This window comes from Pan troglodytes, chromosome 10, assembly GCF_028858775.2.
Source record: "Pan troglodytes isolate AG18354 chromosome 10, NHGRI_mPanTro3-v2.0_pri, whole genome shotgun sequence".
NCBI classification, from domain to species: Eukaryota; Metazoa; Chordata; class Mammalia; order Primates; family Hominidae; genus Pan; species Pan troglodytes.
This window is the reverse complement of record NC_072408.2, coordinates 109214228-109358406: the sequence shown is the minus strand read 5'-3', so window position 1 is coordinate 109358406 and position 144179 is coordinate 109214228. Positions and strand designations below refer to the sequence as shown.

The 144179-nt window shown below is 40.0% G+C and overlaps 1 protein-coding gene and 1 long non-coding RNA gene across 10 annotated transcripts; one reads left to right on the top strand and one right to left on the bottom strand.

Annotated features, from left to right (window-relative positions):
- Positions 1-51215: 51215 nt before the first annotated feature.
- On the top strand, positions 51216-135371 carry IGF1 (insulin like growth factor 1). 9 transcript variants are annotated; one of them, XM_024348023.3, is made up of 5 exons: positions 51216-51336; positions 57220-57376; positions 111581-111762; positions 113268-113319; positions 128669-128894. In XM_024348023.3, the coding sequence occupies exons 1-5, from the start codon at positions 51223-51225 to the stop codon at positions 128692-128694; spliced, it is 531 nt and encodes a 176-aa protein (XP_024203791.1). In that variant the 5' UTR covers positions 51216-51222; the 3' UTR covers positions 128695-128894. The 9 variants fall into 9 exon arrangements, with proteins under 9 accessions (XP_024203791.1, XP_024203792.1, XP_016779545.2 ...); XM_001156345.8 differs by lacking the exon at positions 51216-51336 and adding an exon at positions 52374-52706 and having other exon boundaries at positions 128669-135371; XM_063787062.1 differs by lacking the exon at positions 51216-51336 and adding an exon at positions 53414-54541.
- Positions 69515-127123, bottom strand: LOC107967618 (uncharacterized). The gene is made up of 7 exons (XR_010148437.1): positions 126925-127123; positions 125415-125584; positions 123636-123769; positions 121658-121856; positions 117202-117296; positions 108091-108200; positions 69515-70280 (listed from the first exon to the last, which is right to left on the bottom strand). It is a non-coding gene; the product is annotated as an uncharacterized LOC107967618 (long non-coding RNA).
- Positions 135372-144179: the final 8808 nt, after the last annotated feature.

The window sequence follows — 144179 nt, the reverse complement described above, 5'->3', positions numbered from 1 at the left end:
TGTCTGGCTTACATTACTCAGTTTAATGTCTTCAAGGTTCATCCATGGTGTAACATGTATTAGAATTTCCTTCCTTTTTAAGGCTGGGTAATATTCCCTTGTGTGTGTATATATGTATACACACACCCGAGTGTCCATTGACAGATAAATTAACAAAATGTGATATATAGATAGATCATATATAATATCATATATATGTATAGATATATATTATGTATATAAAAATGTGATATATATATATCACATTTTGTCTATTAATTCATCCATCAATGGACACTAGGGTTGTTTCTGCCTTTTGGCTATTGTGAACAATACTGCTGTGAACATGGATGTACAAATGTGTCTTCAGGGCACTGGCTGCCAATTCTTTTGGGGTATATGCCAAGAAATGGAATTATGGGATCACATGGTAATTGTATGCTAAATTTTTTGAGGAAGTGCCATAATGTTTTCCACAGTGGTTGCATCTTTTTACATCCCACCAGCAGTGCACAAAGGTTCTAATTCTTCCACATCCTTGCCAACACTTGTTATTTTCTGTTGTTTGTTTGTTTCATAACAGGGCTTTCTTTTTTTTTTTTTTTCCTTCTAAATGGACAACTTGTCTTTTCCAGTGTGAAGAATTTCCAGCTCACCCTACTTTTATCTGCCATGGTGTTGTGGGGAGGTCATCTTACTAATAATAGTCTTGTAAACACTCCCTTTCATGAAGGCCACAGCCCCTGTGGGTCTGAGTTAAGAACTAAAGTGCTTTCCAGAGTTCAGAAGTTTTAGGAAATTTATCTCCTGATGGAAAAAAATCCTATAAGTGACTGCTCTTTTCCATTTTTGCTAAGAAAAGTTACTCCCCCTTCAGGAGGAAGAAAATAGGTGCAGGAATAAATAATGTGGGGAACTTAAAGAAATGAAGGCTGGGATGTCTGGGAGCTCAGCTCCTCCTGTGCAGCTGCTGTGTGGATGTGTAGACTGAGCAGCCACTGAACTCACTGAGCCTCAGTTTCCCCATATAAAAGTAAAGAGTAATGCTTGTACCATGGGATTAATACCACATTTATATTAAAATGTTCTTTTTTATATATAACATATCTTTAATGTATACAATTAAAAGCTGTGCAAACCCTTATAAAAATGGGATGCCATCCATACTTTTCTGTATTTTGGCTTTCTCACTCCACATTTGCTCATTGAATTCCCTCCAAATCAACTGGCAAGCTCTGTGTCAATCTTTGTAATGGCTTCATCCATGGTTGACTGTGCTATAATTTCTTAAACCATCCTTCTTGGTGGGAATTTGGCTTTCCTGTTCTCCACATGGCAGCTTGGATGTAGTGTGTGGATAGTGACTCTGCGGCTCAGTGTCCCCCAGGGGCACCCTTTCTCACTCAAAATAAGATCCAAAGGCCACACAGAGGCCCACAAAGTCCTAGATTATCTTTGTACCTCCAACAGCCCCAGCATCCCCTCTGCCCAGTATTCTGTGCTTCACTTGCTCTGCTCCAGCCTCACCAGCCTCTGTATTGCTCCTCAAACCTGTTACTCATGTTCCCATTTCAGGGTCTTTGCACTTGCTGTTCTTTTGGATCTAGAAGACTCTTCACAGGCATGTACATGGCTTATGCCCTCACCTCTTCCTGGACTCTATTTCAGCAAGGACTTCCCTAGTTTCCCAGTCTAAATAAGCAACTCCCCTCTCCCCTCAGCACCTCCTATTTCCCTTCCCTCCTTAATTTTTTTTCCTAGCACTTATCACTCACTTGTATATTATCTGATTGTCCTCATTAGAGTGTAAATGCTACAAGGGCAGGCATTTCTCTGTTTTGTTCTATATGTAGATAGATAGATAGATAGATAGATAGATAGATAGACAGACAGACAGACAGACAGAGAGACAGACAGATGAGACAGAGAGAGAGAGATGAAGTTCTATATCTTCAGTAACTCCATTAGTGCCTGGTACTTAGTAGGGTTTGATAAATTTTTATTGACCAAATGAGTGAGTGAATGAATGAACCTACATAGGTCAATGTGGGATGTGGGCCATCATGGAACACAGAATAGCACGTTATCAGAACCAGAACAGAGACCATTTTTGTGGCCATATGAAACTAAAACATCCCAAATTCCTAGCAAGGAGGGATTCAACACAACCTTGGAACTATACTGTATTTGAGAGCTACATATCAACCACAGATATACACACTAACTACTCACTGAATATAAAGAGCTCATTCCATGGAATAGAGTGGCTATTCTCATCTGAATGTGTGTTGTTCTTGTTATATCCATACACAAACCCATCTGGTTCCATGTAGAGAGGTCCATATCAGGTAGATTAAAGATGAACAAACACTGTGACAAAATGGCACAGTAACTGAAAGCTCTGGCCCTGGAACCTGACTCCCTGGGATTAAAGCCCACTTCCCTCTGAGCGAGCTTGGACAGATTACTTAACCTCTCTGTGCCTCAGCTTCTCATGTGTCAAATGGCAAGAAGAGTATGTATTCTTGTTGCAGGAGTCAAATGAGTTAATATATACGTAAAACACTTAGAACAGAGGGTGGCTAGTTTGGTGGCCTGTCTGAAGACAGACTGCCTGGGGTAAATCTTGGCTGTGCTACTTACTAGCCTTGTGATCTCAGGCAAGTCACTTAACCTCTCTGTGACTCAGTTTCATCAGCTGTAAAATGGGCATAATCACAGTCTCTCCTCCGAAGAATGTTGTGAGAATTAAATGTGTTAATAACAATATTATAATAACTCCACAGAATTACTGTGAGGATTGAATGAAAGGATGAAAAAGGCTTAGTGCAGTGCCTGGCATATAGCAAGCAATGATGGAGAGGAGGAGGAGTTAGAACAGGAGTGTGCTCAGGACATTAAGGGAGTACAGAACATACGCTTTGCAGGAGCCAAAGATAGAAAGGTGACGTTCAGGGGGCTGCAGTAGACTGTGTTAGCTGCTTCTCCTCCCTGGGGATGATCACACTTACCTCCCTCTAGGAGCAGACTTAGCTCAGTGACTCTTTGTCTAGCAAAATGTGACCAGAGTGCCATGTGTTACCTCTGGGAAGAAGCTTTGGAAGTCAGTGCATGGCGTCTCATGTTCCTTTTTCCTTGCCTCTGCCACCATGGAGCATGGTTTGAGATGGAGCCTCTGTCATTCTGAAGGACTGAACTCCTGTGATGATCAGACTACTTTTGCTGGCTTGAAATTAACATGAAACACACATGAAAAACAAGTGTTGTTTTAATCCACTAAATCTGGAACTGTTAGTTGCTGCAACACAACCTGGCCTAAACTGACTGAAGTTTTCTTGGAAGAGACGAAATTTTAGCTGAATCTTAAAGGTTGAGAAAAAGTCAAGCAAAGAAAGTAGCGAGGCTGTTCCAGGCAGAGAATAACATGTGGAAAAGATCCAGAAGTATGAGGTGGCAGGGAATGTGCAAGCTGAAAGCACCTTGGTATTGCTAGAACCTCAAATCAAGGAGGAGAATGCCAAGAGATGAGTCTGATAGGTGGATGGGTGGTAGTCAAATCAGAGCCCCAGCATGCTGAGGTGTTCAAACTTTGTCTGCGGATTGTTGGGGAAATGCTTCAGCCATCCCCCATTATCCTTGTGGGGCCGAAGTCCATGACACATTCCTTGCATGGTACCTAGTCAAGGGTCACATAACAATAACTGACTCCTCCTTCTTTTTCAAAATATAAGCTCACAGCTCTTCCATCTGGCATTTAAAAACCTACATAAATGAGTCCTGCCTATCCCACTGCCTAGCAACACGAATCCCTGGTCATAATGGCAAAGGTCTACTTTACTGTCAGTGGAATGTGCTTTGTCAATCCTATTTTTCAACCTTTGCAATCTTTGGTGCATTCATATTTCCCAGGTTCAGGAGAACCTCTTTTTTCCAAGTCTCATGTTTCCATATGGAGGTTCCTCCATTAGTTAATATTCCTGGCCTCTCTTGGTACCTCCAGTCATTTTCTCCTTGGGGTAAACAATGAGTAACCTGACTGGTGTTTGGAGGAAAGAACATAATGTTGAGGGCTCAGCCACTTTTGAGTAGTTTTCTTTTGTGATCTGTCCATCACTGCTGACAAAAAACATTTTTACCTTCTCTCTGCCAGGATGTGGATCTCCAGGATCTGGATCTAGATCTGGATCTCCCTGTGGGAGAGACATTTAACTGCCTGTATTAAGACTAAGTTTACCTGCAAATGACAGAATACCCTAAATAACTAGGGTTTAAGTCAGATAGAAAATTATACTTTTTTAATGTAAGTGATATATACAGGTAAAGCCATTCCGGACTACTATGATACTTCATGGCCATCAGAAAACCCAGAGCCTCTTGTCTTGTTCCATTATTGTCAGCATGTGGGTAGAACTCCAAAATAGCTTCCTGAGTTCCAGCCTCACATCCACCTTCCAGTTAGCAGGAAGAAGGAAGGAGATGAAGATGGACTTCCCTTTCAGGGCACTTCCAAATAGTTACACACACCACTTAAATCCTATTGGCCGGAATTTGGTCATATGGCCATCTAGCTGCAAAGGAGAGTGGGAAATATGTTTTGTTTTTGTTTTTTCCTGAGGGAACATGTGCCCCACCAAAGCCTGGGAACTCTATTACTAAGGAAAAAGAGGATATGGGATGGGGGGGTGGTGGTGCAAAACTAACAGTCACGACTATCTAATTCTTGAGGGAAATCTTAACAAATCCTCTTAGCCATGGTTGAGAAACCACATTCTCAACAGTTTCTCAGTCATCAAGGAGAAATTTGGACCTCTCATTTGGCCTCCCCCCGTGTGAGTCTCTCAATTGTTTCAAACTCTTAAATAGAAGAAGGAATTTATTTATTGAAGTCCAAAACCTTCAATGTATCACAACAAATCAGCAGAGACAGTAATCTTAATATATCTGTCTCAATTTTGTTCTGGAAACGAGGTACCAATACATCAAGGAAACACATGCCATCTCCCCTATCCCAATAAAAACACTGGAAATAATTACAAATAATACGAGTATGAAAATATGACCATTTTGCTATATAAGATAAGCAACTTGTGAGAATAGCATATAACAATACTGACAGATTGCTCTGGAGAGAGACAAATGGAGAAACATGGTCTTCTTATTCCTACCCATCAATTCTAAAGTGAAAGAAAGATGCTAGCCATGTATTCCCAAAGTACAAAGGGTTGATACATGAAAACTTACTTAAGTGTGTTATAATTTTTTTATTAAGGTGAGGCCAGAGTCCATTTAATACTAAATTACCATGATTTTTTTTTTTACCGGCAGAATTGTAATCATTTCATCTTAGACCAACAAAGCTATCCATCATTTTTGTTTAAGGGCACTCATTATTCAGGAGAGAGCATCACTGCTGACAAAACACATTTAAATAAGCAAGATTACTTCTCTTATTCACAGAATGATTCATTTCATGTCACACACACTTCATTTTTGACTCATAAAGTACGTCGCAACAGGCTTTGTAAGACTTATAATTATTGAGGCTATTTTTGGGCCGCTATTCACTGCCTTTTCCTAGCCTCTTTGCATTAATAACCAGTTTTTTCCTCTTCATTATTTAGTATCCGACCAAATAGGACTCGTGTCAGCCAATCGGCATCTTGGGTGATGACTCATTTGCATTCAAAAGCTTAAAAATATTGGGTCCTTATCAACAAAAATTAAGCTTGCTGCTATGGAGGAAGCACTGAGCTGGATCAGGGAATACAGTGGAAAGTAAGACGTGGTTTCTGCTCCAGCCCTTTCTTGCTGAAAATTTAAGTGTTAGGTTACATAGCCACTAAGATCCTTTCCAGCACTGAGACTTGTATTTTAACACAAAATAGTGATTGCCACGGGCCTTCCTGCTTACAGACTGTCTTCATTTGCATTTAGCTCATTTGAACCATGCAGCAACCTCAAGAGAGAGGCATCTCCACTATTGGCCCAATTAAACACACCAGAAAACTGAGGCACAAGTTAAAAATAAATAAATAAATAGCCCCTACATAACTTTGACTTTCAACATCAAAATTTTTGTTAAAAATCCCACTCCATATATTTCACAATTCTGGAATTCTTCCAAAAGATCTGGATAAGAGTGTGCAGTGCTTTCAAAGAGTGGTGCCTTGAATTGCCTACATCAAAATCATCTGGGGTGCTTGTTAAACATGCAGACTCCTGGGTCCCATCCCAGTGTGACTGAGTCAGAATCCAGCCTGGGGCCCACAAAAGTGACAGTTTAACAGGTGATCTCCAGCCTACTCAAGTTTGAGCTTCACAAAAGTCGCCCCCCCACAGGGAGAAAAAGAAGGGTAAGGTATTCTAGGCAGGAAGAAGTGAGCAAGCTGAACTTTCCCATGGACATTCATGGGAAACCCAAACTCAGCAACAGGCAAACATTATCCATCGCATCAATTTCTAGATGATGTCACAGACGAACCATTGAGTTGAACATTTTAAAGGGAGAAGGGGGGCTGACACAGCTTCAGAGCCTTCAGTGCCTTGAATCTCTGTAACACCTTCAACAGCTTCAGTCAGGTGCTGACTGCACAGCTGGAAGGTGAAGAGTCTGCCTCTCCTGAAACCAGGGACACTAAATTTAATCCCAGACACAATCTGCTGCCAGCTGCAAAGGTGTTTTGTTTTTGTTTTTGTCTTTTTGAGACGGAGTCTCGCTGTCTCCCAGGCTGGAGTGCAGTGGCACAATCTCGGCTCACTGCCAGCTCCGCCCCCTGGGTTCACGCCATTCTCCTGCCTCAGCCTCCCGAGTAGCTCAGACTACAGGCGCCCGCCACCACGCCCAGCTAATTTTTTTTTTTTTTTTGTATTTTTAGTAGAGACGGGGTTTCACCGTGTTCGCCAGGATGGTCTCGATCTCCTGACCTGGTGATCCGCCCGCCTCAGCCTCCCAAAGTGCTGGGATTACAGGCGTGAGCTACCATGCCCAGCCAGAGCCAGTAGATTTATGTCTTGCCATAGATCCTTTCAGGTAACACACAAAGACGTAATGGCTGCCTCTCCATCTAATTTCATATTTCAAAGTAGAACTATATGGTTCTAGCTAAGGCAGAGGGCTGGGGTCACCAGTACAAACAAGAGTAAGAGGGCTGTGCTCACCCAAACGAAGGCCTAGGGGAGCCCCTGTGCTCCCACGGAAGTGTCCTCCACGGCTGTTAATTCAGCCAAGCAACTTTCTATCCTTTCCGTCTCAGGGTTTCGAGTTCTTCTGCCATAAAACGAAGGTGTTGATTCTGCTCATTGTTTCCCAGAGTGGCATGAAACTGGTTCCATGAGAGGCTGTGCACTTAGAGAGCTCTGCGGTCCAGTAAGAAATGCTGATTCCTCTACCCTCCTCTTAGACTCTCACAATGAAAGTTTATGTATTAAAGGGTTTGGAAAGTCCTGCAGTGAAGATAACTGTTTAAACTTAACATAGCATATCCCAAATATAATTTGACTAGAGAAGCTTCCCCACAACTTTTGTGTAGACATTGAGCTACGTACTGACGGGAGCCATAGAAGAATTCAAGCAGGAACGCTAGCAACTTCCAGCCACAAACCCTTCAAATCCACATACATGCATGCTTCTTCTCTCCTCTCTGGCTACAATAGCAGAAGTGCCCTTTGTCCTGGATTCCATTCCCTCCTGCCTTTTCAGTAACTTTACACTATTCATTTCCACTTCTCTCCTGTATTTTCCAAACTCTTCTTCCACCCTCACAAACCATTTAAACATAGCCATGTGTCTCTTCCTAAAGAAAAACTCTCCCTGATCCTCACTTCTCCTCCAGCTATCCTCCTCCCTTTTCTTTCCTCCACAGCCAAACCTTCCCAAGAGAAATCAACTCTATGTCCATTGTCTTTCCCCATGCATTCATCCAGCTTCTCCAACCTGGCTTGCGACCTCAACGCTCAAATGGTTCTTGCTGGAGTCATCAATGGCCTCCATGTCACTAAATCCAAAGGACAATCTTTTGGTCCTTACCCTCCATCTCCTCTCCACAACATATAACACTGCTGATCAAGCCTTCCCTCTCAAAATGCTCCCTTCCCATGGCTTAAGGAATACAACCCTCTCCTGGAACTCCCTCCCACCCCTTTTAATTCTACTCCTCTGGCCTCTCCTTCCAAGATTCATGGCTGTTTATCCAACCTGCAACCTCTAAGTGTCAGAGTCCCTCAAGGTGAGTTTTCAGCATGCTCATTACCATCTCCAGTCCAATATTCTCTCATGAAGACCACGCTTATATCTCCATCTGCCCATTTGACAGTTCTACTTGAATATCTCGGACAGGCCTCAAACTCAATATATTCAGAACGTGATCTTCCTTTTACAATCTGATCGTTCTCCAGTGTTCTTAAAGTTAACAAACCAGAAACCCATGCTTCATTTTTAATATCTTCCTTTCCTCATCTCTCATATTGACTCCAGCACTGGGTTCTATCTAGTTTAGCTTCCAAGCAGCACTCAAATACATCCATTTCTCTCCATTTCTACTTCCACCACCATAGCTGAAACTGACTCAGTTATCACCTGCTCTACTGCAATATCCGGGCCCTGTTTCCCCTACTAGTCTGCTCCTATTTTTTCTCCAGACTTCAACTAGAATTATCCTTTATTTAAAATCTGTTTAAGTAATTTTAAGATAAAAACAGAAATCCCTAACACGGTCTACAAGATCTTGCCCCATCTGGTCCCTGTCCTCCTCCCAGCTGCTCCTCTATCCACATAGCCTCTTACTCTTGGTACTGTGTGGGCAGAGATGACGAATGGTGATGAACATTTTGCAAGGCACAGGACATCCCCCACAACAGGTATTTATCCAGCCCCAAATGTGAATAATGCCAAGGTTGAAAATCCAGGTTTGAGCTAGTATCTTCCCCCTAATGGTTGACTTAAAATTCCAGGCTTAAGCCAATCAAGATATTCACCTGACCACTATTTAAGACCCTCAAAGTATTCACCTGACCACTATTTAAGACAATCAAGGTATTCACCTGGCCACTATTTAAGACAATCAAGGTATTCACCTGACCACTATTACTGGTCTAGAAGTGAACACATTTCCTAAATTGCCTTAATCTGATTGAAATGATGGACTTCTCATCACATGGCTGGAAAACAGGTGCGTGCTCTCTCTCTCTCTCTCTCTCTGTCTCTCTGTCTCTCTCTCTCTCTCTCACTCTCCCCCTCCCCCTCCCTCCCTCCTTCCCTCTCTCCCTCCCTCTCTCCCCCTCCTTCCCCCTCTCCCTCTCCCTCCCCCCCTTCTCTCTCTCTCTCTCTCCCCTGTCTCTCTTTCCGACCCCAACATGGGTTAGAAACAAGAAAGCACACCACCCCCACCTGCTACTGACAGACAGCTTAGAAAACAGCCTAAGAACGCAGCTCACACACCAAGAATGGTCGAGTAGAGAAATAGAGAAAAACTAAACTTTATGGCATTGTTGAGCTACTGGATCATCCAGACCTGAAGTCTGCCTTACTGCTGAACTTCTTACTATATGAGATAAATAAATGTCCTAGTTGTATAAGTTAGTATAAATCATGTTCTTTGTTACTGGAGATACCTTGTGCTAATTGGCTTAAGCCTGGAATTTTAAAGTAACCATTAGTAAGGAGGAAGATGTCATTAGCTTAGACCTGGATTTTCAACCTTGGCACTATTGACATTTGGGGCTGGATCAACTTGATCTATATAGTTCCTTTCCGTCCTTATATTCAATGATTTTATGATTCTAGATATGGCTAAGACCCTTCCAGCCCCACATATATTCAGTGGAAAAGTAAGGAGAAGGCAGGGAAGATGACATTTTAACCAAATTAAAGAATACATACTTCTTTTCTTGCTTACCAGTTGGGCCGCTCCACATTTTCTATTCTTCTCAGATCTATCAGGACACGATGTTAGGCAGACAATTTATTTTACTAAGATAATGACAGGTGTGTCTGTGACCCCATCAACCTTGCCTTCTGCCTGTTCCCATGGTTCCAATCCCAAACAGCTGTTCCTTCCCGCCTCTGATGACCTGAACACTTAGGAGCCATCTATGCACCACGCAACCTTGTCCATCAGAGCCCCAGCCATGGGAACAGAGACAACAGTCCACGAGGCAGCTGCTGCTGTCACTTGCCATGACCGTTAGGGCCTGTCTTTAGGACAAACTAGCCTATGCTGCTGAGTTCTGTGTTAGGACAGCATTTGAACCAGACTAGTGATAGCTAGGATTACTGAGTGCTTGTCATAACCAGCACCTAGCCTTGTATCTTATCCCACTGAGTCCTCCGGCCACCCTCAATGCAAGCACTATTATTAACCCTATGTTTTAGATGAGGTAATAGGCCACAGGAAGGTTAAGTAATTAGCCCAAGTCCACACAGCTGGTAAATAAAGCCCTTTTTCCTGGCTTGTAGAGAATAAAGGTAGAGTGAATGAAGTCCCTGTGACTTATTTTGTTGTAATTAAATCGATCTTTTCAAAACACTTCAATTAAAAAACAATAGATACGGAAGATAAGTTAACCAAACAGTGCAGAGAATGATCAACTGAAAAGCGAAGTCTCCCTCACTTAGTCGTCACTTTGTAGTTGCCCTGTCCAGATGTAAGGGGATAAGAATTGCAAAAAGTTTCTGGAAGATTTTTGCAGAAATTCTCTTTGGATGTGCAAAGAAGCAGTTCCTCCCTTTAAACCATCTGTTCCTACCGCCTTTTAAGGCACTAGTCTCAACACAAATTATCCTGTACCTTTCTCCAGTGTCTTTCTTGCCTTCCCCACCTCTTTGCCCCTTCCCAGAGGGCAGGAACTGCCTGTCGCCACCTCCCACACAGTCACCTGGAGTACAATCAGGGGAGGAGAGCTCAGTAACCACCGTCTCGTGAGGAGAGAAAGAAATAAAGACAAAAAAAAAAAAAAAACCTGAAAAGCAGTTTTCCTGAATAGCAGTATTTCCTGCGGCCCTATTGAGCAGCTGTTTCTTTCTCATGTTTGAGTTGTCACTGTAATTTCACAGGCTCTGACTTGTTGCCTAAATGTCAGGGTGAACCCTCAGTTGGACAGTTAAACAAACACATAAGGTCACTGGCAAAGAGAGACATTCCCAGGTATCTGTGTTCTGGAGTCCCCCAAGTGAAGATGGGCCCTCATGTTAATTTGGGGTCCACTCTGCTCTGCCTTCACCACAAACTGTTTAATTTGTTTTGTTGTTCTTTAAGTTAAAGGGCAGCTGTCTCGGAAAGCCCCTAAGAAATAACCTTTCAAACAGGGCCTTCCAAATGCATGAGCTCTTCCAAATGCATGCTGTATTTGGAAGTGGTGCACAATCCCACTCACTACTAATCTCAGCACACTTTCCATATCTCCATAGCATTTCTCAATAGCAGCAGCTTAAGAATAGGGAGTAACAAACATCTATTCCTCATAAAACCAGTGGAAATTGGGCAGTGGGTATTGGATCTCTTGAGGGCCCAATGAATGCTATTCACATCTCAGAAAGATGGAAAGCTGTGGCTCAGGTAAATGAAATGGGAGTTCCATGCCCACACCTGGAGGATTCCATGATCACTGGCTCATGCTACTTTCAGAAGTGTCCTAGTTTAGCAAGAAGAGTTGCGACCCTTTGGTGCACAATAAAAATAAACTAAAATACCTCATGATTACATACTTGCCATCAGTCCATAAAGCACTCTTCAATTTTGGACCAGGTAACTAAGGCCTCTCCTTCCAAGATAAGGTATAAAATATGAAGATCTATTCTTGTTTTAATTTCTATTTTTTTTTTTTTTGAGACAGGTTTTCACTCTGTCGCCCAGGCTAGAGTGCAGTGGCATGATCATGGCTCACTGCAGCCTTGACCTCCAGAACTCAGGTGATCCTCCCACCTCAGCCTCCCAGGTAGCTGAGACTACAGGCAGGTGACACCATGCCCAGCTAATTTTTTGTGTTTTAATAGAAACAGGGTTTCACCATGTTGCCCAGGCTGGTCTTGAACTCGTGGGCTCAAGCAATCCATCCACCTCAGCCTCTCAAAGTGTTGAGATGACAGGCATGAGCCACCATGCCCAGCCCTAATCTTGTTTTAGACACTGTTCCATTTCTCTTTCAATGTCCATCACCTCCACTTTGATGCCTTCTACCTCCTTAGTCATACACCACTCATCAGCTACCACCACCACCACTGAACAAGACATCTGGTACTCCCTAGTTGCACCACACCTGGACTGATATCCCAAGTTCCATCTTGTATGCAATCCTAGAGCATAACTTTATAATTTTAGGAAGTCTTCATTGATTCACAGTGCTTGCCTGGTGGGTCTTATCTAAGTTCAGAAGGAAAAATTAATGTTTCTCTCATGGGTACATAACAGGGGAGTTGGGTATTTGGATTGTTGTAGAATTGCAACCCTAGCAAATCCCTTCTCTCTAAAACTGACCTGATGTTTAGCATCTCTCAGAAACTGTAGCAGGTTCATGCTATACGTATTTACTGAGCACCTACTATGTGGCCAACTCGATTGTTGGCACTTGAGATATATTCATGAATGATACAAAGAACCTCTGCCCTTGTGCAGCTGGCATTCACAGGCAGTAAAGAAGGGGATAGGAATGAAGGTGGAGACAGAGTAAACAATAAACATGATATGAGAAATACTATTAAAAAAACAAAAAAAAAAGGAGGAAAAGAGTAAATCAGGGTAAAAGTGATTAGAAGGGATGAGGGCTTAGATTGCTATTTAAAATAGTTTAGGGAGGTATCAATGAGAAAGTGCCCAAATAGGTGGCACAGGCTCCTTAATATAGGTGCTCCTTGAATGCCTGCAAGAGGAAGGTGGCAAGTACAGCTGAAGAGGAATAAAATTGGGGCAAGAGGGAGGTAATAGGACAGTGACAGTTGGGGAAAGCAGATACTGAAGGAGCTTTTACTCTAAGGAAAATGAGGAGCCATAGAGATACATGTTGCTTTTTTGCCTGCCCAGCATCTTTGGTTACACTTCCCTAATTTTCCCACCCCTCCCCTGCTTTCAGTCAGATGGGTTAGGTGGGACCGATCAAATGTCACAATTTGGGTTCACACACTCAGGTATGGCAAATCAGTATCCTGGTCATTTGATCCATATTGAGCCTAAAGTAGACATTTGACCCACATTAAGCCTAAAATTCAATACCAGGATTTTCACTGAACTGAAAAAAAAGCGGGGCGGTGGGGAGTGGGGTGTGATCTTTCTTCCTAGGTTGCCAAGTTGATAGAGTGTACATCTGGAGTTTTCAGGGGCCACTGTGGCCTCATGAAGCAGAAGCTTGCCTAAGAATGATGCCAGCACAGAGGAACATAGAGCCTAGGAACAGAGAAACAGAAGTCCCCATTGACATCATTTGAGCACCTGGATTCAGCCTTGCCTGAAGCTGATGTCCCTAGCCTTTTTAGTTATAGGTTAACATTTCCCTTTTTAGCTTGGACTAGTTTGTCGGATTTCTCCTCTTTGAATGGAAAAAGTCTTCACTACAACACTAATGAATGCAAACTAGTTGTCTTTTACCATGGCCTTGGTGTCTTGTCCCTTCAGCCAAAGGAGTAATTAATGGAGGGTGAGATAGCAAGGGGTGAAATGTGAGTTAAGGAGTAAAGTTTAGGAGAACTGCTAACCATACTCCTGTCCTGTAGCTTTCATTGCCAAGACCATTAAATCCCTACCTGTATGTTCTGCCTCACCTCAGTTCACGAGAACTTTTCTAGGCACATGGAAATATTGGCGTCAAATTAAGAACCAAGTAAGTCTTGCATCGAAGCCCCTCTGACCTTGTAACCCAGCTCCCCAGTAACTGACCTCCCGTTTCCCCCTCCCTGCATGTCTAGGTCCTCTTTGCTTCCAAAAGATGCCAATGACTTGATTCCCTTCCCTAAACCTCAATTTCCCTGTGCCTGACTGTGGTAGGTTGAATTGTTAGCTCTGATTCACATCCTTGCCATGGCCTCTTCGTGGGTGGAAGGTACTTCCCTACCCTTTGACTTTGGGTCTGGTCATGTGACTTGCTCTGGCCAATGGCACGTGGGCAGAAATGGCAGCATGCTTGTTCTGAGATTTGGCCTTGAGTGGCCTTGCATATTTCCACTTGTACACTTGTGCCTTTGTTATCTCTATGAGAAGACCATGCACCAACGATCCCATTGTTGTCAGGAGGAAGAAGAGAGATTTAGGGAGCATAGTCTCTCCAGCTGCCATTGCCTTAAGTTGAACTACCCCAACCTCGTCACAGACCTATAGCTATAAACCTATAGCTATAAACTCCAGTCAAGCCTACATGAACAAACCGCAATCAATCTGCAAAAGTGTTAGCAGTAATAAATTATTATTATCTTAAGCCATAGAGTTTTGAGGTGATGCTATGAAGCATCTGCTAACTGATACACTGACTTCTTGATACTGACTGCCAATATCACCCTCCTGGCCCATATTTTTGGACATTCATTGATGATCTGCACCTCCAAGACATCCTGGACATCCTGGAGTAAGATACTTGGACTCTGCATATGTGAGAGGAAGGACCCCTCTTTTCTTCTCTGTACAGTTTCCAGATAAAATATAGGATGCCCACTTTAATTTGCATTTCAGATAAAAACGGAATATTTTTTGATATAAGTATGTCCCAGGCAATATTTGCAACTTTATACAAAATTCAAATTTAACTGGGAATTCTGCATTTTTATTTGCTAAGTCTGGCAATTCTATTTATCTGCTACTCACTCTGTTTGGCTCTGGAGAAGTAAAAAGAAACCCCCCACCACAACACACACACACACAAACATACACATGCTTCACTTCAGGTTTAAAGTCATATATTCTATTACTATATGGAAAAGTTCTTTGCAGTGAAAGTTTCGAGCACGTGCTTTTGTCAGTCTGTTTAAAGTGATTGCCCTGTGAATATTCTTTCTGAATTCCAAGGCACAGAGGTGAGGAAAGGAAGATATGTAGAATTATTTTCACTTTACACTCAGTTGACTGAATTAGGGTAAGGACTCCATTTCTCTCTAACCATCATGAAAATCAGTTCATTCTCAATACACCAGGGGTGAAAAATAGAGTTAAATACCAGAAGCTATGTATTGAGATTGCAAATGGCTGCTTATCATTCCTCGGTTCATAGAAGGACCATATCTTTTATTGTCAATTTGATTAAAGGCTTTAGCTTCAAAATAAAACTCGTTTCCAAGGGGCTTTCATTTTCCCTTTGATAAACAGGCATAATTCACTTTTCTTTAATGTTATTCCAACTAGCATTGTGTTACAATGGGGTTTTTGTGATGCCCCAAAAACATTTTTGAAACTGTTCTTATCTTTCCAGGCTCTTGCTAACAGCCACCACAATACTCTCTTGGGCATAAGTATGCCTGCTCCAGCAAAGACTCCAGAAATAAGTTTCTGGCCTCTGGTAGTTGGATCCCCTGGGTGGAAGGGAGAAAAGGTTGCATATAAATCCTTTTCCATAAAAGGCTTTGTCAAATGGCTGAAACACAGCATACTAAGCAATTTGTTCCAGGTTCATTTTCAATCAGCATTTTGTGAGCACCTCCTAGGCACCAAGCAGTTCATATATTAGTAGCGCTTGGCCTTGGCTGCATATTAGAATCACCTAAGGGGCTCTATGAAATGACTGCTCTCTGGAGCCCTCCTTCAGAAATTCTAGCTCAATTGGTATTGTGTTGAGGTGGGGCCTGAGCATTAGTATTTTTAAAAGCTCCCCAATGGTTCCAAGGTGGAGGCAGCAAGAAGGGCCACTGATCTTTACAGTTTTGTTTATTCTGCCCAGCAATATGACAAGGGCAGCAGCACAGGGTGCCTGTATAACATATGAGGCAGTTGCTCTCTACAATGCAGCCTCTATGACCACCTCCTGGAGCTTGGGCCCTCTTTTACGCTCAATTTCATACCATGACAGCTCATGTTACTAGGGCTTTGCAGGACTTGGTTTTGTTTTTTTAATTGAGTCCTCTAAAAAGAGTATATCAATGCTCCAAGCATTTCAGAAAATTAAACTTAACATACCAAACCATGATAGAGATATTTTAAACTTCATATTATAAAGTGTTTAACATACCGTCAGTAAAGGAATAGTATAACTAGCCCTCATTGTCCATCACTCAGCCTCAACAACATACACATTTTCCTAGTCTTTTTTCTCCTCTATCCTCAGACTTTTTGTTTGTTTTGTTTTACTAGATTATTTTAAAGCAAATCCCAGGCATCAGATCATTCATTCTCCTGGATCTACTCCAGCATTTCACTCTAACACCTAAGAACTCTTTTTTTTTTAAAATTTACCATTGTAAGCATTTTTAAGTGTAAGTTCACATGCATTAAGTATATTCACATTGTTGTACAACCATCACCATCCAACCATGAGCTTTTTTCATCTTCCCAAGCTAAAACTCTGAATTCATTAAACACTAAGTCCCCATTTCTCCCTGACTCCGGCCCCTGGCAACCACCATCCTACCTTCTTGTCGCTATGAATTTGACTACTCTAGGTACTTCCTATAAGTAGAATAATACAATATTTGTCCCCTTGTGTCTGACTTATTTCACTTAGCATGATGTCATCAAGGTTCACTTATGTTGTAGTATGAAACACCTGAGAACTTCTTTTCCTTTAGCCAAACCATAGAACCATTATTACCCTTAACAAAGTGAGTAATAGCTCCTTAATGTCAACTCATACCCAGTTTGGATTCATTTTTCTTTGGTTGTCTCAAAAATGTCACTTTACATCTAGTTGTGGAATGAGGACCCAAACAGGATCTATCGTTGCTTTTGGTTGAAACGTCTGTGAAGTTTCCTTTAATCTAACTCACCCAAAACCTGGCACTTTTCTGTGTTAAAAAAAAAAAAAAAAAAAAAAAAACAGATAATTTGTCCCGTAGAACTGTCCACACTTAGAGTTGGCTGGTTACATCTTGTGCCCTGTGATGTGTTCAACATGCTTCTCTTTCCTCATTATTTCCGGTAAATGGTAGATAGATCTAGCGGCTTTACCAATAGCAAACTATTGTCTTATTTTCTGGAAAGAAAACTTCACAGGGAGTGCTACATCCATCATATTGTGCCACTCAGGAGGTCCGCACATAGGTCATCCTATGTTTAGTGATGCTAAGATTGCTGAACTGGTATCACCCTTATCCTTCTATCCCACTTCTGCATCCCACTTTTAACACTGAAAGAAGACTTACACGCCAGCTACTCGGAGTTTACAGCCCTCTGCCCAGCGTTTCTCTTCTGTTGAAAGCAAGGAACAGGTCCAAAGATGTTAACAACTTGTTCAACATCAATTGTTTCTCAATCAATATTTACCGAGCTCCCACTCCTACGAGAACCTGAGGCTCCTCCCATGTGATGTCTCTCCACTCTTCCTCGTGCTTCCATTTGGCTCAGTTCTTTTTGTTTTCATTTTTCCTTTTTTTATGCTTCATTGAGGTATAATTGATATACAAATAACTGCACATATTTATTGTGTACATTTTGATGAATGTGGACATACGTGTACAACCACGGTACCTGTCACCACAATCAAGGTACTAAACATATCCATCACCTCCAAAAATTACCTTGTGTTATTTTCTGAGTTGCTTTCTTTGTTTGTTGTAAAAACATTTAACATGAGCTCTATCCTGTTAGTGTAAAGTATACAATACTGTATTATTAACTATAGGTAATATGATGTACAGAAGATCCGTAGAACTTACTTGTCTTGCAATATGGCTGAGTTCTTAAAGTCTATGAAAACTGCCTAGAATAGACCACAAGCCCCAAGAGGGCAGAAGATACTATCTGTTTATTCCCCCATTGAAATCCCTGGACAGAGCACAGTTCCTGGCACAGAGTAGAAGGATGATAAATATTTGTTGTATAAAAGAAAGGAAAAATGAATAAATGAATGATTCATTTAATTAATTTAATTAAAAGATGCATAAACTTTTGGGGTACTGCTCCAAATGTATGTTTTTTTCTAATCTCCTTTATGATCTTCATAAAAGAGTGCCCAAAAAGTTCACGTTAGATTCTGCCCATGATTTCATTTCAATATGAATTTTAGACACTTGTAAAAAGCAGTGACCCTTTGCCAAGTGCTTTTTCGAGGAGATCTCACAAGAAGTCAAGGACTGGCACTGAGTTTGCCAAAGGGCTTTGAAATCTCTTATCTGGATTCTCCATTGCCCATCTGTAATTCCCAGAAAGCAGCCAGAGTGAAATTTTTAAAAGGTGATTCCCATCATGTCAGTCTACCACTGAAAACCCTCCAATGTCCTTCCATTGTGCTACAAATAAAACTCAAACTCCCAGATGGGGCCCCCAAGTCCCTGCTCATCCTCCCTTGTGTTCTTCTTTCTAGGCTTATTTCTTAGCATCTCTCCTCCCACTCTGGCCTTGTTTCATTTCACTGGCCCCAGAACATACTGGCCCCTTCCCACCTCAGGCCCTGGTAGCTGCCTTTTTCTCTTCCTGGCCTGCTTTTCCCCAGATCCTCCCAAAGCTGGTTTAACCTCACCTGTTGTACCTTCAATCAACTGCCCTGGGACAACCCTATGTAAAATGGGCCTCTTCCCATTACTCTCCAGTCCATCACCCTGGGTATTTACTTCATAACATTATCACCATACAGAATGAGCTTACTTACTTATTTGTTCCCTTGCTTATCTCTTCTCCATTAGAATAGAAGCTCCATGATGGCAGACAACTTATTTACCTTATTCACTGCTCTGTTCTCTAAAATTAGCACAATGCCTGGTAGAGAAAACAGGCTCAGTAACTATTGGGTGAATGGATTAAGGTAAATATTTAAAAGCTGTGAATGCAGAATGCCTGAATTGCCTCACATCAGCCTGTCTGCCCCTACCCTGGTCCTCACCCCAGTACACTGCTAAGCCTCTTGACACACTGCCTTAGTCCATTTGGGTTGCTATAACAAAATACTATAAACACGGTGGCTTATAAACAACAGAAATATACTTCTCAGAGTTCTGGAGACTGAGAAGTCCAGCATCAAGACCCTGGCAGATTTAGCATCTGATGAGATCTTGTTTTCTGATTCACGGATGCTGCCTTCTAGCTATGCCCCCACATCGTGGAAGGGAGAAACAAGCTCCCTTGAGCCTATTTTATAAGGGCACTAATGCCATTCATGGGGGCTCTACCTTTATGTCTAATCACCCCATAAAAGGCCCCATCCCCTTTTACTATGACCTTGGGGGTTAGATTTCAACGTTTGAAATTTGTGGGGGATGTACATATTCAGACCACAGCATACATTATAGTTTGGCATGGCCCCAGACTCTAAAAAAGGTTAAAAGAACCCTGATTTGCTCAGCTCTCCAGCTCCATATTTAATTCCTCCAAGGCAACTGGGGGCTTCAGTATTGCAGTCAAGTGATGGGGCAAAGCTAGGCATGCCTGAGATTCGCATCCACTTATGCCAGTGCTCACCCGGCACTGGTGTCAGGTGAGGCTGGCAGGCTTAGGGACACTGGGGCCATGGCCTCAACCTCCCAGGTGTCTGGGGAAACCCTCACCCACAGCACACTCTCGGCCTCACTCTCTCCAGCTCATGGGGACTTCATAGAGAAACAGGATGTGAAGCTAAAAAGACAAACCCCGACCTGCCTGCCCATCCTAACCTGTGTGTGCCCCATCGTGCGGCCTGAGCTCTGGAACCACCACACATAGGGCAAAGAGAAGAACATGTCTTTGCACAGCTTCAGTCCTGATCGGGCAACTAGATCCCTGGAGAATATACTGAGTGGCAAAGCCTGAAGCTTCCACTGAGGATTAAGAGCAACAGCCCCAGTGCCTGGGCTCTGCTGGTCTCAGTACAATGTGGAAAAATGTGTTCTCCTGTTCACATTTAAAGAACAAAATAAAGATTGCACCTCCTTCTACCTTGAAACTGAGGCCTAACTTCTGAGGCTGTGGCTTATTCCTGGTTCTAAACATTCATGGGGTTTCTCAGGTCCTATGTAGACTCTGTCTTATTCTCCTCTGCTTCTCCCTCTGCCCTTTTCCTCCCACTCTCGGAATCAGGGTCCTGGTCCTTATCTCAGTCTCTGTGCTTGGGGCCATGCTCCCTGCTGAACAGGCAGTCCTTCTCTGGATCTACCTCCACACCTTCCCATCAAAGCTTTTTCCATTGCCAATTCCACCACCTTTGCCCACAGCAGCCAACACCCAGATGGTGAGCTATGTTAAGTGCTGTTACATCAAGAGCAAGCAACTTGGCCTTGCCCCTTCTGTTTAGAAGGAGAAAGGGGTGTCCACAAGATCTTGACAGGGAAGAGGAAGTGGTTCTCTTTTCCTCATAAGTACTAAAAATGGAAAGAAACACCAGCATTTCAGATTTGAACTATTAATCTGAACCACATGAAATCGCCAGTATGCTACCTACTAAAATCAGAAAGTTCATATTACCCTGACACATCTCCTAGACTGCCTCTCCCGCCCAGGCACACAAAGCTATTGTAGGCTGTTTTGGACTAATTTGGAGTGAAGGCTTGGACCAAACAACTCTGTGGAGGAGAAAGCCTTACCAACTCTTTTCCCATTGCTTAGGACACTTTAAGCAAAGAATTAGGAGGAAATAATGGTCATTCATTTACTCTGTCCACAAAAATACATTCAAGCTCTATTGTATGCTAGGTATTATGCTGTAAATCTAATATTATTTTTATACTATGTTTACTCCCAGCCTTATTTTTCCTTTCCAGGAAGGCAAACACATGCTGGTGTTATAATGGAAACAGCACTGGTTTAGGGTCAGAACAATCATGGTTCGGCTCCCAGGTCTGTTTTGAATTAGCTGCATGACCATGAGGGAAGTCCCAGACTCTCAAAGTTATCAGTTTCTCCTTTGATAAAATGGGTATAAACATGTCTGCACCATATGTTAAGGATGAAATAAGTTGATCCATATGACAAGTGCACTCGCTATGGGCAGTTTTCCTTCACTCCTCCTTTTCCCATAAACCTTTCATTTATTCTCAAGTTTCCTGGTGGCCTAGTCATGGCCTCTGGTTTAAATAGGCCTGTTCAGCTTGGAGCAGACTCTTATATTAAGTGGGATAAAAGTCTGGAGTAAGGTTCATAGACACTAGGTTAAGAATCCCTGATATATATTTAGGTGTTTCAATACTTACTGGATAACTCTAACCCCAAATGATCAATGTCACTGTTTGCTTTCCTGCTCTATTTCTAGACATATTATATAAACATGGCAAGATCAAAGAGCAATAGCAGTTTGGCTGCCACTTTAGACTTTGCCCCTGTTCAAAGCACTTGGCCAACGTAATCCTTGGTCATAATTAATTGTTGGCAAAGCTACAAGGAGTAGCCCCAATTCTATCCTGTTAGGGGAAGTATAAATTGAGAACACTTTTGGAAGACAACACTTTTGGACAGTTTTTATTAAAACCCAAAAATGTATATAATGTCTACCCTAAGAATTCACCACTAGGAATACCTGTTAAGAAAGTAGGCAGACATAAGAATATCTGATAAAAAAGTAATTCATTATATGTTTGGAGTTTGTTTGTTTTTGAGACTGTGTCTTGCTCTGTCATCCAAGCCAGAGTGTAGGTACAATCATAACTCACTGCAGCCTTGAACTCCTGAGCTCAAGCTGTCATCCCACCTCAGTCTCCCAAGTAGCTGGGACTATAGACGAGTAACACTAGGCTCAGCTAAGTTTTTAAAAATTTTTTTTTGTAAAGATGAGGACCTTGCCATGTTTCCCAGGCTAGACTCAAACTCTCAGCCTCAAGCAATTCTCCCACTTCAACCTCCCAAAGTGCTGGGATTATAAGTATCAGCCACCACGTTCAGTCTTAGATGTTTGTTTATAAAAAATCTGAAGGATGGGGCACACCCAATATTCAACCAGAGAGCCTTGATTAAATAAATTATGGCTACTCATAAAATGGAATCCAATTGAGCTACTAGAAATCTCACATAAAATAAGAAAGGAGAATCTATTGCTAAGTGAATAGAGCTAATTATAAAAGAGCACAGTACATTTTTTTGTTAGGAAATAAACCAAAAGTTTAACATTGGTAATATCTGCATGGAGAGATTATTGATGATTTTTGTCATCCTCTGTGCTTTTCTATATTTTCCAAAATTTTTGCAATATGTATAAAGTACTTTCAAAATTAGGGGTAGAAAGAATGCATCTCTTTGTTTCTAAGTAGTTAACACATAAGTAACTATCTAAATAGCACCCTACCACAGGGGAACAGAGCAGACAGCAGGGACTTCTGAAAATGAGAGAGACACTAATGGCCATTGTTACATCATTGTTAGCAAAGGTCTGAAGATCAACCTTGTTGCAATTTCCATGTTCTGCATCAGTGCATATTTAAACGATGTTGTTGTGAGCTTTCCAAGCTACCTAGAAAAGATTCCCATGACCCAGTTGCATTCAACTCAGTGCATAATACAAAAGAATGTCTGGGTAGGAAGGAATCTTCAAAACCATTTTGTTTTGCTCTTCCCTTTCTTAAATGAGGCATCCAAGCTCAGAGAAACCAAGTGAATTGTCTTAGGCCACCGAGCTGGTCATCTGTATGACATTCTGTATGGCATTCTGTACTAAGTACATTGGGGTTCATATGATGAATAGGGAAGGATTACCACAGATTAGGTGGACTTGTCACAAAACATATCAATTTGGAACAAGGTGATGTATGAACAAAAACAGCAACAAGCCACAATAAAACTATTTGCCAGCATTTCTCTTCAGGAGAGTACAGTGTCTGTTTCAAGGAATGTGGTGATAAGCTTACTTGGAGTAGACGCTGAGGCCCTGGGGCCATGAAATGGCTGGTACCATGGCTTCAGGAAGAGAGGCAAACTCCTCTGTACAAGAATTGTATTTGTTCCTTAAAGAGGGAGGGAGGGGAAAGAGGAAAGAGATGAGAAATGTCAATTACAAAATGTTGGTGAGTAGATCTTTTTTTGTGAACTCATGAAATAGCTGAGTTCTGTATACAAGTTGGGGCAACCAATAGGCTCACAAGCTCACCCCATTTTACCAAAGACCTTCCCACTTTTAGCAGTGATAGTCCTGTGTCCCAGGAACCCCTCAGTCCTGAGCAAACCAGGGTGGTTAATCCACAAAGGGCAACATGTGCACTTATAGGAGTTAGAGGCCTCTTCCAGCATCTGCATTACAAAGCAAATTTTTACAAATCCAAGAGACTGTCAAGTTTTGCAAAACATTGTCAAATTTTGCCAACAGGTTAAATGAGCAAAATGAGAATGAGAATATCTCTTCTCACATACAAAGAATCTATAATTTTTCAGAAGCCACTGCCTAAGTCATAACAATGCTTTAACATTATTGATAAATGTGAGAGCCTTTATTAGAAGCTTTTCTCTTGCCATTCCTGTGCTCAAAGACTAAGAATTAAATTCTTGCCCTGCTTATTGGGCAACTCACCAAACATCTGCGATGTATGTAGAAATCACAACTTCTGTAAATAAAACCAAACAACCATATGTAAAATGGAGATATAATTATTGCACTCCTTCAAAGTACTGAGGTTTAGATGAGTTCATATGAGTAATGATTACTTAAATATTGTCAGTTTCTCTGGCTTTGGATGGTTAGAGCCAAAGGGGCTGCTGTTTGCATTTATTTTCCATTTTCAAATCTTCTGCAAATATTGAAAGCAGAAGAAAAGTGAAGGGAAAAACTCAACAATCATTCTGCTGGGCCAGAAGCTGCTCCCTAGTCCCCAGAAGCTGCCAACTTTTCTCTCTCCCAGGTTTTCTCTCTTTTTCTTTCCTAGTCCCTCCTGTTCTCAGAAATAGGATTTGGGTTGCCACTCTCTGTGCTCCTTTTACTTCAGAGGAGAATGTGTACTCAAGAGAAAGAGTCAGGCCAGGAGGGAACAGATGTGCCTTCCTCCTGGTCATTCCATTAAAGCCACCTTAAGGTTTGGCTCAACTTTCATAATAGCCTTTCTCACGGTATCTTTGTAGATACAATAGTAAGATGGAGTAAGTGGAAATTGATGTAAAGATGTCAGTTGAACAACAATACTATCCACTAAACTCCTAAGTAGCAATTAGAAAACCCGGTTCTAGTGGATAGAAAAAAATGATTCTCAATCCTGAATGAGAAAAGAATCACCAAGAGAATTTGCCAAAAACAGGGATGCGTAGGGACCCATCACAGGCTTTCTCAGTCTGTAGGACTATATTTCTAACAAGTACCTGTATATTTAAACTACCTCCTTGGGTGATTCCAATGTACTGCCTGGGTTGAGAGCCCTAAGTATAGCATACGTGTGGTGCAGTGGGTCTCATGTGAGTGGTTCTGAGACAAGTGGACTGGAGGGCACACTTCGAGAACCACATCCTGCTAATTTTTGTATTTTTAGTAAAGACGGGGTTTCACCATGTTGGCCAGGGTGGTCTCGAACTCCTGACCTCAGGTAATCCTCCTACCTTGGCCTAAAAGTCATTACTTCTAACTAGTCACTTATTCCTCTTTGGGCCTGAGCATCGTCATCCATAGTATGGAATAGAGTGTACTCAAAGAGGTCATCTATAAGGCCCCTCCCAGTTCTAACTTTCTATGATTGACAAGGATGTAAAGCAGGAATTGGCAAACTTTTTCTGTAGAGGAACAGATAGTAAATATTTTAGTCTTTGCAGGCCATGTGGTCTTTGAGTAGTTGTTACAACTACTCAGCTCTGCTGTTATAATGTGAAAGCAGCCATAGACAACATGTAAATTGAGTGTGACTGTGTTCTAATAAAACTTTATTGGCACAAACAGGCAATGGGCCAGATTTGGCCCTGGGCTATAGTCTACCAGAACTCTGATGTAAAGGATAAAAGGAGAAGGGAGGCTCCCTCCACTCTGTACTAGTCAAAACAACTGCAGTAGTGTGTCTTCTCCAAGATACTACACTTTTAGAATACACTGAGGCACACAGAGGTTAAGTAATATGCCTGATTTAACTTACATGTTTCAAATATGGCCATTCTCTTCTTACAGTAAGACTTTGACATTCTTCTCACAAAGAGCTGGGGTCTATATCTCCTCCTTTTGACTCTGGGCAAACTTATGTCTATGGCACAGGTGGTACTACATGACTTCTGAGCCTAGGTCATAAAAGGTGATACAGCTTCTATCTGGTTCTCTTAGGACTCTCACCTTTGTAACCTAGACATCATGCTGTGAGAAAGCCTCTCACCCTATGTATTAGTCTGTTTTCATGCTGCTGATAAAGACATGCCTGAGACTGGTTAATTTATAAAGAAAAAGAGGTTTAATGGATTCACAGCTCCACATAGCTAGGTAGGCCTCACAATCATGGTGGAAGGCAAAAGGCATGTTTTATATGGAGGCAGGCAAGAGACAATGAGAGCCAAGTGAAAGGGGTTTCCTCTTATAAAACCATCATATCTTATGAGACTTATTCACTACCATGAGAACAGTGTGGGGGAAACCACACCATGATTCAATTATCTCCCACTGGGTCCCTCCCACAACATGTGGGAATTATGGGAACTACAATTCAAGATGAGATCTTGGTGGGGACACAGCCAAACCATATCACCCTATGAGGAAGTTCACATGGAAAGGAACTGGTAATCAACCCCAAATTGCCAGTTCTGTGAATAAGCCAGTTTGTAAGTGAATCCTCCAGCCACCAGATAAGCCACCCCAACTGAGTGGAGCAGAGATGAAACATCCCTGCTGAGCCTTGCCCAGGTTGAAGATTCATGAACCTAATAAATCATTGGTTTTACCTTAAGCTATAAGTTTTGGGGTGGTCTGTTATGGAGTAATAGATAATTTTCTTTGTATGAGAATTGGATGTTGCCACTTTGAAAAAATGTAAAATATGTGGCATTGGCTTTGGTACAGTAGGCAGAAACCTAAAAGATCTTGAAGAGAATTTTAGTAAAAGCCTAAAAAGCTTCAAGGAGCTACTCCATCAGAAAGAAAAGTGAATAAAATGTTGTTCGAAGCTACAGGAAAAGATCTCCATGTTATATATTACATAGTGGCAGAAAATTTGGTAATTCAGTCACCTGGGTAGCATGGTCAAAATAAAATGTACCTAGTAGATTTGATGATTTAACTAAGGGGACTTTCAAGAAGAATATTGGGAGAGTTATCTTGCTTCTTCTAGCTGCCTATGATAAAATGTGAGAGGAGAGAGATGAGCTAAAGGACAAGCAATTACATACAAAAGAGCCAGAATTTTCAGGGTTTGGAAGTAAAACTGTGTCTCATCCCCAGCCTCTCCAAGATTTTCAAATCTATAAATGGCTTCAAGGCAAAGAGGATTGAATACAGGGTATGGCTTTAAATCCCTTGTTAAGACCTAAGAAATATTTAAGGTCATACCTCAGAGATGTATTCAGATAAAAGAACTTCTGAGGGTATGAGTGTCATCTCTCACAGATCTTCTCCATTAAACAATAAGGCTTCCAAGAATCATAAGGGTGATGTTCCTCAGGGCACTCACAGAGGTCCAATGCAAAGAAATGCCTTCCTCAAATAGGTCTGTGGATGACTTTTGTCTAGTGGGTACATGTCAATATGATTCACAGAAAATCCAAAGAGTTTTCAAGAGAATTGTTCCGAGCTAGGCAGGATGGCACATGCCTATAATCCTAGCACTTTGGGAGGCTGAGGAGGGCGGATCACCTGAGGTCAGGAGTTCAAGACCAGCCTGGCCAACATGGCAAAACCCCATCTCTACTACAAACACAAAAATTAGCCAGTGTGTTGGCAGGCACCTGTAATCCCAGCTACACAGGAGACTGAGGCAGGAGAATTGCTTGAACCCAGGAGGTGGAGGTTGAAGTGAGCCCAAGATTGTGCCACTGCACTCCAGCCTGGGTGACAAGAGCAAAACTCCATCTCAAAAAAAAAAAAGAGAGAAAGAATTGTTTTGGTAGAAGCACTGCCAATTCAGACTAAAAGGGATAGAAACTGCATACAATCAAAAGAGTGCTTTGGACTAAGATGTAGACTGAGAAAATTATTCAGCTGCAAATATGGGCTACAGTTTATGGAATATAAAGGATAATTTAGAGTATGGAGCCAAAAGTCAGGGGGGAGACAAGAGCTGTGTAGAACCATTCCCAGGCAGTAGAATGAGGCTTAATCAAAGAACTAGCAACAAGCATCTGCCTGTATTTCAAAACTGTTGTAGTGCCATAACAGTTGTGTGTTTCTTATTTTCTCCCTCTTTGAATGGAAATATCTATGGGGATTATTGTATGAAGCCCCCAATTATACGTTGGGTATGAGAGGAGCAGATATCTTGATTCTTTAGTCATAGGTCTTCAGAATGATACTCAAGTGGTTGTACCCAATGTTATAATAGGATGAGACCTGGGGGTCTTGGAAGAAGGGTATGAGCATATTTTGCATAAAAATTGGTATGAATTATAGTGGCCAGAGGGCAAATTGTGGAAGATTGTATTTTTCAAACATAGCCATAACAGTAACTTCAATCTCACATGCTCTTCTTACAAAGTAGTATCGAACCTTGTCTTAGTCCATTTTGTGCTGCTATAATCAAATACTTGAGACTGGGTAATTTATAATGAACAGAAACTTATAAGGAACCCACTTCTACAATAATGAACCCACTCCCAAGATAACAGCATTAATCCATTCATGAGGGCAGAGCCTTCATGGCCTAATTGCTACTATTAAAGTTCCCACCTTTTAATACTGTCACAACGGCAATTAAATTTCAACATGAGTTTGGCGGGGGGGGGGGGGGGGGATTATTCAAATGATAGCAACACCCCTCTATCAAAATGTGATGCTCTGTGATTTCTGAGGCCAGACCATAAAAGGTGATACAACTTCTGCCTAGCTGTCTTGAGTGTACATCCTTGGAACCCAGCCACCGTGCCATAAGGAAACTCAAGCCATGTTGTCCATGTTGAAATTGACAGCCATGTGATTGAGTCATCTTGGAGGTGGTTCTTTCAACTTTTGATGAGCCATCCAAGCTAACCCCAAGTGCAGAAAAATAAGCTATCCCCACTGAACCCTACCCAAATTGCAGATCTGTGATAGAAATAAATGACTTGTTTCTTAAGCCATTAAGTGGCAGGGTGGCTTGTAACATAGCAATAGATAACTGGAACACTTAGCAAATCGTAGAGCTCACATTTAAACACAGGCATTCTGACTCCAGAGTTCATATTTATAGTTGATACAGAATGCTTCACTGTCCAGATCCCTATTCGAGACTGAAATTCCTGATTATCACCTCAAATGCTGCAAGTGTCGCCATTCAATGGCTCTCAGTTCTCAGGCTTCTACACCAATTGCTCTTGGGTGAAGAGAGAACTTATAACCTTACCCAAGGTTATAACCCTTTCCAGGGGCAGTCTGCACCCAACATTTGGTTGATGTAGGGATATAAAAACTCAGCCTCTCTGCCGCAACTTGGGCAACCCTCAAGGACTACCCCAGCTTTAGAGCTTTCCATGGGGTCAGCTAAGGCTTTGTTGCCTCCATACCACAGCCCAACTTCTCTCTTTTCCCAGTCTGCTTCTTTCACTTCCTCCCCAGGTGCTGATCCTGAGAAACCTCCCCCAAAATTTCAGCACATGAATCTTCATTGCAGTGTCTTCTGCTTGGGGAACCCAATCTGCAATGCTAGTCTTAACTACACTTAAAATAGTAAGAGTGGAATGAGGTGTTTACAAGGTGGGTGAACTAGAGGCATTCAAGCAAAGGCATTTGATGGGAAAAGAGTAGAGGGGAGCTCATCTATATAAACAACTTTTATTGAATGCCTACTGCATGTTGTGATTATAAAGATAAGAGACTATATTTATCTAGAAAAGTTTGCCATCTAATAAAAGATATGGTCAATAAAACATAAAATTACAATACATGGTAGTAAATACTATGACAGGGAAAGACTCTAACAGGGCCATGGAAACCCAGAGGGCCAGCATCTCTGACCTTGCAAATACAGGAGAACATAAGCTTCATGTAAATATCAGTAAACACTGCAGAAAGCATAAACATATGGAAAGTGGAAAGTGATGTGGCTAGATAATTTGACAAGGATTGGACCATGAAAGGCTTTCAGTACCCTGGTTAATGGTATGTATTTTGCTTTATAAGAAAATAGAGTTCCACTGAAAGTCTTCAGGAAATGGATCATCAGAGTTAAGTGCACATTCTAAAAAAGATCACTGCAGCCACATCTTGGAAGATTATTTTAAAAGTGGCAAGACTAGAGACAGGAAGAGCATTCAGGGTTGCTGTTGTGATCATTCAGATGAGAAATTATGATCTTTGTCATTATTATTATTATTCACTAGTGCTGATAAAGAGAAATGGGGATTCTGTACCTCTCCCCCTACTCCCTGCCCAAAATTAAACCATCTAAGCTGGGCATTCTATTCTAAATGTGGCTTCCTATACTGATTACATGGAGCAATTAGCTGATTAATCCTCTCCTCCATGGAGAGGCTGTGAAAGCAGAAGAAACAGCAGCAGTTCACAAGTTTCATGAGGGCAAATTAGTTCCTCTGTCCCCCAGCATACCAGAAAAAGCAGCAGTTCCTCAAAATGAAGATCTACATTAATCAGACACTTCTGTGACACACCACTCCTCAGCCAAATGTTGAAAAGCTTTGAGTACTCTCAAGGTACCCCTAAGGAGTGCCTTCCCTGCCTAAAAGAGTGTCATAACCACTTAGGGGACTTTCTTTAAGGATGAGAACATTTCAACTGGCAGCCAATTATCAAGGACATCTAGTACAGCTTGAAGCAGAACATATTTGTTTTTTGTGTTTGTCTTAAAAAGACATTCATCAGCCATCATGTCTTTTGGTTGCAGAAAAGCAGAGACCTGTAAAAAATGCAACAGGGAAAGAAGCCTCGAGGACTCACTTTTGTGATTGGCTTGGGATGGAATAATCCCAACATCAGGGCTTCTAAGAGCCCCCAGATAATTGCTGGAATTCTTTAAGATTCAATTCCCTTGAGATTAGAAGGTGGGGAATAGAAGCAGGGAAAGAAGTTTGCATTTTGTTTTATTAACTACAATCCATACACACATAAAAAGTGCTGCAGGAGTAGGTGCACTTTCTTTTGCCCTTCACCTTCCATACTATGAGGGCACAGCAAGAAGGCCTCACTAGATGCCAGCACCCTGATTTTGGAACTGCAAGAAATAAATTTCTGTTCTTTATAAATTACCCAGACTCAGCACAAAATGGACTAAAACAAGTACTTACCTTCAAAATTTCTGTCTTGGTTGACTTCTAAGGAAACCCGACTAAGAAGTGCCCTCCAACAAAGGTTGTAATAATTTGTACTTCCACCAACAATATGTGTTTTCTCTTTCCACATCAGTTTTATCCCTACCCCAACTTATCATCATTATTTATTCATTCATTTACTCATTTGTTCATCCATTCACTAGATACCTGCTAAGCATATTCTGTTTCAGACACCTTTCTGGCTGTTGCATACAATACAGGGAACTGGAAATCAGATATACTATCTCCTTTTCCTGTACTCCTGCCATTGCTAAATGTTTTTTAAAGAAGGAAAGTCCAATATTATTCCACAGCTGGAGAAAAGACATTTGAAATACATATTCTCAACTAAAGCAACACATGAGTGAGGGATTCCAACAATCTGTAATCAGCAGTAACAAGATTGATTATCAAATCCTTCCCAGGTTTGCTACAGGGTGGGGTTGAAGAGAACAGGAGATGTCAGACCCCTGAAGCAGGTCAAGGGGACCTGGGACAGAAGACAATCTTCAAAGATTTTACATGTTGATCTAGACTAGGGTCTGATCCAGGACAAAAAGAAACTGCATGCTGAGCAATTTTGTCACAAGGTTGCGAATGTTCTGCTTTCATGATTTATGGACATGTTTTTGTTTTTCAAACTGCCTGTTTTCATAGTAAAGAGCTTTATTCCCAGAGCGCTCGTTAATGGAGGTATTATTGTTCTCAAAAGAGCAAGAGAGAAAGTCACCGCTACCCTGGGTAAATTCCAGTCTGCTTTCTCGGCCTCTAAACCACGGCTGCCAAGTGTTGGGAGAAGTCTGTCTATTCTGCAATCATGGAGTCCAACCACAGCTGAGCACTTGCTGCTCTGAATACAGCATGTGTTTGTCCTGGTCAACTCTCCCTTTCTTCTCAGCAGCTACTTCAGGCTTTCTCCTCTCTCTTTAAACCTCCTGCTCTGCTACTTTCTCTTTTGTTCTAAGCAGATGAGCTTGCTTTCTATCTTAAAGGAAAAACTGGGCAATTCAAAGATGGTGAGGCAGGAGAATCGCTTGAACCTGGTAGGCGCGGGTTGCAGTGAGCCGAGATCGCATCACTGCACCCCAGCCTGGGCAACAGAGGGAGACTCTGTCTCAAAAAAACGAAACAAAACAAAAAAAGGATGGGCTCCTCCATTCACAAACCTCTCCACATCTGCCGCCAACCATGGCTCTCAATTACCTGCCCCTCCATCTGTGGATCTCGCCTATTTTCTCTGGTCCCCTCCAGCTCATTAAGGTAGCATTCACCTCCTGTCCCTCCCATTCCCTTCTGTTTCTCAGAGCTTCACTAAAGCTCTTTGGCGTCATCAAATAAACATGCCCAAATCTCTTTCGACTTTAAATGGAAAGGCTTTCCCTGTAAGTCCCCCTATCTGACTCCTCTTTCATATTTTATTGATTGATTGATTGATTGAGACAGAATCCTTCTCTGTCACCAGGTTAGAGTGCAGTGGCTCAATCTCAGCTCACTGCAGCCTCTACCTCCTGGGCTCAAGCCATCCTCCCGCCTCAGCCTCCGGAGTAACTGTGACCACAGGCATAATTTTTGTAGAGACGGGGTTTCAACTTGTTACCTAGGCTGGTCTTGAACTCAAGCAATTTGCCCACCTGGGCCTCCCAAAGTGCTGGGATTACAGCTGTGAACCACCACACCCGGCCTCATTTCTTTGATAATTTAATGCCTTGAAAGAGTTGTCCACCCTTACTTTCTTCATATCTTCTCCTCCCGATTGTTCCTAACTCCCTGCATCTTTTTCCACCCAACACAACATAGATATGTTTTTCTTTTCCTCATTTTCAAAACAATAAACTCTTTTCAAATCTCAACTCACTCAAAATCTTTACAGCAGTGGTTTGCCATCATAAAACAAATATCACGTGGGAACATATTAGAGACTAAATTCTTGGGGCCCACCCAAGAGCTGCTAAATTAGAAACTCTGGGATGTGACCCAGTAACCTATGTTTTAGCAAGTCCTCTAGGTGACTCTGATTTATACTTTGAGTTTGAGTTTAATATTGCCAACCTCTCCTGTTTCTTTTCAAAACACTTTCTCCACTTGGTTTCTGTAAACTAGTATTCTAACTTTTCTTTTTTAAAAATTTTTATTGTAAATCAATAATTTATAATTGTATAAATTTGTGGGGTACAAAATGATGTTATGATTTATGAATACAGTGTGGAATAGTTGAATCAAGCTAGTTAACATATTGATTGCCTCAGATACTTAACATTTTTTGTGGTGAGGACATTTGAAATTTACTCTTAGCAATTGCAAGGTATACAATACCCTATTATGAACTATATTCACCACACTGGGTAATAGCACACAAAAATGTATTCCTCTTGTCAAACTGAGATTTTGTACCCTCTGACCATTATCTCTTCATTTACCCTTCCCCTTAACCTCTGTAACCACCATTCTACTCTCTGCTTCTATGAGTTTGATTGTATAAATTCCACATGTAAGTGAGAATAGGCAGTATTTGTCTTTCTGTGCCTGGCTTATTTCACTTAGCATAATGTTCTCCAGTTCCATCCATATTGTCACAAATGGCAGAATTTCCTTCTTTTTAAAGGCTATTAATATTCTGTGGTATATATACCACATTTTTATCCATTCATCTATTGTAGACACATTGATTTCATAGTGCTGCAATGAACATGGGAGTGCAGAATCTCTTCTCTTCAACAAACTGATTTCAAATATTTTAAGTAGAATTTCTGGGTCATATGGTAATTCTATGTTTAGTTTTCTGAGCAACCTCCTTACAGTTTTCCATAATGGGTGGCACTAATTTACATTCTCATCAACAGTATACCAGGGTTCCCTTTTCTTCGCTGTCTTGTCAACCCTTGTTATCATTTGTCTTTTTGATAACAAGTGTGACCAACATTCCTATGACCACTTATCTAATCCATGGACCCATCATCTCTTATCTGAATCTTTCATATGAAGTCTACCCAATCTTCTTGCTCCTAGTCTTGTCCTTTCCCCCAGTGTTCCTCACATTGTTTCTGGGAAGGTCTTGCATTTCCAGACAGTGCTGAGGACTGATTTGATGTTCATGTTCAAAAACCTAAAGTGAGGCCATTCAGCTTGGTTATGCATTTTCTCCAACCACATTCAGCTGTACAGGTGTAGACATGGAGTTGATGGAGATTCAGAACTGTGGTTTTTCCTTACAAATGTGATGGGAAAAGACATGGATAAGGTACATACACACAGGGGATGGAGTAAAGTGATGGGTCACGGAATGGGTCACAGAATGATGGGTTGGGTAAAAGGGAAATTGAGGGCATAATGGGATGAAGAATAAGGAAACATAGAAGAATCAAAGGATTTGAGATCCCAATAGTGGCAAGGAATGGTTAGAGATGGAGTACGAGAAGAGGTGAGCTGGAAAAATAGAAAATGGCATACGGGGAGTGGAATACTTAGAATGGAGACTTTGGAGGTAATGCAAGTTACCCAAAGTCTAGGGTATATTTGCGTTGATATATGAGGTACGGTGGAAGAACAGATGACTGAATGCAAGGAGGCAAAAAAGCTGAGAAGCCAGGTTGTCAAAGAGACTGTCTACATAGATGCCAAAGTACTTAAGAATGCTAACAAACTCAGTGGTGGAAAGAAGGCAGTGATCCAGACAAGAAATGTTTAATGAATGAAGGGGACTGACAATAACGACAATGGATAATGGCAACAAGGTGGGAGAGAAGGAGGTATATTCTGATAACTTGTGCTCCAGAGGAGCTGGAGTTGGATGAGTTTGGGAAAGAGGGAGAGCAATCATCTGAAAATAGTCACAGGGAATAAGGAGGACATCTATCCATCATCTCCAGACCCTGGTGTGCATGAAATAGAAGAGACAAAGAAACAGTCTCCACAGAGAGGACTAGGCAAAATCACTGTCCTCCAGAGGCACATGGGTTTCAGTTAAAGAAAAAAGGGGAAGCAGAAGATGAGGAAATGGGGAATTTTGCTGACGGCCTGCTGTGAGTTCCAGAGGGCACAATAGAAAGATCTGGGGGAGGGCTATAGAAGATAAAGTCAGTTTCAGAGATGGACAGAGCAGTCTAGAGAGTCCTCATGATGGGATGTCAAGAAGGATCAAAAGCTTGTAGGGTGACCATGTGGTCTTTAAGAAGGAAGTGAGTAACCAGTTCTGAATGTAACCTCCTTTTTGAGGCTAGTCTTGGAAGCAGTTTTCAGTGAGGAGGTGGGACATGTTGGAAGGCAATATAGTGTTGATGAAAAGCATAAGCTTTGTTAGTCTTATGTAAAACCCCAAAGCCATTCCTATTAAGCTCCCAGTGAATGTAACCTTTCCAGGAATTGTTTGTATTTTTAAGAGAGGCTGTTTTCCTTAAGTAGACAGGGAGGAAGGTATTTTGAGCCTCTGCATCTCTCTTCTTCTGACCTGCATTTATAAATGCTGTTTCATTCAAAAAAAAAAAAAAAAAAAAAAAGAATTGAGTCCCTCCAGCTCTGCTTGAAACTCTAGGATATAGATTAGTACTGAGTAAACTCTTCCCTTAAGAAATTGAGATAACTTAACCCTCTGCCTCTATATCTATTCCTTAAGGAAGATTTCCTTGCCTCCTCCCTTTTCAGTCCATACTCGGATCAAGTACTTTTGTTACACTCTTTAAAACAACAAACAGAAAAAAGGAACATATATTTCTTGTACGATTCATAGCTCAGCTTGTAAGTATACATTAATTAGTATAATTATTTAATGAATAACGGTCTCCCTGCAGTAGATGGTAAAAGGAGAGATGGGGTGTGGTTTTACTCATCAACATGTTCTATTTCATGGCATGTTGGCTATTATGCTCAATAAATATTTTATGAATGAAGGAATCAATAAATATATGGATAAGTGTCTACATATTTACATAAATGCATAGAAAGAAGAAGGCATGACTCAAGTGATATGGGAGTTCACAGAGGTGAATCCTCACTTCTAGCTGGTGCAGGGGTTGGGGGCACAGAAGAGATGGCAGGAGGATTAATGAAGGACAGGTGGTAAATGTGCTCAACTTTTCAGCCCAAAGCATTGGGATTGAGGTAGGGATGAGGATTCTTTAGCAGGAGCTGAGGGTACACATGGAATGAAGCATGTCTAGAGTGTAAAAAGTAGTCCAGTTTGACCAGAAGGATGGGTGAAATTATGTAATGCGAAGCATGTATGTATATTCGTTTGCAAAGGTCAGCCAGGTTGAATTGTAAAGGGCGTGGGTTGTTATATTGATTTCATAATATCTCCAACAAAAAAAGTTGATGTGATTCAACACATCACCCTCCAGGATAAAGAAAGTTTGAAGCAGATTTCTACAGTCTAAAAGTCTAAATACTTTTTAAGGGAACTCATTAAAGACTGCTCAGAATTAATTCCTTTTGGAGGAGATTTTGCAATTTAAGCAGCACAACAAGTGATGTCTTTTTCCGATAGTGCAGGGCATTGAACAGTCTGATTTTGCACAGGTCCATTACTCAGTGATCCAGTCAATCTGATATACATGTGCATTTATTTCCCATGTCCCTGGACCTTATCGGTAAAGGCTCAGCTTGACAGTAGAAATGAACAAGGTGTTGTGAGGCTGAAATGGGAAAGAAAGAGCTTAGGTGCAAAGGTCCTATAGTATTGGCTTTTCTTGCTCTTTCTTTTTTCCTTTTCTCTCTCTCCCCCCGCTGCTTTTTGTATGTTTGTTTTATTTTGCACATATACACTTACTTAACTGGAACTATGAGATTTAGTATTATAATTCCAGACATACGATATTTCAAGTTAGTCTCGTTTCAATTACTAAAATCAGACTTCCTGGACAAGGAGAAAGCCTCCACTTTACTCCCAACAAATGGTTGGGACATAATGAACATCTGGAATGTATACTCGGCGTCTTTAGATGATTACTGATAGAACCCACCCCATTGCGTTCTTCCAGGGCTATAAAAACGTGTTAACATAGTTACATCACACATTTCAGCTGGTTTGTATAAGGCATGATTTTACCCCATGACTTTTATTTAAGAAAGTAAATCATAGTTTCATTCAAAGAGATGCTGTAGTTCAGGGCACCTACGTGAACCCAGCCTGGTATTTCCTGCCCATTTTCTGGACTTAACCAACTTGTTTGACAATGAACTGTATTAACATATTTTCCAGGCAACATAGTTTAGTAGTTCCAAGAGAATGAAGTTTTCTCCAGTCTGGGGTGACCTGGCTTCCATGCGACCAGTTGGATTGCCCCCACTAAAGAGTTGCATCTTGCAGTCATGTATTTCAGTAATGGTTTTCCCTTCACAGAGAAATTCCCTCTTGTATTGTAGGATAAACACAACACTGGGTTTGGCATGCTTGGGACATGAGTGCCACTGAAATTTTTCAAAAGGGCTCAATGGAGATCCTGTGAAACTGGTATTTATAAACAGCAAAAATGCAAATTTGCTACCACTGGTGTTGAATGGTAACAACTGTTATTGTCCAGTTATTCCTGATTTCACTTAGCATAGGTTATCAGTTCTTCCCTCCCACTGGAAAAATTCCCTTCAATCTCCAGCAGCTTTGGATTTTATGTTTTGTGTTTGGGTCCTAAGAGTTGTTCAAATTTGGATCACAGGAGATCCTTGCCCCACTGAGCCTGTCCTTGGGGGCAGCACTTGCTGAATAGTCACTGGTTTGGAAACATTTGCTTTATCTGCAAAATCCACAAAAGTGAGGGGGTTGGAAAAGGCCAGATGTTGGGAAAACATCTTGGGAAAAATAGAGGCCCTCTTGGGAAAAATAGATGCCCTCATTGAGAAGCCCTAACTTCTCTCTAAACTTTGAAAATGCTACAGTTGCCTCTGGATGTCTTCGCTTTCCAAAGCAGTGGAGTGAATTTAACAACTTTGGCACCTCGCAGAGAAGCTCACCAGTCCAGGATGTGGGATTGCTACCTCGATGGGAACCCAAGCTGGGAAAGAGCCTGCCAGTGGGTTGGCAGTGCTCTAACGCCTGCAAGATCCAAATCTGAAGTCACCATTTTCCTTGTGAAGAGTCAGGGATGTGAAGCCAGAGAGCAGTTGATTAAAGGGAACTAGTTCAGCTAGTATTCATTAGCCAGGGAAAGTGGGAAAAGAAAAGAGGGAAAAAACCCACAAAGAAGAACTGGGAGCAAAAAGCCAAAATGCTAGTCAGAAAGCATACAACCTGGTTAAACCATACTATCTTGAATTTCAAGAAAGTCAGCATGACTTCAGAAACTGTCTCTAATCTACCATGAGCCCATTTGAGAATGCCAAACAGGGAAAGTAATAGCCTCTGAAAATCCCCAAACTGCACTGATTCTGGGGCAGGTTGAAAGGAATTTGCTATGTTATTTATCCTAGGACAACATGTAGATGCTTCTTTAACCTTAGGAAGTACAGATAGAGTTTACCCTAGACTCTAGGATTGTAAGAAATAGAGCATTCAAGGCTATTAAGTGGGAATGTTAAGGCTCTTACGTCTCAACAGAACAAAGCCTATCCAAATCAGAGTGTGACACAGTAGATAAAAGTTTGGCATTATGATTTGCTTTACTTCAGTTTCCTACATATAAGGCTCCAGAAAGACATGCCCCAGAAAACCTATCCTTTGCTCTTACTGTAACTGGAAGAGTATAAGTGGCTTCCTGACAGAGTTGGACTTTGCCTGAGATTCTGGCTTGGACTCTTCCAACTCTTGCTTATGGAGACTAATTGTCTATTTATGCTTCTATGGCTGCTTGTTTTGTTTTGTTATAGGTAACATAGTATAGTGAAAACTCTGCATGAAATTGTAGTGCTGGGTTGGAAGAGCACATAGTGTTGTGTATTAGAACAACCTGATTTTGAATCTGGAATCTGTAATTTACTAGCCATAGGACATCAACCAAATCATTTAACTTCTAGCCCAATTTTCTCTTCATTTATCCACCAAACATTTTTGGGTGTCTGGTATGTTCCAAGAACTGCCCCCAGACACTTTGAACTAAAAATGGAAATAGAGTGATAATTAAATGAGATTATTAAAACTAATATGAAATAAAGTATTCAACATAATACAAACTCAGTAATGGTAGCATTTATTAATATCATTATTAATATATAAATATTTATTGAGCACCTATTAAAAACCAAGCACTAAGCTGGGAGCTAGGGACATACTGGTATACAATAACAGGTTAGTTATGAAGAAGCCATGCTGAACATTAGCAAGAGATGAGGTTGCTGAGGAAGAGAGTGTTTTGAATGGCAGGAGGGGGGCTTAGATGTGATCAAAGGACTCTGAGGAGGCATTGCATGTTGCTGAACATGGTATGTGTGGAAGATGATTTCAGCAACCAGACAATGGCTAGATTGCCATGAGGGAAGACTAGTTAGAAGCTCATGCAATAATCAGGATTTCATCAATCCATTATGGAACAATGCCAGGCAAATGGAAAGGAAGAAGATGGACCTGAAAGACATTATAAAATAAAGTGGAAGAATGAGGGTGAGGTTTGATGAGCAAGTGAATACAGGCGTCAAATATGCAAGCCAAGACCAAGATAATACTTATAGAGGTTCAAAAGCTTTGAAGAGTAAAGCACAAAACTGAGTAACTAAATACACACCCACATCTCTGGGCAGGGCATCTCTGAAAGAAAGGCAGAAGCCCCAGTCAGGGGCTTATAGATAAAACTCCCATCTTCCTGAGACAGAGCACCTGGGGGAAGGGGCAGCTGTGGGCACAGCTTCAGCAGACTTAAACATTTCTGCCTGCCAGCTCTGAAGAGAACAGCGGATCTCCCAGCACAGCACTTGAGCCCTGCTAAGGGACAGACTGCCTCCTCAAGTTGGTCCCTGACTTCTGTGTCTCCTGACAGGGAGACACCTCACAGCAGGGGTCTACAGACATCTCATACGGGAGAGCTCTGGCTGGCATTTGGTGGGTGCCCCTCTGGGACAAAGCTTCCAGAGAAAGGAGTAGACAGCAATCTTTGCTGTTATGCAGCCTCTGCTTGTGATACCCAGGCAAACAGGATCTGGAGTGAACCCCCTGCAAACTCCAGCAGACCTGCAGAAGAGGGGCCTGACTGTTAGAAGGAAAACTTACAAATAGAAAGCAATAGCATCAACATCAACAAAAATCTCCATCCGAAGATCACCAACAGCAAAGACCAAAGGTAGATAAATCCACGAAGATGAGGAAAAACCAGCACAAAAAGGCTGAAAATTCCAAAAACCAGAATGCCTCTTCTCCTCCAAAGGATCACAACTCCTCACCAGCAAGGGAACAAAACTGGACATAGAATGAGTTTGATGAATTGACAGAAGTAGGCTTCAGAAGGTGGGTAATAACAAACTCCTCCAAGCTAAAGGAGCATGTTCTAACCCAACGCAAGGAAGCTAAGAACCTTGATAAAAGGTTACAGGAATGGCTAACTACAATAACCACTTAAGAGACTAACATAAATGACCTGATGGAGCTGAAAAAAAGAGCTTGAGAACTTTGTGAAGCATACACAAGTATCAATAGTCAAATCGATCAAGTGGAAGAATAGATATCAGAGATTGAAGATCAACTTAATGAAATAAAGCAGGAAGACAAGATTAGAGAAAAAAGAATAAAAAGGAATGAACAAAGCCTCCAAGAAATATGGGACTATGTGAAAAAGACCAAACCTACATTTGAATGGTGTACCTGAAAGTGACAGGGAGAATGGAAGCAAGTTGGAAAACACACTTGAGGATATTATCCAGGAGAACTTCCCCAACCTAGCAAGACAGGCAAACACTCAAATTCAGGAAATACAGAGAACACCACAAAGATACTTCTCAAGAAGAGCAACCCCAAGATACATAATTGTCAGATTCACCAAGGTTGAAATGCAGGAAAAAATGTTAAGGGCAGACAGAGAGAAAGGTTGGGTTACCCACAAAGGGGAGCCCATCAGACTAAGACCAGATCTCTTTGCAGAAAACCTACAAGCCAGAAGAAAGTGGGGGCCAATATTCAACATTCTGAAAAAAAAGAATTTTCAACCCAGAATTTCATATCCAGCCAAACTAAGCTTCATAAGTGAAGGAGAAATAAAATCCTTTACAGACAAGCAAATGCTAAGGGATTTTGTCACCAGCAGGCCTGCCTTATAAGAACTCCTGAAGGAAGCACTAAATGTGTAAAGGAAAAACTGGTACCTTAAAGATCATCAACACTATGAAGAAACTGCATCAGCTAATGGGCAAAATAAGCAGCTAGCATCATAATGATAGGTTCAAATTCACACATAACAATATTAACCTTATATGTAAATGGGCTAAATGCCCCAATTAAAAGGCACAGACTGGCAAATTGGATAAAGAGTCAAGATCCACCAGTGTGCTGTATTCAGGAGACCAATCTCACATGCAAACACACACAGGCTCAAAATAAAGGGATGGAGGAAGATTTACCAAGCAAATGGAAAGCAAAAAAAAAGCAGAGGTTGCAATCCTAGTCTCTGATAAAACAGACTTTAAACCAACAAAGATCAAAAAAGACAAAGGGTATTACATAATGGTAAAGGGATCAATGCAACAAGAAGAACTAACTATCCTAAATACACCACACAATAATAGTAGGAGAGTTTAACTCCCCACTGTGAATATTAGACAAATCAATGAGACAGAAAATTAACAAGGATATTCAGGACTTGAATTCAGCTCTGGACCAAGTGGACCTAATAGACATCTACAGAACTCTCCACCCCAAATCAACAGAATATACATTCTTCTCAGCACCACATCACACTTATTCTAAAACTGACCACATAATTGGAAGTAAAACACTCCTCAGCAAATGCAAAAGAATAGAAATCATAACAAACAGTCTCTCGGACCACAGTGCAATCAAATTAGAACTCAGGATCAAGAAACTCACTCAAAACTTCACAACTACATAAAAACTGAACAACCTACTCCTTAATGAATATTGGGTAAATAACAAAATGAAGGCAGAAATAAATAAGTTCTTTGAAACCAATGAGAGCAAAGACACAATGTACCAGAATCTCTGGGACACAGCTAAAGCAAGGTTTCAAGGGAAATTTATAGCACTAAATGCCCACAGGAAAGAGCAGAAAAGATCAAAAATTGACACCCTAATATCAAAATTAAAAGAACTAGAGAAGCAAGAGCAAACAAATTCAAAAGCTAGCAGAAGACGCAAAATAACTAAGATCATAGCAGAACTGAAAGACATAGAGACACGAAAAACCCATCAAAAAAATCAATGAATCCAGGAGCTGGTTTTTTGAAAAGATTAACAAAATAGATAGACTGTTAGCCAGACTAATAAGGAAGAAAAGAGAGAAGAATCAAATAGACACAATAAAAAATAATAAAGGGGATATCACCACTGATCCTACAGAAATACAAACTACCATCAGATAATGCTATAAACATCTCTATGCAAACAAACTAGAAAATCTAGAAGAAATGGATAAATTGCTGGACACATACATCCTGCCAAGACTAAACCAGGAAGAAGTCGAATCCCTGAATAAACCAATAACAAGTACTGAAATTGAGGCAGTAATTAATAGCCTACCAACTAAAAAAATCCCAGGACCAGATGGATTCACAGCCAAATTCTTCCAGAGGTACAAAGAGGAGCTGGTACCATTCCTTCTGAAACTATACCAAACAAGAGAAAAAGAGGGACTCCTCCCTAACTCATTTTATGAAGCCAGCATCATTCTGATACCAAAACCTGGCAGAGACACAACAAAAAAAGAAAATTTCAGGCCACTATCCCTGATGAACGTCAATGCAAAAATCCTCAATAAAATACTAGCAAACCGAATCCAGCAGCACATCAAAAAGCTTATCCATGATGACCAAGTCAGCTTCATCCCTGGGATGCAAGGCTGGTTCAGCATATGCAAACCAATAAACATAATCCATCACATAAACAGAACCAATGACAAAAACCACATGATTATCTCAAGAGATGCAGAAAAGGCCTTCAATAAAATTCAACAGCCCTTCATGCTAAAAACTCTCAATAAACTAGGTATCGGTGGAACATATCTCAAAATAGTAAGTGCTAATTATGACAAACCCACAGCCAATATCATACTGAATGGGCAAAAGCTGGAAGCATTCCCTCTGAAAACCAGCACAAGACAAATATGCCCTCTCTCAGCACTCCTATCCAACACATTATTGGACATTCTGGCCAGGGCAATCAGGCAAGAGAAAGAAACAAAGCGTATTCAAATAGGAAGAGCGGAAGTCAAATTGTCTGTTTGTAGATGACATGATTGTGTATTAAGAAAACCCCATCATCTCAGCCCCAAATCTCCTTAAGCTGATAAGCAACTTCAGCAAAGTCTCAGGATACAAAGTCAATGTGCAAAAATCACAAGCATTCCTATACACCAATAACAGACAAACAGAGAGCCAAATCATGAGTGAACTCCCATTAGCAATTGCTACAAAGAGAATAAAATACCTAGAAATACAACTAACAAGGGATGTGAAGGACCTCTTCAAGGAGAACTACAAACCACTGCTCAAGGAAATCAGAGAGGACACAAACAAATGAAAAAATATTCTATGCTCATGGATAGGAAGAATCAATATTGTGAAAATGGCCATACTGCCCAGAGTAATTTATAGATTCAATGCTATTCCCATCAAGGTACCATTGACTTTCTTCACAGAATTAGAAAAAAAAACTACTTTAAATTTCATATGGAACCAAAAAAACACCCGTGTAGCCACGACAATCCTAAGCAAAAGGAACAAAGTGGAGGCATCATGCTACCTGACTTTAAACTACACTACAAGGCTACAGTAACCAAAACAGCATGGTACTGGTACCAAAACAGATAAATAGTCCAATGGAACAGAACAGAGGCCTCAGAAATAGTGCCACACATCTACAACCATCTGATCTTTGACAAACCTGACAAAACCAAGCAATGGGGAAAGGATTCCCTATTTAATAAATGGTGCTGGGAAAACTGGCTAGCCATATGCAGAAAACTGAAACTGGACCCCTTCCTTACACCTTATACAAAAATTAACTCAAGATGAATTAACAACTTAAATGGAAGACTTAAAACCATAAAAATCTTAGAAGAAAACCTAGGCAATACTATTCAGGACATAGGCATAGGCAAACACTCCATAACTAAAACACCAAAAGCAATTGCAACAAAAGCCAAGATTGACAAATGGGATCTAATTAAACTAAAGAGTTTCTGCACAGCAAAAGAAACTATCATCAGAGTGAACAGGCAACCTACAGAATGGGAGAAGATTTTTGCAACGTATCCATCTGACAAAGGGCTAATATCCAGAATCTACAAAGAACTTAAACAAATTTACAAGAAAAAAACAAACAACCCCATCAAAAAGTGGGCAAAGGATATGAACAGACACTTTTCAAAAGAAGACATTTATGTGGCCAAAAAATATATGAAAAAAGCTCTTCATCATTGGTAATTAGAGAAATGCAAATCAAAACCACAATGAGATACCATCTCATGCCAGTTAGAATGGCGATCATTAAAAAGCCAGGAAACAACAGATGCTGAAGAGGATTTGGAGAAATAGAGGAAATGCTTTTACACTGTTGATGGGAGTGTAAATTAGTTCAACCATTGTGGAAGACAGTGTGGCAATTCTTCAAGGATCTAGAACCAGAAATACAATTTGACCCAGCAATCCCATTACTGGGTATATACCTAAAGGATTATAAATCATGCTACTATAAAGACACATGCACACGTATGTTTATTGTGGCAGTATTCACAATAGCAAAGACTTGGAACCAACCCAAATACCCATCAGTGATAGACTGGATAAAGAAAATATGGCACATATATACCATAGAATACTATGCAGCCATAAAAAAGAATGAGTTCATGTTCTTTGCAGGGACATCATTCTCAGCAAACTAACACAGGAACAGAAAACCAAATGTCGCATGTTCTCACTTATATGTGGGAGTTGAACAATGAGAACATATGGGCACAGGGATGGGAACATCACACACCAGGGCCTTTCTGGCGTGGGAGGCTAGGGGAGGGATAGCATTAGGAGAAATACTTAATATAGATGACAGGTTGATGGGTGCAGCAAACCACCATGGCACATGTATACCTATGTAACAAACCTGCACCGTCCACACATGTATTCCAGAACTTAAAGTATAATTTAAAAAATACACATCCACATAAACACACATGTATATGCTACATTTTCAGTCAACACTAAGAACAGATGGTACAAAGAGCACCTATCAATCATGTTTCCAATCATTGTTTTGGGAGACTTTTCCTGACTGTAAAATACCTGCTTAAGGTAAAAAAAAAATGCAAAAAAGTATTAGAGGTGCTAAAAATCACTTGCCTCATGCTACACAAAGGTTCATAGTCCCACATAGGGTCAGGCACAGAGTCAGTCTCTAGAGGCATAAACATGTTGTAAAAGCTCTCTCCCAATGTTGCTAAAGGGCAGGAAATCATCCCAACTCAAATATCACCTTAGGCTTGAAACTTCTCTCCATTGGTCTAAACAGCTAACTTTCTTATAAGGGAATGAGTGTACTTCTTATTATCTAGAGAAACTAAGCACAGGTGCCTATTTTTGTATTTGTTTGCATGTGTTTGAGTGCTGTGTGCGTTCTAGAATAAGACAAAAAAAAACCCACTGTTTATTTTCTTGTTGCCAATGAGTGTCATCTTCATACAATATTAATGACACAGCCAAGTCAAGTGGTCACAACTTCTTTTTGGCAATGATCAAGAAACAGTAAGTGCAGGAGCCGCAGGTGAAAGAAAAATGAATAAGAAAACTTAGAATTGGAAAATATAATTTATTAACTTGGGTTTTCTTTTTTGCCACTTGGAAAATAGTATTATTACTATTCAGTTTTAGTGAGGGAGGACCAGTCAGCGCACCTTTTGAGAGGCACTGATACGATGGTTAATTTTATGTGTCCACTTAGCTAGGCCACAGTACCCAAATACTTTGTCAAGCATCATTGTAGATGTCTCTGTGACTTTTTAAGGTGAGATTAACATGTAAGTCAGTAGACTTTGAGTAAAGGAGATTACCTCCATAATGCGAGTGGTCTCATCTAATCAGTTGAAGGCCTTAATAAAAAGAGACTGACCTCTTCCTCAGAAGAAGAAATTCTGCTAGCAGACTGCCTCTGCTCCCCTCCCTGGTTCTCCAGCCTGCTGGTCTACCCTGCAGACTTTGACTTTCCAAGCTGCCACAATCATGTGAGCCAATTCCCTAAAATAAACCTCTCTATATATACTTGTATACATCCTGTTGATTTTGGTTCTCTGGAGAACCATGACTAATACAACTGGGCTTAACATTTTATCTGGAGCTCCGAAAGAAGCTGAGGTCTTCACCAAGGTATTATGAAAAGGAGCAAAGGGTGTCCTAGGAATATCTGAGTGTCTGCAAGGTGTTTAACTCGTGTTAAAGGGTTTGTGCTGGGCAGAGGACAAGGTACTTTTTTTTTTTTTTGAGATGGAGTTTTTCTCTTGTTGCCCAGGCTGGAGCACAATGGCACGATCTTGGCTCACCACAACCTCTGTCTCCTGGGTTCAAGCGATTCTCCTGCCTCAGCCTCCCGAGTAGCTGGGATTACAGGCACCCTCCACCACACCCCGCTAATTCTTTTTGTATTTTTAGTAGAGATGGGGTTTCACCATGTTGGTCAGGCTGGTCTTGAACTCCCGACCTCAGGTGATCCGCCCGCTTCTGCCTCCCAAAGCACTGCGATTACAGGCTTGAGCCACAGCACCCAGACAGGACAAGATACTATTTTGAAGGGTATGTGCTTCCCAGGTAGAGCATTACAAAGGGCTCTTCTGGATGCAGCATCCCCGCTGCAATTGAGTGTCCTAACTTCTGTTTATAAAGGGGACCCCAACAGGAAGCACCCTGAGAAGTTTCCCCAGTTAGCCACCTTGAGGTAAAAGATTGAGTCTGGGGCTCCATGCCCTGCTTTCACGGAGCATAATAAAACTTCCTTAATCAGCCCACATGAAGTATGTGATGCTCTGATGAACCTGCATTCCTAGAGAGTTCACTGCTCCCCAGAAACAAGATCTTGCCTCAACTCTTACAGTGGAAAATCTTTATCAAGTGTAATCATTAAAATCTACCTCCCAAAGTATAAACACTGCAATTAAGCTTTACAAATGGAATATCTGGAAAGGTGAATAGATGATCAATAGGTACCTCCGTTCTTACCCAGGCCTGCCTCTCGTGGGCCTAGGCTCTGATGTAACCCACGTCTGCTATTACATATTTACCTTGAGGCACTGTGCCATTCCCAGGGTTAATCACAGACTTAGTTACACACAAATCTTTGTGTACAAGGGAACATGAGGAAATTAAGACTGTTTTCAAGTCATCCAACTGTGTGAAGGAGGCTACTGACGGGGAGTGGGAGGTAAAAGGGTTCCACAGGTAGGACTCTGAGCTCACAGCCACAGCCTCATCTCCCACATCCCCCCAACACTGTGAACTTTCTCATGCCTACATAAGTTTGCTCATGCTGTTCCCTCTGCCTGGAATAGCCTTTATCATTGTTTTTCCATCTTGGTGGTGAATTCATGCTTCAAGGCCTAACTCAGATGCTTTTCTGACTGCCAACCCCTCTTCAACATTTCCAGTCTCTATGAAAGACTGAAGTGAAAAATGAGTGAGCTTAATGGAGATCAAAATTATCTAGGAATGTAATTAATGCATTTATATGGTGGCATCTTTTTATGTAGAGGTTCTTTGTTCCCTGTCTTTATGCTGTGGCTATGTATTTGTTTTTCTAACACAATGACATGTTATTGTAGTGATTTCCAAACATCAGGGTTTCAAACACCACCTACAATTGTGTGTCATAACGGTCGGCCACCTGTCAAATTATTTACTTACTTTAAATATATATGTTTTTCTTGACTTGATGTTCTTAAGACTTATATACATACATTTTAAAACTAAACTTTAAAATATCTTTTTTAAATATAGCATCATTTGCCTTAAATAGAAGTTTTGCTTAAAAGCAAATTCCATAAAAACAAAATAGGAACTTCTGTCTGGAAAGATTTTGGACTTGAGATTCACTTTTTGGTTGTTAAAACGAGAGGTTTTTGCAACACAAAGGATAAATGTTTGAGGGGATGGATACCCAATTCTCCATGATGTGTTTATTTCACATTCCATGCCTGTATCAAAATATCTCACGTGTCCCGTAAGTATATATACCTACTACATACCCACAAAAATTAAAAATTAAATTAAAAAATAAAATAAAGAGAGACTAATGAGTGCTAGGGAAGCACTGAAGACAGACTAGCGCCAACTGAGACTTTCTCCTTTGGAGATTCAGATCAGAAAGGGAATTGTAAATGGAACCATCTCTATACTTAAGTGATTCTTTAATGCCACGTCTTTGACCAGGGGTGTTATAACCCACATTTTGAAAACTAACATGATAGAAATACTGCAGAACAGACAAGGAGACTGGGTTTGAATTCTATTTTGTGAGCACCTAAATTTGTCTTGCTTGAGAAGTCATTTTTCTATCCTCCAACCGTCCCTCTTCCTGGTCTTATTTTTCTTATAGAATGAGGAGGTTGGTTATTTTACTCTTAAAGAGTTTATGCAATTTTTATATTTTACCTTTATCATCATTTGTTTTCCAGACTTGCATTCATTCAACAAAATGTTTTGAGATCATACACCCGGAGTTAAGTGCTGGGAATATGGCCATGAGGAATCCATCCATGCCCTGATGAAGTTTATGATCTTTCTTTCCCCCTTATCAATCTTCCCCTTTTTAAACTACAGTGAGTTGAACATCTATCTTACTTATTTCAAAAGACTTAATAAAACTAAAGATAAGTGTAGCTTAAAATGTATTTAAATCCAGAGCTTTCAAAAAAAAAAAACCCACTCCTGCCAGAACGCATCCACGGTCAAGAGTGCAGTGGCAGTTTCTCAGAAGTCCACTAGAGGGCGCGCACATTTTTTTATTCCCCAAGAAAGCATTTATGTGGGTCCTGCCCCTGAAGTTTGGCGTTGGTGTCTCTTTTCCCCACATTTTATGCAACGTGGGGCCAGTGTGACGAGTCCTCAAGTTCTCTCACTCCACCAACCCATCCTTACCCCATGCCGTGACTTCTCCTCTGCCATAACGAAGAATTACTTTGCTCACACAACCACAACAGTTTCGTTTCTGTTTCCAGCATTTGTCCTTTTGACATTTTAGAAGAAATAAGATCCAAGTTTGATGTTGAAAAGAAAGCATTGATTTCTTTAGTGAGAGGATTTCTCCTCCCTATTTCTGTTTTCCCTAGTCATGGGCGAAACACTTCTTTAAGGAGTTAGAGCAGCTCCTTGGGGCAAATCTTCCTGGGGAATCACAGGAATCTTTCTGAGCAGATGTTTTGGAGCTGACATTAGGCCCCTTGCTCGGCAGCATGTTGAGTTTTTGAGGCCCTGTCTTTCCTCTGAGTTTTATATTCTGAATTGACAAGTTCTTGACCTCAAACATTAGTTTGAGCAACCCATGACCAACCCTCCTCACAAACCATGATCCAAAAGAAACATCCAATAGTTTCCCCCAAGTTCTTTGCCTGGTGGTTGCCCTAGAACCTTAAGCCTCACCCTTTATTTGATTCCAAAATTCCCTTACCTCCAAATGTCCATTCTGAGCTTTCCTTGGGAGTAAGCAAAGACATTCATGAAATAAATTGTAAATATGCCCTATTGTACATGGATATGAAATTACCTTTTGGATGAACGCCTCTCCAGTTAACACAGGAAAGACTGGGAACATGGCTTGAGAAGAAAAAAAAAGTTGGGGGGAAGACAGGGCCTCCTTGCCCACCCCACCCCTGCTTTCTGTGAACCTTAGCCAGCTTGCCCTTTAAGGAAATGAACAATTTTTTCTGTGTGTGTGCGAAAGGTGTCAGAAGTTTTCTGAGGCTGTAGCTTTATGCAAATATGCTACTCAAGAAGAAGGCTTTAGGGGAGAGTTATTTATATCCCACAGGCATTACACATGCAAAAGGTGAAACTGTGAATCTCTGAATTTCCAGGAGTGGATGTTCTTATGATAAGCACATCCTGGCGGTTAGCTATTTTGGTGGCCATATCTCACTGTCAGATTTTTGCAGGCAGGAGACTACATAATCATTCCATACTTTTATAATGACCCTAGATGTTTCTCTCCAATGGGACTTCATAACCTGAACTCCTCTTGGGCTTTAGATTTACTACTACCTTGGATTTGTAGTAATAGGTGCATTCATTTCTTTTACTCCTAAACAGGTACATCACTTAGCCATTAAAAAGTAATCTGGTGGCATGTTTATTGCTCTTTCATTTTCATATTGACTCCTGGAATTAGCCAAGAAAATGACCTTTTCTCTAGGAATTATTGCCCTGCTCCATTGCTGGCTCACCCTGTCCAAAAATATAGACCATTCTCCAAATTGAAATATACATTAATCACCTCAGGAAATTGCTTCCCCCATTGGAAACTGATAGCTCTCATCGGAATGTTTCCAAAGCACAGCTGATGACAATTACGACTCACTGAAATTTCAGTTTTCTTTGATTGTGACATAAAAACTAGGACATAAATTAAAACCTAATTATCCTTTAAGGGTAATTGGGGTTATAAAACCGAGAGACTGTGAGTCAGTGTGTCAATATCACTGGAGTACAGCATCTGTCCCCAAAACAGCCTTTCATATGAAATGCTTGTGGATAAGGTTATATCTGTGCACCGAGCATGCCAAGAGAGAACATCAAAATGGGTGATAGACTTGGAGACATATAGTTAGCTTCTAGGACATCTTGGAACAATTAAAGTATGCTAAAAGTGCAGTGGGAAGGGGTTAAACAAAGTCCTGGCCTTCACCTGTAATGGTGTCCAATGTTGGAACAAGGAACTTAGCACCAAGACTCCAGCCAGTATCTGACTCTCCAAACTTGGTTAAAGAGGTTTTTTCTCATCTGGAAGACAGGTGAGATCAGCTCTATTGTTTTATACAATCTACATCCTCAAAGTCTGTAAGAGAATAGACATTTTTCAGAAAAGGTGTGATCCACAAAAACTGCAGAAAAGAAAAAGATTTGTCACAAATCAAGTGTACAAAGAGAGCTTATTAAAGGAAGCCACGAATTATTATTAAATGCAGGGATTACTCACACATCTGCACATGTGGATAATCCCTGCATTAAGAATAATCCAGGGCCACCTACTGGGCCACCTCTTGATGATACCTCTTAGTGTGCTCTTTGGGTCAAATCCCACCCACTGAAATTTCCCAACATGGTACCCCAAAGCCTCTCATGACACAATCTGCCTCCCTCATTGTGGATTTTCCAAAAGATTTTACTCCCCTGTCTTCCCAGAGAATGTGTCACTCCCTCTCATTGTGCACTGTTCATGTTTTTAAAAGAGCACATGCCCATCATATGACTGTGAAGTTTTCCTCTTTGTCTCTGACATTCAGCTGAAAGCCCCTGAAGGGACTTGACCATATCTTATTCCTCTTTGTTTTCCTAGGGATATGTGTAGTTGGGCACATAGTAGAGCTCACAAAATGTTGCTGAACATAGTGCACCATTGACACACCATAATTCCAGATTTCTAACTTTGATTTCTGAAAGGTAAACATTGCTACAATGTATTAACCACACAGAAGACTCAAACAAACCCAACCCCCTTCCAAACAAAGCAGGTTTGTTTGTTTTTTGTTAGGGCACCCACTTCTACAAACAAATTTCTGGCCCCAGGATAACACAAAGAGCCAGAGTAGGATTTCAAGCAGAACTGTGTTTTCAGTTGATGTGTCAGTCCCCTGAGAGTCATGTGGAAAAAAAAAAAAAGAAAAAATTCAAGGTCCAGGTTATTTCCACCACTCCTGGGAAACCAGGCCTGGAGAGCTCTCTAGGGAAAGAGGTACGTCTGCTCTGGGCTTTTGCAACCTTATTTTATAATTCACTTTCTTATCTACTGCTTCACAAAACCAAAGGGAAATAGGTACAAACTGTATCGACAAAAGATCAGAACTGAATTCTCAATGGCAAAGGCAAGTGTACATTATAAATAGCAAAACAGCTGGCTTGGACCATGTTGCCGGCCAGTCACCCAGTTGAGGGATTTGAATGACATCATAACCCTCGAGAGGGTATTGCTAGCCAGCTGGTGTTATTTAGAATACACAAAAATCAGAGAAAGAAAACACACTCTGGCACACAGACTCCCTCTGTCACACACACACACACACACACACACAGGTTTGAGTTATATGGAAAATTCAAACAACAGGAAAATTGTTTGCCCCCCAGGTACCCTTCTCCCAGAGTGGTGGGGTGGGGAGGGGACAGTGACAGGCAGCCTAGTAGAAGAATAAAGAAAAATGTTCTATTTCAGTTGGGTTTTACAGCTCGGCATAGTCTTTGCCTCATCGCAGGAGAAAAAGTATGAGACAGTGCCCTAAAGGGACCAATCCAATGCTGCCTGCCCCTCCATAGGTTCTAGGAAATGAGATCACACCCCTCACTTGGCAACTGGGACAAGGGGTCACCCGAGTGCTGTCTTCCAATCTACTTTACCCCAGTCACTTCAGGGTTAAAATTGTAGAGTTTGCTGGAGAGGGTCTTATCATCCTTTCTTTCTTTTTTTGTTTTAAATTATGCATTTGCTGTAGAATGTAAAATTGCTCTCCCATCCCCCATGTATATTCCTTTAATACTTGTAAGGTGTATTAGCAGACGTTTGTGTCTTCGTGCCCAGCAGAAAGTTAATCAGAAAACAGATCCTTATTTTCTATGGCAGCATAAGTATTTTAATGTCTGCTAACCCTGTCACTAACACACATTCTTTTAAGGGAAAAAAATGCTTCTGTGCTCTAGTTTTAAAATGCAAAGGTATGATGTTATTTGTCACCATGCCCAAAAAAGTCCTTACTCAATAACTTTGCCAGAAGAGGGAGAGAGAGAGAAGGCAAATGTTCCCCCAGCTGTTTCCTGTCTACAGTGTCTGTGTTTTGTAGATAAATGTGAGGATTTTCTCTAAATCCCTCTTCTGTTTGCTAAATCTCACTGTCACTGCTAAATTCAGAGCAGATAGAGCCTGCGCAATGGAATAAAGTCCTCAAAATTGAAATGTGACATTGCTCTCAACATCTCCCATCTCTCTGGATTTCTTTTTGCTTCATTATTCCTGCTAACCAATTCATTTTCAGACTTTGTACTTCAGAAGCAATGGGAAAAATCAGCAGTCTTCCAACCCAATTATTTAAGTGCTGCTTTTGTGATTTCTTGAAGGTAAATATTTCTTACTCTTTGAAGTCATTGGGGAATTTTATTTAAATTGTGTACTGTTTGCTTCTGCCTAGAACTGTTCTTCACTTTAAAATTTTCATTGTTTCGGAACTGAGAGTTATTTATAAATTGCTGAATATGCAATTCTGTGGAATCTGAAAAATAGCTCGGGGAGATGGATGCATTTGCACAGATATCTGTATGAGTAGAAACTATTGCAAGGTACTTATGCTAAATCCTCCACTTCTGCAGGGCTTCCGTGGTGTCATTACAGAAGATTCCTTTAAATCCTCTCTATGGCTAAGGGCTATAGAGCATGGATATGAACTTGGGGATTTTTTTTTTTCTTTTGCAGGTGCAGATGTTTTATTTTTAAGACCATGTTCTTTTGCATGTGTGTATGTGTCTCTGTGTGTATGTGTCTCTGTGTGTGTAACTCATCAGGACTTTATTTACAAGGCATGCTATATATGAAGGGTTGTATTTTAGATGATATTAAAGCTTTTAAATATGATCTTTGGAGCTAAGGTCCCGGAACTCTGCACTTATGCCCAGAGAGAGTGTTAAAGTTAGAGTAAAGTGTAATTTGTTCTTCCAAAAAAGAACTCCTTGACAACTCTTGCTGACCTTGCATATTTGTATAATTTAAACAAATACATACTGTATATGGAAAGCAGAAACTTTCTAAGAGCTGCTTGCCCAACTTTTCTGTTTAGAAGAGGACTTTCATGGGCAAAGTTTGGACTTGGGGTTCTGTGTTATAAAACTCTGATTTTATATTCAGTGTCGTGAAGTCCCTTTAGGTAAATCTGGCTGCTGCTGTCAGTGCACCGACTTCTCGTTTCCGATTGCTGGCCGTAGTTCTAGTTTCCATTCTCAGCAAAATTATATCCTTCAAGACTTGTGTTTTTTTTTTTCAATTTGCAAGCGCTTTTAAGCTGCTGTCACTGGCTCCACCGATTCAATTGCCTGAGGGCTCAATTCATAAGACGTCTCTGCCACTTAGTGCAGCATTCAGTTGCTGCTTTCAAACACTTCACCACTACGACTTTCCCTAGTCAAGTAAGTGGCTCCAGGAGTTAAAGATACACCCTTGTCAGGCACCTGATTCTGCTGTTCCTGAGATGCCAACACATGCAGGCCACCTTGCTTTCAAAGAAATGACATCACTGTGCATACATACTATGTGATCTAGAAGCTGGAGTTTTTGTCTCCTTACTTAGGGGATCATAAAAGAGGCTGTGGAACGTTATCTCTGCATTAATTACAAGTTAAGAAAATTGTTTCCAAATGCACTTTTCATGCTGTGTATGCTGAACACTTCAGAAGTGGAGCTCTTAATAAGTTGTTACTTTTTTCTGTACTTGAAGCAGGAAGTGGTTTGAGGGAGCTGCGTGGTCTTTCACATGTAATTCAGTGAGTAAAGGTGTCCTGCCCAGAGGCAGAGCTCACAAGCTGACTGTACTCTGACTCTCAAGGTATTTCCAAGTGAGTGAGTCGGGGGAAGGGAGTAAGGGAGTGGACTGGAGCTTGGGTCACTATCTGGGCTGCTACAATAGGCATACAATGGAAATAGGTGGCTTGATTGGGGGGAAAAGATTGACTTAAATCCCAGCTGTGCAATTTGTTCATTGTTTCAATGGACAAAAGGCAGTTTACCCAGGCTCATAATAGCATACCTGCCTGGGTGTCCAAATGTAACTAGATGCTTTCACAAACCCCACCCACAAAGCAGCACATGTTTTTAAGACTTCAGTTTTCTATTCACATCGGCCTCATAATACCCACCCTGACCTGCTGTAAAAGACCTGGAACAAACAAAAATGATTACACCTACAGTGAGTATTTTCTTATGACTGTTGCCCTCAAATTTTACAGGGCATTTTCATTGTGGCCCAGACATCTGGAATCAATTAATATTCCATTTATCTAAGATTAAAAAAAAAAAGAACTTTTAAAATTTGGGTTTGTGAATGATTTTTGAGAAAGTGTTTTCTGATTTTTTTTTCTTTTTTTCTCATGTCTTTCTGATTCTTCCCTTTTTTTTCTATCATATCTTTCCTTTCTCTCTATTGATTTCTTTTGTGTTTGGCAAAATAAAAGGCCAAGGAAATAATGAACATATGGGACCACTTGTTTCACACTTTAAACTCCTAAGCAAGTTCGGTATTGTTTTCATTTGTGGGAACATAAAATTCTCTGGTTCTCTGTGGGTGTACTGGACTGTTCCCTACACTAAAGGAAAATGCACTAGAGGTTCTATCTTGTCCTAGAACTATAAGTACTGAGATTTATCTGACAATATAACTCAGCAAAAAAAAAAAAAAAGAAAAAGAGAAATCTATTTTAAAAAAATCTTAAATTCTTAAGTTCCAGAGACTTATATGTATTGCTGCACTTAAATGTGTTATACTAGAACTAACTATTAAAAATATAGTTTTGACATCTAATGAAGTTTGAAATTCACTAAGGCTATAACTTGAGTAATTTTTTTCCCTGGATTTCACAAAAACTGAAGAACTTGAAGGCATCTACAGTTGCAGGTGCTTAGCCTTCAGCATTGCTATAAACGCAACAAAGAAGGGAGGGGTGGAGAAATAGGATTTGGTAGAATAACATACTTTCTAGAACTGGCCCATTCCCGCAGTGTGGGGGTATGCTCTGCAAGATCAATCACAGGTTTGTTCTTTTGAAAAATGCCACGAGGTCCAGGTGGGTTGGATTTGTTGAGGTTTCCAATGGAAATATTGAACAGGAAAACCCCACTAATTTTACAACCAAAAAAAAAAAAATGAGAACTGGATGATAACATGGTTCTTCCAGTCCCAGTGTTTTGGGCTATGTAGAGGGTGGAAGATTTCCATGCGGAGATCCTGTTGAGAAAAATACAGTAAATGTTCAGTTGAGCTTTTACCTCCTCTTCTATTTTATGTCCATTATTTATGATCATTTGCAAATAGAGGGCGCTTTTCATCTTCAACTGCTTTACAACCATTAACTAAATATTTACATTTTGTTAACGAGAGACAGGGGTTTGGGTTTTTTTTTTTTTTTCCTCAGTTGCTGAGGTGAAGGTCTGACTACAAAAAATGGAAATCATCATTAGAATGATGGGGAAAATTTTGCCAGTGATATACAGCCACTAAATTGAGAGTCCATGGAGGGCAAGGAGGGTAGTCAGGAAATAAATGACTGTTTCTCCAAAAGTGATGGGGTTGAATGGACCTGCCACTACTCTGAGGTTCAAAAAATGCTCTTTTTATAATTATAGCTTCCAGCCTGACTCCACAACCCTTTTAATAGGGCCCCTTACCTAACACCCTGTCAGGAACTCTTCCCATGATGCTGCAAGTAGATGCATCTGAGAGAAGTGAAGCCACTCACCTTGAGAGGCTTCTTGGAAAAAGCCACATCTTTGTGCCACAAGTAACAATATGGAAAAACTTAATGATCATCTTAGCATGGTTTCTACTACTTAGAGTGAGGATGGAGACTTGAGCCACAGGACTGCTGCTTTTGGCAAGGCTGCCGTTTGGCGGTCTATCATTGACTAAGTCATGCCAACCAGGGGTCCCTTGGTATATTTTGCTATAAAATAGAAACAGTGACACATAAGTCCCTCCAAGAGATGAAGCCATAATTCCTGTGACTAAAAATAAAATAAAAGATTTTTGCCAGTTTGAGCCCAGTGCCCTATACACAGAAGGGATTCTCAACACGTGTTGATTTGATATTGGACTTGAGGCCAGGGACTTTAGAATACAGGAGTGGTTTCTATTTGAGCCAATTTCATTCTTCGATTCTCATATTTTTTTCCGTTTCTGTTATTTTCTTCTATTTGTGGTTGTGTCAACTGCTGATATGCCCCAGGTAAGGAATCAGTCTCTCTCTCTCTCTCTCTCTCTCATATTGAGGAAACAAAACAAAAACAAAACCCTGTGATGATATATAGTATTGTCAAAAGCCATTTTTTGGCCATAGTAAATTATTTTTAGTCAAAAATAGAGAATGATGTTTTGGTTAAAAATATTCTGCTCAATAATGAATGCATATACCATCTATGGATGGCCAATATTGAGAGAATTTAAATTAACAAAACTTATTTGGCCCCAAATCTGTACTGAGCACAATTTAACCTTTGATAATTCAAAAGTTCTACCAGGGTCTCAGAGTGATATGGGATCCCACTGTAATAATAGCATCTTTCATTTCCGTAGTAAACGGTTCTAGATATTTTGTCTCAATTCATTGAAATAGGAACCCATAAAGAAAGGGTTCAGGGAGGACTCCTCCAAAGATCCACAGTAGCCAGGGGAATAAACACAGGTTGTTGGATGCTGAGACACACTCCATCCACAACTCCCACTGGGTTCTCATGTACTCTATTGACTTCTGTGCTGGTAGTCCTGATTAATGACAGTCGTGGAATCGTGGGAGTCAATGCACTTCTGTCCCACCCCACCCCCCTTGCAAGGATCAAGGAGGAAACCTGACCCTCCCTCTGTTTCTTGGGCAGGTGAAGATGCACACCATGTCCTCCTCGCATCTCTTCTACCTGGCGCTGTGCCTGCTCACCTTCACCAGCTCTGCCACGGCTGGACCGGAGACGCTCTGCGGGGCTGAGCTGGTGGATGCTCTTCAGTTCGTGTGTGGAGACAGGGGCTTTTATTTCAGTAAGTAGCCCTCCCTCTCAACGTGCTGCTCAAGTCTAAAGTGTACAGCTCTGTGGATTTACAACCACAGGGAGTGTGTGAATAACTGAATGACTGCCCGTGTCTGGCAGCCATCCTAGGCCTCTGAGATTCCTCACCTTAAAGTAAGCATAGTGTTTTGGCGGGACTTTGGCAGGTTTTGCAGATCTAGGATGGAATTTTCCTCCTTAACAATTTGTCTTTAACTACTTCCTGCTAAGCCTTCTTTCAACTATTATGATCCACCATCACTATTCCATTCCTTTCAATGAAAGGACAGGACAAAATAACCCTGAGGTATTTATGTTTTTGTTTTCAAAACCTATGGGCACACATATAAACATATGGAACACATGCAGGGCTGCTTTAAGTGCTATGTGATTTGGAGTAAAATAGTAAGGACTCTCCAGTCATGTGGATCTGGGAAAAAAAATATTAAAGGGCATATCCTAGATGTCTCCATTCAATATGAAATCACCATGAACAGACAGAAGGTTAACTCCCCTTAAAGGCAGGCCTGTTTGCAAATACATAGACTGTCTCTAAATGCAAACTGAAATGCTATACTGATTTGCCCTCTATGCCACTTGACCTTGATTTTTTGTTATTGCTCTCTTTTGGCATAGTTCTTCTCTGGGACCCATCAATGATATCACCATCTGGAAAAGGGTCTCTGACAAGTACAGAATCACTTATCTCTTAAGTAGCTCTTAGGTGATTAGAAAGTCAACAGCCAGTAAAAGGTAGACAGCCAAGTCAAGGCGTATAAATAATACACACAAGGAAAAGTCAGTGATTCCTGTGGGAAATGATCACTTAAAGAATCTAGCTCCCATGCATCTATCTCACTGTATATTATAGGACAGCAAAAGATTTAAAGCCAGATGCTTGTTCCTTATAATTCTTTGGAGTTTTAGAGAGTTCCAGGAAACTGAGCATGAGTCATTCTTAAAGGTTCATATCACTCCAGTGTAGACAGCTTACCTCAGTTACCCACTATGCTTTGAATAGCTCCTGTGATGACTCACACACTTGAAGTCTCTCTCATCCTTCCCAAATGTCAGCCTCTCTCTAGGCAGGTGGGGTATGTGTGTGTATGACTGGCAGGGTAGAGGGTGGCCTGTGTATACCAGTCTGGAGATCAGTAAGGGAGATGGGAAGAAAGAGGCTTGTGAGGGGATTGGCGATCAGTACTTACAGTGGATTTGGCAACAAATAGTTTTTAAATCACTAGTGACAAAGAATCAGAAGTGCCTTCTACTATTTGAATAGGCAAATTCCCACTATTTGCTTCCAGCCAGTCCTTTAATTGAATGAACTCATTTATTTTTCTGGCAATAAAGCAATTCTATCCAGTTCTCTGTTGCAGAGCAGATGAATGAGTGCATTGGGTGAGTGATTTTCCAATAGCAGACTTGTTTTACCTTTAAAATATCCTGTGGAAGATAACTGTGGGACATCACATGATCCAACAGTGGGTCATAATTATTCTATAATTTGCAGCTACTGATCCTCATTTTTTAAAAAAATGAAAAAGTGGTTCTCACTTATTATGCCCAAGAGGACTTTTTTTTTCCTTGATAATCCATTTGTGCAATTTCCTTTGATCCAGTTCACTAGGTAATTGCCAAGCCTAGAAGTGTCCTCTGTTACGTGCCAGGTTGAATTGTGATGTTCAACACGACATTGCTCCAGAATTTCCAAGCGCAGTGCATGAAAACTGGATCTTTCTATGCCTATGATGTTTGCATTAAATGATGAAAAATGAGAATGGAAAAAATGATTGTTCCTAAGTAACTGTATGACACTTATAAGTGTTTGCACAGACACTTAAGGATATTGGACAACTAAAATGGAAACCAATTTCCAGGTTCTCTTATTCTGTTACTGCAACAATCAAATTTCAGCAAATTTTTAAAAATTGTATCTCAATAACTTGAAAAGGAAATGTTATATATAGCAAATCTTGATGCTTACTGTATGACTTTAGCTAGAAAGTGGTTTTGTAAATCATATGTTCTTGTCAGTATTGTCATTGAAAATATGTGTGTCATGAGTTTTGCCTTATAGAATTCCATGACTTATGTTAATCCGACATACCCTCATGCACAGAAGTGTCCAACATACCCTCATGCCCAAAAGTATTCTTGCTAACTTTCTAGTCAACTGGACAATCTTATTTGCCCAAAAGAAATTAGTCCATTTAGATTATTTTCATGTAATTCAAAACATTGATGGAGCATCTGTTATGTGTAAGCATTGAATGAGATATGAATGAGATGCCTAGAAATGAATGAGAGATTGACCTTGTCTTCAAGGGGCTTACAGTTGAGTGGTAAAAGAAAAATGCAACTAAGTATTATTGTCATAAGAGAAAAATAACCATGGAGAATAAATTATATCCTTTATGTTTTTCTTGAATATTTTGGTCTACCCTGCCAAGAATAATACCCTGTCAATGGGCTTCTTGATGCCAAAGGACATATTTATTTACATTTGAATCCAAGTGTCTAGCTCATAGCCTGGATGCTATAGTAGCTGCCCATATTTGATTGTTGAACTGACAGGATTGAATTGAATTTAATTGAGTCTAGTTGAATCCAATCGAATAGAATGGAATTACTTGTTTGGGATCTTGGTCTTAAGAACCATCAAGAATTAAGGTTGTCAAGTACTGTGGACAATACTTCTCACCTCATGGTTATCTAGTTATTTAATAAAACTGCTTTTATTTTTTTGAACTGAAAACATATATACTAACAATGACTTAGAGGCTGCTGCATTTTGGTCATCCCCAGGCTACATTGATGTCTGTTTTGTGTCTGAGCCAATTATTCCTACAGGCATTAACTGTTGTCAACAAATTTCATTCAGTTTCCTTTTCATCCGCTGAGATTTACTGTGTGTGGAGAAGTCAGCTCTAAGCACATACAGTCTTTGAAATACTTTTTAGAGGGACGCATTCTTCCCCACCTCTATACACTGTCAGTTGACTCTTATTATTCTCTTTACGCTTATTTTCAAAGTTTTATTGTGGCTGTGACTTTTATTTTAAACTGCTTCAAATCCATTTTGGAAGTACAATTTTTTTAGTAGTAGAAGGCAGTTTCTGACTTTAGTTTGAAATTCAAACATCTGAAAGAAAATTGCCTCCATATCTATCATTTTTGTCAATCTGCAATATTTAACAAGGAGAGTTTTTTTTAACTCTATTAGAACTGTTCTGAATAAAATATTTTGTAATGCTTACTGTGTGTAGATTGACCCAATGATGTGAATTGAGCTCATATTCCCCTTCAAGCCCAAGTTCCACTACAGCACAGTGAAAGCAACCTTCTAGATTATCTGTTTGTGAACATTATCCCATCATAAATGGAACAGTTCATGTATAATTAATGCAGCTTCCCTAGACATTTTATGAAATGAAAGACCCAATGAAGAGCTAATTACTCATTCTTTCCTATGCATCATAGGGAAGATAGGAGGGCCTATCAGCCAGCCTTGTGTTCTTGCAGTCCTGTGAGAAAAATGGTGGCATAATGGAGATGAAAGCACATTGGGAAGGAGCTAGCGATTTTCTTACTAGATTGATGGAGCCCTTATAAAGGGTGGCTCATTACAACCTCATTTTGCATGAAAAACACCAAGAGAAAAAGAGCTTCAAATGAAATAGGAGAAGTGAAGCTTACCATAGATATAATTTTTGACAGCCATGGTGATTAACCATTTTAACATGCTGCTATGGGCCTGTGGAATTTCTCTCCTTGGAGATTCTTAAAAAATTGACAGACAACCAACCATCTTGGATGGTTTCAATTAAGAGCAACTGAAAGAAAGAGAGTTTCTGGGGTCTTTTTTAGTTTTAAGAGTCTATAAACAGTCCCTTAAATAAACTGTATATGCTTTACCTTGGCGGTCTGGGGAAATGGAGAAGTAAATCAATTAGAAAAGCCAAGTTGGATATTCTTTCAGCTCTTCAGGATTTATAGCTTTTGTAAAACATACTTCCAATGTATAGTTATTAAGAACAGGTCTGAATAAACGAATGGCATTCTTCATGTGTTAAAACAGACTGTTTTGTAAGAGCTTTAAGTGAAACTTTACAATGAACTTTCATTGTTATTGATTGCAACAACCTTCTTAGATCTAGGTTATTATTATTAAGTCAAGCTTCTTTCCTTTGATATATACTGCCCAGAAAACTACTCCCAGACCTGTCGTTCATTAGTTGTAGGAGTTTGGCAGGCATTTAAACTTCCTGGGTCTAAACGACCTTGTCCACAGAACAAGGGAATTTTATTAAAATAAATGACCTCTTCTAGCTTTAACAGACTCATAGTCTAGGTTGTAATTAACAAAGCTCTGGTGCTATTCAAGAAAGAAGAACCTTGGATTTAAGTAGTGACCAAATAACATTTAGTCTCTTTTATCTTATTTACATAGTTTCTGTTGGTCCCCAGAGATAGGAGATTCCACCCACTTAAAGTAAGAGGAGCCAGATTCTTCGTTTTGTTTTGCTTTAAGCTGGATTTCAACCCCTCGGGGATGGAATAGAAGCTTAGATATGACCAAATACATGCAGGTCTTTTGGACCAAGGAGCCAAAGAAGCACACGCCTCATGAAAACAGACTGTCATTTTTCTTTGTTAGGATAGACCCACTGACAGTTCTCATCTTTACATTCTCTCACTCTCCTGACTGTGAGGTCAAGTGAGTATGTACATTTTTAGATGCCCTTTATTAAATTAGAGGGGACAAATAAGAATCTACAGGTTTCTAAACCTTCACCAAAAGCCTCTTCCCAGCCTATTACCTTTTCAATTAAAGAAGAGAGTGTACAATTGGTGAATTTGACATCACACTCACCCACCATTAGCATTGTTTTGAGTGGGGCTGGATTTGAGTTGCATCATTTTCATTCCTTTTATTGGTACCCCTTAGACTGCCTGCTATGCATCTGTGTGACAGCTGGTCAAAGTTAGGGGTACAGTCACTAGCTGTGGGAAAGCTTTTCTCTTTGAAACTAATTGGTACATGTGGGGTTTGACCTTATGACCCTGGCCTCATTAGTACCACTAAGCTAATAGGCTACAGATATTATTAAAGAGAAGCAATGTGTTTTTATGTTGACCCCAAATGCTTGTTCCTGTCTTTAAATAGTAAAGGACCAGTTTCTGCAACCATAGGACCACTAAGAAAATGATGCAAAATTAGAAAATAATTTGCATTTTTTTCTGACATGCTAATGCCCTTCAAGACCATCTCCCTCCTGATGGAGAGTTATAAACAGGAGAGCGAAGGGTTCAAGACCAAGGGCATGGCCTCTATTGCCAAACACTTCAGGTTTGAACCCCAGCTCTGCAACTTACTTGGTGAGTGATCTTGAGCAAGTTACTTAACCTGTTTGTTCCTCAATTTTCTCATCTGTAAAATGGGGCCTGCCTTATAGAGTTGGTGTTAGGATTAAATTAGTTATTATATTGGAATATGTTAACTTAGAATATTGCCTGGCACACAGTAAGCACCACATATGTGAGCTATTACACTTAATTATTCTCTTCTGAGATCAATTGCAGAATCTATTGCCAATGCTGAGGTATATGAACGGCCCAATTAATTACACACTCATTTTCTCTCCTTGGCGGCAGCTGATTAAAAACCTATTATGAGTAGTAAGAATTATGTAGTAGTATTAGTAATAATCACATGAAGAATGTTATGTTTACCTAGTATATTTACTTTTTCAAAATCCAGTTGTATCAGCTCTCTCACTTTGTCTTGACTCCACTTTTGGTGGGCAAAGATTATTGCTTCATGGGACAAATGAGAAATGTGAGACATGAACATTTTGTAACTTACCCCACTGAATGGTTCCAGAAACAAAGCTAGGTTCTCTTGCCTCCAAGAAGTGTGTAGCATAGGGAGATGCTTCCAAAATCCCAGTAGTCTTCTGGGAGATAAGGAGCAAGAATCCCAGGGTGACTAAATTGATTTTGAACACTTTCTTGAAAAGAGGCATGAGAGAGATATCTATGTAATGACCCTATATTTTAGCTTCTAGAAAAATTGAGGAAATGCTAAGAAAACTTCCTCAGGATGCACAAGAAAAGTCTTCTTTTAGAAGAGGCTAATTAGAGGCTGCTGCTGTACAAGACCCTTCACAGACTGAATTCAGACAGAACACTGCAACTCACCTGTATACACCAGGATATGCAGTAGGATCTGGGGAGCTTCTCTTCTGCCCAACTTCAAATCTTCTTCCTCTTCCTGCAAACCTCAAGTGCTTCATTACTTGCAACTATTTGTTTAATTGGTTTTTCTCAAAGAACTACTAAAAAAATGCTGTTTAATTGGACCAAACTTTTTCTTGGGGTGCTATTAGAGTCGTAGTAATGGGAGGTGGTCACAGACACCATAATCCACACAGGAAGAAACTTCCCCAAAATAAAGGAGATGTGGGAGCAGCCAGTGGTTGGGATGCAAGACCGCCACCTTTGCTGGTATTACTCAACGAGCTGTTTGAAGACCATTGGTATTGAAATGTATCCTATCTCCAGTGGCTGGTAGGGGAGACATTTTGGATCCAGGAGAGAATTTTGGCATTCTGCTAATTCAATGGGCCTCCAATACTTTGACCAGACATCTTGTGTCGTGCCATCATTGCCCAAGGTCTCCATTAGAGCTGACTTCATCTCTTCAGCAGCCTTCCTTCTGGTTTTACAGCCCACACCAAAGATTCAGACACAGTGAAAATAGCCACAAGGTCTCTCCCAAGGAGATGTCTCATTGTTCTCGATAACAGCCTGCAAGGGCTTTGCTCTTTTGTGCAGCCAGACATCTTTGACAACCCATGGTGGCAAAAAATCATTTTCGCATTGAGCTGCCGCCCTGGCAGAGTTCCATCGTACACCTCTCCATGAGACATCCCAAAGAATTACTTTAGGTTGCCTGGAAAGTTTAAACCCCCAGGCCTTATTAGCTGTTAGACTAAGGAGATGACAACACAGCATTTTGTTTGTCTTTATCTATACATGAGATCATGTTTAAAACATAGCAAAGAGGTGTTATTTGACAAGCAATTCCCTAACTGCAGTAAGTTGTATGCCTATTTAATGCATTGTTTAGTCTCACATTGGCTAAAGCCACTTAAAGAAGCACTTGGCAAGCTCTGGCTTTTCATTCTTGGCATAGCTGCCCCTCTTACTTTTTCACTGAACCTTAAATACCAAGAAAAACCCTTCACTTACTTTACATCTGGCATATTGCTTTCTGCAACTGGCCAGAACCTTTGCATGTGGCCCTCTGCATTTGTCCTAAGGTAATTAATGGCTTTGCAATATTTGATCATCAGCAGCACAGACACAAAGAGAAATTGTGCAACCAGCAGAGACCACACAGCCTCTTTTAAATTAAAATCTTTTGCATTAAATGCTCAGGCATTCTGCAGGAATAAAGATTTCCATGCCAAAAAAAAAGAGGAGTTAAAAAGAGGGGAGGAAATACCCAAGAACCTGATTATTGATTAAGTATACATCTCTGTAATCTCTCCCTCTTAAAACTACCCGATTGTTCAAAGAAAATAAAATTGAAGATTGCTACAAACTTAGAAGTCCTTGAAAAATAATCTTGTCAATATTATGCAATCTAGTCATGTATCAAAACTGCACTTTTACCCCATACATTCATGTACATGAAAATGATAATAATAAGAATTAGCCAAATGCTGACTGAAATCCAGAGAGAAGTGACATGTGCAAAGTCACACAGCTAATTAGTGACAAAGGGAGAAGATACTGTGATTCTCTTTTCTCATCCCACTGCAGTATTCCTCCATTTAGCAACAATTAGCCATGTCTGTGTCAAAGTTACCTGGTAAATTAAAATGACCAGGAGAAGCCACCAATCAAATTCATCCAAATGAGCATAGATCTTGTTGGTTCCTTCCTTTCAATAAATTCACCTGAGACTTAGGTTAACACTTTTGCTCCCTTGCTGTGGAAATTTGTACAAACTAAAGTGATTCCCTGCCTGTCTCCTATATGGTGTGCAAAGCCTTCACATGTACTTTGGGCATTCCGTCCACTTAAGATCATAATTTGACTATTATTGTATATTATACTATTCTGACTCTATGGTCACTCTCTCCAATGTCAACTTTGGTAGAAATGCTTTGGAATGACTTAGCAAAGCTGCGCTCCTGGAAAATCTGAAACAGTCTGACGAGTTGTTGGATCAGCTTTTTTTTTCTGGAGATTTCTCTGACTGTCCCAAGCCAAAAGAAATTTACACCTGATTTTTTTGCAGACTCCCAAGCAAATACTCTATGAATCTCTTCTGGTTTTCTTCTTTCATCTCTGGTCTTTATGAGGTACTAAAAGGCTATTTGAGGGACCCTTTTAAACTTTGAAAATTTGTCAGACATAGAAGCAATCCGGAAAGTATTGCTGGGAAGATGGTACTACCTCTGTACCATTTACCCTGATGAAATGGGTCTTTCATCAGAGGCAAGTGATTTGGAAAGTCTGCACTGAGCCAACCCACATGCAGCCAACTCCTAATTACCTGTAAAACTGGGGAAAGGAGCACCAAGACTTAGAATTCTGGATTAAATGGATTTAAGGACACTATAGATTTTTCTTCTCCCTCCTTGCTGAACCTATCCCCAACCTCTTTATGAGACCAAGTGATGTGGGTTTTTTCATTTTGGTTTTTGTTTTTTTGAGACAGGGTCTCAGTCCATTGCTCAGGCTAGAGTGCAGTGGTGTGAACAAAGCTCACTGCAGCCTCAACCTCCCAGGCTCAAGTGATCCTCCTACCACCTCAGCCTCCCCAGTAGCTGGGACCATAGGCGCATGCCACCACAGCTGGCTAACTTTTGTATTTTTTTGTACAGATGGGGTTTTACCATGTTGCCCATGCTGGTCTCAAATTCCTGGGCTCAAGTGATCTGCCCGCCTCAGTCTCCCAAAGTGCTGGATTTACAGTCATGAGCCACCATGCCCAGACTGTTTTAAAATCTTACCTTATTCTCATACTCCTCACTCAACTTTCCCCAAGCGCCACTGGCAACAGAGTTTTTCAGCCTCAACACTATTGACATTTTGGGTCAGACTATTTTTTGCTGGGAGAGGTAGCTGCCCTGTGCATTATACGATATCTAGTAACATACTTGGCCTCTATCCACTAGGTGCCAGCAGTCCCTTCCTCCCAGTCACGACCATCAAGAATGTTTGCAGACATTGCCAAATGTACCCCTGGGGGCAAAATCATCCCCCAGTCAAGATTCCTAGACTAGACAAATCTCCAGAAGAGAGGCAATTAGAGAGATTGGAAAACCATGAGTGAAAGTAACACATCAATTCTCAGTCACTGTTTAATCCAGAGCCTATGGTCCATTGCCTGGAGCAAGCCACGAGAAGAGTCATTGTGGTTTTGAAAGCTTTTCTCTGAAAAATAAAAGTTCTTCCTATAGGCTATTTAAAACCTTTTGCAGGCCTTTTCTTTCTTGCCTTATAGCCATGGAATTCATGTATTTTAGTAAGAGAAGGAAGGGCAGGCAGAAATGGTTCAGAGTAGAACCCTGTGCTTAGAAGTTTGATTGAGACCACCTGGAGCAAATTAAAAAGAAGTTGGTTATCTTTATTTATTTATTTATTTATTTATTTATTTATTTATTTGAGACAGAGTCTTGCTCTGTTGCCCAGGCTGGAGTACGGTGGTGCGATCTCGGCTCACTGCAACCTCTGTCTCCTAGGTTCAAGCAATTCTCCCGCCTCAGCCTCCCGAGTAGCTGGGATGACAGGCATGCACCACCTTGCCCGGCTAATGTTTGCATTTTTAGTAGAGACGGGGTTTCACCATGTTGGCCTGGTTGGTCTCGAACTTCTGACCTCGGGTGATCTGCCTGCCTTGGACTCACAAAGTGCTGGGATTACAGGCGTGAGCCACCGCACCCAGCCAGTTGTCTTTGACCTTAACATATGTGGCTGTTCCCTTGTCAGGCACATAATAAATAAACTCAATTCCTCACAAGTGAAAAAGCCTGGTTCAAAGGTAATGACCAAATTTTTCTCCTTTTCTCTTGTGCCTTTCCTATCTGAGTCCTATCACAGTCATTCAATTGCTCAGAAACAGTCAGAAGTTCCCCATTTGGGCCTGACCCAGCTCCCCTACTGAACAGTTCTATGACCTTGGAGAAGTCACTTAACGTCCTTGAGCCTTACATAGCTTATCGTAAAATGGGAATAAAAATACACTTCTGAGTTGTTCTGAGGCTCAGCTGTAGAAGTGCTTTGGAAATGAAGGGCCATCCAAATAGTCACAATTGATGAACTGAATTGGATGCTTTTTGCCTTGTATCCCAAATCATGGCTCACAAATTAGATCAATGCCATGATTTCTGTAAAACCTTAGGCAACAATGATAATCTGGAAAAGTTAATTTGGCAGTGTATCTTCTCAACCTCATTAATTAAAAAAGAAAAGCATGTTGCTGCCTCCTGTTCACATATCACTTTACATTGAGACCACCCAAGAGTTAATTAATGGATCTTCAGAATGCTCACTCAGTATCACTATTTCCTCTCATTGGAAGAAGCAGCAAAGAGATGGGGCCTATCATTTTACCACACTGAGCTTGCTTAAAGACTTTGTTCCCCACGAGGTGATTGGGTAGTCACTGAGAGATATCACATATAGGCAAAAGATTTCTATTCTCTCAAGTCAGCTATTGGTGATTTCTGCTTAGCCTCAAAAAGCAGCATTCAGCAGAGGAAATGTACTCACTAATCAGAAAAAGTATCTTCGCACTCTCAAGTTGTACATCCAAACTGTTTTCTTATCACAGCCTGACTTAGAGGAATTAATTTTTTTTGTTTGAGAATGGCTTTGATGAAATCAAAATTGTGAGTTTTATCACCATATGGACCAGTGACCCTGTGGTTCTTCTATCCCAGGGGCCTCACATCCCATGGCTCCCAGAGACACAACATTTGATGCAGTTGTAACACTTTTGAACCACACAATCAAATACTGGCTACTGCTACTGCTGCTACTGTAAATTTTCATTCTCTCTATTTTATCTTGAGCTTTTTCAGAAGAACACAGACTAAGTTTTAAGGGTTTTCCCCCCTCCTGTTTTTCACAGCATCTAGTATGGAGCACTTAATAAAATTTCTTGATTTGATATTGAAAATGTCATTCCAAAAGCTACTTCCTTCTTCCAGTCCCCAGAATATATACCATGACTTACAATTTGCTACTGACATCATTTTGGATCTGAGATTGAAGATATAGGAGAAAAAAGTCAACAAGTCTACTTGAGATGTCACCTCTTAGGACCCCTTCACCACTGCTCCACTGAAAATGCCTAGCTCAAGATTAAGCTAACTCTAGTCAACAGGTAATTTTCAAAGGCTACTAGACCCTCACCAATAAGGTCTACTTATGAAAGTGAGAACAGAACCTCCACTCAGTTCCTCTCTACTTCTATCTGAGTTATTTAAAAGGAGTAGTGGTGGGCAAGGGAAGGTATGCAACAACTGGTACATCCCTGGCTAAGGTATGAATCACAGCTGGAGCACCAGCCCTTAGAGAACACTACAAGTGGTTTCTATTTGCCAATGCAGAATTGAAAAATTAGAGAGCTAGAAAGAACCATATAGAGCAATCTGATCCAGTGCTCTCACTTCCCAGATGAGGGGACCAAGGTCCAGAAAAAACATGATGTGCATGAGGTCACAAAAGTTGGTCGGAAAAGCCGGAGCTACTGGTCGGAAAGCCAAGGCTACATTTCAGTCACCTCATGCTTGGTCCAGAGCTCTTTGCACAGCTGGACCCTTTAAACTTAACCTCAATAAACTCATATGAGGGTAGTGCTCATAACCACAGTCCATACACTCAAAGTGAACTGCTATGTCATATTCTTCTGGTGTAACACCTCAGAATAGTTTCTAGAAAATTAAGCTCTTAGCCATTCATGAAATCTTCATTTACTAATTTCTACCATCCATCGGATAACATCATGAAGTCTCTTTATCCCAAATCTGATCGACCTGACTGTAGGACTGTGTACCTTAATAAACCCTAGTAGTTTGAGGGATTGGAGGCTTACAAAAGAAATAAAGGAAAGAGCTGATTTTAATTTGAAGTCAAGCCAGCATGTTGCATTGCTCGCTAACTCAGAAGTGACCCCAAACAAAAGGAATTATCGATGTGTTGTCTGTCTTCACACATTCCTAACTTGCTAGTCTTCCATGAAGATCTTCCATGAAGAAGCTTAAATTTTCCTACGTAGTTTGAGTTTTATGTTTCTTTCCATTAAAGTTTCCAGCCGTTCATAGACATATTTAGTTTGGCAGAAGGTAGTGGTGACTCACGGAATGAAGAAATTTGAAGGCAAAGCTACTGAAAATGGATCTAATTTCTTTTTGGGGTAATTTGGGAGCGAGCAATTGATAATTTGTCTAATTTTCCTGGTTTCATCAGCTGCCACACTGCCAAATATATGTTCCATATGGATGCTTTGTTATTCCTGAAACATATAACAAATTTCAGCTGCGACTTTATCTAATATGGTCAAAGGGTAAGACTATTGTTGGCTCATTTTCTCATTGTTTTTGGCTGGACACCCTCAATCAATGGCTATTGAGTGAAAAAACAGGATCATATTGAAACCATTTTCAGCATGTTCCTTCCTATGGATCCAACGATTTCACTGTGAGTTTGTCAAGCACAGCAAATGTTCCCTATTAAAGGGATGACTGTGTTCTCAACACGGATGCGACTGCCAGTTAATTGCATTCACCTTATAATTCCAGTCTCTCAATTTGGTGTAGAGATGGTTTTGGCTCTCCAAAGATTCCTTCTTTTCTGCTGATTCTTACCTCCTAGTATGGAACAGATATTTGAGGATGAATTCTGAGAAGATCAATGACACACATACAATAAGCATCATTTCAGGCTTCCCTTAAGTTAGACAGTCTGTGGGCCCTGAGTCATATGAATCATAAGACTTGTGAAAGGTATTAGTGCCACAAATCTGGCTGGCATTTCTGTAGATTATCGGTGCTTTGCATGCAATTATGAAAATCTCTCTTACCAGATAAGTCAGATGGGGGTTCAGTAACATTGCACAAAAGCATCATGATGTGTAAGCTAAAGACAAAGAAAGGCTTACTTCTGGCTGGTTCTGAAGTAGACACTGGCCACTTAGTGTTTTAAAGTCATTCAGTGGATGATTGGTTTCAATGAATATAAATGATTTTGATCTCCCTCCCCAACACACATATCAAAAACAACAGTAATAATAAAGAACAGAAAAGTCTATCTCTTAGAAAAACCAGATTTGAAAACTGGCTAGGGAAAGTGTTTTGTGGCAAGAAACAATCTCTTGTATCTCTTGTTTACAACGGGCTAATTGGTTTGATTAACAAATTGTCTAAGGGGAATGTATCAATGTTGCTTAGGAAAAACAAAGCTTAGTGTGTGAAAATACACATAGACATAGAGTCTTGCTACTCAAAGAAACCTGAGGGCTTTTTAGAAATGCAGAGTCAGGGGCCCTGACCCCAAACCAATTAAATCAAAATCTGCATTTTAACCCGATACCCACAGGATTTGGATGCGTGTTAAGGTTTGAGAAGCCCCATCTAGAGAATGGCAGGAAGTAAGAGGTACTTGCTAATTCGTGGCTCACATTTGATAAGACAGAGTACAAAAAGATCAACTGTCACTGCAGATTTCAAAAATGATGTTAAGGTCAAACCTGCTTGTGGCCATTAACAATATATATGCTGATTCACTGGTATTTGGTCCAGATTCTCTCAAGTTGGTGGAACCTTTCCTCAGAGGAATTATAGAACTGCTCCAAGGATAACCCCATGGCCTGACCTTCTGTGAACTGGAAATTGGAACTTCTAATTGCTGTAGCTGCAATTTCCAAGCCCATCACTGGGGCCAGGAACTGAGCCCCAGTCCTTAAGATCTTGCCAGTTTCTTTTTCAATAGTTACATTTTTCAAGAACAGCCAAGCAAGAGTGCTTCAAAAAAAAGAAAAAAATCTAATTGCATTAAGTGGATGAATGTGTGTTTTACTCATATCAAATTTCATCTTTTGTTATGCTCAGCCAGATTCTAATATTATTTCTTATGGGTCTGAGTTAATTAGTTCTATGAGGGTTCCCACTGGGATTTTAGAGAAATGGTTTTAAGGTAAGAAAAGTCTATTTTGGTCACCTATCAGAAGGTGAAGGGTAAACTTTAAAACTGCTTTTCAAAGAGATACAGCTGGCTTCGGGTCTTTACGAGGGTCATTCTGAAACTCAAGTTCCCCAGCCTGAGCCCATTAATGAAGGTCATTAATGAAGGCCTTGATATCTGAAGGGTGTGCTTCTTCAAAGGGACATTGTCCCACAGCAGGGCAGGTAAAGTGAGAGAGGACCAGTTTTTAACTTGTATTTCTTGAAATGACAATAAAAAGAAAGGGGGGCCTTTGGATTGGAGACTTAGAAAATCTTGGATTTACTCAGAACTCTACCACTAAATAACTTGGTAGATTTGATTATTAGTCCCCTGGGTCTCAAAACCTGTTGCCATTGAAACAATGATATGTAAATGAACCAAGACATTCCACCTTTGAAATGTGATAATTGTGATCTCTCTTCCCAGTTTGGCAGGGAAAAAAAGTCACTAATATAGTTTTCACATTGTTTTCACACATCTTTTACTTGAACTTTAAGAACATGCCACTTCTTGTCTATATTCTTGACAAGGATAAGATAGTATTGGACTTAGACCAAAACTATATATTTGATTTGATTAGATTTAATGCATATTATTTTAATACAGTGATATCCCTGACTCATTGGCACTCTACCCATTGAATTAATGTTGACAAGATAATCTCTAATACCTTTTCCAGAATGAATATTTACTGCTGTTCATGAAAATCTCTAAAATCCCTTAAGTAATCTGACGGATATGGAGATTATTGTTTGTTTCTTTGTTAGTATTCTCTCATTCCTTTTGCTGGGTGCTTTAGTAAAATGTATGGAAGTAAAATTATAGCTCTGCCCAATTTAATTGTAGAATCATCAGCTGGGCACCTGCTCTGTGTTTAGCAATACCCAAGGGAGAATGATGCCATCCCTTCAAAGAGGTTTCTTTGTGGGAGGACCCATGAAATTCCAATCATACAACTGCAGGCTTGAGTCAGATGGGAATAGTTCTCCCCTATGGTATCCCAGTCCACACCATCTATTGAGTGTCTTCTGGTTAGCCAAAACTAATGATGAAAGAAATGAGTAAAGCACAGCTCTATGCACATGGAATTGATATTCTAGAGCAATGTCACAAAACGTTTCCACTCCCACCCCACCTGCATCTAGTCCACAGACATGTTTTGTTTGGTCCACCCAATATGTATTTGTTTTAATTTTGGAAATATAAAAATCAAGAGATTATAAGCAAAAACAAAAGATTAACAACTTCTCTTATGAAAAAAATGGTGCAATCCAGCATGGCTGAGCCTGCATTCTTGAGTGGCAGTTTTTGGTCACCCTTTTATGTGAGGTGTGTGCCCTTGCAGGCTTAATTTATTCATTATATACCTATCTGGCTCAGCATACATTGACCTATGCCACTCCTGCTCCAAATATGCAAGATCTCTTTGGATATTAACTATACGCTTGTCTATTTTATTACATTCAAGACATATCTATTGCCTTTGTTCTATCACATAGTTACCAGACTAACTGCTGCTGGTTTATATAAATAAGACACAAACCTCATCTTTATAGAACTGTATAGCCCTCCCCAAACAGAGCAAGGGTACAGCTGAGCTAGAATTTAAAAGACAATCAAGTCATTCTGGTGAAGGAAGAAGGCAGATTTTAAAAACTGAACATTCAAAAATTTAGACATCATCAAAGGGATATTTCCTCAAGAGCAAGTGGAGTTTTTAGCCAGTGACCTTGTAAAGCAGGAAAGGCCAGGTTCCCAGCCAATGCAATGGATGGGTTGCACAATCACCCTAAGTGTTGAGCACAGTGGAGACCATCAACCCAACTCTTCAGACAAAACAAGTTGTAGCCTTACAGTTTGTTTTGCACCGAGATCCATAACAGCTGTTACCTATTTCCTGGAAGATCCTTCCAGTCCCATCACTATTTAGATCCTCCTCATCGCCCACCAAAACTATTGCAACAGCCTCCTCCATGATCGTGCTGTGTGCAAGACTGCTTGAGGCCAGCCGTCCCACCCATGAGATTAATCTTTCCAAAGCAATTCTTATCACTTTATCCCTTTTCTAAACAACATCCAGGGACCATTCATGGCTATGTAAATTGAGTGAGTCCAAACTCCCCAATTTGACAGTAAGGCATTTTACGTAAGGTCTCTATCTGACTTTCTTAATGTATCCCTACAGCAGAGCTCACAAACTGGCAATCTGTAAGTTGTATCCAGTCCTCATAAGTGTTTTTGTGTAGTGAATACAGTGTTTTTACTAAAATTTGAATTATCTGCCAGTATTTACTAAATGACTCTCCACTTCATATTGGCACATGCTTTCTGCTTTACCAAAAACCCCCCACCACTCTCTATTGCCTTGCTCTGGTCTACTTCACTTGCCTGCATGACTTGCTGTAGTCATTGAGACATTGACTTGATTGACTCACCGAGTTTACAAATGACCCCCTACATATTCCAACATCCGACCTATGTGACTTATTACCACCTATTTTATTTTCCTGGACTTTCCTCTCTTCTTCTCTCAAATGTCACCTCCTCTGTAAAATCTTCTACCAGATGTCAACCCTCTTTCCTCTGAGAGAGAGAAGCAATAATATTACTCTTACAGCACTTTGTTTTTGGTTTTTTTTTTTTTTTTTTTTTTTGGTCAGTGTTCCTACCATCTGCTTAACTATAAGCTCTGCAAAGGTGAGGGCTATGTTTTATTAATCTCTGTAAGTTCCCACTTACTCCCTCATACACTGCACTATCCATGTCTGCATGGAATTAATTGTTATTCGTTTTTATTTGGCCTTACAGGCCTAGATTACTTATGTGTGCCTTTAGGAAGGCAGTAACTCATTTGAAATGTAGACATGGCTGAGTCGGAAGGCCTCCATGGACTTTTCGGTATTTTCAAGTACGGAGTGAGAAGTGCTGTATCTAAAGGAAACTACTAAGGGAATTTAGGTAAACAGAACATGATCCTTTTTGTTGGAAGCTGGCTGTGACCTCCAGATTAAAACACTGTTGCATGCCTCATGAGGAGCATCAGCAAATCCTTTAGTATGCACAACTTGTGTTAGAATTGCAGGAGTCAGTCTATTCCTGGGGGCTGGGCTGAGATAATGAATTGAGTCAATGCCAGGTAGAGCACAAATACGCTAGAAAAAATGAAACAGAAAGAACTCCGTATGCTGCATTCAAAAGTGTCAATTTCTAAAGTTTCTGAATAACTAGAAAGGGGCTCGCATTCCTGTTTGCCCTGCAGAAGGATTGTCAACAAGTTACAAGATTATAGAATCAAATCTCAGACACCAGAAATGGATCCAACTTAGTGAATTTTGACTGGAATGACCAGTTGCAAAATATTGACCAAGAAGAAGAAAGTCATTATTTTTCAATGTCATTAAATTCAGCAATGTTTTATGGATAACTGTGTACCTAGAATTGTGCTAGAAACCAAGCGGAAGCTGAAACGAAAAAGCCAGAGCAGAAAACTAACGTTCATGAACACCCATCATGCTCCCAAAAAGTAACATACAAATCTGCCTTCAGGTTACCTTCAATCTGGTTAAGAAAACAATTCTTACCCATATGTCAGAATAATCATCATAAACCTATAGAATTAAAGTAAGTAATAATGTATAAAAATAACATTTTTTTCTCATATTCTTCCTGGATATGGCAGATCTCAAAATATGTTTACTGAATTTCCGAAAGAATACAAAAAATTTTCATCCTTCTCTCTATATATACAGTCTTGTGAAATCGTCCACTAAAGTTTAAAAGTAGGTGGAATTTGCACCTTCATGTACTCTCTGTCTGCCTGGGTCCTTGGCTAGGTAGAGGTATGGTTGTGTTCTATAGACTGAGAGAGGCCAGAAATACTGGGCAAACAAGCCGCTTTGACTTTGAGTTGATGAAAAGCTTAGGAAAAAATCCCTCCTTTTGTAGAGCTGCCAGGCCAGTCTTTCCAACTCAAGTTCAATGATGCGTCAAAATTCTACCTGGAGTCATGAGGTTCCCCTCCCATCTTATCCTCTGTATTCCCCGGTCCAGATAGGATTTGATGCAGATAACATGGGCACTGTTGGTTGCTTTTCTTTTAGCATGAGGATTCCTCAAAACAGAGTTTTGTTAATAAATTAAGCAGAATTTGAGTGAATTTAAGCAGAGTTTGAGAATTTAAGTGAATGTCTGGGTATATTTGAATAATATTTATTTTGCTATCAGCATGACAACATTGGATATCAAAAAGAGTTCTGAATATGAGGTGAGGAGACCTGGACACCCTGAAAAGCCTTGAATTCGCTGGTTAGCTGGGTTCTGTCAGGCAATTCTCTCCCTTGTCAAATGGGTACAGTCAGCCCTGCCTGCCTACCCAAAGCAGTTTTTTTAGTACCAGGAGAGATAATACCTGTGGAATTGCCACAAAATTCTTAGAAAATCAGGACCCGCTATCAGTTTCCAGAGGTAATTTGAGTGAAGTGTTGTTAGAATTGAGGGAGGGCTAGGCTAGAGTACATCCTGAAGTTGAAAGTGGGTTAGCCAAGATGCATTCATGCCCCTTCCTTTGGAACGTGGGGACTGTCGTTCCTTTTTGGGTCATGTATGATTTCTGTGGACTGGAATTACAAGGGCAAATGTAGGAATTGCTGTAATATTGGTCAGTACCTTTCACATTCCGCCATCCCATGAGTAGGGATAAGAGGTTAATTAAATACATCTCTCGGGCAGCAGAAATGATCAAGGCTGTCCCTGGAACACAGTTGCTTCAAAAAGTAGGCTTTTGTTTCAGGGAAAATCTCCCACAGAGAAACATGGAACGCCAAAGAGAACTATAAATAGGACTATCATTTATGTCAATTATAAATAGATTTGTTCCCTTTTGATTAGAAGATTAATGCTAGCTGAAACTCTGTAGTTGAGCAGAAATGAGGGAAAAACTCCTGACAAAATATTATTACATGCTAACAGTTAGATTTGATACCTTTTCCTCCCTGAGGTATTTTCTCTGATTTTCCCTAAATGAAGACTTTCTTCTCATTTGAATTTATGTCCAGTTTAGTCTTTGAAGTGCGTTTGTTCATACTTCTTAGCTCCTCAGGATCTCTAGATTAGACAATACACACACACACACACACACACACACACACACACACACACACCTTTTTTAAATGGAAAAAATTGAATAAGTTGAATGTCCGTGTTAGGAATTTAAAAGGGGGCAAAACTTTCTCCTCAGATGCTCCTAAGATGGCCACTACGCCCTCCTCCAAAATTCTGCTTTCTGTGAGGGAGATGTTTTACCAAATTACCATGTACATATGGATCCTTAGCAACCCATATTAACACTGAGCATAATGACCAAAGAGATAAAGGAAAAGATCAGTAGAGGAAGGGCCATAAGCCATCGCTGCTGAGCACCTGCCTGATATGGAGCCATATTTTTTCATTCTCCAGGAATCAATATCCAATGGGATCCCAACTCTTTACATATGGTTAACCAACTTCTTGTCCTTGATTGTGTTCATGACTTGTCTCTTCCCAGGGCCAGAGAGAGAAATGGCAACTTCCCATCCAAGCTGACTGCCAGGTTCAACCTGGGAGGAGAGATTGCAGGGTGCCTCAGTCCTCTACTGGACATACTAGAATGCTGGTCTCTTCCCTGCTAGGATGACAGGATGGGGAATTTTGCCTGAGTCTGCCCAACTTGCCTCATGGAGGCTTTTGATTTCAGCTACTACAAACTAAGCATTAAGGAAAGGGGTGCAGGTAGAGACTGGAAGAGAGGGTAGATGCAATGAGTGGAGACCTCTGTGTGGAACTCCTCCCCCACTTGAAATGCCCTATTCTGGTTTCGCTGTGAGATATTTCAAAATGAACTTAACTTGTCAACTGAAAATGTACTGCCTGACCTGAGATTTCTGGAAAAACATGAATCAGAGGTTTGGAAAGTCTGGGTCCTAACTCATAAAGAAATATATTGAATATTTATAAAGATATAACATTCTTAGAACTGTTTCTGTGTGTGACCTCTCTCTTCCAAGTGGCATTGCTCAACAGCCCAGCTCTCATCAGAAGGCTGACATTATGCTGTTGTGCAACTTGCAGCCATAGCAATGTCACTTTGTTAACTGCACTTGCTGTGCATTCAACTATTGAGAAGCCAAACAGCTTTAAGTTTGAGTCAGAAGTTCTAGGCAGGATCATTCTTGTGAAACCTGAACCCTTAGTTCTTCTAAAAAGTCAAAATACATTTGGATCTTGCAAATCGAGAATGTCAGAGCCAATATTTTCCTCTTTAATCAAAACCCAGGAATGGCACGGTGGGTGGCTGGGGCCATGTCCTCCCTTCTTCCCTTTCCCTTCCCCCACACTTCCAGCCAAGATTCTCTAGGCTTGAGAGAGCTGATGTGGAAAAGCAGCTCTGGCCCTTGTGTGTTCAGCCCTGAACCTCTCTGCCAAGCACCACATTAATGGTGGACACTAACGCATTGTGATATAGAGGCATGAGCCTGAAATCACCAATTTGTCCCCAGACTGATAGGTAAACAGCAAATAGGAAAGCCTTCTTCTTCCCTCTCATCCCTGCATTCCCAAATATTTGGGGCTCTATCCAACAGCCTGGATCTGCAGCAAACATTTGCCTCTGACTCAATTGACCCCTTCATGGCGAATCTTACATCCACATTGGATAACTCTACTGGCTCAATCTATGAACAATTTTCAAAATTGAGGAAATAAGGCCCTTTTCCATTCTTAAATAGGCTGGCCTAAATATTCTTGGGAGCTTCATGGAGAGTGTCATGCCCTGGCTTATTCGCAAAGGTGGCAATGGCCTTCAGACTCAGCTAAGACAAACATTGGCACATGCAGGTGGCCATCAGATGTTAATGTTTATCTTGTTCCTCTGTATTGCTGTTATCTTTCAGGGAAATCTAGGAATAGCAGAAAGATGAATCTTTCCTTCCCCATGGGGCATGTACTTCCTTCTAGGGAGTAGGAAGAGAAAACCCTGTCATTCCCTAGACCTCATGAGTTACTCTGGAGGGTTGGTAGTAGCCGTGGTTAATGGCAAGCTTCAGAAGGGAAGAGCTTCCAAAACCTTACCATGATGCCTGTGAGGTGCTGTGAGAGTACTCATGTTTCTCTGGAAGTCACATCATGTGTTTAAGGTAGGCCTTGTACAGGGAGGATTTTGATAGATGGAAAAATTCTGGACACAGAAACTAACTCAATAGAAGAGCACATAGACAGCAAAGTAAGGAGTATGTTTGCAGGTGCATGAGACATCCAGCCAGTTGTTTGGGTGTTAGGCTAGTGCAGAGCAGTGCAAGATAAGCCCAGAAAGATAGGTTGGCACATCTATATTGAAGAATTATAATAGCTAGCACTTTCCAAGCTCTTATATGCATGACACTGTTTTAAGCACTTACATGTATTAACTCACTGAATCACCAAACAACTCTGTGAAATAGGTACTATCATTATCTTCACTTTACAAGTGAGGACACTGAGACACAGAGAAGTACAGAATGTGATTAAAGGCACATAGATTCTAAGTGCAACAAATCCAGGGTTTTAAATCAGGCAGCCTACCCAAGCACGCATGGTACCTGACAACCTTGACAGCATGCTCTATAGAGCATACATTTATTCTTTGCTTCTTCTTCCATCCCCACATCCCTAGCCATGGAAATGCTGAGTAACTTTTAAGGCCAAACTCATCTCTTTCCTAGCAATGCCTCTTCCAACTTCATCATAAGAGAAACTTATCTTTCCCTGTTAGAGGCCTCTCTTTTTTTGTACATACAGTAATTTTCCCAACCTTACTTATATTAGAGTTAAGAATGTGTTCATCTGTGAACTTCTTCAGACCAGAATTGACATCATATTCCTCTGTATGTCCTCAGAACCTGGGACAGTGATTTGCATGTAGAAAGTGCTCAATTAACATTGCCTGAATATAATTGAATACTGGAGGCCACTAACTGAGGCCTGAAGAAAAGTTTCCTAATCCTACCATACCTCTTTAAGATCATCTTTCCAAATTCAAAACAAAGCAAAACAAACAAACAAATGCCAAGCCCTATAGGGAACTCTCCCACTCCTGAAAACCAACATCCTATAAAAAACACTTTGGAAAAGCACAATGTAGACCCTCCTAGGCCACACACCTAACACATTATTCCAGCTTTAGCCTTGCTTGACTGTAAAAGAATGCTAATGGCAGCAGTGCTTCTAAAGGCAAAAGCACAGCCACACATGAATGATGTATCTCACTAAGAACTGTGGGGTTCCAGGATTTCTGAGAAGACTCCTTTCATACTGATAAAGTTCTCAGCTTCTCGACCCCCAAATCCTAACTCCCTGAGGAAGATTCAAAAACACCCAATTTAATTAAAGCCTTTTTTTTTTTCTCACATTGAAGTCACAAGTTTTCACAGGGTGCAACGTGTTGCTAACCCAGCAATTTCCAGACAAGGCTGCTCAGCAAAGCAGGTGCTGTTTTCTTTTTAGGGCCCATGTCCTTAAATTGCTTTGCTGCTCAGATGTCTCAAAGGGCCAAGTTTCTCTGGCAGATTCCAGCCCAAGCGCTCCTCTTTGACCCAGCTCTTTCTGGCTCAGAAGACTTCTTTTTCCCATAGGGGCAGTTAGCCAATAAGAAGAGAATGTCTTATCTTTTTAAAAAGTACACTTCCAATGTCTTCATTAGTTATCTTCAAACTCAGAGGGTCAATAACCACAGTAAGAGGAGCACCATGCCTTCTGGAAGGATGTCAAATAAGCATGCTGAATGGCCTACAATTTTGTAATTGGCAAGACCCCCCTAACACAGATTGAGTGTTACAGATCTGCAAAGTTCAGTGCTAAAATATGATTGATTAGTGTGCAAATATTTACTGAGCATCTATTTTATGACAGGCTCTATAACAGATGCTAGGGATATGACATTTGTATGAGTCCATTTTCACACTGCTATAAAGAACTGCCCAAGACTGGGTAATTTATAAAGAAAAGAGGTTTAATTGACTCACAGTTCCACATGGCAGCAGAGGCCTCAGGAAACTTACCATGGCAGAAGAAGTAGACATATCTTACATGGTGGCAGGTGAGAGAGTGCGAAGAGGGAAGAGCCCCTTCTAAAACCATTAGATCGCATGAGAACTCACTCACCATCATGAGAACAGCATGGGGGAAACCACCCCCATGCTCCAATCACCTCCCACCAGGTCCCTCCCTCCACACATGGGAATTACAGTTCAAGATGAGATTTGGGTGGGGACACAGCCAAACCATGTCAACACTGAACCAAACTGACAGGGTTCCTGCCTCAGATGCTTAGAGGTTAGCCAGAAAGGTGAACATGGCCAGTGCCAAACAATAGCAAGGAAGGGAGAGATCCCTGTGCACTGGAATCATCTGAGCGGTGAGCTATACAGTATATTCCTCAAGTTTTCTTTCCTTCCCAATGGTTGGAATATCTTTCTCATCGATCTCCCATCTTCTTTTCACTTTCTCTTCTTTTCGTCATCTACAGCATGCATTGTTACACACCCACTGTTACAAAAACTGCTATTAGATTTGTTGTGGCAAGAAAGCCTCACTGTCCACAGGCCTACACCTCAGCACCTTGATCTTGAGCTTCTAGAAGTTCTGGCTTCCTGGAAGTTCATTACTTACTCTGCGTAAACAAATGAAACAGAGAGCAATAAAATGCGCTCAGTAATTCTCACATTAGTTGTTTGAGATATACTGAAATTATCTACAGAAAGGAGAGCAATACTCTCTTATCCTTGAAGATCAAATGCATCAAGGAGTTACAGGTTTTGATAAAAACTTCATTGATGAACTTAATTCCTATCCAGGAGTCAATTGGTCTACGTAGAAGAGTCCTAAGAATAGAAAAGCTACACTAGGTGTGCAGAACCATTCTTGAAATTCTGTATATGAAACTGTGACTCACTTGATATAACTTTAGAGTGTATGTTTTGACACCTGCTTATTTTCTTACCAGTAGCCTTTCTGGTTTTCCAAAATCTTTCTCCTTGTTATCCACTGACACCATCAGACTAACCTACTATAACAGGTTAACAGACTAAGCAACTATAACTAATCTACTATAAAGATCTTTTAAAGCTTCTTCAAGGCTGAACCTCTGTGACTCTGCATTCCTAGATCCCAAATCCTATCTTCAATTAACAGAGGTTTAGGAGAAATGACCCAAGATCCTTCTTCTGAAAACCCGCCCAAAGTATTATTGGAATCTTATTCAAATTGGAAAGAATGATTTAAAACTAGAGACAGAGATGGAAGTATATTATTGTATTGACAAACAGCACGTAGATATTGAGAAAATGAAATTAAATGTAGCAAGAGAACTTATTTAAGTCTCCCAAATGAGTTTGAAAGAAAGGCAAATGTGCCCTGTATCTGTATTTGCCAACACAGAAAGAGTAATAATAATCATCTCCAGATTAGATGATGAAGGCCTTAGCCTTCAGATGGAAGGCGAAGAAGAGATTGAAAAATCTGGAAATGCAGCATTTTATCAAGTCGAATTTAGTCCCAGAGCAATTGGGCATCCATTTGTCTCCAAGTGGAGTAGTGTACGATGGCTGTTTCCATTCATGGCAGAGAGCTGCTGGGGCCATCGGAGCAAGAGATGCTTCACAAAGAAAGTGGAAAGCAGCGCCAAAAGGCAAATACAATTCCTGTCACATCCAAAATAGTTCATTTAGCTCTTTATGCTACTCTCTTACTCTTTGTCATGGAGCAATTTCTAGGAGAGTCGCATAAAAGTAGGGAGATTTTTAGCTTTGAGCAGCAAATAAGTGAACTGGGCAAGGAGAGCATGAAATTTAGTGAGGAAAAAGAAAAAGAATGACAGGGGAATAATATAAAAACCCTGGGAAGAAAGCACTTCCCCTGTAGAAAATCTACTATATGAAAAGTCACTCCTCTAAAACAGATATACTCAGGATGGATTTTCTCCATTCAGAAGAGTCCATCAGTTTAATAAAACACTTTTGAAGTCTTCATCTCGTAACCTCATGTTTAACAGGTCTGAGCACTTCTTGAGAACTCGCCCTCTCTCTATGCTACTGGATGAGACGAAAGGAGAATCCGTGAGCCCGGTGTTCTTTGGAGGCCTCTCTACCTACGCACATTTGTGCTTCACTTCTGCCAAGTGAATATAATATGACAAGGCTTAGAAAGCCCAGGTGATCCAGAGGGCAAGAGTTTGTGTCAAGAATAGAGGTAGAAGAACCATCGAATTATAGGGCTGTAAAAGACCTTGAATTCATAAAATCCCTCCACAGAGAAGGGGTTAGGATTCAACCCTAGAGGAATGTCAGCACAGGCCTCTCTCAGGATGTCCCTTCTCTGACATCCTGAGAGAGGCCTGTGCTGACATTCCTCTAGTTGGGGGGCGGGATGGGGAACAAATAACTTTACTGCCTTCCTGTTCTGCAAACAGAAAACCGTAGCAATGGGGTATCATACCAATTTTTCATTATTATTATACTTTAAGTTCTGGGAAACGTGCAGAATGTGCAGGTTTCTTACATAGCTATACATGTGCCATTGTGGTTTACTGCACCCATCAAGCCGTCACCTACATTAGGTATTTCTCTTAATGCTATCCCTTCCCTTGCCCCCACCCCCCGACTGGCCCCACTGTGTGATGTTCCCCTCCCTGTGTCCATGTGTTCTCATTGTTCAACTCACACTTATGAGTGAGAAAATGTGGTGTTTGGTTTTCCGTTCCTGTGTTAGTTTGCTAAGAATGATGGTTTTCAGCTTCATCCATGTCCCTTCAAGGGACACGAATTCATCCCTTTTCATGGCTGCATAGTATTCCATGGTGTATATGTGCCACATTTTCTTCTTCCAGTCTATCACTGATGGGCATTTGGGTTGGTTCCAAGTCTTTGCTATTGTGAATAGTGCTGCAATAAACATATATGTGCATGTGTCTTTATAGTAGAATGATTTATAATCCTTTGGGTATATACCCAGTGATGGGATTGCTGGGTCAAATGGTATTTCTGGTTCTAGATCCTTGAGAAATCGCCACACCGTCTTCCACAATGGTTGAACTAATTTACACTCCCACCAACAGTGTAAAAGCATTTCTATTTCTCCACATCCTCTCCAGCATCTGTTGTTTCCTGACTTTTTAATGATTGCCATTCTAACTGGCATGAGATGGTATCTCATTGTGGTTTTGATTTGCATTTCTCTAATGACCAGTGATGATGAGCTTTTTTTTCATGTTCGATGGCTGCATATACGTCTTCTTTTGAGAAGTGTCTGTTCACACCCTTTGCCCACTTTCTGATGAGATTTTTTTTTTTTTTTGTAAATTTGTTTAAGTTCCTTATAGATTTTGGATATTACCCTTTGTCAGACAGATAGATTGAAAAAAATTTCTCCCATTCTGTAGGTTGCCTGTTCACTCTGATGATAGTTTCTTTTGCTGTGCAGAAGCTCTTTAGTTCAATTACATCCCATTTGTCAGTTTTGGCTTTTCTTGCCATTGCTATTGGTGTTTTAGTCAGGAAGTCTTTGTCCATGCCTATGTCCTGAATGGTATTGCCTAGGTTTTCTTCTAGAGTTTTTATGGTTTTAGGTCTTACATTAAAGTCTTTAATCCATCTTGAGTTAATTTTTGTATAAGATGTAAGGAAGCGGTCCAGTTTCAATTTTCTGCATATGGAAATGGGCTAAATGCCCTAATTAAAGGCACAGACTGGCAAATAGGATAGAGTCAAGACCCATTGGTGCTCTGTATTCAGGACAGTCATCTCACATGCAAAGACGCACATAGGCTTGAAATAAAGGGTTGAAGGAATATTTACCAAGCAAATAAAAAGCAAAAACAAGAAGAGGTTGCAATCCTAGTCTCTGATAAAACAGACTTTAAACCAACAAAGATAAAAAAAAGACAAAGAATGACATAATGGTAAAGGGATCAATGCAACAAGAAGAGCTAACTATCCTAAATATATATGCACCCAATGCAGGAGCACCCAGATTCATAAAGCAAGTTTTTAGAGACCTACAAAGAGACTTAGAGTCCCACACAATAATGCTGGGAGACTTTAACTCCCCACTGTCAGTATTAGGCAGATCAATGGGACAGAAAATTAGCAAGGATATTCAGGACTTGAACTCAGCTCTGGATCAAGCGGACCTAATAGACATCTACAGAACTCTCCACCGCAAATCAACAGAATATACACTCTTCTCAGCACCATATCGCACTTATTCTAAAATTGACCACATAATTGGAAGTAAAACACTCCTTAGCAAATGAAAAAGAATGGAAATCATAACAAACAGTCTCTCCAACCACAGTGCAATCAAATTAGAACTCAGGATCAAGAAACTCACTCAAAACTGCACAAGTACATGGAAACTGAACAACCTGCTCCTGAATGAATACTGGGTAAATAACAAAATTAAGGCAGAAATAAATAAGTTCTTAGAAACCAGTAAGAAAAAAAAGGCAAAATGTACCAGAATCTCTGGGACACAGCTAAAGCAGTTTTTAGAGGGAAATTTACAGCATTAAATGCCCACAGGAGAAAGTGGGAAAGATCTAAAATCGACACCTGAACATCACAATTAAAAGAACTAGAGAAGCAAGAGCAAACAAATTCGAAAACTAGCAGAAGACAAGAAATAACTAAGATCAGAGCAGAACTGAAAGAGATAGAGACATGAGAAACCCTTCAAAAAATTCAGGAATCCAGGAGCTCATTTTTTGAAAGAGCAGCAAAATAGATAGACCGCTAGCAAGACTAATAAAGAAGAAAAGAGAGAAGAATCAAATAGATGCAATAAAAAATGATAAAGGGGATATCACCACCGATCCCACAGAAATACAAACTACCATCAGAGAATACTATAAACACCTCTATGCAAAGAAACAAGAAAATCTAGAAGAAATGGATAAATTGCTGGACACATACACCCTGCCAAGACTAAACCAGGAAGAAGTTGAATCCCTGAATAGACCAATAACAAGTTCTGAAATTGAGGCAGTAATTAATAGCCTACCAACCAAAAAAAAAACCCAGGACCAGATGGATTCATAGCCGAATTCTACCAGAGGTACAAAGAGGAGCTGGTACCATTCCGTCTGAAACTATTCCAAACAAGAGAAAAAGAGGGACTCCTCCCTAACTCATTTAATGAGGTCAGCATCATCCTGACACCATAACTTGGCAGAGACACAACAAAAAAAGAAAATTTAAGGCCAATATCCCTGATGAACATCAATATGAAAATTCTCAGTAAAATACTGGCAAACTGAATCCAGCAGCACATCAAAAAGCTTATCCACGACGATCATCCCTGGGATGCAAGGCTGGTTCAACATAGGCAAACCAATAAACATAATCCATCACATAAACAGAACCAATGACAAAAACCACATGATTATCTCAAGAGATGCAGAAAAGGCCTTCGATAAAATTCAACAGCCCTTCATGCTAAAAACTCTCAATAAACTAGGTATTGACGGAACATATCTCAAAATAATAAGAGCTGTTCATGACAAACCCACAGCCAATATCATACTGAGTGGGCAAAAGCTGGAAGCACTCCCTTTGAAAACCAGCACAGGACAAGAATGCCCCCTCTCCCCACTCCTATTCAACACAGCATTGGAAGTTCTGGCCAGGGCAATCAGGAAAGAGAAAGAAATAGTTTTCAAATAGGAAGAAAGGAAGTCAAATTGTCTCTGTTTGCAGATGACATGATTGTATATTTAGAAAACCCCATCATCTCAGCCCCAAATCTCCTTAAGCTGATAAGCAACTTCAGCAAAGTCTCAGGATGCAAAATCAATGTGCAAAAATCACAAGCATTCTTATACACCAATAACAGACAAACAGAGAGCCAAATCACGAGTGAACTCCATTCACAATTGCTACAAAGAGAATAAAATACCTAGGAATCCAACTTACAAGGGATGTGAAGGACCTCTTCAAGGAGAACTACAAACCACTGCTCAAGGTAATCAGAGAGGACACAAACAAATGGAAAAACGTTCCATGCTCATGGATAGGAAGAATCAATATCATGAAAATGGCCATACTGCCCAAAGTAATTTATAGATTCAATGCTATTCCCATCAAGGTACCATTGACTTTCTTCACAGAATTAGAAAAAACCACTTTAAATTTCATATGGAACCAAAAAAGAGCCCGGATAGCCAAGACAATCCTAAGCAAAAGGAACAAAGCTCACGCTACCTGACTTCAAACTATACTACAAGTCTACAGTAACCAAAACAGCATGGTACTGGTACCTAAACAGATATATCGACCAATGGAACAGAACAGAGGCCTCAGAAATAACGCTACACATCTACAACCACCTGAACTTTGACAAACCGGACAAAAACAAGCAATGGGGAAAGGATTCCCTATTTAATAAATGATGTTGGGGTTTCATACCAATTTATGAGATGGTCATTTGGCTCTTGAGTGGAGGCCACCTCTCAGTGACTCAGCAAAATTTGTCCTCTGCACAGTCCTTGTATCTTGTACCACCTGAGGCAATCAAGTATATTCTGCTTTATATCATAGTTATTTATGAGTTAATGCATCTCCTTACTGGGTCCCAAATTCCTTGAAGGTTGCAACTTTGCCTTGCCTATTCATTTTCACATACTACACAGCACTTAGGGCAGTGCTTTCAATGTAGCAGGTAACCAATTGTTTTGCTTGCTTTTAAAGTAGTTGTTTTTAAATTGACTTGAGCTTAGTTCTGCAAGAAGACTAGATGAGATATGATTTTGTCATCATAAATTTAAAATGTCCTTAATATTTTCTTAATATTTAATCTATAAAGAGTATTCCTGGCACATAGTAGACAGTAAATAACTTTGTTGAATGAACTTACGCGTAAATACATCAATGACTGACTGCTCATGGAGGGTGCCCCCTTTTTGCCCATGAAGTTGAGGTGGTATTGGGAGAACGCTTTCATTTCCTGATCCTAACTCTCCTGTTGCAGTCTAGTATTGTCAATACAAAGGTGTCATCATTACCGTTAATCCCAAACTGATGTAATCTGAACTTTTGCTCTGTGTAATTACAGATATGGGGTACATTTCCTAGAAAAGGACTGCCCTGGACAAAACTGTTAGGTAGAAAAAAAAAAAAGGAAATTGGGTGTCTTTTTTCCATACTGTCAAGAGCAGAGAGGACCTCACTCTGCCCCCTCCCTCTTGACTCCTCACACCCAATAGCAGCACCAATGCCTGCCACAGAATTATGAGCACTTCAGCCGGGCGTGGTGGCTCATGCCTGTAATCTCAGCACTTTGGGAGGCTGAGGCAGGCGGATCACTTGAGGTCAGGAGTTCGAGACCAGCCTGGCCAACATGGTGAAACCCCATCTTTACTAAAATACAAAAATTAGCCAGACATGGTGGCAGGCACCTGTAATCTCAGCTATTTAGGAGGTTGAGGCAGGAGAATCACTTGAACCCTGGGAGGCAGAGGTTGCAGTTAGCCAAGATTGTGTGCCATTACATTCCAGCCTAGGTGACAGAGTGAGACGCTGTCTCAAAAAATAAATAAATAAATAAATAAAAATAAAAAGTTACAGGCACCTCAAGGTTGCCTGTTTTTTGCCTACTGTTGCTTCAGTTATGTACTCTCAGTGATCTGTTACCTTCCTTTCCAGAAACTCTGTGTAAATATATCTTAATTCAATGAACAAAGCCATAATGGAGACATTGGAGGCATTAGTAGCCAGCCAGTGATCTGTTGTTTTGTTCATTCAAGAGGAGGTTATCATGAAAATACTCTGTGAGAAACAGAGTTCCAGGATTACACTGGCTTAAACAATATGGAAGTTTGTTTCTCTCATGTAGTAGTCCCAAGATACATAGTTCAGGGCTGCTGAACCATCTGCTGTGCAAAGTAGCTCTATGCCACAAAATCTTCAAGACCCAGCAATTTCTAGATTTCTATTTCACCATCCCAGCATGGTGGCCCTCATCTGCAGGGGCCAAGATGGCTGCTGGAGGTTCAACATTATACCCATGCTCCAGCCAATAGGAAGATAGAAAAAGCAAAGGATGCATTTTGGTTGTCTTTTAATGAAGGATCCCAGAAGCTTTCATGTGACACTTTCACTTATATTTCATTTCCTAGAACTTGAACACATAGCCACACAGAGCTCTAAGTTAGGCTGGAAAATACAGTTAGCTGAAAATTAGGGTTTCTATTACTGCAGAAAGAGGGAAAATAGCTACTGGGAAATTACTAGGAATCTCTGCCAAAGACGCTATCCCTGAGCTCCTTACGTTCTATCACTTGAGTGCCCCAAATCAAGACACTACAAAATGAAAGGTTGATCTAGTGTCAGCCAGATCTAGATGCCAGTCCTGTTAGCATCACTTAATGAGCTTTGTGATCTCTGAGCCATTTTCCATGCTATCAAAAACAGCAATAACACCTCCCTATTAGGTTCCTGTAGGATGATATAAGATAACCAGTGGTGCCTAGCACAGTGCCTGGCATATATGGTAGATACTTAGTCAACATTTATTTTTACCGTTCTTTCTGCATATAAGACTGGCTCAGCTCCACAGTTTATATCAACTTGGGCACAAAAACATTAACAAAGTTCCTGGTGGCCATATTTCTTGAGCAATTTTATACTCTATCCATTAGCCAGATGTGTTAGAGCAAATGAGCGGCTGCTCAAAAGAATGTCTTTATCCTCACTTGCCTTTTTTTCCTGTTATTGTTGGATGGTGTCAAACAAGACAGAAGCAATTAATAAACTTGTCAGTATCATAAGAGATGACAATTAGAATCAGCAGAGCTTAAAAAGGAGCCTGAAATCATAGGGGTTGAGGTAGTGGGGTTTTTAAAATGCAAAGAGCATGCATTTTCACTTCACTCTGTTTATCATGCCAAGCAAACTAAAGTGAAAAGTCACTGTGGAAAAAGGTGAAGAAAAAGGTACCTATTTTGCATCACCCACTATGTCATATCAAGTAAATGAATTAAAATCCCATGTCAAGTACTGGGCTTTATTCCCCATGGTTTCACACCAAGTTTCTCTTAGAAGATACTCTAAGATGCACTAAGCTTTCCCATTCACTTCTGTCTAGGCAGGAAGATTCTACTCAAGTTAAGAAGCAGTGTTGCCAGATGCAGTGGCTCACTCCTGAAATTCCAGCAATTTGAGAGGCCAAGGCAGGAAAATTGCTTGAGCTGAGGAGTTCGAGACCAGCCTGAGCAGCATAGTGAGACCCTGTCTCTACAAATAATCAAAAATTAACCAGACATGGTAATGCATGCCTGCAGTCCCAGCTACTCAGAAGGCTGAGGTGGGAGGATCTCTTGAGCCTGAGAGGTTGACGCTGTAGTGAGCCATGATTGCACCACTGCACTCCAGCCTGGGCAACAGTGCAAAACCCTGTCTCAAAAAAAAAAAAAAAAGAAGAAGAAGAAGAAGAAGAAGAAGAAGAAGAAGAAGCAGTGTAATAGAATGACTTAGTGCTCAGAAAGTCTTGAGTTTGGATCCTGGTTTGGGCATTTAATAAGTGAGTGGCCTGAGACAAATAAATAAACTTTTCTATGGCTCAATATTTTCAACTGTAAAGTGAAGATGATAACAGTGTCCATCTCATAGGATTGTTGTAAAAGGTAAATGATACAGCATATGTATAAACCAGATGCACTCAGGTTTTCCAGTCTCCTTGGGTCACGCTTTTCTCCAATATCTACATAAAATAACTTGCAACCCCTTTTCACATTCCATGGGAAGCCCATCCTCTGCCCACGAGCTCTGAAGATTTGGGGTATCATGCTTCTCTCAAGTTATTTCACTCTATAGCCTGCTTCCCAAATATGGCCCACTCCCACTTGTCATTCCTGAAACCATTATTCTATGTTCCCTGCCCCCTTTGCTTCAGCTCATCTAAAGGGCAGGAAAAAGCTGGAAGCAGGAGAGTCATGAGTGCCTGAAATTTTGCAGGAGCAGCAGGCAGTAAGAGTGGGAGGACCTGAGATCTATGATAGTGAAAGACACGATGCAATATATTGCCTGCCTGGTTAAAGGAGTAGAAAGGAGTCAAAGATGAATGTAACATTTTGAGTCTGAGTAAGCAAGAAAATAATGGTACAGATACCAGCAAGTCCAGAGGAGGATTTGACTTTGTTGACTTGACTTTGGTTGACATTGACTTTGGTCAATGGCAAAGATTGACTTTGGTTTCAGAGACACTGATGTATAACAGAGCTTTTAGAAAATAATTCCCATGAGTCACTAGGGTGCCTGTCCAAAGTGCAGTGAAGGGACTGCATAGAAGAAGAGGCTTGGAGATTTCCTTGCACAGGGGATAGCTGAAGCATATTCCCCAACACAATATTAAATTTATAAATTACTTTTAAAAATAGAAAGAAAATTGCCATTTTAGAGTCTCAAAAGGACTGAGCACCATCTAATTACATCACAAATGATCTCCCAAAAAACTCATTCCTTTAGACCAGAAGATGAGTTTCTATTCATTATTATTTTTGTAGCTAAAATTTCAAATCACAGAATCATAATATATTGCAGTTTGTTTAAGCCTTAAAATGTTCCTGGCCCAAATGCCTCTCTTAAATACGGGGAAACTGACGTGCTGGAGAGTCTGAGTGACCTATCCTTGTTCACTCAAGTTGAATAATGCTGCCAGAAATTCTACTGTTAGAATTTCTGCTCTCCCTTGCTCATTTTTTCACCTGCAGTCCAGCTACCAAAGATAGGATTTTAGACATTCTATCTACATTAAAAATGTTCCTTCTAACTGCAGCAGAAACACAGGTAGCAAGGAGACAGTGTAGAATAAGGAGCCAGAGGCCTGGATTTTAGTCCCGTGGAAAAAGAACCAGCCGCACTACCTGGAGAGAATCATTTGCTCTTCCAAGTTCTCAGTTTCCTGATTTGAGTAGCAAGGAGATGGGTCAGGATTCGCTCTGAAATGTCTTGCAGCTCTGACATTGCATGATTCTTGGAGAAATCGGCTATCTCCAACTGAATCCACATCTTCCAATCCCACACAAGATGGAGAAGCAGGCCCATCCCAGTATTTGGGGAGGCCCATCAGGACCAAAGCTGTCCTCTCTCTGTGGGGGCTGGAGAAGGGAAGCAGCTGAGGCAACACAATCAGTTTGCTTCCCGTTCAGAAGAGAACAATTGAGCTCCTCCCAGGGGAAGCCATGCGGATTTGGACAGTGTGGGGTCTGTCTTATGACAGGAATGGAGGATTTCTGTAGAATGGGGATGCTTAGCGGCCGTAAGAATCAAAGATGGAAGGAAAGCCAAGAGGTCCTTAGGTCCGGTCCCTTGCCTCTAGCTAAGCCTTCCAAGGCAGATGGTTGTCATCCTACATTTAAAGATCTCCAGAGTAGCAATTGCTCAGCTTCCCACAGCGCCTGGGGTCAGCAAGTTTCCCCTCATAATCAAGAAATTCTTCCCGATGTTTAAGTGGAAATGCTTCCAATGTGGCCCGAGTCTGTTTACCCTTGTCTAGTCCTCAGAAGAGATGAGGAATAATCTTCTGTGTAATAATAATCACTCTTCTTATGCCTGGTACTGGTGATTAAGTCACTTCTTAGCCTTTTCTTTTTTGGGCTAGATCTTAACTTCATTTTCCACCCAGTTAATCTTTTTTTTTTTTTTTTCTTCTCCTAGCTGGATCTTTTCCAGGTTCTCCAAATGAGCCTTAAAATAGGAGAATGAAATCTGAGTTCCCACTCTAATTAAAACCTCAGCAATGCCAAGTTTTGTGGAAAGATTACTCTCTAGGCTTTCGTTTCATAATTCTCTACATACACCCGCCTCATATTACAATTTGTTGTAGTACTTTCCTGCTCACTCAGGGCCCACAGCTATTTTGTTATAGTACTTGTCTCTGCCAGATGGAGCCCATTTTTGTCTATTTTAAACATCTTTCTGTTTTTAATGACTTCTCGTTTCTAAATTGTTAAAGGTCTCCTTAAATTCAAATCCTACCTTCTAATGTTTCTTTACCTGACTTAGTGCCATCTGAAAAACATTCTAGTCCATTACTCATCATTGAGGAAGGAAACTCAATTTTGTATCAATCCAAGAAGGGCCTGAATAGCACTCATTTCTCCCAATACTCACAAGCATGGTTTGAGCATGAAAAAAAATGCAGGCCACCCCTTCTCCATTCATTTATTCATGAAACATCTTTTGAACACAGGGTAGACACTGGACACACAGTGATGAACAGTTTCTGTATCCATTCACTAATGTGTTCCTACATGTGTACAAAATGTACTCCTTAAGCACTTACTCTGTGTAAAACCGTTGCAAGTGTTGTGGCTACAGCAGTGAATAGGGAATAAAAGGCTACTGGCTTCATAGATCCCACATTCCAATGGGTATGGGGGAGGACAGAGACAAATTACAAGTCAAGCAACAAATAAACAAGACCATGTCAAATTTGATAAACGTTTTGAAAGAAACAATAGGATGATGAACCTGAGGATGGTACTGCCTTTGATGGATTGGATGGGGGAGGTCCCTCTCAGAGGGAGACCCTGAAGACCTTCCAGTTGAGCAGAGTTCTGTTATTCTGAACCAATCCCGTAAAGCGAACCCACTTCCCTCATGTTTTCTTCTGACAGACCCAGCACTAACTTTTTCTGGGGTGTTCATGGTTTATAATGCCTTGTTACTCAGTAATTGTTTACATTCCCAAAGGACTCTCTCATGTTCTTTAATTGAAAGAAGAGATAAAAGAAGGAATTTAAGTATACAGGCGCCTTTGTTCCTCAGGAAGTTAATGGACATTCCTGGAAAATGAGAGTCCGGTGGTCTATTGTGTGGAGAAAGTGGACTTCAGTACCATGAAACAGATTTCTTCACTGTGGAACTTGAATAGGCTGTTCCTCGACCATCTTGAATAGGCTGGTGAACTTTAAGACTCTGCAAAATAAGATAACGTTTACAGCCGTTTCCTAAGCTTTTTGCACGGAACTTCTTGAACAACTCTTTGGTGAATGCTGAGCTGAAAAGATCTCTTGGATCCTTAGGTGTCCTTTGACATAGGATTTGGCATTTGGGATGTGATTCCAAATCACCAGCAGCCAATGTGCAGGCCAGTCGTCGATGTCTCTGAAGAGTGTGATAGAAAGAAGACCGCAGAGGAAGGCAGGGAGTCCTTCCTGACTTTGCCTCAGCTTCTCTTGTGACCCTGGTCACGTGTGACCTATGCTTCTTTAGTTTTCTCAGATCATGGAATCTTCTGAGAATCTTCTGAGTGTCTAAATGTCCTCTTTCCAGGAAAATCCACAAACATACATAATTATACATCATGCAGAGGGTTGATATGCCTCCTACCAAAATGCATCTCTGAACTGGAGGATTTCTAAGGATCTGTCTGTCCAGTGTGAAAGTTCAAATAGGTTTCTGCTCTGGTCATATTGACATCTTGGTGTTTTGGTTTGTATGCTTGCTTTTAATTGACACATAGTAATTGTAAATAATTATGGGGTACACATGATGTTCTGATACATACATACATTGTGTAAAAGTCTAACAGGGTATTTAGCATATTGATCACCTCATGCCTTTATCATTTCTTTGTGGTGAGAACATTCAATATCCTCTTTTTTAGCTATTTTGAAATATACAATACGATATTGTTAACCAGAGTCACCCTATTGTGCAATAGAACACCAGAAATTATTCCTCTTGTCTAACTGTAACTTTGTACCCATTGAACAGTTTCTCTCTATCTCCCCACCTAACTAATGCTCCGCAGCCTCTGGTGACCACTATTCTACTCTCTACTTCTATTAGATTAACTTATTTAGATTCCATATACAAGTGAGATCATATAGTATTTGTCTTTTGACATTAGTTTGGACAAGACCCCAAAAGCAAAAGCAACAAAAGCAAAAATAGACAAATGGGATTACATCAAACTAAAAAGCTTCTGCACAGCAAAGGAACAATTAACAGAGTGAAAAATCAATCTTGGTCCATGTTTTTGATTAGCTTGTGTGCTCCTTGGGACAAAACCAAGCATCCTACCACCTCTCAAGCTTCCTTCAGCCTTCACCACACAAGTGGTGCTAATATGTGTTTCTGCACCTGTGCCAGGTTCCTCTGCAGAGTCCCGAGGTGGCCGTTGCATGAGAGACTGCTAGGGAGGCCAGGGAGACCCCTCCACACAGAGGTACCAGCCAGCCCTGGGGATGCCCCGTTGACTTCTCAATGAGTGAATGAGGTCATTTTTCCTCTGTCTTTTCCAGAAATAGATTCGTTGAGAAGGCATACGCTGAAATGACCTAGCAAGGCAGCAGGAAGGAAGTGACTAGAAAGAGAATCATTAAAAACCCAACTTCTTATTTAAAGGAAAACGGAAACAGGGGCCTGGAGGAATGCTCTAATTGGGAAGCCAGCAGTGGCCCCTGCCTTCCCTCCCAGTGCTCCCAATATGGATTTCCTGCCTTTGGGCACTGTTGGATTTAAAGCTATGAAAGCCTCATACACAGTCTCATCAGAAGGGCTCAGAAAAGAAACAGAGCTTCATGTGCCTTCTTCCTGCCACTTATGTATGGAATCAGTTGCATTAATTAACCCTGTTTCCTCAGTGAGATTGATTCTATCACTCGCTCGAGAAATTCTGATGATTAGGTGTAACCTAACTGATAAATAACAAATTATAATTTTTTTTTTGCAAAATTAAATGTCCTCTGCTTTGTATAATTACTGTGGTTCTATAGGCAATCATCAGTGGTATATTCCCTTCCACCCTCCTTTGCCACAAATTTTGAATGATCCATGAAAAGATATTTTGATGATGTGGTACTGAAGGTGCCCCAAACCCACACTGCCTTTTTGGCTTCTCTCCATTACCCTAGGAGGTTATAGGGCAAAGGCATAGGAAGGATAGGTTTGGGTTCCTGGGAAGTCTGTCTTCTGAGCTGAATTTTACAATTGAGCAAGTTGGCTTGACTGGCCATCTGACAATTTGGAAAGCTTAAAAATAAATTCAACTCAGTATTTAGAAAAGGCAGCTTTCAATATCAGAAGACTAGCTTGTGTTTCTCGCTTTCCATTTGGCCGGGGAATCTGTGAAGGCTCTAATTTCCTTCCCTGAGACCTGGCTTGTTATCTTCAGGTGCTAGCTGGAATTCAGAAGGACACAGACTGTGCAAATAAAAAACTCAGGGAAGGGAAAAAGGTCAACATGTGTTTTTTGTTTCAGTTCAGTTTGTTACTTTGAAGGGTTATAATATTTTTTCTTTCTGTTTTGCAATAAAACTGGTTCTGCTACTAGACTGACAAATAGATACCTTTATTAGGCAATTATCACAAGAGATATGAAGGCTTTCTGTGTAAGAAAGTATAAGAGGTCTTTCCCAGGACTGCAGTTCTTCCCTTCTCTCCAGTGCCACAGGACGTGATCGTATATTATATACACACATATTAGGAGTTGATATTGCACACAGGCACTGGCATCATCTGAGAACTTATGGAAAATGCAAGTGCTTGAGCACCACCCCAGTACCTGTTGAAACAGCAACTCTAAAAGTGGGGCCTGTTGATCGTGTTTTAATAAGCCATCCAGGTGATAAAGATGCAGGCTCAAGTTTGAAAACCACTAGTATGTGTTAGTTATCTTGGGCACTACCTGCTTCAGGAACCCCCACAGAATTATGGGCCTGAATTTCATCCTTTCATGAGGTTTGGGGACAAGTATGTGGGTGGAGAAGTCTTGCCATTTGAAATCAAAGGAACTTCCAGATTCATAAGCCACTTAAACTCTCAGTTTTTTCATTTATAAAAGTGAGAATAATTCCATTGGCACCATAAGGTTGTTGAAATGGCTGATGCACAAAATGTATGTGAAAATGATTTTTGAACTGCCAGGCACTCTCTGGAATTAGCTATATGGATTGATGATGCCAATACACATTATGGACTACAGGCATGCTGGGGGATGTGGGGAGACTGTGTAACCTGTGTATCCTGTGTCCTCTTCTATATTCTGAGCACCAAGCCCAGGCAGATAACGGCCATTCACTGAGTCTTTGCTGAGTCATTTTAACTAATATTGGGTAAGTGTTCACTCATGCATGCATCACAAGCACCTTGTGAGGTGAGTATGTGCCTCTTTTTGGATGCAACCTGAGAGGTTAAGGAGCTTCCTCACATCACATAGTTAGAAATGGTATGCTCAAGGCTCTACTGTAAAATGGCGTGGTATGAATACTTGCATGTAACCTATGCACTTTTCTTGTGCACTTTAAAATCATCTCTGGATCACTTATAACATCTAATATAATGTAAATTCTATGTAAACACCTGTTATACTGTATTTTTAAAATGTGTATTATTTTTAATTGTTATATTGTTATTTTTAATTTTCTTTCAAATATTTTCTATCCATGGTTGTGGACATGGAACCTGCAAATACAGAGATGACTGTACTTTTGAAATGCCCTCTGAACTCAAATGATGAAACAAGTGAAATCAAAAAATTTGTTTTTCAAGTAAAAAAAGAAATGGTTTAGCCAGCATCTGAACCCAGGCAATCTCCTCCAGAGCCTGTGTTCTAAGCCCTTCACCACATGACGTCACAATCAGTTCTTCATAATGATGCTAAGGAGGGTGAGGTGAGATGACATTCTGGGAGTGCTTGCTCTGTGCCACAAGCTGTCTCAAGCTCTCTTTGTGCCTTAACTCACAAAAACCCTGTAGAGGGAAATATGATGATCATCCTCTTTTAACAAGAAAGGAAATGGAGACTTGAGACTGGCCCTGGTGTTAGGTTTCTTCTTTCTGAAGTACACATTTCTTCTATTGCTTCTCTCTTTGTACTGTTTGTGCACCCAACTTGTCAATCCACCAATCAGTGAGCATTTGTGAAGTGTCCAAATGCCCAGTGTAGTGCTTCTAAACACAGAAGGATGAGATGACAGTTTCTGCCCTCGAGATGCTCAAAATCAAATAGGAAAGAACAGGACAGTCTTCACAAAACAGAAAAAAAAAGGCTAATATACAGTTAAGAGCTTGTTTATGATACACAAAGTAATCATTTTCCATATTTAGAAGGTTAATGGGAATGAGGTCATCAGACAAGAATTCTCATGGGGGCCTGAAGAAATTTTGTGTTGCTAGACTGAGACTTCAACAATTTCTCTGAGCAATTATCCTTGAACTGTTGAGTTCAGCATCCCTGCATTGCAGTTTCCTTTAAGTTTGTTACAGTTACCCTGATTATAAGGAGATAGTGACCTGTTATCCTGTTTTTTTCTGTGTTGTTAACTTCTTATCCCTGGTACTGAGAATAGCGTCTAGAATTCAGTAGGTGCTCAAGTTTACATGTGACCAAATGTTTATAAAAAGGAGAATAATAATGTGGTGAAAGAAGGACAGGAGTGTTCAGCCAAATTTTGGATTGGATGAGAAGGCACATTGTCAGGGATATCATGACCCAAACAAAGGTGGAGAGACACCAGATTAGGGAGGAGCCAGGTTCTCCAGAGAGGACCTGGGTTCAGAAGGAGCACAGGAGCAGAGCCTTTGTTATTTAGGATGCGAACTCTCCCACTCCCATACACTGAAGTGTGGTGCTGTCTTGGCAGCTGTGTGTTGAACCTCTCTCCCTACCCTAGAGAAGAAACCTCATACGTACTTGGTGATTTTTTTTTAAGTTTTTTATTTTTATTTGTTTATGTATGTATGTATGTATGTATGTATGTATGTATGTATGTATGTATTTTTATTATACTTTAAGTTTTAGGGTACATGTGCACAACGTGCAGGTTAGTTACATATGTATACAAGTACTTGGTGATTTTCAAAGTTGAGAGACCAGAGTCTTGTCATCAATTTCATTTTCCTCGGTTTTACTTCTACTTAGAAAACCTTTGGATGCCAAACTCAAGTCTTGGTTACGCCCCATGTTTCCTTCAAAGGAAACTGCACTAGTAATTGAAAACAGAAATTGGTTCATTTATTCTAACTCACAGGACACAGGTAAGGTCCCTGTCTGTGCTCCACCTTGGCTGTCTCTTTTCTAATCCCGGGAGAAAATCTGGATATAATTCTCTGCTTTGTTGATTAAATTCCTCTGGTCCTTATGCAAAATTGTGGGCTTTCATCAAAATAGGATTGTCTGGTAATACCCTTTGACTCAGTAATTCCATTCCTTGGAATTTATTCTTATAAATGATCTATAAGTAGTAGAATGTTATGTGTACAAAGACATTTATTGCTGCATTAGTTAAAATGATAATAAAACTAGAAATAGCCTAAATGCCTAGTAATAGGAAAATGGTTACAGAAACAAATGATGGCATATCTACTCAGTAAAATATTCTGCAGTTTTAAAATTATAATTATGAAAACTATATAGTAATATGGGAAACGCTTACAATGTCATGTTAAGTGGGAAAAAATACAGTACTGCATTAAATTTAGGTTATGGCCAAAATAATGTATGTATCTGGATGAGAAACAGAAACAATTTTGAAAAATGAAGATAAAGTGATTTGCTGGGATATCAAGATTATGGGTAAAAACTTCTCTATTTCAGTGTCTGCTAAAGTTGTTATAACTTTATGCAATTCAAGGGTCTTGGCAGGCTATGAAACAAGGCTGACTGCCCCATCTGAAACTGAAAGGGTCACAATGCACTGGGTAAGATGTGAGCATGCAAGAGCTATGTCCTAAACTGCAGAAGTGCACAGACTTCTCTCTCAAGGGAAAAAGCCATGCATGGCATTCCTTCTGGCATTCTCTAGAATACCTAGGATAAAACTCTGTGCACTGCATGTACTCAAATCCTGGGGTTAGTGGGTCCACTTAGATGCCTTCACCCATATTCTTCATTGATATTAGCATCATGTGCCCACAAGAATCCCAGTAAAGGTATCAACTTCAGAGTTCTTCATCCCCAGGGAATTCTCTCACTTTCAAGGTGTTCCCGAGTAAGGTGACCTGGCTTTGCAACTTACTAGATGTATGATTTAGGTCAAGGTACTTAACCTTGCTAAGCCTCAGCTTTCTAAAATGTAAAATGGATGTAGTAATAATGCTGCCTCCATGTAGATACTGCACATGTGTAAATAAGACAAGAAAAGTAATATTTACTATAGTAGCTTAGTAGGAAGCACTCAATAAAGGGAAGCTATTGGTAGTGTATTATTGCAAACGCCCTGATTTTTCTAAATGTCAAGGAGAAACTTGTGTTTAATGGAATAGTTTTCAACTTCATTTGATTATATCTTTGGGTCTTGTTATAGTGCCTTCTCTCTCAGTAGCTAATTAGTATCCTCTAAGTTTGAGTCTTTTCAAGCGTTCATGCTTCCATGGAAGTGTTTTCTGCACTGTGTTTAAATCATGTTAGAGAACTTAACTAAGCTTCAAGCCTAGTAGTGTGGTATGTGTAGTTACTCTGACATTCAGAGAAATGCAGAAGTTCAGGCCAGATAGAAGGCTAAGAGAAAGAGACCCCTTGATGATGCCACAGATGACTAACCCAGATGGGGGAGATGAGAAGGCTGGGGAGCTAAGAGCCACAGCCAGACACAAGAGAGGAATTTGGTTTGAAAAGAGAGTATTAAGACATCAACAGCCTGGAAAGAGAAGTACAGGCTGATTTGTGACCTGTTGAGCACCAAGAAAAAAGATGTGGCAAAAGAAGGCACAGATGTTCTGAAAAATGCAAAGAATTTATGATGGCTGAGAGTCCAACTGAGGGAAATGACTGCCAAAGGCAGATCTCAGTGGACCGTGGGAGCACTGGCTCGATGAGAAGACATGAGGAGGCTAGGACTTCATAAGTGACCTTTACCAGAGTGTCTTCCTGACCCAGAGCAAGGAAGAGAGATGAAGAGGAGAAGATGAACAAGTTGTTTGAGAAGAAAAATAAATTAGCAAGTCTTTAGAAGTAGATTAAAATATTCCTGAACCAGCAGCCTGCTTTTTACTAAAATTCTTTTTTTTAAGTCATCTTCAATGGCTTGAACTTACAGTTCAGTTAAGAGGATGTGTGTAGCTCTGTCTACATTCTCTCATCAGAACTCCTACTACTCAGAGTCAAAAGCTTCACTTCTTTCCTTCTATCCTTATCATATGGAAGCTGCTACAATACCTTGAGGGTCATTTCATTCGTCAGCCTAAAGGTTACTAAATGTAGCTTTTATATAAACAGGCATCCAGTTAACATAGTGGAGATTACAAAGACCATACCCAGCGAGAGGTCAGTGGATTTTGATATTCTCCTTTTTCCCAAAGGGAAGAGGCTTCCCATTGGGGTTACAAAGTAGCAGGTACTTGGCTGGAAGGCTGAGAAGAGAGAATGGAGGCTGCCCTGTTGAAAGACTGTGTATCAGAAAGGAATGTTTAAATCCTGAACTTAGGCCCTCACTTCTGCTTGAGCAAAGCAGAGCTACTTACGCCTAAGTATTGGCATAAGTGATGCCTCCACACAGCTTTCTCAAACCCAGATGTGAGACAAAGAGAGCAGACAGAAGGCAAGTGTCCAGGGAAATAAAATGGCCCACAAGCAGTTATCCTGGCCCAGTGTCCCTGCACCAAAGGAGCTTCCCCAGCTGTGTGTCACATTAGGTCTCACATTGCGTATTCTCAAGGAGGCCAACTAATTCTGTAACCATGGATAGGTCCTGTGATAAATTGGAAAATGACTTCTGGGGCTACAGTCTCTAGTTCTCAGAAAGGAAATTCACAGAAGTGAGCGGTTGGCCAGAAGGCCAAAAGGCCATTGCCTCAGAGTGGATCCCAAAGCAGAGTGATGTGGCCATTCACAGCATGTTTGAGTATGTAAGAAAAAAGAAAAATAAGAAAGAGTATGATTTCTCCTGCCAATATCATAAGCTGAGAATATTTTTCTTTGCTGAATTCAGTAAAATAAATCAGAGATTTTTCTCGATGGATAATTACATTTGTTAAAAAGCATTTAAGGAGGTTTGGGAATCTGGGCATGATGTTGGTCCCAGATGAAATAAAGATGAGAACATGATTTAGCTTGGAGACAAACTGTAACTTAAACCACACCTCTCTTTTTCTTTTTCCTTATTCATAGTTCATTTCTTCAATTCAGAAAAATAGTTTTCATGGGGGAGGGGATTGGGAGGAGTGCAATGGCTAAGAAACAGGCTCAGTGAAGGCCACAAGATTACTAAGAAACCTCTTCAGTTGACCTTGAGTTTGCTACAATATCCAAAGATATATGGCATTCTAAAATACAATAATTTAAGGAAGGCACTTACAGTTTCATGGTCATGTTTAAGCAATAATATATTAAGAATAAAAGGGAAAGAAATAATAGCAGCAAAATCCTGCAGAAAGAAAAGAAATAATGATCTGATGAGTCCAGATTTTATCTGAAATTCCTGAAATAATGTTATCACACCCTAAATGAACCATTCAGCCTCAGTCTGCATACTTGCTTGGTATTTTGAAAAAAATAATACCACAACATGCTTGAGCACTCTTCGTATAGACTTTTAAATTTTACTGAACTTAGCAATAATTTATTTTACCAAAAAAAGAGGATGGCATTTGAAAAACTAAGTTTAATCTTTATCTTCTGATTTTATATTCTGGGCAGATGTTGGGTACCAATGGCATAGATGATGTCCTGTCTGGAAGCCCATTCATACTATCAGAGATAACATGTAGTTATGGCTAGACATTTCCAAGGAAACTATGCATCTGTCCACCTGAAAATAAGTGAATATCACACAGAGAACTCATGTAGCATTGACAGACACCAGGGAAATTAGTGAAAGAAAACATTGGCCTATGTTGAACACTAGGAAATAAAGCAATCTGGTCAACAATATTAACAGTCCTCCTGGGGCCGAAAGAGTCATTTGTTTACCTTATGAAGATGCCGCTTTGTGAAGAATAAAAGTAAAAGGCCATGCCCAAGGATGATTAGAAAGACTCTTCTCATACTAATTCTCATTTCTGAGTGCCCACAGAAGTGAGGGCCATCTCTCTTTCCTTAGGACTCCGGTTTTCAAAATGTAGTTTGATTCTATCACCTGCTTCAAATGACTCTCTAAAGGGCTCTTTGTGCCCTACCTTGAGCTGGCTTCTGCAATCCATATAGATGGGCTTGTCTCCTTCCCCTAATCAAGCCCAACTCCAAATTAGACATTTTCCTTCATCAGACTCAACACTGATCCCTGCTTTCCTTAAATTCAGCTTATACATCTTGTTTACATCCAAAATTAAATCTAAAAAAGAGAAAACTCTTGGTTTTCTCATCAAACTTCTCTTCACTACTATACTCCCCTATTATTAGCTAGAAACATTAATATGCCATATATATATATATATATATATATATATATATATATATATATATACACATTATTGATTACAAAATGGGTCATGCATGACCATCTGGATATTTAGGGTCATCTTTTTAGAAGGGGTGCATGATACTATCTAGCACATTTGGTTGTTTACATGAGAAACTGAATCTCAGAGAATTTGGGTGACTTGTGCATCCACACAGAGGATTTGGGGCTGTAATCCAATGTTGTTTTCAATATACCATATTGCCTTGTTTTTATTCCCTCTCTGCATATGGCACTGTGCTAGGTGCTATAGAAACATTCCCCAGGACCTCTCAATCCAAGAACAACACTGTTGATACACCAGCATGAAAGGGACATCACACACAACCCAACTGGCACTCAAGTCTGCACCATGCAGTTATTTATATCATGTAACACCAAACCATCTCCTCCCACTCGCCCTCCCTCCTTCCCTCTCTCCTGTGTTCAATCTGTCGCTGACTCTGGCTGCTCCCTTCTCTGCGACAGTGCCAAGGGCTGTTTCTGCTGCTGTAGAGGCTGTCTTCCAACAGTTTACTCCCTGATGCAGGCCCGGATGCCTCTCTTTAAGGAGCGTCCACCTCCCAACACTCTCCCTCCAGACACGCCAGACTGCCCTGGCAGCCACCACCCCTTCACCTGCCATCCTGACCATGTCACTCCCACCCCTGGGACAAGGTCCAGATGTGCCCTGAGCAAAAAACAGGTCCCTGAGTGAGGAGACTAATGGGGAGCAGGGCCCCTGAGAACAGAGGGCAGGTGCCAAGTTACAAAGAAAAAAAGAAATGAAAGACTTTAGAGAGAAACTAAAAATAAAGAGAATGTGTTTTAATATCCCTTTGGCTGATTCATCTTTCTGTGGCACCAGAAAGAGGGCGTTACCCTCTACTCACGAATGCCTTATGTTTTGTTACAAGGCCTCTCTTCCCACATCTGAAAGAGTAAAATAACAATAAGAGTGTAAGTACAGGAGATAATGCTGGTGGCATAGCTACAATCTCCAAGCTGGAGCCAGTCTCAGCTTACAGTTGTTGTCAGTCTTTCTAAAAAAAAGAAAAAAAAATGAGATAGCTAAGGCCCACGTATGTGATTCCTCAACATCCCTTCTTATTCTTTCTCTGGCAGTTTTCATCTCATTCAGGCATGGGTCCAAGATGGAGTAGTGATTAAGCGGCCTGGTGACACTGTATACTGGGTAACTGCTTATTCCCAAAGCATGGCTGGCAGGAGAGGGAGCCCTGGTTTTCAGTCATTCCAGGGAGGAAATGAAATGCTAATACCTAGCCTACCGTAAACTCCACAGTGGCATAAGCCTTGCTCAAAAGTACATCAGTGAATAAAAAGAATGTCAAAGGCTGTCAGCAGCAGAAGAGGAAAGGAAATAGAAAAGAAGAGAACAGAATGAGATGAGACATGAAGTAGAGAGAGACGAGAGAAATACTATGCTGGGTGAAAGTGATTGGGAAACCATTTCTGACCATGTATTTCACCACACTCATCCCAGGCCTTGCAGCATTGTTTTGAAATAAGAAGCATTGATATTAATACCAAAAAGCCAATGATTTTAACCAGTGGATTATTTGGGACAAATCAAAGGTAACAAGGGGTCAAGATAAGCCCATACGCCTTATTTGACTTGATTGAAAGATTCATTCTCATAGTGTCTATTCTAGATTAAAACTATTCAGACCAGTCTATACAACATAAAGTTTGGATATTCTTTCAAGAGAACAGCTATTCATTTACTTTAGTGAATAACAATATCTAGAAAGGCCATCTGCTTCAACCAAACTTTGGAAAGGATGCATTTTTAAGATTAATGGAGGAAGAGGATACCTGCCCAACTAGCTATGTTAACCAATTCAACACCATAATAATAATTGTTAACATTTATATAGTTTACCATATACCAGCCATTGTGCAAAACACTTTGCGTACATTCTCACTTAATCTTCATGCCAGTCCTGGGAGGTACTCTTATATATCCATTTTACATATGAGGACCTGAATCTTAGAAGGTTGAGTCCTTTGCCAAATGAAAGCTTAACAGTAAAGAAACAGTGGAATCCAGACTGTCTGGTTCCAAAACTTGTGCTTTTAGCCACTTTACATATTGCTTCTGTCATTGGTATGACAGATGTCACAGGCAGATCATACTCAAATTCTGTAATATGTTCTAAATAATACAAACAATATAACTAGAAAATGGTAGCTAACTTATATAGCAGGCCCCACTGAAATAATTCAAACATAAAAATGACCTCTTGGCATTTGATTATCTTTCACCTTAGATGTTGATAAACCAAACCATTCCCTTAGGACAACATTTTTCTGTCCAGCAAAGCATTTCTCTTGCCAAAGTATAATTTTGTTGGCTACATCTATCTCCTCCAAGCCCTGGAATCAGACCTAAGCTAGTAAATTGTGCTGTCCTGGCAAGACGCTCATCCTCCAGGGCATTGTATCAGGCTAAAGTAATACATCATGTTGCTTCCCACTCTGTCTGCCCATTTCTCCAAAGAGTCCTAAAACAGTAATGTTTCTGCTTTGAATCTCTTGCTGTTATTGCCCCTAGGACTTGCACTTTAGCTTCCTGGCCTTGGAAACCAAGGTGAGCTGAATAGCATTCTTTTCACACCTGCTCTTGACTTGGGCTTCCAAAAGAAAGGAGGCTTTCAACAAAGGGGCAGCCCCATAGAACTCTGCTTCATTCCTTTTAGACTCAGAGAAACAAAAACATTGACTTGATTGGGTAACGGAAGACTTTGGTCTTTTGGGTTATGGGGATTTAGTGGCTGAGAAAGAGTTGCTGAGTAGTGAGGGTGGGGGCAGGTCGTAGAGGGCCATAATTCCTAGAAAAAGATGACCTTGTCCAATTGAGAGGTAGTGAGACCAGCAAACACTGGCAATTAAAAATTAACACAGGCCAAAAGTGAAATCAATGCCTAAATTTGATAGGTTTTCAAGAAAAGTTTATGACATGCAGTTCATAGAAAAGAGAACATTTTCTCAGTGTTCACTTTTAAGATGCCAAAGGTCAATCTTACTTGGAAAGATCCTTCCACAGAAAAGCAGAAATGTACAGGGTCTCCTAGCAAAGTATAAGGCAGGCAATAGATATATTAGAAAATCTTTTTTAAAAATCCTAATTTCAAAATGTTTTACAGCAGCTTTGGTACTACGGTAATTCACTTAATTCCCTAATATGTGTTTGAGTATATGTGTGTACATACTCATGTTATTCTAAACGTAAAAATATGTGGCCAGTTGACAGTAGTAAAAGCTTCTTTCCATATCTTTACTAAGCACATGACAATGTATAACTCAATAATTGCCTTAATTCAAGTTGTGATTTCAATAGACAAAAATTTAAAGGCAAAATATTGACTGTCAAAAGGTTTTCAAGTAAATGCAAATCCTATGAATTCTGGAAATATCAACCATTCGATGTATTACATTGGGGTCTTGGTAATAATATAATCACAATTTTCCTTATATTAGAAATTTATGAAAGGACTCAAGTCTTCATTATAAAGCCATCAGAGATGTAGGAAATATTGGGAGGTGATTCTCCCTTTTCCACAAATGAAAATAGTAATTAAAATGCTAAAATGAAGACTACTTTAAGATTATTCATATCTTATACAATTTTCCTACTAGTATCTCATGCAAAATAATGCAAACCAAATGAATTTATATTAAATAAGGCGGCCCAGGGAGAAAATCTTGCCCTAAAAAACTAACCGTTCCAAGTTATTCTAAATTGGCAATGTGTCTGGAGTTCTGAAATAAATAACTGGTGTGAAAAACCTAAGTTTCCAGATTCTTCAGATCTTAACTGTAATATTTCGTTGTGTAATCAATCCTTAATTAATCTAAGTGAAATGCAGATTCATTTTTATTAGCTAATAATTTCATTTGTGTTTTTTATCAGACATCTAATTGAACATTTTCTAGAAATAGCCCTTAAAATCCAGGTTAATTGTCTTACCTCTTTTTTCCTCCTTTCAAAAAAAAAAAAAAAAAAAGGGATCAACTTTGGAACCTCTTCCTGTTAGCAAATTTCTAAAGAATAGTTTTATTCCTTAGAACTCAAAGAATAACAAATGTATATCTTAAGAACTAGTTGCTTCCCAACTTGAAAACGTTTGCGTTTTTTTATTATTTAAATACTGACTCTTCAAATCAATGTCTTCCCTTTCCAATGATAGAGTTGAAATAGTTAAAATAAAACTTTCTCAAGAAGCAAGATGGGAAGTTTCAAAGGAAATTAAAGCTGAATACATTGTTCCAACTGCATTCCCAGAAATCTATAAGAAACACAAACTTATGCAGCATCAGTAGAGGAGGTAGTACCATTTTTGCCAGTGATGAACAACCAGAGTCCTTTGTTCTAGAAGTGATGACCCCGGTTAAATCTCAGCATTACACATTTCCCTTCAGAGATGGAGGGGAGCGAGTTGCTTGCATCCATTACAAAATGTGAGACTCAGCTAATTGGTGTGGTTTTGATGATGCCACAGTTCTGCCCAAAACCCTTGTAACTAGCAAGTTTGCCCTGAAGATTATTGAATTACTCCCCTGACCATGCATTATTTAAAGGGAAGTGCTGTTATTATAGAAGCCAGCTGTTTAACCATTGGAATTCTGTCTGTTGGCCAACTTTTAAGATACAGCAGTACATTGTGACTAAACATTATGTCTAGTCATGGAGGAGTCAAAGTCTAGGATAGGTGGTGGCCAACTTGTCTGGTAAGCAATCTTTGGTCTACATGCTATGAAACCTTTGAAGCAAAACTGACAAAATAAATATATAAATTTTTAATGTCAAGACTTTGTCAGCAAGAAAAATTATGTGGAATGTTATACATGCCTATTCATTCTAACAGTTGAGTAAGTGCATGAACACTTAATCATGCCAGTACAACAGAACTGTTGGACCACACCTTGCTGTAGAAGGGACTATACCAGGCACCTGTCTTTTTTTTTTTTTTTTCGTAGCATCGAGTAAGGACAATTAAAAAGTGTTTAGAGCATCTTGGGGAACTTCAAATAGATAGAAAACAACTTTTCACCTTCTAAGTTAGAATATATTTGCACCTCTTCCTTGAAGTGGTTTCCAACCATACTGAATATTGGGCCCAAGCCAGTTTTCTCCTTCATCTCTTCACTTGTTATAGAATGTCTGGAATAGAAAAGACCATAGCAGTCATCCACTGTGTTCAACATAGGAATCTTCTGCTAGGATCTCTGACAGATGTTTATTACAGCCTTTACTTAACTGTTTCCTGCAATGGGGAGTTCATTACTTTTCATTGAAATCTGTCCCATATGTAACACTTGTAAATTCAAATTGTTAGGAATGCTTTTCTTATATTAAGCCAATATTTGTTTTTCATTCACCTACCAGCTCTGATTCTGCCCACTGGGACAGAATTATACAGCACGTAATGAAGAGTTTCTCAAGGCAAAGATAAAACAATTAGTTCCATCTCATTTAAAAATTAGTCGAAATGACAATAGTTATAATTTAGAAGTCATTAAAAATAACTATCTCAAATAGGAAAATGTCAAATACTGAAGCCAATTGTTTTATTAGCTTTCTAATAAATTACATTGTATCAGGCTTCTACCTGTAGACCATAGCAGCAAATATCTTTATTGTGGTTCTGGAAAAATAAACAATATGTAGCATTTGAAGATATGGAACAAAACTTTGACCCTCAACTGTGATCTTTCAATTGGCGAGAAATGAGTTTTTTGTTTGTTAAATATTTTGATGTAGAGCCAGAAGAAATCAAGCTTACAGGGCACTTCAAAAGATGAATTAAACTTCAAAAGGCAATAGGTAAACACTTGTTATATTCATATATTCCCAATGACGTACAATGAGTCCATTGTAGACATTATGAGTAGACAAAGAAAAACATCTCTCTAGGATTGTGGTAGCTAGAGATAATTGGTAATTATATTTATGGCAAAATCTAAGTCTGTATACCACTATTTCAACAATATTTTTTAAAAAAACAAATGTAGACATAAGATAAACTTTCTCTATGGAACATTGCAGAAAAGTCCTAAAATTCTCTGTACCTAAACCCATCGATCTACAGACTAAAAAGCATGAGCTCAGAGTTTAGATGAGCTTAGAGTTTGACTGAGTCATGTCAAATTCTGAGCTCATTTAAGCAAGGTGATAAACCAGATGCCTGGTATTTCCTGTTATTTTTTTTGCTGTGATGATGATGACTTTCTATTTTACAAGAGGAAATCGACATGTGGTGAGTTTCATGGTTGTTTATAGTCACCAAGAAGTGAATATACAATCATAGAAACTCTCTCTGCCATCCCAAGATGAAGGTTAATGTCTTCCTCTTATAGCAGACAAGGAGCTCCAGCACCTGTGGGACCTCAGAAGCAGAATTAAGTTAGAGGAGCTTGAAAGGGAAATACTAAATAGGTCCTGGAATCCCAAAGCCTGCCCTTGTCTGTCTTCAAAGGCTAACCATGAATTTTGAAATCAGTTGTTTCTGAGTTGGCTAACTTTGAAAGTTTCTGGAGCTCTTCCTACCAGCCCACCCCCAAACATCAAGTTACCATTTCATAATCAACAAATGAATCCCAATTACATCCCATTAGGAAATTTATAGTTTCAACAAAGGGCAATCATTACCTGTAATGGGCAAAAGATACAATGATCACAAAATAGGCCAAGTCACCTTTTCCTTCCTTCCCACCCACAAGAGAGAAGCCAAAGGGTATCAGCTGTGCTTTACTGGCTAGCCACTTAGCAAAAAGTATGTAGAAGTCCTTTGTGGATTACAAAGGACAGTGTAAGCCCATTTGTGTCTTTCCTCTAATTTATAGTTCCAGGAAAAGATTATAAAAGCAAAAAAACAAAAAAATATTGTTTACATTGCTCAGGGGACCCGCTGAGACACGGCTTGCCAGGTCCCAGTCCCTCCCAAATGCCACAGCCATTGGGAGTCCACAGGGTCTGCTTCGAGACCTGCACAGCAGACTCCGCCCAGAAAGACCACAAATGAACCCTCACTGAGTTACTACCTCCAGCTGCCCTAAGAATGACAATAAACCTGCCTTACGGGAGGAAGCAGCCACCAGGGTCCTGTGCCAAGCATCAGGAAAGCATTTGGGTTCTTAGAGGTTGCCATGAATGCTGGCCCTTCCAGCAGGGAGGCAGCCAAACTGGTTTGGTAGCAGGCCATTACCATGGGCCTGATCTCCCCCAATGAGGGAGTGCAAAATACATGAGGATTCTGACTTTCAAAACCCTATCCTCAAGTAATGGTGTCATTATTACACAAACATAGACTTGTGATTTAAAACGTAATGTTTTCTTCTGTCAGGAATTAAGATTGAATACATGTCAGATTAATAAATTGGATTCTTCTGTGCCCGTGATTTATAAAATTTCTTCCATAAAGCCTGAGCATCCGTGGAGAAGACCAGGAGAGATAAGGGAGGAGAAGAGAAAGCAAGTTTCTGTCCCTCGGCCCTTGCCTGAGCTAGAACAGAATCACATGAAAGATGGACATTTCGTTCACTGTTTCAGTTTGGCAGTTACCCAATAAGAAATAGAATTCATTGTTCTGGCCTCTTGGGGTGGTAAGAGAGGGAGCCCTACTAGATTGGTATTGTAATTAGTTTCAAGTCCCAAGGCTTCTGTACATGGTCAATAGTGACAATGCTTCTTCACAAACCACATAGGATCCTGGAAACGGTACTCACAGAAAGCTGGCTATGATTTACTTACGACTTACACTATATGTCAGGTGCTGTGCTATGCATTATTCATACTTGATTTCATTTAATCCTCAAACAATTCTTACAAGGAAGATATTATTAACTCCATTACATAAATGGGAAAACTGAGGCCCAGAGAGCTTAGTGACTTTTCCAGAGTCATACAACAGTTCTCCTGGGCTCCTCAATGAGGCACTTGGGCTTTGCAGCAAGTAGATCTGAGTTTGCATCTTGACTCCACGATTTACTGCATGAATGACCTTCAGCAAGTCTTTGCCACCTCTGAGTCTCAGTTTTTACATTAGTAAAATGAGGAGCCCTTTCCAAACTTAAAAACTCTTTGATGTTCAACCTGACTATATAGTCAAAGCAGTTAAACAAAAAGGCAAACATGTGAGCTGTCCTGCTTATAAAAACAATGCAGCGTTGCCAACAAGATTAAGAAAACAATGCATGATCTTATTTTAATATTTCTACCATCCTCTGAAGCCAATATATAAGAAAAGACTAGGATTGGGCATAGACAAGATCCTTGCCTACAGGTTGCAAAACTTGGGGAGAGTTACCACAAATAGCATGGTGAATGAGTTAGTGCTAATGAGTGTCGTACAGACTCCGGGAGACATACTGGCATTCAGAAAGATACGTGGGGTCAGGAATCATTGGGGAAGTTTCAAGAAGAGGTTGAGACATTGCAGAATATGTAGGTTGACTAGCTGTGGGGAGAGGCAGGAGCTGGGTGGAAGACTGAAGAAAGCAGATTGCACCCTAACATGAGGCCATTCTGTTTGATTTGTGCAGACAAGCCCACAGGGTATGGCTCCAGCAGTCGGAGGGCGCCTCAGACAGGCATCGTGGATGAGTGCTGCTTCCGGAGCTGTGATCTAAGGAGGCTGGAGATGTATTGCGCACCCCTCAAGCCTGCCAAGTCAGCTCGCTCTGTCCGTGCCCAGCGCCACACCGACATGCCCAAGACCCAGAAGGTAAGCCCACCTGGGTGGGATCCAGCCATCCTCAAGTGATCTCTCTCTTGTGCATGTGGGTGGGCCAAGCAGAAATCCTGCCCCATAGTCTCCTGGCTTACAAGTCAGAAAAGCTCCTTTGCACCAAAGGGATGGATTACATCCCCATCTCTTTGGTCACTCTGCATTGCAAATTTCCCCTCCCACCGCTATGGACGATGTGATGATTGGAAGATGTTACAAAACAGTAGCTAAACAAACGTGGGCTTTGGTATCAGACAAAAGTGAAGTCCTGGCTTTCTCACACACCAGCTTAGAGCCCTTGCCAAATAATGTGATGTACCCAAGCCTCAGTTTCATCAGTAACATTGGGATAATAATAATATCTACCACATCAGTTTGTTGTCAAAATTAAGTAGCTCATGCATATACTTTGAGATGCTTTTCACATGCCTGCATAAAGTAATTGTTGGACCATCGTTAATGTCTGCCATAATTGCACTTAATAACAAAGCTTGTAACCTTTCAAGTTCTGAGATTCTATAATCTTCCAAAGAAAATAAAAGGCTAATGGGAACTATTCAAAATTCATATTCAGTAGCAAGCATAATTAAACATGAAACATTAAAAATAGAAATTTCTGTTTGGCTATAAGAATGCCTAGACGTTTGTAATGATCAAAATCTGCAGGCATCATTTTCTAAGAGCTAGACTGTAAACAAACCTCAGAGGTACCAACTATGCCATCAGAAGTACATAAAACATCTGATGCACATTTAGTCACTTGATCAATTTCTCTTGAATGAGTGAACGAATGAACAAATGAATATAAGAGATTAAAATTTTAGCCATTAAGTAGAAAGAATAAGAACTAAAGAGAAGGTAAAGGAGGAAAAAGAGAAGGCAAGGAAGTTGAGTAAGGAAAGAAATAGCTCTCATTTAAGTCTTTTGGGGACTCTGTTGAAAAAAGAAATGCCAACATGTGGTTTTAATCTTTGGAGCTAGAACTAATAATGTTGTGCAAAAGCACAAGATGAGAGATCAAGAAGTTCACCATGACACCTTCGCTGCTTCCTGGTCTTAAACCTCAGCTGAGGCTGGAAGAGGACCATGGTGGCTTATTGGAGATGTGACCCCAGGGAGCCCCTCTGAAGGATGGAAGGGGACTGGGCAAGACCCAACACACACAGAACACAGTAGCCACTGGCCAGGCAGGAAGCAAGGATCTCAGAAAAGACTTTTAGGTGAATGTGGCAGGAAAGCGTGCTTGCTGGGGCAAAGGCAGATTCATTCTTTCTCTTCCCAGGTGACCCAGCACCTCTTGGTTTCTAACTGGGGAGGGGGTAGGTGTCAAGAGATGAGTCCCAAAGTTCTGGAATGGTGGGTCTTGTGACTGAGATCTAGACCCCTCTCCAGCACGAGTGCTGTCTCCTGCATCATATGGAGCCTGGGCATTCTGAGCTCATTCAAAGGGACACCATGGGAACCACTTGTTCTCAATGCAATTATTTTTGTGATGTTTACAGTATCAGCCCCCATCTACCAACAAGAACACGAAGTCTCAGAGGAGAAGGAAAGGTGGGCCAAAGACACATCCAGGAGGGGAACAGAAGGAGGGGACAGAAGCAAGTCTGCAGATCAGAGGAAAGAAGAAAGAGCAGAGGAGGGAGATTGGAAGTAGAAATGCTGAATGCAGAGGCAAAAAAGGAAAATGAAGGACAGGAGGATTAAACAGACAGAGGCAAGGATGATGAGAGAGGAGCAGACAGCAAGAATGAAAAGCAGAAAATGCAATAGAGGAAATGAAGAAAAGTAGGCCTGCTGGAGCTAGATGATGATGTGATGGAAATAGAAGTAACCTTTTAGAGAATCTCGCTAAGAAACATGGAGAAAACGGAAAAGAAAAATGTAATGCCCTAGAAAGCCCAAAGAAAGACAGTGGCAAAAATGAAAAAAAGAATAAAAATTATAAAAGAGGCAAAAAAGACACATTATTCTCTGCCTCTAAAACACAATTAAATAAAAGAATTTAAATAAAAATTAAGGCTTCTATATGCATTTTTTAATTTTGTATGAATCTGTTATGGAAGAATTGCCTATGTCAATATATGTTCAGAGTTAAATATTAGCCCCAAATGCTCAGCAAGACTGAATTGTGTCATAGAAGTTCCCAGATTCCCTTTTCCCGCAATGTCATTGGAGGCTGCATTTCTTAGTCAAGTCCAGGGTTTAGGCCAAAGGGCATCCGGTATTGCCTAAAACCCTGTGAGGTCTGTGAGGTAACTTTTGAGAAGAGGTCACTGCACTCTTCTTCATCTTTTTTGCACTTTAGAATCAGATATAAAAGATGTATAAGTTTGCTAGGGCTGCCATAACAAAGTATCATAGGCTGGGTAGTTTAAACCACAGAAATTGATTTTTTCATAGTTCTGGGAGTTGAAAATCCAAAATCAAAGTATCAGCCCTTGCAAGGGCCTTAGAGAAGGCTCTGTCATGGGCTCCTCCCCTCGGCTTGTAGGTGGCCTCCTTCTTCTCCCCCTGTGTCTTCACTTCATCTTCCCTCCATACATATCTCTGTGTCTAAACATCCTCTGTGTGAAACAACACCAGCCAGATTGGATTTGGGCCCACCCCACTGACCTCATTTTAACTTAATTATCTCTGTAAAGACTCTGTCTCCAAATACAGTCATATTTTGACGTACTGGGAGTTAGGACTTCAACACATGAATTTGGACACAATTCAGCCAGTGACAGAAGACTTCTGATCTCTGATGATAACCACTGCATTTTGATTACAGCTCCTAGAAAACACTCCCCTCCACCACCCCACCACAGATCTATTTTTATATCTGAAACCCTGAGTTTCTGCTCCATGAGAACCCCAGGAACATACTATGTTAGATCTGGAAGAGGCCTCAGAAATCCCCTTATTTTGAAGACTCGGACACTGAGATCCAGAAGTGGGTAAAGATGTGCTTGGGTTCTAAGCTGCTCTTCTTTTGGCCAGGAGACAACAGCACATAATCAAAGTGGGTCAACTAAGAAAGAATTCCAGAAGGAAAAGAGAGGGCAGAAATGAAGGGAGAGAATGAGAGCAAAAGTGCTGGATTTCCCTGAGGGTGAAGAAAAGCTAAATAGAATCACAGAATTCAGATTTTAGAAATCTTCTCCTTCAGATCCCTTGGTTTAATCAGTAGGATTGGGGTCTTCATAGATAATAAAGCAAAAAGTCTCGCCATCCTCCAAGTTGTGAATTAGAAGAGCTGAGAAAGGGTACAAGACGGAAGTTCTCTACCAAACAAATGATGACATTTTGGGGTAAGAATAAGACTAACCCAGAAGTGAAGCATTTCATCCAAGTAGTCTATTTTGAAGATGTCATGGTATAAAGGAACCTCCTTTCTGCCTGGTCCTCCATGCCTCTGCCATGCTTTTTACTCCAGGATCACCCTTTCTAGTGGTTCACTGAAAACCCAGGATTACTTAAATATGATGGACATGTTCACGGCTCAATCCAGGAGGAAAAGGTCGAACTGAAAGCATGCCAAAGCCCCACATGGGAACCAAGCCACTGCTGCTGTGGTTGCAAAGTGGATCCTGGCTTATCAGAGCAGAGAGAAGGCAGGCTCGTGCCTTAGCCCAAGTGGCCAGTCACCTTATTCAGAAGATACTAAGTTCTCCAGCTAAGACATCCATGCTTTGGGACCAGCTGCAGACAGAAGCCAATTCCTACTACAACTATCACCTTAGAGTGGCATATAGACACAGATGGCTCTTCAAAGGACCACAGTTCCATGGAATAACTAAGAATTCATGTCCTGTGGAAAGGTTTGAATAAACTATAATTATACCCAATCATAAATTTCATTCAAGAAGAACTAAAGCAAAGGCAAAGACAGAGAGAAGAAGGAAGGAGGGAGGGAGGGAGGGAGGGAGGGAGGGAAGGAAGGAAGGAAGGAAGGAAGGAAGGAAGGAAGGAAGGAAGGAAGGAAGGAAAGGGAAGGAAGAACAAAAAGACTTTCTAGTTAAAGAATGCTTAACTAGCAAACTATGTACTATAAGACAGTTCTTTTCGGAATGAGTTTTATCAACTCTAAAGCAATTATCTTGAATGCCTACATGTGATTACTGAATAATATGAACCAAGAAAACAGAAAGAATCTATATTATCTTTCCATTTCCTTCTTTCCAGTATCAATACCCAAGCCTCTAGTGATACATGGCATATAATGTTGGATGGATGGATGGATGGATGGATGGATGGATGGATGGATGAATGGATGGTTGGATGGACAAATGAGTAACATAGGCTGATGAATAGTGGTAGAAAGACACACCATAAAAACAAGTGGCACTGCTGAGATGAAATGATTCCTATTCTCCTACATAAGACAGTGAGGCAAGTACAGAGTAAAAAAGGAAAGGCATAGGAGCTATGCTTATACAAGTATTGCATGTTTGGAATTTCCTTCGCTGGCCAAATTGAAATTGTTCAAGGACCTATTGCTACAGGTGGCAACTGGCTAAGAATTTCATAGTGAATATTATACACCTATTACTCCCCTTAATGTTTCTTTGAAGTAAGCAGAATATTAATAATCATTTAAAATTCCAGTGTTTCAACTTCAATTGTTTCCTAGGGCAAATTGATAATTGTGTGTAAAACTAATTGGAATATGTATGGAATAATCATCCTGAAATAAAATTGGTGAAAAGTATTTTTTATTGAGCATCTACAATGTGCAAACCTCTGTACTAGGCATGAACAAGAGTTATAAGCATTGGAGAGGCTAAAATATAGTCCTTAAGGCTGGGCACAGTGGCTCATGCCTGTAATCCTAGCACTTTGGGAGGCCAAGGCGGGCAGATTGCCTGAGCTCAGGAGTTCAAGACCAGCCTGGGCAACATAGCGAAACCCCATCTCTACTAAAAATACAAAAAAATTAGCTGGGCATGGTGGCACGCACCTGTAATCCCAGCTACTCAGGAGGCTGAGGCATGAGAATTCCTTGAACCTGGGAGGCAGAGGTTGCAGCGAGCCGAGATCCTGCCGCTGCATCCCAGCTTGGGTGACAGAGTGAGACTCTGTCTCAAAAAAAATTAAATAATAAATAAATAGTAAAATACAGTCATTAAGAGTACAAAATGTAGATTCAGACTACCTGGGTTCAAATCTTGGCTCTTACTTGCATTGTGGCTTTGGGCAGATCATGTAACTTATGTGTGCCTCAGTTTCCTCATCTGTTAAATAGGGGCAACAACTGAATCTACCTTATTCAGTTGTTGTGAGGGTTTATTGAGATTGTGTGTGTGTATGTGTGTGAGTGTAGTGTGTGCATGTGTGTGTCTGTGCAAGGAGTGGGAGGTGTATATTCAGAGACACATATTACAGCACTTAAAATGGTATCTAGCACTTAGTAAGCATTATTCAAGTTTTAGTTAACATTATTTTACTTACCTCTGAAAATTGGAGCTATGTGAAAAAGAAGTTGGTCTCCTGAAGTAGAAGCCAGTCTTGTGTCACCAAAAACTTCAAGCCCAAGCTTGCCAATGCTTTTCCATGATGTGGTAGTAGAGTTTCAAGCATGTGGTAGGAGAATAAGAGAACTCAATGACCTAAGAACCATTCCAACCCAGAGAACCCCTGGTTCTATGAATAATTCCAACTTAAATAGGTAGCTTGGCTCTCCCAAGTGAGAGCCATTGCTTCTGTTTCCGGGTCATATAATGAACTTTCAGAAAACCACCATTTTTCTCAACCAGTTAAAATTAAGTGTAATACGTGCTTTCATTTCATGGTGCCTGGGGAAAATTTAATTGTAGCATGAACTCCAGTTATTGGTAGTCTTAAGTAAAATTGCCAAAATAAATAGAAATGCAGGATATTTCTGGGCTCACACAGCTTCCGGGACACTTTAGTTTCTTGGGCTGCCAATCCAGTGCCTTTCACAAGCATTTGATCTTTTTTCAAACATCTCTTGAAAACAAACAAAACCTCACACAGCTTCTAATGTGTGCACTGTTCGAATGTAAGGGTGGAAAAGGAGGCAAAGAAATGAGCTCCCAAAGAGCAATTCCCCTTCTCTCGCCTCCATCCCTTGACGACCTCCCTCCCACTAAAGGGAAACATTGTTTTCTTAGGTAATAAATTCTGCAATTTCTCAAGTCCATTAACATCCACTGGGCAAGATGAGATCTATTCTTTTTATTTGCCCATAGGAAAAGAATAGTGCTTTTTTGCAATATTCACTAGATAACGCAGAGTTGACTTTTAATCCAAGGGCAACATTGATAGTCTCTAGTTAAAGGGGAAGCCTTCGGGAGCAATGAAAAGATTAATAGTTTTAGATGAAGCAGAATCCAAATCCCTTTTTATGAGTTTTGAAATATCCAGTTTGTATGCTCACCTCAATACTTAAAGCCCAGTTACTGATTCCTTTGGCCTAAGCAAGACAGGTCAATTTTTAAAGAGGGAGTAGCTGAGGTTAGCAAAAATTCTCCAGGTCCACAAAACTTCCAGACCTGCAAGGTGAAAATCAGCTTTCCTGTCATCCCTAAAGGCCTAACTGGAATCAGAACTTTTCCCTGATGCCCACATATTTGGAGGTCCTTTTTTAATGGGACTCTTTAATGCCTTTAGTGCCATCCCATTTTCATCCAGCGTCCAAAAGAAATGATTTAAAAATATAAACGTATGTTTAAATTCCAGAAGAGAGAAATGGAGATTGAGAACAATAGGGAAATGATGAGAGCTATGGGAAAAGAGGTTTATGAGTCCATGTCTGATTCTTCCAGAGAGCCCCTAAGAAAGTTCTTATCATACCAGGAACTCAATTATAACTTTCATTGCCTATTGTTAGATGAGTAACAGGAGCTAGAAAACACTTTGGAAATTCCCATCTTTATTTTTTTAACTAATATGATTATAGTTTTGAGAACCATTGGTCAAGAAGCTAACTTTTTAAAAAGTGGAAGTATGATGGTTAGAAATAAGAATGCTAAAGGTGCATCAAGCTGATTTTAATTCTAAATGTCCTTGGCAGCAATTTAGAATCTGTAATAAACTATACCAAACAGTTTTGAGGGGAAGGGGATTAGTTTCTCCCCTTCCTTCGTGTGTGTGTGTGCACCTTTGTGTTCTAGCATTGTTGCACCCATTACAGAACGGGGGGGAACTATTTTCCAAAATTATAGGTGAGAACAGTTTCTTGGATTGTCTTTCAGTGAAGGTAAATTCCTCTGTAAAAACTAACCATCATTCAGTAAAAACTGCAGGATTCCTTTGTCTTCTCAAAAGCCTGTTTCTCATCCTAAATTAAAAATTATTCAGGAAATAGAGAGGACATTATTGGAGGGGTGGAAATAAGTTGGTTTTCTTTTTCTTGTATCTTTTGAGGATCCAGGGACTTCTACCATTTTCCATCTAACATACAGAGAAGGATTCTCTAGGTCCCTGTCTATAGACTGCAGTAACTTTCCTATAGAACCAATTTGCAATTTTAGAAATTTCTAGGTCTAATTATTGACCCATTACAACCAAAGGTCAATGCATCCAGCCAATCTTCCTTCTATCATCCCCTGCCCTTACTTCTATTAGGGACTGGGATTACAGGCAAAACCCATCAAATGCCTCTTCTACCACTTTCCCATTTCATAACCATTAGCCTCTAACTTCCTCTATTCAGTTTCTCATATGCTTTCATGCCCATTGGGTCAGATAAAGGAACATTCATTTATTTGAGTAGGCATCTGTTATGATCACTCTGGAAAAAAGATGACAATGGGTTACCTTGTCCTCCTGGGCTTCTCTAACTGACATGGTCAAAATGCCCATATGAAGATAAGATGTTAAGAGCAAGATTTATCAAAAGCTGAGTGTGATGGCAGCTCTTGTCTCATAAAATAACTCGAAAGTTCCCAGTGAAAGACCAAGAAATTTTACAACAAACCCAAACCGGCCAAATGGTCCAAGCTTCCAAGCTGGGATCCATGGCTAAAGTTTCTACAAAATTCTGGGCACAATGTATAAACATTCACTTGGGGCTTTCTGTCTAGCCAGCACCAAGAGGTCAAGTAATCAAGGACCAACTAGCCCTGCCATCTGTGAAAATATGTGCTATTTTCACGGCTTTAGTTCACAATTATGGCAAGACAAAGTTCCGAATGATTAGGAGCAAGACCATGGCAGGTTGACGGTTGAGTAAGGTTCTCAATCAGCTGACAATTGTAGAGTTGGGGATGTGCAATGTTTATGTCATGGTGTAAGTATGTGGCATGCTTGACTAGCTTGTGAGGCACTGGAAGACTAGAAGGAATGAAAAATATGAATGAATCAATAAATGCATAGTATAATTACGTTATTTTGTCAGTATTGTTTTACCTAGGTCACTATTGAATGCTCTGATTTGTCTCTCTATAAATAATAATACGTTTTCTTCTTCAAAAGAACACTAGGATGAAGGTAGAGGTGCTTTTGGCACAATGCCACAATTCTGATTTTTTTAAAACTGTGTGCATGCATAAAATGTTCTTGAGCCATTCTCTGCCTTGGAATAGCACTGGCTGGCACTCTGCATGTTTACTTTTATATGCTGAAGGCCCCCATCAACCTCAAACAGAGGCAAATCAATTTAACTTGTCATAGTGTTATTTTGTTCATCCTAAAAGTTCAAGAGAGCCTTCCAAACTTCCAAAATTTCTCTCAATTCAGTGAGGAGGAAAATTCAGAACACAGCATTTGAATGTTCTGCCCAGATTTGTCACACACACAAGGAATGAGTGAAAGAGGGCAACACCCTTTCCTCCTAACCCTGTGAACTCATCACTATTGCATTGAAATGACACCAAAAGGTAAAAACCCTAGGCCTCACATCTCCCAAGAACACTGCAATAGGAGTTACTGCACACACCAGTTTAAGTAACTCTAGCATAAATTGTATGTCAGATGAAACGACGGCATTTTGGAGGCTTAAGAGAAAAAGAATAATCAAATCCAGTTTTTAGGTACGAATGTGCTGAATCTTTAGCACATAGCAGCAAAATTGCTAGAATCTGGTGTTTCACTTTTTAAAATACCACATTTGAACCTTTCAGCAATTCCAAAATCAACTTCCTCTGCGAAAGATAGTAAGCTTAAACATTTTTTAAATTTAAAAATGTAACACAAACAAACAGCTAAGTAAACAAGCTGCCCATAAAATCAACAGTCTGGGGAGCCCTGATCCTGAAGTATTTTACAACATCCTTCATGACTATTAAAGGCAACATAAACACCTCTTGTCAGCAAGGGAAACTACCCTTGGCATTTTTTTTTCTTTGTTCCCCAGGCTTTTAAACCATTTTGATAGAGATTTTTTACATCACAGGCAGAAATATTTGAAATAGAGTCAGGTGGTAGTCTTTAAAAGAGTAAGAAAGTTGCTAAGTCAAGATAATCTTGGAATAAAGTCCTCTGATGCCTGGGGATTCCTAGGGATGCCCCAGTCACTAGAAAACAGAGCTATAAGTCCACTCTCCCAGCACTCAATGGAGCTCCGGAAACCAAGGAGCTAGCTACTGTTTCCTCACATTCAGCCAGAGAAAGGGCAGCACTCTAGCATGCAAACTGCTTTGACAATAGTAACAATTAAAAAGTAAATTAAAAAGAATCATAATAGCTGATATTGATTAGGTACTTGCCCTGTGGCAAGAGCTATAGGGAATCACCTCATTTAATCTTCACATAAAGCTTGCAGAGTGAATACCACAATTATCACTATTATATAGACAGGAAAACTCAGGCTGAGTATGGCTAAGTGTCTCGCCAATGTCTTGGGCTAAAAAGTGGTCAAGCAGAATCCAAACCCGAGATAGATAGACCACAGTGTGCTAATCAAGCACTGCACTCTCTCCTCCATTTCTTAGTTGATATTTACCATATACAATCTGTCACTTGTATGAGATGGCAGGGGGTTCTGTGCTATTTGTCCTTGTAGAGAATACCACAGGAAGAAAGTAAGCAGCCATGCAATATTTGCTGTTGACCTGAACTCCATTCCATCATTCCTGCAGGAAATTCGCATCCATTAAATGAGCATTTCCTGGTTTGCCACTTTGCTCAAACACTGCTTGGATCTGGGGAGGATATAGAAGTGAAGGAAATATGCTACCTGCTCTCAAGGAACTTATGTTTTAGTGGAGAGACAAACATGCAGAATTTACTCTACAGAACATCAATGCTTGAGCAAATGTAGACCCAGAGAGGGCTCTTACAGCACACAAGCCAGAACAGACTGATGGTGCTAACAATTAGGTTCAAGTTTTTTCTAAACAGTAGACTCTCCTGCATACAACTATACCGCATGCCAGGTAAATGACTGAGGGTTATTACATCCAATTAGAACACCACTGTGTTGTAGGTGCTCTTACCCCACACTTTCATTTTACAGAAGAGGAAATTGAGGACAGCACAATGTAGTGATTATCAAAGGTCACACGACTACTGTGTGGGAGAGCTAGGATTTAAACCAGATGCATAAGATGAGGTCCTCCAAGAAACAGAAGATGAGAAGGTGTTAAATGAGCAGGGGTTTTATTAGGGGGAATTAATGTGTGAACAGAAATAGGGGAGGATAGGCAAAGCCATCAGATTGCAAGGCAAGCCTAACCCCAAGGGAAGGAGAGAGTGAGAGTAGATTGGTTGGAAACATTTTTGGTGGGTCTATGGTCTAAGGAAAGTTCAGCAAAGTCATCATGGAGTTTTTGAGCCAAAGTTGGGCAATACAGTTGCCCAACAAATTTCTGTGTTTCTCAGAAATAGGTCTGCCTCAATGTCCCCACCATACTTGGTCACTGGCTCTTGGGAGGAGCCTGCCCTGTTCCAATCCACTAGAGCCAAAGAAGAGCCGTTGTACTGGCAGAGGGCGGGGGAATTCCTACAACCACATAAAAAGTGGGGTGAGGTTTCCAGAAAAAAATGTGATGCTGGGCTGACCAAAACTGTGTCCAGTAAGTACATATCCCTCACTCTGTTAAAGAAGCAGCCACATAAACAAGGAGTACACGTTTCTCAAAATGTGCACCTTGTTCTTTGGTTTTAAAGTCACATCCCAAAGTGCTGAGTAGATCGCATGACCCTCGCTTTGCCTGGCTGCCAGAGAGGAAAGGCTGATCCAACTCTCCTGGAATTTGAACTTGTGATTCCCTGAAGTAAAGAGATATCAAAGTTGATACTGAGACATCTAAATCATCCTCCACCATTTCACATGTCCCCAGGCCAAGCCAGCAAAATTGCTATAGCACATCCCTTTCAACAGGTAAAGGGCTGATATCTGAGCCCTCTTTCCAATCATCCACTGCTCTTTTCTTCTCATTTTGCCCTTTTTGGGAGAAGGTCAATGCTGAGTTAGTACTTTATGCTGTACAATAAGCTGCTGATATTCCATGCTGGACAGAATTTTCCCAGTATTTTTTATAGAGTGCCAGGCTTTTCCTAGACTTCATGTCATACAATACTTAACTTGTTTGGAGTGGGGGGAGATGGAAACATAGTCTATTGAAAACATCACTGCTTCCTCCCTGAAGTTTAAAGAGCCTATTTTTATCCTTTTAGATTCTATCTCTCAGGCAAAATCTCATAAAGATAGGTGGGGAGGAAAAAAAGGGGGTTATAATACCTAGGGAGTTTGCTTTTGCTAATTGAATACTGTGCTCCTAGACTTCTATAAATACCATTACAAACGGGTCCCAGCTTGTGGTAATACTCACCCTCCTCATTGAGTCTTCTGTCCCATGGCACAGCCTTTCCCTCCAAACCAGCATCTACCCCCATCTGGAAGCATGGGCAGCTCATGATATTATCAACTATTGCTATTGGAAAGTGATTTGGACTTGAAAGCGCTAGATATTTTTTACCTCTTGGGGAGGCAGTTTAGCAGAGTGGTTAACTGGTGAGCTCCAGAATCAGAAGGAATAGGTCCAAATTCCAACCACTATTACATCTCCATCATAAGAAATTAGGCAAGTTGTTTATCCTAAGTTTCAGATTCCTTAAAGATAAAACAGTCAAGACAGTAGTACTTATCCCTGAGAGAAGTATAGGAAACAAGAAAATATATGCAATTTACATACATACTACAAACCCCAGCACATAACAAATGTTCAAGTAATGGGAACTGTTATTATTTTAGCCCTTTGTCTATCAGTTTGTTCCTCTGTGACCTCAAGCACATTACTAAATGTTAGCGAGCTTCAGCTTGTACGTGGGACTGACAGGAATAACACCGCATCACCTCATGTGGTGATTGTAAGGATTCAGTGATATTATTTTGTAAACTGTAAAGCCTTTGCAAATGTTAAGCAAGATTATTATTATTGCCATTGTTATTAGTCCTCAGTGATCTTTTTTTTTTTTTTTTTGGAGACAGAGTTTTACTCTGTCGCCAAGGCTGGAATGCAGTGGCACAATCTCAGCTCACTGCAACCTCCGCCTCCTGGGTTCAAGCAATTTTCCTGCCTCAGCCTCCTGAGTAGCTGAAACTACAGGCACACGCCACCACACCAGGCTAATTTTTTGTATTTTTAGTAGAGACGGGGTTTCACCATGTTGGCCAGGCTGGTCTCCAGCTCCTGACCTCAAGTGATCTGCCCACCTCGGCCTCCCAAAATGCTGGGATTACAGGTGTGAGCCACCACACCTGGCACAGTAATCTTAATTGAAAAGTCTGTGGATAGCTTTCCAAAGGAAAGCTTGGAGCTAGGATAAGAACCAAGAGATAATGGGAGAAGGTGAATGGCCTCTTCAGGGCCTTTTCTAGCACCCTAAATATGCATGTCTGTCCATAATGGGTAATCATATATATCACAAATTAAACCCTCCACAAACTTATTTCCTAATGTGTTTGTTAACCTTTCCTTCTAAAGGGTAAACTTCTTTAACCAACCCCAGTGAGCTGGAGGATCAATGTTTTCTTAATAGTCTTACCTTCGTTGGTGTCAATAGGAAACAGTATTTACTCACTACTGTTTTCCTTTTAAAAATCTGTCTAGTTGCATACTAGAAACAGTTTCAGCTGGTTTGTTTGTATTGGACAAGCTGCTGAAGTGAAAAGTTTTTGCTTGACTGAATGTGAGACAGTTTCATAACTCTTCAAGAAGTGCACCAAAGGTGGGTGCCAGCTCTGATGACGGCTGCTTCTAACATGCCTCCACTTGCCGCCCATTGTCAAGGGTGGCTGGCGTAATTAAGTTAAGACAATGAGCAAAGCAACAGATGCAACTGAGACCTAGTCCCTGAGTGCTTTTGTTTTGTCACTGTCATTGTCTGCAACAAAGAAGTCACATGTGACAGCCTGGGAAGAGAGCCAAATGCAAACCAGACGATATCCCAGCTGGTTTGAATGGCCTCCACCGTGCACGTGTGTGCATGGGAATCATGCTACTTGGCACAGCATCTGCTTCACTCAAGTGAGTTTCAGCCCATGGCTTTGCTGTGATGCTGAGACAGACCCAGAAGAAACAGACCAGGGAATCCCTCCGCTCAGACTTTACACTTTATATCTTGTGCTTTGAGAGAAAAGAAAAAGAATCTCTCTATTGGAGACAAAAAATAGGATGTATGTGGTTGGTCAATCTAACCTCAATTCTTTTTGCTATAGCCCCCCGCTAATTTAAAGAGTGAAGCATAGATGGTACCTTAATGTTTTCTTGTAGAAATTTGGGATTAATTTGGCTTGAGAGGAAGAATGGAGATTAAATGCTTTATGAGGCTTTCTTTTAATTTGTTCCCATTTCATTCCTGAATATTTTCTTAGTTTGGGCATTGCAGATGTTTAAAGAACTTCTTATTTTGAGCTGGTATGCCTCTTAAACAGAAAAACAAAAGGTAAAATTCAAATTAGTGTGTTTCTCCACCTGTTAATTAATTTGGTTAGTAGTTAGGCAGAGAGATGGCATCCTTAATAATATCTATTTTGGGGGTTTGATCAGCTACAGACCATCAACAGTGTTGATTGAGAATTGAACAAAAACATTTCAAAGAGTTTGGGAACATTAGTGATGCTATTCTGTGGCCCCATGTGTCCTTCTCTCATTTTTCTAGAGAACTCCTATAAGAAAGCAGAACACGGCCAGGCATGGTGGCTCACGCCTGTAACCCCAGCACTTCAGGAGGCTGAGGCAGGCAGATCACCTGAGGTCAGGAGTTCAAGACCAGCCTGGCCAACATGGTGAAACCCTATCTCTACTAAAAATACAAAAAATTAGCTGGGCATGATGGCGCGTGCCTGTAATCCCAGCTACTTGGGAGGCTGAGGCAGGAGAATCACTTGAACTGGGAGGCAAAGGTTGCAGTGAGCCTAGATCACACCACTGCACTCCAGCCTGGGTGACAGAGTGAGACTCCAACTCAAAAAAAAAGAAAGAAAGAAGGAAAGAAAGCAGAACCCAATGGAAGATTAAGAACACACATTTAGCTCACGCCTGTAATACCAGCACTTTGGGAGGCCAAGGCGGGTGGATCACAAGGTCAGAAGTTCGAGACCAACCTGGCCAATATGGTGAAACCCCATCTCTACTAAAAAGTACAAAAATTAGCCATGCATGGTGGCAGGCGTCTGTAATCCCAGCTACTACGGAGGCTGAGGCAGGAGAATCGCTTGAACCCGGGAGGCAGAGGTTGCAGTGAGCTGAGAACGCGCCACTGCACTCCAGCCTGGGCGACAGAGCGAGACTCCATCTCAAAAAACAAAACAAAAAAAAAAACAAAAAAACACAAGTTTACTGGGAACTTAGCAGTACATGCTTTGCACCACAACAAATGTATCTTAAGTGGTCTTTTGTGATATTTGAGGGAAAGTGCCAGAATTTAAAACAAATGGCATTTCAAGTTATTCTATACAAATGCCCAGTTTCTTTCTACCATCTTTTTTTCCTTTTTGCAGTGGTCACTGAGCTATTTTAATGAATGTTTTTACACAATGATGCCATCTTCCTTCTACTCAGTCAGTACAAGATGTTGACCATCGACTCATAAAACGCTAGCTACCTTTCATGAAGGACTTGGTGATAACTCTAATGTTCCAAGTAGAACCGGAAAACATGTGTAAGAAAAACTGCCGATCCCTATGGGCCTTGGCCAATAGGTATTATTCCCAAGGGGTGGCAGTTTATCTTTTTCCCCAGCCTTCATATTAAAACCTCTCACCTTCTCCAGGTCTCAGGTCTGTGTAATCTCAAATGTGCTTTAGCTCCTCACAATATTGTAACTGTGTGGGTGTTCATTACCTTAGCCAGAAGACAGTTTACAGATTCCAGGTCTCATGGAGAGAACTTTTGTTTTTGGTTATGAACCTCACTGTATACCAATAATTATCCATTACATCCTTCTGTAGAGGGCTCTCTGGCTAGAGATAAAACCAAAAAAAGAAGTACCTCAGGTTTATGCATATAAATGCCAGTTCCTCCTTGATTTTATTTCAAAACTCCTGTCTACATACTTTGCAATTTAAATACATTCAAGGATAAAGTAATAACTGTAGGAAAAGTATTATAATATAATGACTTAGTTCTGCACATCACGAGGGGGTCCCTCATACTCATTCATTCATTTCACTCATTTTACAGATATTTATTGAGCACCTGCAATAACCTGCACACTGTTCTAGACACTGGGGCTATAACAGTAAACAGACAGATACATCTCTAGTCTTACAGGGCTTCTATTCTAAGCAAAACTCAATATCCAGGCCGGGTGCAGTGGCTCATGCCTGGAATGCCAGCACTTTGGGAGACCAAGGCCAGGCAGATCACCTGAGCCCACTAGTTGAAGACCAGCCTGGGCAATATAGCAAAACCCCGTCTCTACAAAAAAAAAAAAAAAAAAAAAAAAAAAATTGTCAAGGCATGGTGGCATGCGCCTGTGGTCCCAGCTACTTAGGAGTCTGAGGCAGGAGGATTGTGTAAGCCTGGGAGGCAGAGGTTGCAGTGACCTGAGATGGCACCACCACACTCCAGCCTGGGCAACAGAGTGAGACCCTGTCCAAAAAAAAAAACCCTCACTATCCTTAAGATAACATCATTGCTTGTTGATGAGTGAATGTTAACACCAAATTAGGAACCCAGGACTTTTAGTCTTGGCATGGTTACTTTCCAATAAAGATGACAATACTAAGAAGAGAAAAATGATTTAATAATGATAATAGTGGCTAATACTTATGTAGTGCTTACCATGTGCCAGGTCTATTGTAAGTACTTTTATATATATTAATTATTTAATCTTTGATCCTATAAGGTAGATATTATTGTTACCCTAGTTTATAGATGAAGAAACAGAAACATAAGAGATTGCCACTCATACAAGTTTACACAGCCAGAAAATAGAAGAGCTACGAGTTGAGCTCAGCCCAGTATGTCTATGATTTTACAGACTCAAAATTAATTATAAGATTTCCTAATCTTCGATTTCTGAAACTCTGCCTTGCTCTAGAGGAAAACAAGAAAAACAATGAAAAATAAATATCTCTTTTTTACAAAAATTAAAACAGAACAAACTGCAATAAAACAACAGAGGATGAATCCAGAATGTGATTGATTTTTTTTCTTACTAGGAAAGGATCTAGAGGCCAGAAGGCTGGATTTTTCAGGATCTCCTTTCAATCAATGAATCTGTGATAGAAGCAGATGAATCAAATCTCATCTTTGTGTGATTATAAAGCTGTCTGTGGTATTCACGCCACCAGGGGTACATAGAAGATGCCTGAGTGAGGTTTGGCAAAAGTACTAAGGGCCTGTCCACCTATACATGCCCTTCTCAGGAAAACCAAGGTTCAGGCTCTCTATTAGCTCAACTGGTAAGGCGTCAGATATGGAAGGTTGAGACCCAATGTTAGAAATAGATGGATACCTAAAACTTCATCAAGTTAATGTCACTTTTTCTCCTTTATTTATAGGAAGTACATTTGAAGAACGCAAGTAGAGGGAGTGCAGGAAACAAGAACTACAGGATGTAGGAAGACCCTCCTGAGGAGTGAAGAGTGACATGCCACCGCAGGATCCTTTGCTCTGCACGAGTTACCTGTTAAACTTTGGAACACCTACCAAAAAATAAGTTTGATAACATTTAAAAGATGGGCGTTTCCCCCAATGAAATACATAAGTAAACATTCCAACATTGTCTTTAGGAGTGATTTGCACCTTGCAAAAATGGTCCTGGAGTTGGTAGATTGCTGTTGATCCTTTATCAATAATGTTCTATAGAAAAGAAAAAAAAAATATATATATATATATATCTTAGTCCCTGCCTCTCAAGAGCCACAAATGCATGGGTGTTGTATAGATCCAGTTGCACTAAATTCCTCTCTGAATCTTGGCTGCTGGAGCCATTCATTCAGCAACCTTGTCTAAGTGGTTTATGAATTGTTTCCTTATTTGCACTTCTTTCTACACAACTCGGGCTGTTTGTTTTACAGTGTCTGATAATCTTGTTAGTCTATACCCACCACCTCCCTTCATAACCTTTATATTTGCCGAATTTGGCCTCCTCAAAAGCAGCAGCAAGTCGTCAAGAAGTACACCAATTCTAACCCACAAGATTCCATCTGTGGCATTTGTACCAAATATAAGTTGGATGCATTTTATTTTAGACACAAAGCTTTATTTTTCCACATCATGCTTACAAAAAAGAATAATGCAAATAGTTGCAACTTTGAGGCCAATCATTTTTAGGCATATGTTTTAAACATAGAAAGTTTCTTCAACTCAAAAGAGTTCCTTCAAATCATGAGTTAATGTGCAACCTAATTAGTAACTTTCCTCTTTTTATTTTTTCCATATAGAGCACTATGTAAATTTAGCATATCAATTATACAGGATATATCAAACAGTATGTAAAACTCTGTTTTTTAGTATAATGGTGCTATTTTGTAGTTTGTTATATGAAAGAGTCTGGCCAAAACGGTAATACGTGAAAGCAAAACAATAGGGGAAGCCTGGAGCCAAAGATGACACAAGGGGAAGGGTACTGAAAACACCATCCATTTGGGAAAGAAGGCAAAGTCCCCCCAGTTATGCCTTCCAAGAGGAACTTCAGACACAAAAGTCCACTGATGCAAATTGGACTGGCGAGTCCAGAGAGGAAACTGTGGAATGGAAAAAGCAGAAGGCTAGGAATTTTAGCAGTCCTGGTTTCTTTTTCTCACTGAAGAAATGAACATCTGCCAGCTGTGTCATGGACTCACCACTGTGTGACCTTGGGCAAGTCACTTCACCTCTCTGTGCCTCAGTTTCCTCATCTGCAAAATGGGGGCAATATGTCATCTACCTACCTCAAAGGGGTGGTATAAGGTTTAAAAAGATAAAGATTCAGATTTTTTTTACCCTGGGTTGCTGTAAGGGTGCAACATCAGGGCGCTTGAGTTGCTGAGATGCAAGGAATTCTATAAATAACCCATTCATAGCATAGCTAGAGATTGGTGAATTGAATGCTCCTGACATCTCAGTTCTTGTCAGTGAAGCTATCCAAATAACTGGCCAACTAGTTGTTAAAAGCTAACGGCTCAATCTCTTAAAACACTTTTCAAAATATGTGGGAAGCATTTGATTTTCAATTTGATTTTGAATTCTGCATTTGGTTTTATGAATACAAAGATAAGTGAAAAGAGAGAAAGGAAAAGAAAAAGGAGAAAAACAAAGAGATTTCTACCAGTGAAAGGGGAATTAATTACTCTTTGTTAGCACTCACTGACTCTTCTATGCAGTTTACCACATATCTAGTAAAACCTCATTTAATACTATAAATAATATTCTATTCATTTTGAAAAACACAATGATTCCTTCTTTTCTAGGCAATATAAGGAAAGTGATCCAAAATTTGAAATATTAAAATAATATCTAATAAAAAGTCACAAAGTTATCTTCTTTAACAAACTTTACTCTTATTCTTAGCTGTATATACATTTTTTTAAAAGTTTGTTAAAATATGCTTGACTAGAGTTTCCAGTTGAAAGGCAAAAACTTCCATCATAACAAGAAATTTCCCATGCCTGCTCAGAAGGGTAGCCCCTAGCTCTCTGTGAATGTGTTTTATCCATTCAACTGAAAATTGGTATCAAGAAAGTCCACTGGTTAGTGTACTAGTCCATCATAGCCTAGAAAATGATCCCTATCTGCAGATCAAGATTTTCTCATTAGAACAATGAATTATCCAGCATTCAGATCTTTCTATTCACCTTAGAAATTTTTGGTTAAAAGTACCCAGGCTTGATTATTTCATGCAAATTCTATATTTTACATTCTTGGAAAGTCTATATGAAAAACAAAAATAACATCTTCAGTTTTTCTCCCACTGGGTCACCTCAAGGATCAGAGACCAGGAAAAAAAAAAAAAAAAAAGACTCCCTGGATCTCTGAATATATGCAAAAAGAAGGCCCCATTTAGTGGAGCCAGTAATCCTGTTCAGTCAACAAGTATTTTAACTCTGAGTCCAACATTATTTGAATTGAGCACCTCAAGCATGCTTAGCAATGTTCTAATCACTATGGACAGATGTAAAAGAAACTATACATCATTTTTGCCCTCTGCCTGTTTTCCAGACATACAGGTTCTGTGGAATAAGATACTGGACTCCTCTTCCCAAGATGGCACTTCTTTTTATTTCTTGTCCCCAGTGTGTACCTTTTAAAATTATTCCCTCTCAACAAAACTTTATAGGCAGTCTTCTGCAGACTTAACATGTTTTCTGTCATAGTTAGATGTGATAATTCTAAGAGTGTCTATGACTTATTTCCTTCACTTAATTCTATCCACAGTCAAAAATCCCCCAAGGAGGAAAGCTGAAAGATGCACTGCCATATTATCTTTCTTAACTTTTTCCAACACATAATCCTCTCCAACTGGATCATAAATAAATTGAAAATAACTCATTATACCAATTCACTATTTTATTTTTTAATGAATTAAAACTAGAAAACAAATTGATGCAAACCCTGGAAGTCAGTTGATTACTATACACTACAGCAGAATGACTCAGATTTCATAGAAAGGAGCAACCAAAATGTCACAACCCAAAACTTTACAAGCTTTGCTTCAGAATTAGATTGCTTTATAATTCTTGAATGAGGCAATTTCAAGATATTTGTAAAAGAACAGTAAACATTGGTAAGAATGAGCTTTCAACTCATAGGCTTATTTCCAATTTAATTGACCATACTGGATACTTAGGTCAAATTTCTGTTCTCTCTTCCCCAAATAATATTAAAGTATTATTTGAACTTTTTAAGATGAGGCAGTTCCCCTGAAAAAGTTAATGCAGCTCTCCATCAGAATCCACTCTTCTAGGGATATGAAAATCTCTTAACACCCACCCTACATACACAGACACACACACACACACACACACACACACACACATTCACCCTAAGGATCCAATGGCATACTGAAAAGAAATCACTTCCTTGAAAATTTTATTAAAAAACAAACAAACAAACAAAAAGCCTGTCCACCCTTGAGAATCCTTCCTCTCCTTGGAACGTCAATGTTTGTGTAGATGAAACCATCTCATGCTCTGTGGCTCCAGGGTTTCTGTTACTATTTTATGCACTTGGGAGAAGGCTTAGAATAAAAGATGTAGCACATTTTGCTTTCCCATTTATTGTTTGGCCAGCTATGCCAATGTGGTGCTATTGTTTCTTTAAGAAAGTACTTGACTAAAAAAAAAAAGAAAAAAAGAAAAAAAAGAAAGCATAGACATATTTTTTTAAAGTATAAAAACAACAATTCTATAGATAGATGGCTTAATAAAATAGCATTAGGTCTATCTAGCCACCACCACCTTTCAACTTTTTATCACTCACAAGTAGTGTACTGTTCACCAAATTGTGAATTTGGGGGTGCAGGGGCAGGAGTTGGAGATTTTTTAAAGTTAGAAGGCTCCATTGTTTTGTTGGCTCTCAAACTTAGCAAAATTAGCAATATATTATCCAATCTTCTGAACTTGATCAAGAGCATGGAGAATAAATGCGGGAAAAAAGATCTTCTAGGCAAATAGAAGAATTTAAAAGATAAGTAAGTTCCTTATTGATTTTTGTGCGCTCTGCTCTAAAACAGATATTCAGCAAGTGGAGAAAATAAGAACAAAGAGAAAAAATACATAGATTTACCTGCAAAAAATAGCTTCTGCCAAATCCCCCTTGGGTATTCTTTGGCATTTACTGGTTTATAGAAGACATTCTCCCTTCACCCAGACATCTCAAAGAGCAGTAGCTCTCATGAAAAGCAATCACTGATCTCATTTGGGAAATGTGGGAAAGTATTTCCTTATGAGATGGGGGTTATCTACTGATAAAGAAAGAATTTATGAGAAATTGTTGAAAGAGATGGCTAATAATCTGTGAAGATTTTTTGTTTCTTGTTTTTGTTTTTTTTTTTTTACTTTATACAGTCTTTATGAATTTCTTAATGTTCAAAATGACTTGGTTCTTTTCTTCTTTTTTTATATCGGAATGAGGAATAATAAGTTAAACCCACATAGACTCTTTAAAACTATAGGCTAGATAGAAATGTATGTTTGACTTGTTGAAGCTATAATCAGACTATTTAAAATGTTTTGCTATTTTTAATCTTAAAAGATTGTGCTAATTTATTAGAGCAGAACCTGTTTGGCTCTCCTCAGAAGAAAGAATCTTTCCATTCAAATCACATGGCTTTCCACCAATATTTTCAAAAGATAAATCTGATTTATGCAATGGCATCATTTATTTTAAAATAGAAGAATTGTGAAAGTTTATGCCCCTCCCTTGCAAAGACCATAAAGTCCAGATCTGGTAGGGGGGCAACAACAAAAGGAAAATGTTGTTGATTCTTGGTTTTGGATTTTGTTTTGTTTTCAATGCTAGTGTTTAATCCTGTAGTACATATTTGCTTATTGCTATTTTAATATTTTATAAGACCTTCCTGTTAGGTATTAGAAAGTGATACATAGATATCTTTTTTGTGTAATTTCTATTTAAAAAAGAAAGAAGACTGTCAGAAGCTTTAAGTGCATATGGTACAGGATAAAGATATCAATTTAAATAACCAGTTCCTATCTGGAACAATGCTTTTGTTTTTTAAAGAAACCTCTCACAGATAAGACAGAGGCCCAGGGGATTTTTGAAGCTGTCTTTATTCTGCCCCCATCCCAACCCAGTCCTTATTATTTTAGTATCTGCCTCAGAATTTTATAGAGGGCTGACCAAGCTGAAACTCTAGAATTAAAGGAACCTCACTGAAAACATATATTTCACGTGTTCCCTCTTTTTTTTTTTCTTTTTGTGAGATGGGGTCTCGCACTGTCCCCCAGGCTGGAGTGCAGTGGCATGATCTCGGCTCACTGCAACCTCCACCTCCTGGGTTTAAGCGATTCTCCTGCCTCAGCCTCCTGAGTAGCTGGGATTACAGGCACCCACCACTATGCCCGGCTAATTTTTTGGATTTTTAATAGAGACGGGGTTTTACCATGTTGGCCAGGTTGGTCTCAAACTCCTGACCTTGTGATTTGCCCGCCTCAGCCTCCCAAATTGCTGGGATTACAGGCATGAGCCACCACACCCTGCCCATGTGTTCCCTCTTAATGTATGATTACATTGATCTTAAACATGGTCCTTCTCTCCTCATTCTTCAACTATCTTTGATGGGGTCTTTCAAGGGGAAAAAAATCCAAGCTTTTTTAAAGTAAAAAAAAAAAAAGAGAGGACACAAAACCAAATGTTACTGCTCAACTGAAATATGAGTTAAGATGGAGACAGAGTTTCTCCTAATAACCGGAGCTGAATTACCTTTCACTTTCAAAAACATGACCTTCCACAATCCTTAGAATCTGCCTTTTTTTATATTACTGAGGCCTAAAAGTAAACATTACTCATTTTATTTTGCCCAAAATGCACTGATGTAAAGTAGGAAAAATAAAAACAGAGCTCTAAAATCCCTTTCAAGCCACCCATTGACCCCACTCACCAACTCATAGCAAAGTCACTTCTGTTAATCCCTTAATCTGATTTTGTTTGGATATTTATCTTGTACCCGCTGCTAAACACACTGCAGGAGGGACTCTGAAACCTCAAGCTGTCTACTTACATCTTTTATCTGTGTCTGTGTATCATGAAAATGTCTATTCAAAATATCAAAACCTTTCAAATATCACGCAGCTTATATTCAGTTTACATAAAGGCCCCAAATACCATGTCAGATCTTTTTGGTAAAAGAGTTAATGAACTATGAGAATTGGGATTACATCATGTATTTTGCCTCATGTATTTTTATCACACTTATAGGCCAAGTGTGATAAATAAACTTACAGACACTGAATTAATTTCCCCTGCTACTTTGAAACCAGAAAATAATGACTGGCCATTCGTTACATCTGTCTTAGTTGAAAAGCATATTTTTTATTAAATTAATTCTGATTGTATTTGAAATTATTATTCAATTCACTTATGGCAGAGGAATATCAATCCTAATGACTTCTAAAAATGTAACTAATTGAATCATTATCTTACATTTACTGTTTAATAAGCATATTTTGAAAATGTATGGCTAGAGTGTCATAATAAAATGGTATATCTTTCTTTAGTAATTACATTAAAATTAGTCATGTTTGATTAATTAGTTCTTTTGGATAATGTTGGTGTAATGTGTCATTCCTTAGGAATTCTACTGTTATATACCATTTTTATTAAGGTCATTGCAATAAATAAACATGAAAACATACCCAGAAAAACAAAACTAATCACACACAAAAATGAAGACATCTCATAGAATTTACAGATTCTATTTAAAAGTAAATATGTTTCAAAGGACTTGCAAAAGCTGTGTAAGAGATGTATGAATTGTACAATATATGCATTAACAATAAAGCAGTTGTACGTAAAATCCCCTCACTGTCACCCAACAGTGACTTATAATCCCTGACACAAAGTGGTTGGGAAAATATTCTATTGCCAGAAGGTTCACACGTATCAAATAAGGCACATAATATATAAATGGCATCTAATACATTCCCATACCAAGAGATTTATAAGAATGTGATCTCTCAGCATTGAGTTTTTGTTTCAATAAATCGTTCCAATTTTTTACTGAATAGATACTGTGAATATCAAATTCACAACAGCATTTATAGAAGTACAAGGTATAAAGATTGGTAATCTCCCTCGTTTAAAAGCATCTCATTTCATTTTTAAAAAATTCATTAACTATTTGGAAAGTTACCCAAATATAAAAAAAGTCTCACAAGTTTTGTACTTAGTTTTAAGGAAATTATAGTAAAGTTTTCTTTAATATTTTCTCACGTGCCACTGGTGTCCCATCTCACGTTCATTCCTACCTTTGCTCCCTCAAAATGTCCAAGAATCTCCCTGGGACTAACATTGTGCGGGCCCCTTCTTCCTCCAAATGTCTTGTTCATGCTCTTAGCATTTTGCCTCCTATAGTCATGGTGTTCTGTACTACTTCTCCCCTCGCTCCACTCCAGACAATCCCTCTCTCCTTTCATTCACACTAGGGTGATCTAGCCACAGCCTTTCACTAAAGATTTTGTAAACAATGAAAAGGGGATGAGTTCAGCACAGGACAGAAAATACCTTCCATTTCAATGGCAAACATCACTATTACTATGAATCCAAGGAATTTCTGGTGGCTCATGTGCCTCCTGTCATCTTAGCAAGATCTTTTCCACTCTTCTGCAAACTCTCCCAGGAACCACTTTCTATCGAACCCTTTATCCCCTCCTTTGGAAAGAACTTATAAGAAAATTATATTGTATTCTTATGCAGGGCAACCTTTCCCCATCCCAGCTTTGCCAGTGGTGGGGGTGGGGGCAGGGCTGGCTCACCTTTTGTTACTGAATATGTACAAAAGGTGTTCTTTCCTAAAGGAAATACCAATTCTATCCCTAAGAGGAATTCTATCTTCCTTCCAGGTCATCTACGTCAAATAACAGCCTCTTTTTTTAAAAGAACATATTTTTCTTCTGTAAGATCTTTATTGGAGATAATTACCACCACTCCAACAATAAGGGTGGTTAATATTTACTGAGCACTTACTGTGAGTCAGTCATTATGCCAAGTGGTTTACCTATATTATCTCATTCATCCTTCCAACAAGCCTATGCATCAGGCACTATTGTAAACACTGACTGATAAGGAAATGGAGGCTCAAAGACATTACTTAGTTTACTGAAGGTCACAGACCAGCAGAGAAGGCTTGAATCTGGGTCTGAGGACATCAAATCTGGGTCTGAAGACACTTGCTTTTACTACTCCACCACTTACACCCAATCCAGGCATGAGGACAGCTCAGAATACTGACTGATACTTCCTTGTTCAAAATTGGCTTTACACGCTACAGGCAGACACATGGCTAATGGCACCTTTGAGTGATGACCTATTATTGAGTATGATATTATCAGGATAAAGAAGCATTTCTGCACGGTAACCAATGTATCTAATAATGTGTCATTCCCCACTGCCGTTCTTCCACATGTGCACGTCAGTTCTGGATAGTACTTCATGCTATGCAGGTAACACCCAGGGATATAGAGCCAATCTCGGGATACCTCCATGAAGAAGGTTATGTATTGGCTCTTACACAGTCTAGGAATAAACCATTCCCACCTAAGTGAAACTGGAAGCTGATTATAAAGAATCTTACCAAGACCTCTGGCAACAATCCAACTATTTTTCTCTTGACAGCTTATTGAAGTTAGTGTAGTCTCAAGTGCTATGGTTGAATCAGGGCTTCTGGAGAAAAACTGTGGACTTAGAGCCTAGAGTTCCATGAGACAAACATTCCCATATCCCTGCCCTCCAAAGTGGTCTTAGACAGCCCACACAAGCATTCCCAAAGGGTGGAGTGGTGCTGGTCCTAGATAATGTGGGAGACATTTGGCACTGTTGCAATGACTGGGGAGAGCATTTCTGATATTTATTGGGTATGGACCAGGTCTCCAGACATTTCAAGTAGGAGATAATCCTGTTTATAATCACCTAAGTCCGGAATATAACTCCAATTTTTATAAACTCAAAGTGTTTTTGCACAATTTTAACATAAACCGACTTCTTCAGGGATGCAATTACCATACAAACTAAGAAAAGGTAGAACTTTACCAAGTCTTTTTCACTGTTTTAGAAAATCACATCATCAGTGGCAATGCTAATTGTGCTGTTTGAATCTTTCCACTCCACATCTGCATCAGTCCGCACATGCAGCTGTCCCATGCGTGATTCTCCACGAGTATAAACATCTGACCACTTCCGTGTGTTTTCTAGGAGAGTTGTGCCTAAGCATTCTATCTTGTAATGCATGTTATTTTATTACAAACTTTTTTCCTTTTATTTCTCCTTTATGTACAGTTCAGGCATCATTTTGCTTTTTGTTAAAATTGTGTATGTTGATATTATCTGTGAATTTCACTTAGGGACATTAAAGGGTAGATCATAAAATATATGTTATAAAAAGGAGAGCTTTGGGTCTGATAGGGTTGAAACTGCTAGGCTATAACCATCCATTATGAGCCTCCCCGAGTCATAATGACAGATGGATGGCAGAGCCTTCACCCCCTTCTCAGTGAAGCATCCTAAGTGTAAAGCTCAGCTGAAAGCTGGTATCTTCCTCACCTGTTTATGGATAGAGATTAAACCTCTGGGATCCCATAAAGGATAATGGTTATAGTTAATACAACATCTGGTTTCTAAATGTTCTTTTCTTCACCCTGTGATGGAATGAGATGGCTTGTAAAAGAATAAAACAATCACTAAAAACAGGAGCAGATGTAAATTGGATTTGAGACAATTGCAGCAGTACATCAAAAGTAAAATTTGACTTTGAACTACAAGTAAGGTAGGAAATGTGGCCTGGTAGGGAGGTTTTCCTTTTACGAGGAGATTTAAAAATTGAGTAACTGTGCTATAATTTTCTAACTCCACCTCACTTATTTAATTCAGTGGTTCCTGCTTAGGTGCAAACCTCCTTCAGAAAGAACCCTGAGTAGGGTCTCTCCCTTCAAATGGACATGTAGGGGATAACAGGGATCATAGAAATGTCCCTATACACGTGCTATCGCTGAAGCTATCACTCCACCCCATGAACATGGAACTGTCTTTCCCAAACCCAAATCTCTAAAAGGGAAACAGAGGTGGGAGGTGATTGTTCCTGGAGAGAGGGAAGGAGAAAACAGTAAGAAAGAAACACGACCCAGGATTGTGCTTCTCCATCCTATTTAGTTCAGAGCTTCAAATTCAGCCACCCTTATATGATCTAAAATACTCAAAAATAAGGCTACCCCAGAGCCAAATTTCTTTTTATTTCTTCTGCCTCACTCTGCTTTAAAGATGAATTGGAAATAGAGACATCCTCATCTGTCAACTATCACCAAGTAGATTCTCTTAGATAGTTAATATTGAAAAGCGTCCTCTGGTATCTCTAGACCTCATTGCTATAGTAAAAGGTACAGTGGAATAACTTAATACAGATTTGTGCTAGAATGTGCTGGCTGATTACTTGTCTGCTCTCATATCCATTTCCCAACATTCCCTTGATTTGCTCGTTTTCACAATGAGCTACATTTCTCAGCACCTATGAGCTCTGGTTTCTGGGTAAGTTTGGCCAATAGGAGGCATTAGCAAAAGACAAAAGACAAGAAGAAGGGAGAAGCCAGGTATTATCCCCCTTTTCTCTTTGCCTCCAACAGCATCTTCAGCAGTACTTGCAGCTCTTGGCTCCATAACCCCTTCCTCCCAGTGCAAGCAGCATTCTGTTCCCCTAGTGGACCTAGATCCATGCAGATGGTTTTTCCCCTCTCTGAGTATCTCTAGCCATAGGGATGGTAGTGATTTTAGGATGTTGTTTTTTCTGGGTTGACTCCCCTCCCTTATTTAGCTACTCATCTCTTCCATCATCTGTATTAAATCCTCTCTGTTGGATGTGCACAGTGGCTCACACCTATAATCTCAGCACCTTTGGGGGTCAAGGCAGGAGGATCGCTTGATTCCAGGAGTTGGAGACCAGCATGGGTAACAGAGTGAGACCTTATCTCTCCTAAAAATAAAAATAAATAAATAAATTTTTAAAAAGCTGGGTGTGATGGTGCGCTCCTGTAGTCCCAGCTACTCAAGAGGCTGAGGTGGGATGATCACTTGATCCTAGGAGGTCAAGGCTGCAATGAGCTGTGATCACGCCACTGCTTTCCAGCCCAGCAGCCCAGTCTAGGCAACAGAGCGAGATGTCTTAAAAAAAAAAAAAAAAAAAAAAAAAAAAAAAGAATCCTCTCTGTTTAAAATGCCTGGTCTAGAAGGGTTTCTGCTCTCCTTACTAGGCCCTAACTAGTACAAACAGGAATTACATAGTAGTAAGAAACAAGTGCTGAAATCAGGCAGATGTGGGCTTGTGTCATGCTCTAATATGTGCTTTGGACAAATTAAAATGACTTCTGTGGGGTTTAGTTTCCTCTTATTTTGATAATAACAGCAATATCTGCCTCAAATTAGTATTTAAGGATTAAACATTATCATACAATAGTTCCTAAACTTCTAGATTTCTCAAAATATTGAAATTTCCAAAAATAAAAGTAGAAATTGAGAAAAATCAACCTGAGGTGTCAAAATCTTTATTTGCCTAAAATAAGGAAATAAAAAAATCATCTATCATCACCATTTTATCACCGAAAATGAATTAATTTTTTAAAAACATGGCAGGAATATAAGAAAAAAGGGCAGATTCTTTAATTGTGTAAATTAAGCTTTATAGAAAACTCATCATTAATTTAATTTTTTTCATCTTTTTAAATTTTTCTGTGGCTAGATGAAACCACTGGCATAGTCCAGCACTTGTCTGCTTATCAGCTCTTGTTTTGTGTGGTTTCTGGTATTTTTACTATTACTTTTATTATCATTACTTCTGCTATTATTAAGAATGAGAGTATTAATTAAGGATCTAAGATAGCCAAAGTAGAATTCTCTCCATTGGCTTTGTCACATCATTTTCTTTCTTTTTTTATTTTTTATTTTTAATTATACTTTAAGTTCTGGGGTACATGTGCAGAACGTGCAGCCTTGTTACATAGGTATACATGCGCCATGGTGGTTTACTGCACCTATCAACCCATCATCTACATTAGGTGTTTCTCCTAATGCTGTCCCTCTCCCAGCCCCCCACCCCTTGATAGGTCCCGGTGTGTGTCACACCGTTTTCTATATATACTCTTAACTCATGGCCTCAACATTTCTGACACTGACCACACTTCCCCCTAATTTGACTCTGACCAGAAAAATCAGGTAAAAAGTGCTAGTGCAGATCCTTGCACCACAATGCAGATGTAAAAATTTCAAGTCTAACATTTTCTTACTGTGTCATAATTCTTTATCTTTCTTCACTCCAGCCCAGCCCAGCCAGCAGACATGCAAAGTTTTCATGTAATAATTTTTAACTACTTATTTGATATTTTCAGGCTGTCCCTTTATAATGTTAAAATAATTTATCTTCAATGTAATCAATTTGAAGGAACAATGCAAATAAGTATGTTGCTTGTCTGTGTACAAACCAAACACTAAGAATTTTTCAACCAGTTTTGCTGGATTCATCAGCATATAATTTTATTCTGCCTTTTACTTTTAGTCATATTTATTCCATAACATATTCTTTTAAGACATCACTATTATTCTTAGAAATCAATGAAATAAGATTTGATGGTCTGGTCTCTTACTTCTCAGCCTTCAAAATTTTCCATAATGCCAAATAAGAGAAATATCCCTGGTGTAGCAATCTCCAATGCCCTGAAAGAGAAGTGAACTTGAAAAGAATTTTCAAGTCCTTTTTAAGCCATGAAGACTTATTTTGAATCTTTCAGTGTGTGCATAGCATTATTCCAAGTCCTCTTCAGGGTAACTCTTGTAGGACCCAGGGTATATCTGTTAACTGAAAAAGCAATTTGAGAACCTCTAAGACTGATTTTTGAAAATGCAGTATCCAAAAAAACAAATTTTAGATGCCATCCCAGCAGGTGCTGGTAACTCTGTACTTGTGTGGAAGATGCCTTCTGTGGGTTTGTTTGGGAGTTGTTTTATGGATACCGGCATTCTTCTCAAGAACACTGAGCATTCTATGCTGTATCCTTGTATGACCAATTGACAAGAATTCTGTGTTGACTTATATTTCCCAGTAAAAGTATGAAGCAAGCAAAAGCAGTCTGATAAGGAAAATCTGTTGGGGAAAGGTTTGCTTAGAGAGTCTTTTGGGCACATTCATGCCCTCTAGGGCTTTTTTGTACAACACTGGTAAGCCAGTTCTCAAAGTCAAACTGATAATACTCCAATACTTACAAGTAGACACTTGTACCAAAGAACTATACGCTCCTGGGTGATCACACTGCCCTTTGCTTGAGAAGTAAATGAACATAGGAATGCAGATGCAGGCAGACATGAGCATGACAGTTTCATGTGCATTTGTTCATGGTGTTGTCTCTGAAAAGGTGATCTCTGTCCCAAGAGTTGAGGAAGGAGGGCAGACAAAACTTCCTGAAGAAGCAACTAGATAAACCCACTTGGAGTTATTCTTCCAGTAGTTTAAATAGACTGCGCACACAACTGCTCACACTTTCTCACTGGGCCCTCTTGGGACCAATGCTAGATAGTTTTGAGACAAGCAGACAGGATTAGGGGTCAAGTCTGTGAACCATGGAATGCAATTTTCCTCTCCACGAAACTAACTGGCCCTTTTGGGGATCAAACCTATGACCTTGAGCTTGTTAGCACTCTACTCCAATTATGCCCAAAACAAATACAGGTCTGAAGCCAGAGGAGCTCCAAACCACACATAAAAATGTAATCAACAGAGCCACAAGGAAACACATAAAGTAAACACTTTCTATATAGGCAAAAAGAACAGAAGATTTGGAAAGAGCCTACATTCTCTGAATCCCTTAGTCATCTGAAGGCTTACTGGAAATTTCCACGTGGATATCTTCCAACACTTTGACTTCAACCCGTTTTCCTCTCTAGTCTTCACCTCTAAAAGCAATTTGCTATTTGGAACTTTCTGTCTATGGCACCATAATTCAGTCAACCAAGTTCAGAACCTTGGAGTTTTCCTCAGCAACACATTCAAACATCCAGTGCTCATTAGGTCATCCTTCAAGGTCATTTATGCTAAATAACAGCCTCTTTTTAAAAATAGAGATCAAAATATGCCAAGGCCATTATTAAAACATCTCTTATATCTTTCCTCCTCCTACCCCCAAAGGCATCACTCTTATTAGTCCAACCTTTATTGCCTTCTGGACAATTGCAATGGCTGCTCACCAGTACTCCTCTCTCAATCCATTTGATATAGCATTTTTAAAGTTTTGCTTGGCATACCTTATGAAAAACTTCAGTGGCCACCATTTTCAATTTGATATCTTTCTTTTTCTTAATAGCTATTGCAACTAAAATATTCACATGCACCACACCTTTGCATAAGTCATTCACCCTACTTGGAAAGCTTCCCCTTGCTTCCCATATATTCAAAGGCTAGCCATCATTTAAGGCATAGACCATGTTTCAATTCTGTATTTCTAGGCTCCTCCAAAATCAATGACTCTTTCTCTCTGTTGAACTCCTGGACCCAACCTTAGCAATATCATTCATCAGGAATCTAATTCTCTATGAATCTATCATTAGTATATTTTTCCTCTATGTAATGGTTTTTTACCCATCATATTGTAAATTTTCTGAAGGTAGAGATTAGACTTTTATCTCACAGGCATTTACTGAGCACTAATGTGTGAGAGATGTTATTCTGGAAATATAATTGTGAGCAAAACAGATTTACATTATGGTAATGAGGAGATGGACAATAAACAAATACATGAACAAGATGCTTGCAAATAGTAGAATTAAAAAACCAAGAGGTCCATATGTTAAAAACATGCATTGAATCACTATTACTAATTCACCTCTTTTCAGGGGCTGGGCAGTCTAATGGAAAAACCAAACCTTTGCAAAATGAATTGTTCCCCCATTCTGTCTTAGGTTCCCTTCTTTTTTAGTATTCTCTCTCTTACAAAGTTCATCCTATTACCTGGTTTCCTCTTCCATACAGGTGATTTTAGATTGATGCCTGTCTTTCAAAGTGCAGTTATCATAATCTACTGCCTGACAATCACCTCCACCTAGAATTATACTATCCAATACAGCAGCTAGTGAGCACTCGAGATATGGCTAGTACAAATTGGGACGTGCTGTGGGTATAAAATACATATGGGATTTCAAAAACTTAGCCTGAAAAAAAGAATATAACATAATCAATATTTTATGGCAATTACATATTGGAATGAAAGTATTTTGGCTATATTAGGTTAAATAAAACATATTATCAAAATTAGTTTCATTCTACTTTTTTTAATGTGGCTACTAGGAAAATTTAAATGACCCATGGCTTACATTTGTGGCTCTCAT

Coding starts and splice junctions, on each gene's coding strand:
- IGF1 (XM_016924056.4), top strand. CDS start 51,223: ATGTGTCAGTCCCCTGAGAGTCATGTGGAAAAAAAAAAAAAGAAAAAA. Junction 51,337..57,219: donor AGAGCTCTCTAGGGAAAGAG/GTACGTCTGCTC, acceptor TTTCTTGGGCAG/GTGAAGATGCACACCATGTC. Junction 57,377..111,580: donor AGACAGGGGCTTTTATTTCA/GTAAGTAGCCCT, acceptor TGATTTGTGCAG/ACAAGCCCACAGGGTATGGC.